Below are 132,920 nucleotides of genomic sequence, written 5' to 3'. Positions count from 1 at the left end.
ACCATACTGAGAAGAGAAGGGAATCATTGAGAAACATTGGGCCACAATGAGAGCATTAGATGACAGTTTCCACCAATCACCGGCCGGTTATTGCAAGTACAATATGTACTGTTATTTGCAATTGACTGCCAGTGATTGGCTGAGAGTGTCAGCTGAAAATATATTGTCTTATGTAAATATTTTACAATGAAGTATCTATCAGCCAACTAGTTATAGTTAGTAGCTTACGTGTCTCCGCTCATTCATTTCTATAGTGGTTTTTGTTTTGTTTTTGCTTATTGTCTATTCTGTTAAATACTGCAATACTTTCTGTGTCTTCTTAATCACTGTCTGTTTACTACAAACTCATGTAGTCAATGTTGGCACTTCACTGAAATTGTAACTTGATTAAAAGATATGACAGAGTAGTTACACCTTATCTTATGGAAATCACAATTAGTTAAATATGGCAAAAGGGGAACTTCAGTCACCTACTGCATGCTAGGTTGGTTTTTTTGTGGTGCGATGCATGATGGGTCCCTATGGCATTTAATTGCTTATGAGCGAGATCATCTGTGGGGAACCTGCAGTCTTGCAGGATCTCTCATGAAGACACGTTTTGCGTCTGTCTACGTTAACGCAGCTCCTGGCGGCTTCAGCTGCCTGAAACTGAACACCAGAAATGAAGCCTAGAGAACACTTCTTAACTTCAGGTTTGTATATCTACCTTCCATTCATGTAATCCATTTCAAAATCTGTATAATGAATTTCATTGTTTCAAAAAAAGAATGGTGATGTTTTTTAGATTTTTATTTTTTATTAACCTATTTTTTTTCGGTACATCAGTGGCCTAATGTGTAGTTCTTCAACCATGTCCTCAGATTCCTCCACTAGACTAAAATTAATTGGTAGTCCATTTATTCTCCTAAGCCTGAAGATATCATGGAATTCCCGTAACCAAACATGTGCTTAATGGGTTCCATTCATAGGTCGATGGATGTAGATTAGTATAAATAACTCATTCTCTCCCAAAAAGGTGTATACCAGTATGTGTTTTATTGTTTTGTTAATGCATCTAACTATTTTTGTTGGTAAGTCAGTTAAACACAAACATGGAATCCTAAATTAGTGTTTGTAATCATTGCACATATTTTTTTTATCAAAGTGGCCATTGGTTTTCACCCAAACCTCAAACTAGAATAATTTTACACAAGTGGTATTTTGTAATCTAATGTCCGATGCATTATGTTTGTAAAGAAAATCTTTCTGCTTTTATGTTAAGTGTTTTCTGTTATGTTTTTTCCGTATCATATAATTGAAAATGATAGATATGCCACTTTGAAGTAACATTTTCCTTTCCGTTTCTAGAAAAAGTAAAATTGATTGTAATTGTGAAATAATGTTCTCTGCTTTGATGTAGAAATACATGTTTTTGTTTTGTTTTTTACAGTAAATAAAAATGTATCAATATATACAATAAATTAGCACCCACATCCACGTTTACAATCCAATTCAGAAGTGATCACAAAAAGCACAGAATCTCACAAAAGTTGAGTATGTGCTTTTTGCGCGAAGAATATGATTTATTTATTTTTGTTTTTAGTTTACGTTTTTTTGTTTTTTTTGAATGCCAAACAAATTAACGGGGCATTGATCTTTGGCATTTAAACAGTTAATTAAAGTAGCATTGCTTTTTAGCCCATGCGATGACCTGGCCTAATGTTGGGAAGCTGAACTTCACCAACAAAAGACTACCACACAGTCTCTATTGTTTTCAGACTGTAAAGTGTCAAAAAATGTAATTGGCAGCTCAGTGCTAACCCATCAAAGAACAGTTAGCAAAGATCAAGGCACAGCCATTAAAGCTTTTATTATCCCCAAACAAAAACTCCAAATCCAGGTGCATAAATTGGCAACTAAGTGACAGTACTTTTCCAAACTTCAGAGTGTCATAGCAGAACCTAGGGCTGGAGTACAATCCATTCACAATACCCTAATAAAAAGGAATATTTTGCAGAGCCCCCCTCCTCTTACAACAGAATGCTCACTCTTGGTTTCTTTTGTAAAAAGTCTTCGGGGAAAAAAAAGTGCAGTCTGTCCTTCTAGCCTTAGGGTGCTTGATTTGTCGTAATAAAATCCCATCTGGGTGAATGATGGGGGCTACATCACACCTACATTACAAACAAACACAAAAAAGGAGTGATTTCACAACGACTTGTCACAAATTACTATCGAAATAAAAAGCTCCAGCGACCTTTACGAGCAGATTAATCTGTTAAATTCTGGAGCAATCAACTACTTAACGTGCCTTTAATAATGTAAGCTTTGCATTATGGTGCCATAGTTTGGAAGAATTTGTATTGTCTATACTGTAAAGAGGAACTGCAGGCTGCTTTTGACATATGCTCTACATAAAACTGCACACACTCAAACACACACACACATATATATATATATATATATATATATATATTTATATAATATGTAATAATCCTGTATTTGCTTCAATTGCCCAGGGTCTGTAGCTTCTTCTACAGCAGTGGACGGGAGCAGACGTCCTCATCGTTTTATTTAAGGTATTATTTTAATATTTTGTGCTCTCTTATTCTCTGCGATCCTCGATTTAATTAAAGAAAACACGTAGGTCGTGTCATATGATACATTTATTTAGGAACTGCCAGTAATGTGTGTGTGATTTAGCTAGCGTTGTTATATATTCACTGTATACAGGACGTGCTCCATTACAGTTTTTTATTTTGTTTTTTAATTATGTATTTTAAGAAAGCTGCAGAATATTCTCCTGCCGTGTTGGCAATCTTTTACCAGTGACCACGGCGTATTTTTTAGTTTCCTACTCATTTTTCATATATCACATCACATATCATAAAACGTTCCAAAACTCTTATGTGCGTTGTTACATTTACACAACTTGTAACTCTCTCTTGGCATAGGCCTTGATTTAATAGGCTTGCACAAGCTTTTTAAGTGATTGATTTATCCACACAAATTCCTATACACTTTAATGGTGACTTCGGTCGATAAATCATTTGGAAAAAAATTCTAACAGATTGTGATCATTAGAAAATCTTATCTTAAAACTTTAGATTGAGGCCATATTTTGTTGAGGGACCATGTGGTTTGAACATGTGCATGTGTTTTGTTTTTACCTGGTTACCAGGTGTTATCCCTTAGCTAATTTGGGAAATACCCCGCTGTTTAACCTTAACAATTTCTGCTGTAGCCCTAGTTTGCTGACACCCGTTACTGTGTACCTTAAGGAGCAATTACTAATGATAATTAATATCAAGTAAATAAAGATTCTCTTTGGTATGATGAATCCAGAAGCTTTCCTTTATTTGAAGGTGAGATCATGCTAACCTCTGGAATGTTATTTTAAGAGACTGATCTAGATGTTCCACAGTCAGGAACGTTGCTAGCAAGACTGAAAGTGGATGTCATGAAATGATTTCTGTGGAGCGAGATTTGTGGGTTACCAATAAATATATGCATGACCACATTTGGTGTTTAGGATGGAACATTCCTACATTAGCAGCAATGATGCATGGACTGTCCCTTCCGATCATGTTGGCAATCTTATTGGAGGTGGATAGGTTATTTCTGTTGATTATGAATTTTGTGCATATACAAAGAATTCTATTTGAAACAAATTCATTCCAACTAAAAACTTTCTAAAGCTTTATAACAGATCTTGGTCAACAAGTGCAATGCTTGCCTGCTCAGGATACTCATTACGTATTGGAGAAGTCTTTGTGACCACAGTGGAGACTGTTGATCTCCTACGAAATGGTAGGTGGAAGAAGGGTGTTAAGAAATGTGAACTATGAAATAAATTGGTTACATATGTGTTATGGCTTCTGCACTGGAACAGCTTAAAGTTGAGCCAAAACATAATAACTGTGGTTGCTGGCTATTTTTTTCCGTGTATACAAGCTGCATTTACCAGCCAGAGTCGCACATCTGGTCACTGGGAACCAGCCATTGCCATCATTACTAGTTATGGTGTTGCTTAACATGAAACTGTACCCCCCCCCCCAAAAAAAAAAAATAAGATGGGTGTTTTTCTTACTTTCTCTATGAGGTTTTCGAGAAATATCACAAAATGTCATAAAATACGTTTTTATAGGATTACATTTAATTGATGTCACTTGTCCTGTTATTAGTAAAAATAAAAAAATAAAAAACACAAAACATCACAAAAGTTTAATACAAGCCAGATATTCATTTTTTAGTAGTAAAAGCATAGATGGTCCAGCATACTTAAGAATTGTTCATTCTGGTGTCAAGTGAAAAATACTAGAATATTTGCAGCATTTGTCGCACATGGACAAAGTGATCAAGGAAACAGGAAATCGCAAACTGGCCATTGAGGGACATCACAAGATTCTAAAGGTACAGAATAAGATTTAGACCGAAAATTATTCGGGACCCATGTCTCCGTGTGAACTGTACACTAAGATTTACATAGCTGAATCCTAAAGGGGATTTCATTTGCAAACCATTTGTATCTATGGCCAGTTCACAAAGATGCAATGCCTGATGTAAGGAGGACTTATTGCGGACACCTAAGCAATAGGAAAACATAATATGGTCCAAAAAGTCCACATGTAAAACAAAGTATTTCAAGTTTTCTTTCTAATATTACTGTAGTATGTTATTATAAGACCCATGGGTTGACTATTCATCACACCTCTGACCTGTATCTACATGTTCTTTTGACCATTTTCTAAATCTATTTATTGTTTTATATTTTTTGCTGTTCCAATGCCTGTCATTTTGCAACCATGATCTTTAAAATAAAGTTTGACAGTAAACATACTTTATACATTCAGGCAGACTTACTATTGGAGAAAGACAAGTGATGTCTTCAACCCTCAAAGATGTATGGTAAAGATTTTGGGGGATACTTCTTAGTATCGGTAGCCATTTTGTGGGCGTCATTGGGTCCAACGATTGCTCTGGATGGATTCAAAGTCATTTAACTGGAAGAGATGCTCCCTATAATACAAACCCTGCTCTGTCAGGATTGTCCAGTATTCAAGACCCAAAGAACAAAAACTCCAATACATAGAAAGTGATTGTTATGTAAATAACAGACATATAAATATTATACGGTGTTAGTGATTGAAAGAGCCAGTAAAGGAATTATATTAGGATGCGTATTGCCTTATAGGAAGAAATTAGATAAAACTTTTTTTTTTTTTACAAAGTTAACAATATCCTCACTTTGAACATGCGCCGCAAGTTAGGACACTGGTAAGAACACTGGTTCTCAAAGGCCTGTATGGAGTTGGAGAATACACAAAAATGGGTTAGAAGATTAATAAGGGTTATGGATGGAACTTACTTGAAAAAAGGGCCTTTCAGGTGAAATATGATATAGTTATAGAAGTAATATGCAGTGACTGCAAAAAAAAACCTAATTTCTATGTAAATTTCTATTGTCTTATAAGGTTCAACTATGAAGGAGAATAGCTGGCCAATCCACTGTGACAATCGTTCGTATGGTCAATACATTTTATTACTGTAAGGTTTTCTTCGATATACCGTATTTAAAATAGAAATGAAGTTTAGCTTGATATAGTAATGGAGCAAGGACATCAGAGTGTACTGCCTGTGTGATGGCTGATCTCAGGTGACACAGTCCCCTTTCAGAATTTGTAGGAAAAAAAAGTCATCCGAATTTCTAAATGAACATCAAAGCCTGGGCTGTTTCTGTTGATTTAAAATACTATAATATTTAAATGTTTGTTGTATGTGACTTCTGTTTTGACTTCCTTATGGGTACGCATTGTTAAAATGACTCGATGTCAAACCTGCTGTATTTACTATAATCTAAAGCACACCTTTTTTGGAATATAAAGTTTCCAAAATTTGAATAGGCATTAGATTCGATGGCGCATTACATTTGGGGCAAAATTCTAAATTTTTTGGCACATTCACACAGGCAAATTTCATTCCTGAAAGAGGGCTTAAGAAAGAATAGACTTAACATGTAGCACTTTAATTGAAATACCATCGATGTTACTATGGTATATGGCAATAAACATTTGCATTGTAGAACAATGTTTTATAGTAGTATCTTCTTGTATAAATGAGCATTACATTTGCCAGCAAAAACATTTTTCAGCCTCCAGGTTTTAAAAATTAAGTTGTGCATTAGATTCGAGTAAATACGGTATGACTAATGTACCCGTTTCTCTTTTTTTTTTTTTTTTTTTATTGATTAATGGATAAATATTGTTGGAAATACTGCAACATTAGCTTTTTCTTGACAATAAGTGTTCTATCTAATTCCATTATCATATTGCTTATTTCTTACACTAAAATGTGCTAAGTAAATAGAGTTAGACTTAAGGAATTCATATTTTTTCCTTGACTTTGTATTTTTTTTACATAACTCACATCTTCTAATATTTTATTCTGTCTTTTTATCCGTGACCTACCGGTATGTGATTATTTCCAGTTGGACTGTGCAAGAAATTATGGAAAAATTTGAAAAAAATCCTAGTTCTAATTCTGCTATTTTGAATATTACCAACATAGAAAGATGCCTTGCAGGCATTCTGAATATTTACCATTGAATTTCTCTATCAATGAAGTGACTTCTGTTTTGTTTGAGCACTGGATAACATTGATTGTTATGTCAAAGATACCCAGGAATACGGGTTAAATGTATTGGCGCACAACCTGTTGACTATTAGGCTATTTTTTTATATTTATTGTTTAGAACGTGCTGCCCATTTGATAATAACATCTTATTTTTGGTATTATGTCTGCACTGCTGCAGTGTTTTACATTGTAGTAGGTGATACCTGGAACGCTAATTTCTATGATTAATTAATATATAGATAGATTTGTCTACTATATGGAATGTCTTACATTAGTGGCAAACAGTTAGAGCTGAATAATTAGAAAACATTGTAATTATATTAATGTAATGTATACGTGTATATCACAGGTATTTTGCAGTAAAAGTAGATTATTTTATTTCATTGGGGAATATTATATAATTTTTTTTTTTTATATATCGTGTCCTGCAATCTAGCATACTAATGCACGTGTTAATGATCATACTGCGGAATATTTAATGGATTCTAATTTAAATGACATCAGATGTTGAAATTCAGTTCTGATCCCTCCAGTGTTGCACAGTTTTCCCACTGTTTCGCAATTTATTCTGCCTTTCCAAATGACTATTCTTCATTTTTTTATTTAAATGTACAATTTGTCACCAAATCTTTTTCCTAGGAGCGATGAATGATCATAGAGCGCCCTCTGCTGGGTGCTTTGCAAAGTTACCAGTCATTCTCACCTTTAGGATTGAGTGTTGCCGTCCCATATGTTTATTTAGTATGTTTAGACATGGTATCGGAATCACAGGGGATACATTAAGAGGTTGTACTGTCTGTTTCCGTATACTTAATAACCAGATCGCTTTTTGTCTGTGTGACGTTAGATACAGGGCTATAAAAGCTAATAAGGGCGTATTAATGCCAATTTAGGCTGAAATCTGATGCATATTTGCCATTCTGAGACACAACTAATGTTGTTTTTCAGAATTTCTTCGAGTGAATATTCGGAAAGTTCCACGAAGTCCATATGTTGAGATATTTTAAGAGAATATAGCTTACTCATTGTATGCCTTTTAATTGTTGAATCCCTCTCCGTGTGATTGCTCTATCTTTCCCCCATGCTCTTTATACACATGTTAGTGACATAAGAATATATCAAATCTGTTTGTTTCTCCTTGGAGTTGGGAGACATTGTTTTAGTATCCCGATTCAACGGAATTCTTTGCTTTTTAAATCTGAATGATTTTGCAAACATTTAAATTTTTCCTCCATTTCCATCAGATATGTAGTTTTATTGCTCAATTCTCTGCCATTTAGAAGTTAAAAGACTTTGTTCATGCAACCTTAGTCACACCTCCCTGCATGTAACTTGCACAGCCTTCAAAACACTTCCTGTAAAGTGAGATCTAATGTTTACATATCCTTTATTGCAAATTCTATTTAATTTAGAATGTCTTATCTCCTGCTCTGTTAATAGCTTGCTAGACCCTGCAGGATCCTTCTGTGTGTGTGATTATCGTTTGTGTTCAAGTTAGGCAAGTGATACACTGGAGTTAGGAACTGAGGTTCTAGAGCAGAGGAGCCAGTGGTGCACATTCAAGGTGTAGCAATGATTAGAGGAACAAATTGCATTATATAAACACATTAAATTATATACATTTTATTTTTTTTCAAGCACACATTTACTTTTATTGCAATAGTATGAGTGTCTAACTGCAAGGGTAGTGACTGTGAGTGATTGAGTTCTGAGTGCTGTGTAACTGGTAAGTTAATTTTTGTAAAATCTTATTATTGGTAACATTCAGTGTATGTATATTGTTAAATGTACTGGCTAAGTCAGCGTTCGGATTGCACTGTGCCTCTCGTGGCCCTTGAAGATGTCTTCCTATGTATTAGAATATAATTTTAAATTTGATAAACTGTATACTGTAAAGTGATTTGACAATAGGAGCAGATGATACAGATTTCATGGTCACTATTAGTACTGTATATTTCAATTAATAATGTCATATACATTTTATTTCCCACGAAAATAAGAAATATGCCATCTATTAATTGTTAAACTGTTTAATAATGGTGTACGTTGCCCTCGCTACAGGACCAGCAACAAAAGTATCCACCATGGGACCAGCAGAGACTAACAACTCATCAGATATGTCAATGGCAGCCAGCAGGACACAGCCACAGGGAGCATCAGCTGAGTCCCTGCCTCTTACATGGCAGCCGTTGCAATCAGGTGAGGAATGGCATGAGGATAGGGCAGCTGTGCAGGAGTGGCTACAATGGCAAACAGCTGGTCAACGATGGCTGCAGCAGTGACTAGATTAGTAGATGCGGACTCAAGAATCTCAAGGATGGCTGCAAAATTGGACTCCGGGTTTGATTATTTCTTTATTTTAACACTCCAATTGCCTGTAGTTCCCCCCCCCCATACTGCCAAAACAGTTCTAGTGTTTCGAGGCATGGACTCCACAAAACCTTTTAACGTGACCCGTGGTATCTGACACCAAGACATTAGCAACATATCCTTTTGCAAGGTGGTGCCTCCTTGGATGGGATTTGTTGTTCCAGCACATCCCACAGGTGCTTAATCAGATTGAGATCTGGAGAATGTGAAGACCAAGGAAAAACCTTGAGCTCCTTGTCAACTCTCACTGCTGAAAGATGCCACTGCTACCAGGGAACGTCATTGCCATGAAGGGGTGCACGTGGTCTCTAGCTAGGTGGCATCCACATGAATGCCAGGTTCCAAGGTTTCCCAGCAGAACATTAAACCATAGAGGCAGTGTTATGCTCTGGGCTGTTCTGATACTTACGTCCCCATTGATGATGATGGACTGTATTTGTGACTGATCAGTGTATGTATGCGGTTATTTTTGTGTAAACACGTGCCTGTGTGGCTATTTGTGCATGTATTAAATACATACCTCTCAAATGTCCCTGTTTAGGAGGGACAGTACCTTTTTTGGCCCCAATATGTCTCTCCCTTAATGTCCCTGTTTACTAGGAGCTCCATATTGTTGGTGTCTGAGTGTATAACAGAACTCCACAGCAATAATACTCCCAGTAATGTGTCTGAGTGTATAACAGAGCTCCACAGCAATAATACTCCCAGTAATGTGTCTGAGTGTATAACAGAGCTCCACAGCAATAATACTCCCAGTAATGTGTCTGAGTGTATAACAGAGCTCCACAGTAATAATACTCCCAGTAATGTGTCTGAATGTATAACAGAGCTTCACCGCAATAATACTCCCAGTAATGTGTCTGAGTGTATAACAGAGCTCCACAGCAATAATACTCCCAGTAATGTGTCTGAGTGTATAACAGAGCTCCACAGCAATAATACTCCCAGTAATGTGTCTGAGTGTATAACAGAGCTCCACAGCAATAATACTCCCAGTAATGTGTCTGAGTGTATAACAGAGCTCCACAGCAATAATACTCCCAGTAATGTGTCTGAATGTATAACAGAGCTCCACAGCAATAATACTCCCAGTAATGTGTCTGAATGTATAACAGAGCTTCACCGCAATAATACTCCCAGTAATGTGTCTGAGTGTATAACAGAGCTCCACAGCAATAATACTCCCAGTAATGTGTCCGAGTGTATAACAGAGCTCCACATCAATAATACTCCCAGTAATGTGTCCGAGTGTATAACAGAGCTCCACAGCAATAATACTCCCAGTAATGTGTCTGAGTGAATAACAGAACTCCACAGCAATAATACTCCCAGTAATGTGTCTGAGTGTATAACAGAGCTCCACAGCAATAATACTCCCAGTAATGTGTCTGAGTGTATAACAGAGCTCCACAGCAATAATACTCCCAGTAATGTGTCTGAATGTATAACAGAGCTCCACAGCAATAATACTCCCAGTAATGCATCTGAGTGTATAACAGAGCTCCACAGCAATAATACTCCCAGTAATGTGTCTGAGTGTATAACAGAGCTCCACAGCAAAAATACTCCCAGTAATGTGTCTGAGTGTATAACAGAGCTCCACAGCAATAATACTCCCAGTAATGTGTCTGAGTGTATAACAGAGCTCCACAGCAATAATACTCCCAGTAATGTGTCTGGGTGTATAACAGAGCTCCACAGCAATTATACTCCCAGTAATGTATCTGAGTGTATAACAGAGCTCCACAGCAATAATACTCCCAGTAATGTTACATAGTTACATAGTTAGATAGCTGAAAAGAGACTTGCGTCCATCAAGTTCAGCCTTCCTCACACCTGTTTTTTGCTGTTGATCCAAAAGGCAAAAAAAAAACAAACAAAAAAAACCCAGTTTGAAGCACAATTTTGCAACAAGCTAGGACAAAAAATTCCTTCTTGACCCCAGAATGGCAGTCAGATTTATCCTTGAATCAAGCAGTTATTACCCTACATTGAAAGATTATATCCTTGAATATTCTGTCTTTGCAAGTATGCATCTAGTAGCTGTTTGAACATCTGTATGGACTCTGATAAAACCACTTCTTCAGGCAGAGAATTCCACATCCTGATTGTTCTTACAGTAAAAAAACCTTTCCTTTGCCTTAGACGAAATCTTCTTTCTTCCAGTCTAAACGCATGGCCTCGTGTCCTATGTAAAGTCCGGTTTGTGAATAGATTTCCACACAATGGTTTGTATTGGCCCCGAATATATTTGTATAATGTTATCATATCCCCTCTCAGGCGACGTTTTTCTAAACTAAATAGGTTTAAATTTGTTAACCTTTCTTCATAGCTGATATGTTCCATTCCTTTTATTAATTTTGTAGCCCGCCTCTGCACTTTTTCTAGTGCCATGATGTCCTTCTTTAGAACAGGTGACCAAAATTGCACAGCATATTCAATATGTGGTCTTACCAGTGATTTATAGAGAGGCAAAATTATATTCTCGTCCCGAGAATGAATGCCCTTTTTCATGCATGACAATACCTTACTGGCCTTGGCCACTGCTGATTGACATTGCACATTGTTGCATAGTTTGTTGTCTATAACAATTCCCAAGTCCTTTTCGTGTGTTGTTATCCCTAATTCACTTCCATTAAGGGTATACGTTGCTTGTGTATTCTTTACGCCGAAGTGCATAACTTTGCATTTTTCAACATTAAATTTAATCTGCCATTTGAGTGCCCAGTCCTCCAGTCTATCTAAATCCTTATGCAGCAAAGTAATATCTTGCTCACATTGTATTATTTTACAAAGTTTTGTGTCATCTGCAAACACTGAAACATGACTTTCAATGCTGTCTTCAAGATCATTTATAAAAATGTTAAATAGAAGGGGTCCCAGAACAGACCCCTGAGGGACACCACTTGCCACCTCTGTCCAGCTTGAAAATTTACCATTAACGACAACTCTTTGTATTCTGTTTTTAAGCCAATGTTCTACCCAAGAACAAGCATTTTCATCGAGACCGATTTCCTTGAGTTTGAACACTAATCTTTTGTGTGGAACTGTATCAAATGCCTTGGCAAAATCCAAATAGATCACATCCACTGCAACACCCTGATCTATACTTCTACTTACTTCTTCGTAGAACGCAATCAAGTTAGTTTGACATGACCTGTGCTTCATAAAACCATGCTGATTTTTGCTGATAACCATATTCTTCTCAAGGAATTCTTGAATATTATCCCTTAATAACCTTTCAAATATTTTACCAGCCACAGAAGTTAAGCTCACAGGTCTATAATTTCCAGGCAAGGATTTTGAACCCTTTTTGAATATAGGAACCACATCTGCCTTCCTCCAATCCTCCGGAACACTTCCTGAAAGAAAAGAATCTTGAAAGATTAAAAACAGAGGTTCACTTATTTCTACACTTAGTTCCTTAAGTACACGTGGATGGATACCGTCAGGCCCTGGAGCTTTGTTTATATTAACTTTCTTTAGTTGCTGCAGCACATTGTCTTGAGTTAACCAATTACAATTATTCTGCAAGTTTTTAGTAGCAATCATTTGCACATCTATTGCCATGGGTTCTTCTTTAATATATACGGAGGAGAAATAGTTATTTAGAATTCCTGCCTTTTCTTGGTCTTCATTAACTAACACCCCCGTTTCAGTTTTAAGTGTACCTATACTTTCATTTTTGGGTTTTTTGGAATTTATGTACTTAAAAAATGCTTTGGGGTTTGTTTTGCTCTCTTTAGCTATCATTTTTTCATTTTGAAGTTTAGCAAGTTTAATTGCCTTTTTGCACGCATTATTTGCTTTCTTATATCTTTTATAAGATGCATCTGATTTGTCTGATTTAAATGCTTTAAATGCCCTTTTCTTATTTTTAATCTCTTGTTTTACTTCTCTACTAAGCCACATTGGTTTTAATTTGTTTCTTTTATACTTATTTCCCAATGGTACATACTGAGAAATGTACCTTTCTAATATTTGTTGGAAGATGATCCATTTATCCTCAGTGTTCTTTTCACTAAAGAGTTTATGCCAGTCAATATATTGTAAAGCTTCCCTTATCTTATTGAAATTGGCCTTTTTAAAATTATATGTTTTAGTATACCCCATGTGCTTTTGTTTTTTTGAGTTGATTTCAAAGGACACTATATTGTGATCACTATTTCCCAAGTGCTCACCTACTTGAATGTTGGTCAAAAGATCAACGTTGTTTGTTAAAACCAGATCCAGACAAGCGTCCATTCTAGTTGGTGCTTGTACAAGTTGTGACATGAAGTTGTCATTTAACAAGTTTAAAAATCTAATTCCCTTTGCTGAGCTACTAGTCCCTATGTCCCAATTTATGTCTGGGTAATTAAAATCTCCAATAATTAAAGTGTTACCAAGATTTGCAGCTTTCTCAATTTGCTCAAACAGCTGTTGTTCCGCGTCAATATTAACATTAGGTGGTTTATAACATATCCCAACCAATAGTTGGTTTCCCTTCTTTTTCCCCAAGCAGATATTTACCCATAAAGCTTCCACATTTTCCTCATCGCATTCAATTTGCTTAAGATTTGGCTTTAAATCATGGTTGACATACAAACATACCCCACCACCCTTCTTGTTTTTCCTATCCTTCCTAAATAATGTGTACCCATTTAAGTTAACTGCCCAGTCATGTGTCTCATCCCACCATGTTTCAGTTATGCCTATTATATCATATTGTTTAGTGTATGCTAATGCCTCTAGTTCCCCCATTTTGTTATTTAGGCTCCTTGCATTAGTAAGCATACATTTAATATCATGCGTCTCTTGTTTATTTTGTGAATTACCAACATTACATAGCTTCTCTGTTCTGAGCTTGCCCCTCCCCCCGTCTCCACCCTCCTTATACTGTTCTAAAGCCCATCTCCTTTCTGTCCTATCTCCATTTTGTAGATTGCTATGACCCTCCCCCACTACTACTAGTTTAAAATCTCCTCCAACCTTCTAGCCATCCTATCCCCCAGCACTGCAGACCCCCTTCCGTTTAGGTGCAATCCATCACTACTATATAGGTTGTACCCAATCGCAAAGTCGGCCCAGTGCTCTAAAAACCCAAAACCCTCCTTCCTGCACCAAGACTTCAGCCACGCATTAACCTCTCTAATCTCCCGCTGCCTTTCCACTGTAGCACGTGGCACAGGTAATATGTGTCTGAGTGAATAACAGAACTCCACAGCAATAATACTCCCAGTAATGTGTCTGAGTGGATAACAGAGCTCCACAGCAATAATACTCCCAGTAGTGTGTCTGAGTGTATAACAGAGCTCCACAGTAATAATACTCCCAGTAATGTGTCTGAGTGTATAACAGAGCTCCACAGCAATAATACTCCCAGTAATGTGTCTGTGTGTATAACAGAGCCCCACAGCAATAATCCTCCCAGTAATGTGTCTGTGTATAACAGAGCTCCACAGCAATAATACTCCCAGTAATGTGTCTGAGTGTATAACAGAGCTCCACAGTAATAATACTCCCAGTAATGTGTTATAACAGAGCTCCACAGCAATAATACTCCCAGTAATGTGTCTGAGTGTATAACAGAGCTCCACAGCAATAATACTCCCAGTAATGTGTCTGAGTGTATAACAGAGCCCCACAGCAATAATACTCCCAGTAATGTGTCTGAGTGTATAACAGAGCTCCACAGCAATAATACTCCCAGTAATGTGTCTGAGTGTATAACAGAGCTCCACAGCAATAATACTCCCAGTAACGTGTCTGAGTGTATAACAGAGCTCCACAGCAATAATACTCCCAGTAATGTGTCTGAGTGTATAACAGAGCTCCACAGCAATAATACTCCCAGTAACGTGTCTGAGTGTATAACAGAGCTCCACAGCAATAATACTCCCAGTAATGTGTCTGAGTGTATAACAGAGCTCCACAGCAATAATACTCCCAGTAACGTGTCTGAGTGTATAACAGAGCTCCACAGCAATAATACTCCCAGTAATGTGTCTGAGTGTATAACAGAGCTCCACAGCAATAATACTCCCAGTAACGTGTCTGAGTGTATAACAGAGCTCCACAGCAATAATACTCCCAGTAATGTGTCTGAGTGTATAACAGAGCTCCACAGCAATAATACTCCCAGTAACGTGTCTGAGTGTATAACAGAGCTCCACAGCAATAATACTCCCAGTAATGTGTCTGAGTGTATAACAGAGCTCCACAGCAATAATACTCCCAGTAATGTGTCTGAGTGTATAACAGAGCTCCACAGCAATAATACTCCCAGTAATGTGTCTGAGTGTATAACAGAGCCCCACAGCAATAATACTCCCAGTAATGTGTCTGAGTGTATAACAGAGCTCCACAGCAATAATACTCCCAGTAATGTGTCTGAGTGTATAACAGAGCTCCACAGCAATAATACTCCCAGTAACGTGTCTGAGTGTATAACAGAGCTCCACAGCAATAATACTCACAGTAATGTGTCTGAGTGTATAACAGAGCTCCACAGCAATAATACTCCCAGTAATGTGTCTGAGTGTATAACAGAGCTCCACAGCAATAATACTCCCAGTAACGTGTCTGAGTGTATAACAGAGCTCCACAGCAATAATACTCCCAGTAATGTGTCTGAGTGTATAACAGAGCTCCACAGCAATAATACTCCCAGTAATGTGTCTGAGTGTATAACAGAGCTCCACAGCAATAATACTCCCAGTAACGTGTCTGAGTGTATAACAGAGCTCCACAGCAATAATACTCCCAGTAATGTGTCTGAGTGTATAACAGAGCTCCACAGCAATAATACTCCCAGTAACGTGTCTGAGTGTATAACAGAGCTCCACAGCAATAATACTCCCAGTAATGTGTCTGAGTGTATAACAGAGCTCCACAGCAATAATACTCCCAGTAATGTGTCTTTAAACTGCAATAAATGTGTTTAGAAATTAGTCTGTGGAAATAAGATACATAGTCATAGGTGCGGGCGCACGGGGTGTGCCTGGGCAACCCCTATTAAAGCCAGAGTGCTGGTTTCATCACAACTGACAGGGGAAAGTAACATCTACCTAATGGGTCCTGTGCCACCACTTTTTAATTTAGCATGGCTGATTGGTTCTGTCCGGGCCAGAATGTAGAGCACAGTCTTCATCTCCTCCCATTTCATCCACTCCGTCATTAATCCATCTCTGCTCTTCCTCTCCCACTCATGCCTCACTTTAAACTCATCCCCATCACTCTCATCCAACCGTTCATTCCTCCTTCACTGCCCATCACTTCCAGCTATAACCCCCACGTATTCCTCCCTGAAGCCCCATCACTCCCTCTCTCCCTACACTCCTATCACTCTGGCCCATTCCTCCTCTCACCCAACTCCTATCACTCCCACCTACACCCCAATATCTCTCCCTTGTTCCACAACATCCAGGGCTCGAGTCCTGCAGGAACGCGTGGCAACGGCATTCCTGTACTTTTTCCACAGCATTTTTTTTTTGCCTTGTTACCCTCAGGGCAGGTGGGCGGTTAAAGTCCAGGTGGGTAGCATCACTGACGTCATATTCCCGCCTAGACTTTAACTGCCCGCCTGCATTCCTGCCTTCCTTCCTGCCAGCACAGCCCGGCCAGCAGCTCCACTGTAACCCAGGAAAAAAATCAACCCAGCTCTCCCAAATGGAGGGAGGCTGGGTGGATTTGAAAAAAATTATCTGTGAGTGTTTGGGGGAAATTTGTGTGTGTCTGGCTGTCAGTGAGTCTGTGTGTATATCTGTCAGTGTGTGTCTGTGAGTGTGTATGTCTGTCAGTGAATGAGTGTGTGTCAGTGTGTCTGTCAGTGAGCCCCCTTACCCACTAACAGTCCCCCTACCCACTTCACTACCCACCTCACAGCCCCCCTACCTACCTCACAGTCCTCCTACCCAACTCACAGTCCCCCTACCCAACTCATAGTCCCCCTACCCACCTTAGAGAACCCCTACCTTCTCACAGCCTCTCACCCTCTCACAGCCCCCCTACCCTTGTCACAGCCATACCCACCCTGTTTCCCCACACACCGTCACAGCCCCCCAACCACAAACCCTGTCAACTCTTCACACATACACACCTTGTTACCTCTCCACACACACACACACACACCCTGGCACTCCCCCCATATACGCACCCTGTCACCCTCCCACACACACACACACACTGTCACCCACACAAACATGCTATCATCCCCATACAGACACTGATACCCCCTCTATACAATATCGCAATCTCCAATTTTTTTCAGCCTCCACACACTGTCACCTCTTCAGCCAGCTATATATATGCATACGAGCTTAGAATTTTTTTTTTTTTAGGGGGGAGGAGGGTAAGGGAGGAGGTGGATCTTGGGTGAGTTCCCACACTTCGTTCCCCAGGACTTGACCCCTGACAACATCCTATCACCCCCATCCATTCCTTCCCTTCCCATGCTGTCACCTCCACCCATCCCTTCCTGTATTACTTCCCCCTACTTCATTATTTACATTGTTTATCAAGAGAGATTTTCGCTCTCGTGTACTGCTCTGCATATCACTCTTTTATACTCACACAGGCTCACATCACTCACAGCGACATACATCACACACAGACAACAACATCACTTACAGCTACCCAGCACCTACACAAAAAACAGCTTGCCCTTTCCCCAGAGTTTTAATAAACATCCATCTTATATACAATTAAAAAATAACCTAGAGAAAGAATTCTAATGTCCCAAATTGCATAGTTCCTATGTTGGGGGCCTGACCTACCATCACAGACTGGGTCCCTGGTTTCCAACCTCTGGGGAGAAAAGCGGACCCCAGGGAACCATCTCCAGGGATCACTACCCAACATAATTAGATGCACTCGCACAGAGTGCTCTAGGACCATGCAGATGGCATTTTAGCATTGTATGATGTGCTCTGTGTGGACCCAGACAGGAGGCAGTCAGTCTGGTGATCATTTGTCAGTTTGACCCCCCATTCTATTGAGGAGTCCACTCCTTTCTGGGTGGACTCACCTTTTCTGGGCGTCACCATTGATGCAACCTGCATCACTTTCTCACTCATGCTTTGGTACATCACTGTTATGCCACCCCAACACTCACCACCCGCCCCTGTGTGTACATCCTAATGAAATGAGCTGCGCATGCCAATGTTCAGTGTGCTTGTTTTAAATTACTTGCCAGTTGCATACGTTGGTATTAGTTAGTCATCTAAAATTTTTGCAGAACAACCCTGCCCAGCCACATGTGGCTCACGCGCCTAAAATTTGAAATGTTAAGCGATAAGTTTAAACAGGTCGCTAAAATGCATATATTGAATTCCAGCATATTTGATGTAAGCATTGCACATTCTTTAATCAGTCTGATGATAACTCCCTGTGGCTATACGGCAATAAAGGTATAAACCATAGAAGATGGTTAACCCCTTAGTGAAACCTATAAATCAAACCAAACAAAAACGGTGAATACAGCTAAAATCTGAAAAAGAAAATCACAATAGAGTAGCTCCATTAAGTAGATCCCTCCACGTAGAAACAGTATTTACTGGTAATGCAGCATGACAGAATTATAGCATTGTGGGTCCTTACGGAAAGGAAGGAATAATTCCGTCATGATGAGTTGTTAAAGGAATAATGACCTGTGCACGGGAGAAATTTCGGTCCCGTCGAATTATTTTTTCCAAAGATAGACATTTTTTTTTTTTTAGAAATTCAGCTGGTTGTCAATTTGGCACGACAAGAACCGAATCGGGAGAATCAACCAAAAAGGTGCGAAAAAGGGCCAATCAGTGTGTTGCAAAATATATATGTAATATAAAATTCTATATATATATATTTTTTTTATAGTACACTGATAGGAGCATTTTCCCACCACTCGGTTCACGGATCAAGTGAGAAAAAGGTAATTACCGTAATAAAGTGGAAAACATATATATATATTTATAAGATATATAAATATAGATTATTTTTTCTCTCTCTATTGGTCACATCTCACTTGATCTTTTACCAAATTTGTCCAAATTGCAGTGTGGCCCGAAACGAATCTCCATGTCGAATTGAGCACTGACTTGTATTTTGGGTTTATTTCTAAAATAACTCTGCTTTTGGGAACAATGATGTTGAGCTTTTGAAACCAGATATACGTTCTGCTACGGATTTCCTGCACGTTCTGCATAATCTTTGTGCAGGAATGGACAATGGGTCCCTGGGAATAAAACGAAGCTACGGGCTCCTCGCAAGCCAATGGTGAATGCACGACCACTACAGTAACCAATTTATTTTGGGGATATTCCTCTCCCACTGCAAATGCAAAGAGACCCAGGCTTAGGAAGTACTGCTTTAATCACATACTAGGTTGGACCTGACTTGCATGTCAAATGTATTTAAAGATAATGCATGAGAAATAAACACAAGTGTTGAAATCAGCATTTTTATAAGCAGTCTTTTCCTTTAAGAAAAGAATCACAAGACCCACACACATCATTTCACGTACTTCCTTATTGTAAATGGACGCACACCCCTCCCATCCCAGGTGTTGATTGGGCCAATTGTTGCTCAGCCCAGCAAACTGTGACATCATTATGCTCACAACATTAAATTTCACTTTCTGTTCTGCAGCCGAATGCTTCCCTGTAAAAACACATTTCTTTGTGTATATTCAAGCAAATAATTTGACCGAAAATGTCTGGAATTTGGAGTCTTGTCGACCATAGTTAGGGACTGGGGCCTGAGAAACTTACTGATACTTTTTAGAACTTGGTAATCAAACTGATAAAAGATAATCGTACGACGACGAGGACACTTCCTGGTTTGTAGTGATTTCGTCACTCAGTATGGATTTGCTAAGCGAGCAGGGAGGTAAGCTGACTATGTCCGATGTATATGATATTCAGCAAAAACAACATACTTTTTTAGTCCCTTAGGAAACAATGGCATTTAATGTCATTGTCATTATTTTAATGTTATTATTTATATAGCGCCAACAAATTCCGCAGCGCTTTACAGTGGGTGCTCTTGTCCCTACGTAGTGAGCTGCGGCAACTCTGCACGGTACTGCCAAGTAGGACATCCCATTGGGTGCAAAGTGTTGACACATTCTGTTGGTTTCCATTGCTCCTTACTTAGCGTTTTGCCCCAAAGATATCACCTGGTTTTGCTTTGATAAATCTCCCTTCATTGGTCCATAAGGGGTAAATGACAAAGGGCTGTTCAAAATATTATCGAATGCATCAGTAGCCTAAAAAGGATTCACGATTTGTTGTTGTTGTTTTAGTTAAAGGCTGGTGATACGTTAACCTTGTGCATGCCAATCACACATTTTGTTGCAAATAGTTTTAGTACTTTTACTGATTTCGTTTTTGTTGTTGAGGTTTTATGCAGAGTTATTTAAAAAGAGATAATTCTGGTTTTGTTAAAGTATTAACTCACTGCAAACAGGAAACGGTTGCATTATGCTGTAAGGCATCAGGCGAGGAGAAAAAAAAAGGTTAATCTTCCTTTTGTTTCGGGTTGTGTCTGTGTTTATTGTTTTTATTTGCCAACAATTTTTTAAAGGGAACTGTCACTTCTCAGGATGTCCTACATTACATTTGTTTATTTCTATATTTCAGAAGTACGTATTTGTGAGGTGTAAAAAAAAATGAAATTGCATGTTAAAAATCAACACATCTTTACCCTGCAACTGGGCTCCTCCATCTTAGCTCTGTGCCAAGCCCAGTTATTTAAACCAGGCATCAGCATGGAGGAAGCATAACGAGAAGAGGAGAAATTAAAGGGACACTCCAAGCACCCAGACCACTTCTGCCAATTGGAGTGGTCTGGGTGCCAACTCCCACTACCCTTAACCCTGCAACTGTAATTATTGCAGTTTTCATGTCTACTAGACAGCCACTAGAGGGCACTTCCGTGTCTATAGCACAGGTTTGTGAGGACCTCCAGCATCGCTCAATTCCCCATAGGAAAGCATTGAAAAGCATTTTCAATGCTTTCCTATGGAGAGCTCTAATGCGCATGCGCGGCATTGCCGTGCATACGGATTAGGTCTCCTCAGCCGACGGGCGGGATCAGTCTTCCCCACCGGCTGACATAATGAAGAGGAGGAGCGGCGGCGACCCAAAACCACCGCCGAGGGACATCGGCGTGGGTCTCAGGTAAGTCACTGAAGGGGTGAGAGACGGATTGTTTTCCTGGCACTGGAGAGTCCCTTTAAACAATGTTTCTATTTTTTGTCTTCATTTGCATTGAGTGCCCAGGCTGTGCCTTACATTCATATTTGCTACATCTTTAACCCTTTCAGGACACAGCTTCGGTTTGCCTGTTTTGTACTTAAGGACACAAGTCATTTTTGCTATGTACATGTTCAACTGCAATTTTAATCTATCTCATTTGTTGCACCAACACATGTCGTATACAGGTTTTTTTTTTTTTTTTTTTTAAAGATAAAAAGGGATTTAATTTTGGTGTGACAAATGTAAAGGGCTTGGCCTGCAGTTGTGGTAGGGGCATGTTACCCTACTTAAACCCCCTACTCACCTTCCTCCGTCCCGTACGTATCTTTAGCAATTTCCATGTCGTTATTTCCGGTCGCCATCTCCTCCTCGTCTGGTCCCTCGTGGTTATCCTTGTCTGGCCTGCTGTTCCCCCGCTGTTTTCGTCCGCGGTCCTTTCTGGGCTCTCCTCCGGTCGGCTGTCCGTCCAGTCTACTCTTCGGGTCTCGTGAGTATACGTTGAATCTTTCCCTCCCCTTGTTTCCTGTGGCTCTCATGGTCCCGGGGTTTCGTGGCTGTCTGGCGTTCGCCGTTCTTTCCAGCGAACGGTCTGCTGTTTCGCCGGATTCGTTTTCCTTTTCTTTTGTTTTTCTGCCCAAGTGCCGTTTTAATTAGGGCAGTTTTGGTTTTATTTTTGGGCAGTTTGTTTTAATTGGGGCAGTTTTGCTTCATTTTGGGCAGTTTTATTTGGGGCAGTTTTTGCTTTATTTTGGGCAGTTTTTGTTTTAATTGGGGCAGTTTTTCTCCTACTATGGCACATGGTCATATTAAGCGCACACTGTGTGATTGCTGTAGGTGTCCCGAATCAACCACTCATTTATAGCAGCTGGTATTATGGAACCATGTTAATTGTACTTAGAGGCATTCTCCAACCACTTAATACAGCCGAAGTTATGCAGAAGTTACAACATACATTAACATGTATGGTTTTCTAGTGAAGGAGGAAACGAAATGCATTTTTTATTTTTTGTTTTGTTTATTTTTTCTACTAGATTTTCTGCTTTACCAGTGTATATAGGGTCAAATTGTGCCCCTTCGCTGCTCTTTTGGTCCGGTCCACCTGGTTTTCATTCACGCTATGATGACTCTCCCCCTTGTTGGGTAACAAGTAGTTGTAAATAAATAATGTAAATTAATGGTACGAGGTATCCCACATACCATGCTATTTTCAGATATATGTAATTCTGTTATTACGTCCAGCCGCCTCCATCGTCTCATGTGAAGCATCCAGGGAGATCTGATCACTAACCATTATAGCGGCTTCGTACGATAATGAACCTTTTTGGTTTTATACAGTACGTACAGAGAATGCTAACTGCGCCCGCTCTACTGAGAAGGAAACTGTCATGTCTGTTTTACAATTTTTGCTAATTGGGCTCGGGGGTTTCTACGTTCAATTATAAGTCTCAGTCTGTGGTTCGGAATGTTCTGGGTATCCGCACAGCACCTAGAAAGATAAGGAGATGGGGGGGAACCGAAACTGCGTTCTATTAACGGCGCAATGCATAATTAAGGGAGTTTTAACGGGTGATATGTATACAGCACAACTCCACGGTAACGCCTTATTATATCACCATGGCTTACCTTTGCGGTAACATATTGTGACATTTTACTTTATCGCTTCCCAGTAAGATGGAGGAAAATAAATAAATTATATGCTGTTATAACCTTTCTGAGCCACGTGGGGGGCTATTCACACGTACACGCATTCTATTTCATATTTTCATAAGTACTCCCTCTCTCACTCACTACCCTCCCCTCTTAGTTAGTTGTGACTGGCTGTCAGGGTCCTGGATGTCCACTAGTGGTTATTCCCCCTGGCTTCTTCACCTTAGGTTAGTGGTCCCGCGAGGCCAACACCCATCCTCATACTCGGTGGTACAATGCCCCTCGGGCCAAATCATAGTTAGTCGCCTCGCATCGTGGCATAGAGAGGGTCTCACCTGTCACTCCCATTCTATCTTATGTTTAACTGTCACCGAGAGGTCAACACCCCGCCACAACGTTTCAGTGGCCACATTATCCCCTCGCGCCAACTCATAGAGCCTCTCACGCCACTTGGCATCTAGCAGGGCCTCACCTGTCACCAAACTTAGTTTTAATTGTTTCGCCTTTTTGGCATTTGCTAATCGGCCGGCACACATTGGGTTTCTATATATGCTGCTTATTCACTTCCTTTTCTTACTCCTCACGGCCTGACCACCTGGACTCTGACGTGCTTACTCTGCACTCCAGTTACGGTCGGCCCCCACGGTACTCACATGTACACCCCCACATTTTCAACACACGTTTCTCAGGAATATCCTTTCTCTCACTCCCTTCCCTCCCCTCTTAGTTAGCTGTGGCTGGTGTCCACTAGTTGTAATTCCCCTTGGCTTCTTTGCCTTAGGTTAGTGGTCCCGCGAGGCCAACACCCATCCTCATACTCTGAGGTACAATGCTCCTCGTGCCAAATCATAGTTAGTCGCCTCGCATTGTGGCATAGAGAGGGCCTCACCTGTCACTCCCATTCTATCTTATGTTTAACTGTCACCGAGAGGCCAACACCCCGCCACAACGTTCAGTTTCCACGTTATTCCCCTCGCGCCAACGCATAGATAGAGCCTCTCATGCCACTTGGCATCTAGCAGGGCCTCACCTGTCACCAAACATAGTTTTTAATTGTTTCGCCTTTTTGGCATTAGTTAGTATGCCAGCACACACACACATTGGGTCGCTTATGCGCTGTTTATTCATCTTTTCAACTGGCAGGTCTCCGTGCCCAGGCACTGGCATGGTATTTTTCCGCCCCGGCTCTCTGGCTGGGTTTGGTACTCATCACGCTGTGGTATTTGAGCTACTCTTATAATTTTTTCGTGTCCTGGTCTCTTCCTCGCTTTGCTGCAGTTCTCGTGAGTCAGTTTATTTCCTCCCCGGCAGCCTTTTGGACAGCTGAACTCTCAGTGTCTGTCCACCTCCACGGGTAGCGCTGTTGCTGGAGGGGCCCCGAGGTTGCTCTTACTTCTCCATTGTTCGCCCCCTGTTTATCTTCGCTACTGTCGTCTATGGGTCGGTTTCGGATGGCAGTTTTGGGTACTGGGCGTCTGCCGCTCTGGCTGGATCCAAGCCAGACTTCCCTGCACCTTTTTCATATGATCTGCCCTGTGCCTCCTCTATGCCTTCCACGGGGCTCTGCCTGCGGCCTCTCCCGTAGCCGCTGCCGTCCCCTGCGTTTCGGAGTCGGCTCGCGGACTACCAGCCTCGTTAGCTCGTGGTCGTCATCTTTCACGTCTGGCTCTTTCTACAATCACTCGCAGTACACGTGTTAGGGCCTTCTTCTCCTTGCGTCTCCTGTCACGTATACTGTTACTGTTTTTGTTTTTTTTGTTTTGCTGCGTTGTCTGCGATTGTTTTTTGCTTCTTTTGCCACCTCTAACTTGCATCAAACTCTACATATCAACTTCACATGCTGTACAGGATTACCATTCATACGTGATTATTTCCATACTCAAGGCGTTTCAGGTTCCCGGGGAAATCGAAAATCTTTACAGATTTCCCATCAGCATCCAATTATTACAATCACTATCAGTCCTATCAGATGCCTGTCCTTACGAACCAGGTACCTACTCGCAATGTAGGGTGATAACTGCTTGATCCAAGGATATATCTCACCGCCTGGGGTCAAGAAGGAATTTTTTTCCCTAGCTTGTTGCAAATTGGAAGCGCTTCAAGCAGGGTTTTTCGTCTTCTTTTGGATCAACCGTTTATACACAAATGTGAGGAAGGCTGAACTTGGTGGACGCTAGTCTCTTTTCAGCTATGTAACTGTGTAATCTAGTTGTTAAACCGCTATACCTGCTTTCACAGTTTCTTGGGGTCCCACATATTTCCCACAGCCACCACGTCCATCTGGCAGCATTGTCGCAGGAAGTCTCACCTGTTTATGCAGTCTATCTTTTACCTTCTCTACCCCACGCTTAGTCTTCCCTAGATGGCCAACACATTTTTATACCTTACTTCCCCTTGCACAATTAGGAGGGCCGGTTGAAGTGCCGGGCACCTATTGACTACCGTGTTTCTCCAAAAATAAGACCGGGTCTTATATTAATTTTAGTCACACAAAACACACTAGGGCTTATTTTCAGGGTAGGGCTTATTTATTTACGGTACCGGTATGTACATTGAACCCCCCCTTTAATTAATCCACCCCCCTTTAATTAATCCACCCCCTCTAATTAATCCACCCCCCCTTTAATAAATCCACCCCCTCTAATTAATCCACCCCCCCTTTAATTAATCCACCTCCACCTCTTTAATAAATCGACCCCCTCTAATTAATCCACCCCCTTTAATTAATCCACACCCTCCCTCTAATCCACACACCCCCTCTAATCCACACACCCCCTCTGATTAATCCACACACCCCATCTAATTAATCCACACCGCCCCTCTAATCCACACCCCCCTCTAATTAATCCACACCCCCCCTTTAATTAATCCACCTTCCCTTTAATTAATTCACCCTCCCTTTAATTAATTCACCCCCCTTTAATTAATTCATCCCTCCCCCCCCCCTTTAATTAATTAAGTCCCAGACATAAAATACCGGTATCTACTCACAGTTCAAAGAGTCCGACCACTGGGTGCCTCACCACCCGGAATGGATCCTTCCGCTGAAGATCCGTGAAGGCAGACTGACGGCGCTGCGCACGTCGTCATCACGCTGCGCACGTCATCATCACGCTGCGCGATGCCGCGGCCCGCAACGCTCCTCCCCCTCCTCATAGAAGAAGGAAGTCCCGCCGGGCCGCAAAGGTAAAATGCCTAGGTCTTATTTTCGGGGTAGGGCTTATATTGCAGCCCACCCCGAAAATTCGGCTAGGGCTTATTTTCGGGGTAGGTCCTATTTTCAGGGAAACACGGTAGCTCGGCATTTACCATACAGCTAGGTAATTAAGGTCTTTTGTTGTTTGTTTTACATTTCTGGCAGGTATCTATTTTTGCCCGGCACACCTCAACCGACTTATTTCCCCCTTTACTTCCTATACGGCTTTTTTTGCCCCTCACACAAATGTAAAGGGCTTGGCCTGCAGTTGTGGGAGGGGCATGTTACCCTACTTAAACTCACCTTCCTCCGTCCCGTACGTATCTTTAGCGATTTCCATGTCCCCACCCTCCACTCCCTCTATCTATACTTTTTATTACACCTCATGGGTGGGCCCTCTTTTATCATAGGCCTACCACGACGTTGGTTCCGGCACACCTCAACTGACTTATTTCCCCCTATACTTCCTATACTGCTTTTTTTGCCCCTTACACAAATGCACATATAAATTCAGAGTTTTGTCAACAATGTGTGCATAATTAGTGCAGCTAAAGAAAAGTAAATCTAAAAATCAATTAATTTGGCAGACCTTGCCTCCTGCGGTCACGCGATCAAGTGATCACTGAGGGCGGGTTGTTGCCAGTGGTGGGATTCAGCCGGTTCTCATCGGTTTGCTCAAACCTGTTACTAAAATGTAATAAATTCGCCAAACCGGTTGCTAGCAGGGCTGACTGATGTGTCGACTCCTCGGTCCATGGTATCTTATATGGTGCCTTATCATGCCACCATTGTTTTCATCGGTTTATGTCAACGTGTGTGCTAAAAATTTGGATGTTTTTTTTTGCATCTTTTACATACTTCTTGCATTTTTTTGAACCTACTGTGTGCCATTATGATCGAATCCCCCAAACAAAGCTTAGAAAACTCTTCTGAATAAAACAATACATCTAATAAATGCCTTTGCCACTATCTTGTGAAATTACAGAGCCATATGAGAGACCTGACCATTACAGTGTTTACAGTTAGAATTTTGATGGGTCTGTTCCTCATTTTAGCAGTTTGAAAATTGAAATTACACCATACATGCATACCGTTTGTGAAAGTGGTACCGTATATATTGAGCCCTATTATACAGCCATATTTTCACCAATTTTTTTTCAATTTTATTTTTACATGCACATTGCAATTTAGCCATTTATTTTGTAAACCTGATGTGTGAAACGGTAATATAAATCACTAAATTGTTCTCCGCAATATCTCCTGAGTACAGAATCCCCTTTGCATTCCTATGTCACATGTGAAAATACAGGGATAAAATAATAACTAGCCCATGCAGTTTTACACAAAACAATGGCAAAATGATCTAGGTCTATGGTGCATTGGGGGATTTTAGTGGCTCACATAGAATCAACATGGAAGTTCAGCCACAGTAATTTAAAGAGTTACACACCTTGAGCACTAAACACAGCTCATTGGTCACCTGACAGAGGGGAGCAACAGGTATCAAGATACATGGGGTTCCCCAGTAACCAACCGAGGTAACAGAATAATTCCATCATGCGCCCTGATGGATTAATATAAATAAAAAAAAAAAAATAATAGAACGTCTTATATAAAAAAAAAAAATGAGAAGTTAACACAGGTTGTTGGTGATTTTCAGTGTTTTATCCAGTGGCGTAAAATGTAGTTATAGTTCGCCTTTTCGTAAAATGAGACGTGCAAATTTCCATTCATGAAAATGGCTAAAATTAAAAGATTTCAGACATTAAGTGAGTCCGTTTAAAGCATGTTCTGCATTTCTTTTAACTTTTAAATGTAACTGCTGTTTCATATGATTTTTAATCCCCTGGAATGCAAGCCTGTGTGAACAAGGTCCTCGGTGGCCTCCGTTCCTGTATGTCCAATGTGGTTTTTTTTTTGTTTTGTTTTTTATTCTTTTTGCAAATTTTACATATGTAACATCACAGACAAAAACAGTTCAGAATTAGACTTTGATGTACAATGGAAGGATATATGAACTGTTGAGTAAACACTTCATAACTTTCCTGAATACAGTATTATAGGGAAGAACTAGAGTGATCTTTATATATAAGGATATTCATAGCAGAGAACGCAACAAGGTATATAGTTATATCAGATTATCTAGCCAAGGTGACCATTTCTCATCAAATTTTAAGTGGCTATCATATTGAAAATAAATTTCCCTTTCCATATCGTGTTGGTATTTAACCCCTTAAGGACACATGACATGTCTGACACGTCATGATTCCCTTTTATTCCAGGAATTTGGTCCTTAAGGGGTTAAGCTGAGATAGCACTTGGGTCCAAGATGGAGTCTTTTTCTGTAGCCAAATCTTGATATTTCTATTTTTATGGCCGTCATAAGTTGGATTATTAGATATCTATTTTGAGTTGAGAATCTTCTTAAATTAAAATTAAAAAGAGCAACCATTGCGTTATCGTAAAAATCTTCTCCCACTAAGTCTGATATAACTCTAAATGCTTTATTCCATATAGGTCTTAAAAGCTTACATCCCCACCAGATCTGTTTAGAGCTACCTTCAGCACAAGTACATCTCCAAACAAAGTTTGGAATTAACAGGGTTGATTCTATTTAGAATTTTTGGTACCCTATGCCGTTTATGAAGAATTTTATAATGAAGCTCTATGATATTTAGACAATGCAACGATTGTTTAACTTCTTGAATTGATCTATACCACTGCTCTAACTCGATTGGAGACCCACTTTCTTGTTCCCAGTTTTTCCAGGCTTTTGGTTTAGACTCTTTTTTTCTTCCTCTCTCAATATTTCATACCAACTAGATATCGATTTACATTTAGTATTATTTTTAAATAGATCATTTATTTTTTTATTTATACTAGTGTTGTCACAAAGCAGATGGTTATCCAAATAATTTTTGATTCTTAGGTATGAGAATAACTCTCTTGAATTAAGGTCAAGACTTAACTGAAGATATGAAAAATACCTTATTTTATTCAATTCTAATAAATCATCTACCGTATATACTCGAGTATAAGCCGACCCGAATATAAGCCGAGGCCCCTAATTTTATCCCAAAAAACTGGGAAAACTTATTGACTCGAGTATAAGACTAGGGTGGGAAATGCAGCAGCTACTGGTAAATTTCTAAATAAAATTAGATCCTAAAAAAAATATATTAATTGAATATTTATTTACAGTGTGTGTATAATGAATGCAGTGTGTGCGTATGTGTGTGTGTATGAGTGCAGCGTGTGTGTATGAGTGCAGTGTGTGTATGAGTGCAGTGTGTGTGTGCATGAATGCAGTGTGTGTGTGCATGAATGCAGTGTGTGTGTGCATGAATGCAGTGTGTGAATGCAGTGTGTGCAGGGCCGGTGCAAGGATATTTGCCGCCGTAGGCAAAAAAAAATTTTCCGCCCCCTCCCCCCCCCCATATGTCCTGACTTCCCCTCCTCCTCCCTCAGTGGTCCTTACCTCCCCACCCCCGTGTTCCTTCACTCCCCCCCCCCCAGTGGTCCTGACTCACCCCTCCCCTAGTGGTCCTTACCCTCCCCTCCCCTAGTGGTCCTTACTTCCCCCTCCCCTCCCATAGTGGTCCTTATCCCCCTTCTCCCTCCCATAGTGTTCCTTATCCCCCCCCATCCCTCCCATAGTGGTCCATATACCCCCCCCCTCCCTCCCATAATGGTCCTTATACCCCCCTCCCTCCCATAGTGGTCCTTATCCCACCTCCTCCCATAGTGGTCCTTATACCCCCCTCCCTCCAATAGTGGTCCTTATCCCCCCCCTCCCTCCCATAGTGGTCCTTATCCCCCCTCCCTCCCATAGTGGTCCTTATACCCCCTCCCTCCCATAGTGGTCCTTATACCCCCCCTCCCTCCCATAGTGGTCCTTATACCCCCCCCCCCCTCCCTCCCATAGCGGTCCTTATACCCCCCCTCCCTCCCATAGTGGTCCTTATACCCCCCCTCCCTCCCATAGCGGTCCTTATACCCCCCTCCCTCCCATAGTGGTCCTTAACCCACCCCCTCCCTCCCATAGTGGTCCTTATACCCCCCCCTCCCATAGTGGTCCTTATACCCCTTTTTTTTGTTATTATTAATTTTTTTTTATTATTATTATTTCTTATTTTATTTATATTTTTTTTTTCGTCCCCCCTCCCTGCTTGATATATGGCAGGGAGGGGGGCTCTCCTTCCCTGGTGGTCCAGTGGCAGTTCAGTGGGGGGGAGAGGGGGGCTGGCAGAGCTGTACTTACCTGTTCTGCAGCTCCTGTCAGCTCTTTCCTCCTCTGCGCCGTCCGTTCTGCTCTTCTGTCAGCTTACACTGTAAGTCTCGCGAGAGCCGCGGCTCTCGCGAGACTTACACTGGGAGCTGACCGAGGTGCTGAACGGACGGCGCAGAGGAGGAGAGAGCTGACAGGAGCTGCAGAACAGGTAAGTACAGCTCTGCCAGCCCCCCTCTCCCCCCAGTCTGTATTATGGCAATGCAAATTGCCATAATACAGACCTTGACTCGAGTATAAGCCGAGTTGGGGTTTTTCAGCCCAAAAAATGGGCTGAAAAACTCGGCTTATACTCGAGTATATACGGTATTTTAGTTGAACCAAATTTGATCCAATTACCTAAATTTCGTTCATTAATATTATATTCCATTGTCTTAATCGGACTATACTTAGAAGTTTTACTTAAAATTTGATTTATTTTCCTGTATTTTACCCAAATTTCATAGATATCTTTTATGTATGAAGTTTCTATATTGGAGATGCATCAATCCATAACATATACGAAAGATCTTTTGACTTACACAGAAAGGATTCCATTTTATACCAAGGCTCTTCTATTGTGGTTGGGCCCTGCCATCTCCACAAATGGTACAGCCTGGAGGCTTCGTAATATTTGATAAGATTCGAGACAGCCAGGCCACCCTTACTGGACTTTTTCATTACATGTTAAATCGAGATCCTTGACCTCTTATAATCCCATATGTAATTCAGAAATAATTTATGAATCTGTCTAAGTTTTGGTATCTGGTATCTTTTATAAGATTATCCACGTTTTTATCGATCATATCGTTTAAGCGATAAGAGAAATGAATCCCAAGATATTTAAAACCTTGTGATGACCAAGTGAAGGGATTTACCAATATTTAATTTATAGTTTGAAACTCTACCATAGTCTTCCAACTCCCGAAACAAGGCCCCCAGTGATATATCCGGATCAGACAATGTTAATATTATTTCATCAGCATATAGGCTGATCTTAAATTCAGAATGATTCAGAATAACTCCTTTAATTTGATAGTTGTTTCTTATGCTCACTGCGAGCGGTTCAAGAGTCAAAATATATAAAAGCGGGGCCAGGGGACATCCAATGTGTTTTGTTTCAAATATTTGTTTGTCCACGTATTGTATAGCTCTGCAGAATGTGTTGGTGCTTTATAAATAACAATATAAAATAGTTTACTTATCTCTATTTAACAAATGTGCATTTGTGAGGTGTCAAAAATGAAATTAAATGTAGAAATACACACCTCTATCCTGTAACTGGGCGCCTCTATCTTAGCTCCCTGTCAATCATTGCTATACGTTCTGTCATTTGCACCTGGCAGGCAGCATAGAGAGAGCAGACAGTGAAGTGGAGACATGATACAATGTTTTTATTTCTCCTCTTCATTTGCATTGTGTGCCCTGGCTGTGCCTTGTCTGTACTGGATTTTGATGTCATTTTCAAATCTTTAATATCAATTTTACAACATTTTATATTATAGATATAATAACACATTTTTAATTGTATTACAATTTATAGGTGATTTTAAATTGTGTAAATTTCAAAGAAATGACAATTCCCCTTTAACCCCTTAAGGACACATGACGTGCGTGAAGTTTGGTCCTTAAGGGGTTAAGGACCAACTCAATGAATGAAAGGATGCATATAGCTTCTAACCTTAAAATAACAGAGAAAACCTTGTAAGCATAAGGTGTTTACTGACCGATTGTGATAATAACAAAATATAGCATTTGATCCTCAAGGGAGTATAATAAACTGGTCGTTTTATCTATTTTATATTAATAACATATAAAGTAAAATATATAGGATATAATGCATCCAGTAAAGTATGAATCTTTAGATTGTAGACTGGTTTGGGCAGGGTCCTCTTCCCATATGTCATACACCTTGTGTTCGAATGAAATGTTTGTCTGCTTTTCCTATTGTACAGCGCTGCAGAATATGTTATGTTGGTGCTATATAAACAATTGTAAGTATGAGTCCCTGTTTTGAGGCCATTGGATCACTGCTGCATAGTTACATAGCTGAAAAGAGACTTGCGTCCATCAAGTTCAGCCTTCCTCATATTAGTTTTTTGCTGTTGATCCAAAAGAAGGCAAAAACAAAAACATTTTGCAGCACTTCCAATTTAGCACAAACTAGAGGGAAAGAAATTCCTTCTTGACCCAAGAATGACAGTCAGATTAATCCTTGGATCAAGAAGCTATTACCCTACATTGAAAGATTATATCCTTGAATATTCTGTTTTTGCATGTATGCATCTAGTTGCTGATTAAACATCTGTATGGACTCTGATAAAACCACTTCTTCAGGCAGAGAATTCCACATCCTTATTGTTCTTATGGTAAAAAAAAACCTTTCCTTTGCCTTAGACAAAATCTTCTTTCTTCCAGTCTAAACGCATGACCTTGTGTACTATGTAAAGTCCGTGAAAGTTTGTGAATAGATTTTCACATAATGGTTTGTATTGGCCACAAATATATTTGTATAATGTTATCACATCACCTCTGAGGTAACGTTTTTCTAAACTAAAGAGGTTTAAATTTGTTAACCTTTCTTCATAGCTGATATGTTCCATTCCTTTTATTAATTTTGTAGCCCGCCTCTGCACTTTTTCTAGTGCCATAATATCCTTCTTTAGAACAAGCGCCCAAAATTGCACAGCATATTCACGATGTGGTCTTACAAGCGATTTTTAAAGAGGCAAAAGTATATTCTCACCGTGAGCTTAAGCAAGGGATATATATACGATCAGACCTCTTTATAAATAAGTGCTCTGTTTTAAAGAAATATCAGACAAAAACAGCGCGTGTTTTAATGAACATTTTATCCACCCAATGTTTCAACCCCCACTGGGGTCTTTGTCAAATCTGGGTTCCAATCACATACCACACAATTTGAACACATTGCTTAGTTACACAAATTAAAAACTCCTCCCACAGGGAGGTAAAAGTAATTATAAAATTGTGTGCCACAATGTCCTCGAAATCAGTGGGGGTCGTGGATAAAACGTGTTTAGCTGCTATGCAAGTTTGCTTCATATGTTCCTGTCCGCATCACTTTCCACATGTAGAAAACCCTATTGGTACCTTAATACATTTTTCCAGTGCATGTTCCTCAGAAATTACACTTAACTGGCTCAGATAAGGATTGGGGCAAAAAGGGGATAAAAACCCGCTAACAGTTTAAATGATATGCATTCCTGAAAAAAAAAGATTTTGTGAAGGAGTGGAGACTGGGTGAAAGTCTAACGGCCAAGGGAAGGGAGTTCCGCAGAAAAGGTGCAGCCCTGCAGAAGTCTTGAAGGCGAGCATCAGATGTGGGAGTACGGACAGAGGATAGACATAGGTCTTTGTAGATTGTAGGGGCCTCGACGGGACATATTTGTGTATTAGGGAGGATAGGTAGGTTGGAGCAGTATTATGTAGGGACTTGTAAGCAAGCACCAGAATCTTAAATTGACCCCTATATCTAACTGGAAGCTAATGTAGGGTCTGACAGAGGGGGAGGCGTGAGAGGTGCGGCCAACAGGAAAATGAGCCTTGCTGCCGCATGCATTATAGATTGCAGCGGTGCAATCTGGGAACATGTAAGACCACTGAGAAGGGGATTGCAGTAGTCAAGGCGAGAAAGGACCAGCACCATAGCCGCATCTGGTGTTAAATAAGGGCGGATGCGAGCTATGTTTTTTTTTTTTTTTTTTGTCAATCTTTCTTTTATTAAAGGCATGTAGTATGGGATACAGAAGAGAAATTGGAGGAAACGTTTAAGTGATTTACAGTATAGGGTTGGTACATCAATACGCAAAGTTAGATTACATTTCCAGATTTTCTATGCCTCATTTTTTTTTTTTTTTTATGTATTGTAGTTAAACTTTAGTTTGAAAATACAAGCTAAGGATCAAAAGATCCGGATTGGTAACTCGCTAAGTCATGTTAGTCAGGCGTCTGGTGACACATGGGTGAGTAAAACACAGGTTTCACAATAGTTGCAAGCATAACACGGGTAACGGCACTGACCTCGTTGGTACTTGTTAGTATGGCATCCTGAGTTATATTATTAAGGCCTATACCTAGCATGTTCGTGTCGGTTAGTTATAGTATTGTCTACCGAAAGGTCATAGAAGTTGTGCTATAATTGTAAATAGTAGAACCACGCTTCAACTGTAGCGTAAAAGTAAAACATTAACAAGTTGCTTAGACTACGCACATTTGAACACAAATAGTGAGAGATAAACATGCTAGCTGGGGATGCAGGCTACCACTGTAGGGTCTACCCAAATGCTGAGCCTGGAGAGACATGCTGATCTGAAGTGTCATGGCTATGTACATACATGGGGAAAGTAGTGCCTTAGATCATTTGTGCGAGCAGACCAGAACAATTAGTGCTCAATATAGCTAGACTAGTGCAGTTATAACCTTATAACAGATTGCATGCTAGCTGGATCAGCGCAGTATGCTCTCATATGGTAACTGGTGCCTGTGCGTTAGGTTCAACTCGGCTGATCCAGCAGTTTGGTGTCTATAAAGGCTGTAACGTAGCTGTAGTGCACCGTCTCAAACTGCCCTTCACTTGATACTTGTGTGTGTGATGCGATACTTAGAAACAGACAAAGATTTACTGTGTATTAAAATGTCAGACTTATCGCCACCACAGGGTACACGTGTCCCATTTTGGGGGGGAGTTGAGTCTAGTTTAGCCAGTTCTTAATCACATGTTCCATGGGGAGCGGGTGTGTGCTCGCCGTCGCCTCCCGAGCTGACCCCAGGGCGCAGAGATAGTTTCATCCTCATCCGATTCCCGTAGTTGGAAGCTGTGTAGCAGTTGCTTGGACTTCCAGAAGGCCATTCAGGCGTGAGGAGAGTGGTAGCTGTGAGCTCCGGTCGGAGTAGGGCCCCAAGGCCCCTGCGGCTCTGTTGATGGTGGCGGTGCTGCTTGTGCCGTGGCGGGTCCCGCTCCAGCCCCAAGCCTGGAAGGTCCGCATCTGTGTGCCACAGACTCGGGTATGCAGTGCAGCCGGGTCTTCCCCTTTATGGGCGCTACGGAGGGCCCTGATGGTGAAACGCCGCCTGCGGCGCGTGGTCCTCCGGCGTCGTGGGCGATGCTGTGGGGGTATACCCCGTTTGGCCTTCGGCCCAGGTGGGCAGGTAGCCTGGATGGCGTGTGCTCCAGGTCGGAGTCTGCCCGAGCGGGGCCCGCTCGGCCCTTTCTTCTTGGCCTCCCTCAACTCCCGCACACGCCCTGGTACCTGCAGTGCCATGCGCTGCTCCAGCCTCTCCCAAAAACGCTGGAAAGCTTCATCTCTGCGTCGGAGGGAGCGCTCGATCGGGTCTTCGCTGGGGTCTGCCTGTGTAGGCGCCATGTGTGGTGTGGCCTGTCTGCCAAGTCCGTCTAGCATCAGGCCCGGATCTTCACACAAAGTGAAAGGGTAGGTAAGAGCTCGTTGCTGAATTGCGTGGTCCCTGGTGCAGGCTAGGGTGGACCGGGATAACCCCCACCGGTCCTGGGGGGGGGGAACAGGGCTCTGTTCAGGCTTAGGAGGGCACTAGGTCGCACAGAGCGGGGGATCGGCCGCCTCACCCATCCGGCGATACTGCTAGGCCTCACTCCCGATTTCCTCGGCGGACGCGCCGTGCACCCATGAGCTGCAGACCCGGGGTACCTCGGTTGGCTCCTGAGGTGAGTGTGATCAGGCTGCAATCGTTATAGCGGTTCCTGGCTGGCTGGAATGCTATTATTTCAGCTAGAAAAGAATATTGTGCTCGGAGCTCTCACGAGGCACGTCCAGCTGCCATGAAGCTCAGGCCCCGCCCCCGCGAGCTATGTTTTTTGAGATGGAAGTGGCAGGATTTGGCGATTTGACTGGACATGAGGGGTGAAAGAGGTCAGAGTCAAAGATATCACCTAGGCATAATCACCTACATCAATGACATTTATAGATAGACAGAAATGGTACTGTTCACAAACACTATTTGTAAAAGAAAACAAACAAAAAAAACATAGAGAAACTATAATTCATCCATGAATCTTACAGACACAGAGATCTTAGGGACAGGGAGAGAAAGGCAGCCGAGGACTCTTAATGTACTCTGAAGTGAGAGAGGGACTTGTGAGAGTGCGTATGGTCTGGAGAGGTACACCAATGACACCGTATTGTCACTCATGTGATAGACAAAGAGACAGACTGCCTTGGTCTCAGTGTAGTCTGGTGAGTTGCTTTAGAGAAAGACACCCAGCGAGACCACCCATGACTGGTTTGGTATTTGAGAAAGAGTAATAATTAGATGACCTGAGACTCAGTACATACTCTGGGAGAGGCACTCTAAAAACACAGAGCAGAGAAGCACATAGAAATGCAGTGCCAAGTTTAACAAGGAAGTTGAGTATGAGTCATTGTATGTTACTGTATTAGCCTTAATGAATAGAGTGAGGAAAGGACAAACTTCTCCGTTGGTTACTGCTACAGTGTAGCCTGGGAGAATGAGCCTTGGGATCAGCCGTAAGTGATCTCCTGGCAGCCAATGTGGTTTAAATTAACCATTCATGAGGTTTATCTCCTTCACCGTGACCCAAACAGAGATTTTATTTGGGCTTCTGCTGGGTACCAGGTTGAGGGAGTAAACTTGTTATACAAACATATACCGGTATATACATTCTCTGAAAAAAACATAACCTAAAAATAAGGAACTAAAAACCGGATAACAGCCTTAAAAGACCGGAGCCATTTTCAGTTTTTTAGTTCCTTGTTTTTAATGTTAATATTTTATCACAGAATTTATACTTTGGAGTGTTGCTACATTAGAAATGCCGAACGGACATTCTATCAACTCATTCAGCGACATTTGGAGAACAAAACGTTCGAGACACGTTTTATGTATGTATACAATGTGTGTGCAGTATGTGTACATACATGTTGTCTATATTCAGGCCTACGTGTAAAATGGTAAAACGGAGTGTCGGTATTTTAAGACTGTTTAAAGATACACTCTGCTTTACAAGCGGTAATCTTAAAACTGACCTTCAATAAAGAGTTTTGCAGTTACGGTGAATGTCGTCATGTGTTTATTTTTTTTAATTGTCCTTTAAAGAATTTGCACTATGTTTGTGTGTGGGTTTTTTTTCTTGCTTGATGGCATTGGAAACAAAAGCTTCAGCACAGAGTGAGACCCAGGAGAGCTGACGGTGAAATTAAATCAGCTTGTTTTCCAAGTCTGGCTGCTCAGCTAAAAAACCCACTTGCTCATGTTGCCTAAAATAATAATATATTCGTTATTACATGCTCTAAGTTATGACTAACCTACTTACTGAGACAGACACTAGCAAGAAGTCTTCCTTTAGCAAATGAGTTTATTGTCCGCTATAGTCCGTGTAATAACACGGTAATGACTAACCTTTTGGCATGCCAAGTGTTAATTATGTGAATTACGTTTCCAATAATGCTCAGCCTGATAACTTTTTGAACATCGTTATTACTTTCACGGTTACGTTCAATACTCTTAAAGGATTAATAACAAAGTATTAAGCTAGATTTATGGCTTTGCATTATGAGAAATAAATGATTGAAATATGTTCTTCTCTTAAATCAGACATGTCTGTTTAACAACATTTTTTGTATTTTTTTGTTTAAGATTCCCCGGAGAGAATGGTCATGCATTCTGCAATGAAGAATGGAACTGGACTATTGGAGTAAGTCGGTTACTGAACATTGGTTTTAAAGTGGCAGAACATAAACAATATGTTAATTCTAGTGATAGTGGTATTGCTTAAACAGTGTGTTTTCTCCATATTCTGTTCTTAAAAGAACACTTTAGTGTTAAGAATAAAAATGTGTATTCCTAATGCTATAGTGCCCTGCTTGCAATTCAGGTACGCCCTCCCTCCCCCTATCTCATCCAAAGGGACCCAGACCACTTCAGCTAATTGAAGTGCTCTGGGTACAGTGTCCCTTTTTGCACTTAGTGCTGCAATTAATTAAAAAGGAACTTTGCTCCTCAATCTGACCCTGAACATCCTCACGCTGTGCATGAGGACATCCAGCGCCGGATTTTCCCCACAGGAAAGCATTGAGTTAATGCTTTCTTATGGGGCGGTCTAATGCGTGCGCAACATTTTCAACACTGTGCTGTGCCAATCGAATGGTCTCTAATACCATCTGATAGAAAAAGCTGAGTTTTACTCGGCCATTTCTGAGGAAGCACGAAGTCAGAGTGACAGTCACTAGAGGCTTTTAAACCCTGCATTGCAATTCCTGCAGAACACAACAATGTTTTATATTTGTCAGGATCGGGACAGGGATCCAACACGCAGAGTACAAATAGTAGAAAGGTACGTATACCGGACCTTAGAATGGCCGGACTAACGTACAGAGAATAATAGAGAATGGTCAGAGACAAGCCGAGGTCGAGGGAACGAGAAGACAGGTAAGCGAGAGACAAGCCGGGTCAAAGGGATAACAGAGATAAGCAGAGTAGTACAACAAGCCGGGTCAGAACCAAAGAGAAAACTAGAATACAAGAGCACTGAGTGACTAGACAAGCTAGAACCACGACAGGGCAATGAGCTGATGAGAGAAGCAAGCTTAAATACCCTGACTCCGGAGAGTAGACACGCCTCCGACGAGTCCTGATTAGATATCGGAGAATTGAGTGACAGGTCGCTCGGGATTGGCGTCATGACGTCACGTACCGAGCGTCATGTTAGAAAAGGAAGTGGATCCCTCGCGGCCAGCGTTTAAGTGACCGGATGGACCGCGAGGAACGGAGGAAACGGCTCGTCTAGACGGATAAACGTCTAAGTCTCTGCCTCTGTCAGAGGTAGAGACTTCAGGTACCCTGACAGTACCCCCCCTCTCAGATACGCCCACCGGGCGGAAGGAACCGGGACGAGATGGGAAGCGAGAGTGAAACGCCCTGCGGAGGCGAGGAGCATGAACATCCTCTTGAGGTACCCAACTCCTCTCCCCAGGACCATATCCCTTCCAGTTGACCAGATATTGTAGCCTCCCCCGGGAGAATCGGGAATCGATAATGGAGTTGACCTCGTATTCCTCCTGACCCTCCACCTGAACCGAACGAGGTGAGGAAACCGTAGAGGAAAATCTGTTGCAAATTAGCGGTTTCAGCAAAGACACATGAAAGGAGTTGGGGATGCGTAAGGCAGATGGCAGAGCTAGGCGATACGCAACCGGGTTGATACGAGTCAGAACCCTGTAAGGACCTATGTAACGAGGAGCAAATTTCATAGAGGGAACCTTTAAACGAATGTTCTTAGTACTCAGCCATACTCTATCCCCAGGGACAAAAACTGGAGCCGCCCTTCTGTGCTTATCAGCGTGTTTTTTGAACAACATAGAATTATGCAGGAGAATTTGACGAGTCTGATCCCACAACTTCTTCAGATTGGCGACATGATCATCAACCGACGGTACTCCTTAGGAAGAAGAGACCGAAGGAAAAATGGAAGGATGAAAGCCATAGTTCATGAAGAAGGGGCTAGAACGAGTAGAATCACAAACGAGATTATTGTGTGCGAACTCCGCCCAAGGAATCAAACCGACCCAATCTTCCTGGTGTTCGGAAACAAAGCAGCGCAGATATTGTTCAATCTTTTGATTGGTACGTTCAGCAGCTCCGTTAGACTGAGGGTGATAGGCAGAGGAAAAGTTCAATTTGATGCCTAATTGAGAACAGAAGGATCTCCAGAATCGTGAGACAAATTGAGAGCCTCTATCAGAAACAATTTCAGAAGGTATCCCATGTAAGCGAAAAACCTCTCTCGCGAAAATCTCCACCAATTCAGGAGAAGTCGGGAGTTTAGGTAACGGCACGAAATGAGCCATCTTAGTGAATCTATCAACCACCGTGAGAATAACAGTCTGTCTCTTGGAAGCAGGTAAATCCACAATAAAGTCCATGGCCAAACAGGACCATGGTTTCTCTGGAATGTCCAAGGGGTGTAATAGGCCACATGGAGATGTATGAGGCTGTTTAGTCTTGGTACAAATCTCACAGGCTCCGATGAACTCCTTAATATCCTTTCGTAAGGAAGGCCACCAGAAATCCTTGGAGATCAGGGAATAAGTCTTGCGAATGCCAGGATGACCAGCCACCTTACTTTCGTGGAAACACTGTAAGAGCTCCAGTTGGAGTTCAGGAGGAACAAAGTTTCTTCCCTCAGGAGTCTGTCCAGGTGCCAGATGTTGTGACTTCATGATCTGGGCAAGCAACGGAGAATGGATTTTGAGACTTGTGTTAGCAATAATATTGCATTTAGGTACTATAGAGGACAGAACCGGTTCAGATGAAGCAGAAGGTTCATATTGGCGAGATAGGGCATCGGCTTTAGAATTCTTCAAACCAGGCCTATAAGTGAGAACGTAATTGAAATGGGTGAGGAATAACGACCAACGAGCTTGCATGGAAGACAATCGCTTGGCCTCTCCAATATAGGACAAGTTCTTGTGGTCCGTTAAAATAGTAACAGGATGTAATGTCCCTTCCAATAAATGTCTCCATTCTTTTAAAGCCTTGATAACAGCTAGTAGTTCTCTGTCACCAATGTCATATCTGCTCTCAGCACCAGATAATTTTTTAGAAAAAAATCCACATGGATGTAACGGTTTATCCACACCTAACCTTTGAGATAGGATAGCACCTATACCAGTCTCTGAGGCATCTACCTCAAGTAGGAAAGGCAGAGTAGTATCAGGGTGAACTAAAATTGGAGCGGAAGCAAAAAGCTCCTTGAGAGTTTTGAAAGCAAGGAGAGCTTCAGTAGACCAATTCTTAGTATCAGCCCCCTGTTTGGTCATATTGGTGATAGGCGCAATAATAGAAGAATATCCCTTAATAAAGCGCCTATAATAATTGGAGAATCCAATAAATCTCTGAACGGCCTTGAGACCCTTTGGTAAAGGCCAATCTAGAATGGACTGGAGTTTATCCGGGTCCATCTTAAATCCCTCCCCAGAAATCACATAACCAAGGAAGTTTACTTGGGATTGATCAAAGCTACATTTCTCCAATTTGCAGTACAAGCCATGTTGAAGAAGTTTGTGCAAAACCTTTCTGACTTGTTTGTGGTGAGTCTCAATCTCTCTAGAATGTATGAGTATATCATCCAGGTATACAATAACACAATCATGCTGAAATTCCCTAAGAACCTCATTTATCAGATCCTGGAATACAGCCGGTGCATAACATAACCCAAAAGGCATTACTGTATATTCATAGTGACCATATCGAGTATTGAACGCCGTCATCCACTCGTGTCCCTGCTGGATTCTCACCAAGTTATATGCCCCTCTGAGATCTAACTTGGTGAAAATTTTAGAACCCTTTAAACGATCAAAGAGTTCGGTAATCAAAGGAATGGGATAAGCATTCCTAATGGTTATCTTTTTAAAACCTCGATAATCAATACAAGGTCTTAGTGTACCATCCTTCTTTTTTTTTTTTTAAATTCTTTATTTTGTTGTGCAGGTGTTTACAAATCATTTCAAGTACGCCACAACAGCGTTAGCTTTGACATTGCAATAAGAACAGTGGCATGCAAGACGATGCACATTTTTATATTATTAGTAAGCTTAAACTAGCAAACATGTTACAGGTTGAGAATAAACAGTATGCAATTAGAGTCGCTGAACGTTCTAGGTATCGTGCATGCAAGTTCACTACATTTCTTAATCGTTATTCACAAAATAGGGTAAAATACAAGCGTGTGTAATTATGTAGATGGGTCAAGCTGGGATGATTAGAGCGCACTCCAGACCCAGTTAGAGCCCTGGTAATCTACGGTGCGCATATGTGTGGAAACGAAGAGTCACCTGGCGACCTATGGAGTCTATGTGCCGAGCTGGCTGGGCTAACTATCACCAACTGTCGCCAGTTGGCATATGCCGTCTGTGTGATGGGCATATAAGTAGGTGTATGGCGTTCGCCGGTTCTAAGGTTAAGTGTGTGGTGAGAGCTTGGCATGCGCTTCACAAGTTTCAATTAACCGGAATGTTATGACATGCTACAACAAACTAAAAGTAACGGCAGTGTTTGGAGTGCATTTCCAGGAGGTACTTCAACTTATTTACAATCTATGGGCAGACTAAAACAGATGAGGATTAACTGTGACATGAAAGTAAAATTGAAAAGTGCGTAAAACCATCCTTCTTTTTAACAAAAAAAAATCCAGCCCAGGCAGGAGAGGAGGATCTCCTAATGAATCCCTTGTCTAAATTCTCGTGAATATACTCCTCTAGAACTGAGTTCTCTTTAGTAGATAACGGGTATACATGACCCCTGGGAGGCATGGTACCAGGGAGTAGGTTAATCTTGCAATCAAAGGACCTGTGTGGAGGTAAGGTATCGGCTCTCTTTTTTATCAAATTGAATTTCTCCTCTGCCTATCATCCTCAGTCCAATGGAGCTGCTGAACGCACTAACCAAAAAGTTGAACAATATCTACGTTGTTTCGTTTCAGAACACCAGGACGATTGGGTCGGTTTGATTCCTTGGGCGGAGTTTGCACACAACAATCTCGTTTGCGATTCTACTCATTCAAGCCCCTTCTTCATGAATTATGGTTTTCATCCGTCTATTCTTCCTTCGGATTTTCCTTCCCAGGGGGTGCCGTCGGTTGATGTTCATGTTGCCAATTTGAGGAAGTTGTGGGATCAAACTCGACAAATCCTTGTGCACAACTCTATGTTGGTTAAGAAACACGCTGATAAACGTAGAAAGGTGGCTCCGGTCTTTGTTCCAGGTGATAGGGTATGGCTGAGCACGAGGAACATCCGTTTAAAAGTGCCATCCATGAAGTTCGCTCCTCGTTATATTGGACCCTACAGGGTGCTGACCCGTATCAATCCAGTTGCGTATCGTTTAGCTCTTCCTAATACCTTACGCATCCCAAACTCGTTTCACGTTTCATTGCTGAAACCACTCATATGTAACAGATTTTCCTCCACAATAGCCCCTCCTCGCTCCGTTCAGGTGGAGGGTCAGGAGGAGTATGAGGTTAACTCTATTATTGATTCTCGAATCTCCCGGGGGAGAGTACAATATCTGGTTGATTGGAAGGGATATGGTCCTGAGGAGAGGAGTTGGGTACCTCAGGAGGATGTTCATGCTCCCCGTCTCCGCAGGGCGTATCACTCTCGCTTCCCATCTCGTCCCGGTTCATTCCGCCCGGTGGGCGTATCTGAGAGGGGGGGTACTGTCAGGGTACCTGTGGTCTCTACCTCCGAAAGAGGTAGAGACTTAGCTGTTCCTCCATCCAGACGGTCTGATGGCTCCCTTCCCCGCGGTCTATCCGGTCATGCTAGGCCGGCCGCGAGGGAGTGACTGCCTTTTACAGCATCTAGGCAGGAAGTAGTCATCAGGACACTCCCCCGGAACGACCTGTCAGTCAATTGCTGCAGGACCAATCAAGATGCCTCGGAGGCGTGGTTACTGCTCTGAACAGGGTATTTAACAGAGCTTCTGTCATTAGCTCATTGCCCTGTCGTGGTTCTAGCTTGTTCTAGTCACTCAGTGCTTGTGTATTCTATTATTCCTTTTTGGTTTTGACCCGGCTTGTTTACCTTACTCTGCTTATCTCTGTTACCCTTGACTCGGCTTGTCTCTCGCTTACCTGTCTTCTGTTACCCTCGACCTCGGCTTGTCTTTGACCATTCTATACTGTACTACTTACGTTAGTCCGGCCATTCTAAGGTCCGGTATACGTATCTGGCTACTGTTTGTACTCTGCGTGTTGGATCCCTGTCCCGATCCTGACATTACGACAGGGCCAATGGATCCTGCGAGTACAAACAGTCAGCTTGCCTCTCCTGATCCTAGGTTTGAAGCCATGGATCACAGAATGGATCAGATGGCGCTTGCGCTACAGGCTCTATTATCTCGTGCCAATAACCCACCAGAGGAGAAACGTAATACCCCTGTTTCTCCTGTCGGTTCAGGTCTAGAGGTAGCCACAGTGGGTGCTTCTTCTCACATTACCCCCCCCAGTACGCTATGCTGGGGCTCCTGAGAAGTGTCGTGGTTTCTTAAACCAAATTAGTATCCATTTTGAATTGCAACCTCGCTCTTATCCTACAGATAGGGCAAAGGTAGGATTTATTATCACCCTACTTATTGAGAAAGCTCTGAGATGGGCCAACCCATTATGGGAGAACGATAACCCATTAGTTTATAACTATAACGCCTTTGTAGTTGCTTTTAGAAGAACATTTGACCCTCCAGGTAGAAAGGTTAATGCAGCCAGATTACTGTTGCGTCTGAGACAGGAGAACCGAACACTGGTGGATTATGCACTAGAGTTCAGGTCTCTGGCGTCAGAGGTCAAGTGGAATGAGCAGGCGTATATGGATGTATTTTTGAATGGCTTATCTGAAGTAATCCTTGATGAGGTTGCTACCAGAGAACTCCCTGAGAATTTAGAGGATTTAATTTCGTTCATCTCTCGTATAGATGAACGTTTAAGAGAGAGACAGAACACTCGAGAGAGGAACCGGAGACCTTCTTTTAGGTTAGCCCCCGCTTTTCCAAGTCCTGACTCCACGGTATCTTTGCTTCCTAAACCTATGCAGATAGGGTATACCCGCCTCTCTGAGGAGGAAAGACAGTACAGGAGAAGAGAGGGTTTGTGTATGTATTGTGGAGTTAAGGGTCATTTTCTCTCGAACTGTTCTAACCGCCCGGGAAACGCTCGCACCTAAGTCTCTCTAGAGGACAGGCCTTGGGTGTTTCTATTTTGTCCTCTACTCCTAATTATAAAGATCACAGGCTTCTGCTACCAGTTTCCTTAACTTGCGGGAGGGAAGTAGTAAGGGCTATGGCTTTGATAGATTCCGGTGCTGCTGAGAATTTTATCGACCAAGCCTTTGCTAGTAAAAACAATTTCCCATCCCAGCTAAGGGAGACACCCTTGGCCGTTGAGGCCATAGATGGTAGACCACTACTAGACCCTGTTATCTTTCGTGAGACCATACCCATTGAGTTAAATGTTGGTATCCTACACGTGGAGAATTTATCTCTTCTGCTCATTTCGTCTCCTTCCGTTCCCATAGTTCTGGGGTACCCATGGTTGAAAGAACATAACCCTATTATTGATTGGGAGTTAGGGGAGATACTCTCGTGGGGCCAGGGCTGCCAGGATCGGTGTTTGTGCAAGGTTTCTCCATTAGCTAATATTAACATACAGGAGAATCCTACTCAGTCCACAGAAAGACAAATACCAGATCTTTACCTAGACTTAAGGGCAGTGTTTGACAAGAAGAATGCCGATTCTTTGCCGCCACACAGGTCATTTGACTGTAAAATTAAGCTTCTACCCGGGACTATGCCTCCGAGGGGCCATGTATATCCTTTGTCTGTTCAGGAAAACTCGGTTCTAGAGGAGTATATTCAGGAGAATTTAGAGAAGGGATTCATCAAGAGGTCTTCTTCTCCGGCCGGGGCGGGGTTCTTTTTCATTAAGAAGAAGGATGGCGGGGGGCGTGGCTTGGAGGCCGAGAGGAATGGCAGCTTAATCTGAGAGCTCCCCGCAGGCTTATCTTAAATCCTCGTCCATCCACTCCCTACAAATTCAAAATGGGCAAAACACATCGCTCATCACACGCTGGTAAGCCCGCAGACACAACCAAGGGCACCCCGGCGTCCACATTGCACAAATACCTGAAAACCCCGGCAGACCTGGCTTCACAGGCCTCGACGGATTCCGGGACCTCGTGGGCCTCGCGCCCTCATTCCCCAACCGCAGAACCCTGCACGGACACCCCTGACACCAACCCCCACCCAGAGCAAACACCGGACTGGGTGACTTTAATCCGGGCACTATCTACCAAGGCAGACCTCAAGGAGGCGAACTCTGAGCTCCGAAACTCCATCACGGCAGAGCTCCACTCCCTCCGAGAAGAACTACAGGGCCTGCACCAAAAGGTATCCCAGCTGGAAGCGGATAGTGACCATCTGACTGCCACACAAAACGCCACTACAAATACCCTGAAGGTACATGAGGCACAACTACGCCAGATGGCCCTACACCTCGAAGACCTAGATAATAGGGGACGCAGACAAAACATCAGGGTGAGGGGGATTCCGGAAGAACTGGATCAGACTACCCCGATCCGCGTAACACTAATGGGACTATTCAACAGACTCCTTGGAAGGCCTGAAACCACGCACATCGAATTTGTGCGGGCACACAGGGCCCTGAGACCTAGGGGCCCCCCGGAGTCCCCACCCAGAGACACAATCTGCTGCCTAGCGAGCTACCAACTAAAGGAGGACATCCTGAGACAGGCCCGAGAATCAGACCGGGTCCTGTTGAACGGCACACCCCTACAACTGTACCCTGACCTGTCGCCAGCAACTCTGGCCTACAGAAGGACACTTAAACCCCTGACTCGTGTCCTACAATCTAACAAAATACGCTACCGATGGACTTATCCCTCAGGACTACAAGCTTCCACTCCCAACGGCTTATTTGTGGTGAGAACCCCGGAGGACCTAGCAGACCTGACTACTGAACTGCAACTACCGCCTATTCAGCTCACATGGCCAGACCCGATGACATTCTACTCCTTCCACCCAGGAACGGTCTCACAACCCCGCAGACAACGGAGAACCAGAGCCCAGACCATACGCCAATCAGGAGCAACCTCTTAAGCCGAGAGACATTTCTACCTCTGATCCCAACTGCAAGTATTTACTACGCTCCATGAACTCAGAGACTAAGACCACCCATGCACCACATATGAGACTTTTTCCTTTTGTTCCACTAGACTCCACTTGATTCATTACAACAAGTAACGGGGGGGGGGGGGGGGAGGGGGGGTGGGGATGGGGGGAGGGAAGCTACATGCCCTGAGGCAGCCTGGGACCCCGCTAGAGATACAATTCTGTGTGAGACAGGTAGCTCACACCCGAGTAAATCCTAACCGGCCCACCATCACCACCCCCTAGTCCAGACGCACGACCTAAGTCGACTTTAGCGAACCCCCCCCTAGTGGAGGGGTGAGGGGGACGTCCCTGGCTGGACCGTGCCGCAGAGGCGACACCGCCCCGCGAGGAACCGGTGGGGGAGCAGAGGCGGGGGCCGATGCTGGTGCGGCTCACCCGGGGCACGACCCCCCTCCTTGATAGCAATAGGGGAGTTAATCCAACACTAACACCAGAGGGTTTGCCCTGTGACAGCCTGGGACCCCGCTAGAGACACAACTCCGTGAGAGACAGGTAGCTCACACCCGAGCAAATCCTAATCGGCCCACCATCACTACCCCCTAGCCCAGACACACGTCCTGAGACGACTTTAGCGAACCCCCCCTGGCGGAGGGGCGAGGGGGGCGTCCCTGGCTGGACCGCGCCGCGGAGGTGATACCGCCCTGCAAGGAACCGGTGGGGGAGCGGAGGCGGGGGCCGATGCTGGTGCGGTTCACCCGGGGCACGACCCCCCTCCTCGATAGCAACAGGGGAGTTAACTCAACACCAAAACCAGAGGGCGGAGGACGAGTACAGGGCCTACCTTGAACTAGGGATGGGTGTGAGACGCTAAAGAATGCAAACTTGGAATCTGAACCCACCCCCGACAACCGCTAAAATCACGAATGGGGTACCCCCTCCCACCCACACCATGAGAGTCGCATACTGTCCTAACCTCCTCACAAACCAAGGGAACAGAATAGGACTTACACCCGTAGAGTAGCATGGGAAAACCGAAACCAATCCTGAGGAATGGGGAAACGGGACTTTTTCTTAGGTAGATAAACTGTTCAATATATGCTTGTTTAATAAGCTCATTTAAACTGTTATACTTGCTTAATATGTTTTTTCAACTATTATTGTTTGTTGATGCTCACTGACATGCCCACCGGGCCACACGCCACACCAATACCAAAAGCCCAAAGAATCAAACCCTACCCACTGAGGGCCTCAGGCCAACACGAGTTTAGGACGAGGATGAAACTAACAATCACTCACCCACCACACACATTTGAAGCCGTAGGGGGGTTGGAGGTTCCAGGTGAGACCCGACACACGAGAGCCAGGGGTGTGAGGGCACGGGAGGCCACACAACCCCGGGATTCCCGGGCGGGACTCACACGGAGACCCTCGACCTCCTCCGTTTTCCCCAATAGGAAGAGAGCGCCCACAGACAGGTGGACGGGACTTGGTGGACCACTGGTGGACCCCACCACTCCTTGTCCCCCGACGCTCGACCTATAAACAGCCACCACCGAGTGGCTGCTTGGTTCACTGTACATAGTTTCCCCGCCTAGATTCCCTTTCCCTTCCCGCCCCATACCTGTCCTCCCCCCCTCCCTCCTTCCCCTCCTCTACCAGACGACCCGACTGACCCACGACACACACTGACCGGACCCGACACAGACAAATACACGCATCCCACGATGACCGACGGACCACTACGGACGTGCGACCTCACTGTCCTCTCCATAAACGCCAAAGGGCTTAACAAACCGGAGAAGAGGTCAGGGGCACTGCGGGACTTTCACTCGCAAAAAGCATCTGTAGTAATGATACAGGAGACCCACTTTAGAGATGGGGACAGGCCCAAGCTGACTAACCATCACTTCCCAACAGGATACTACAGTGACTTCCACGAAGGAAAATCCAGGGGGGTTGCGATACTATTTAATAGGAAAATACCGTTTGTGGAGAAGGCAAGCATGACCGACAGGGAAGGGAGATTCCTCTTTGTAAAAGGCACAATATCCGACCACCTTTACACCTTTGCCACTCTGTACGCACCGAGCTACAAACACCACCGCTACCTTAAAAGCACTCTGCGGAAGCTTCACGCTTTCACAGAGGGGGTCCTCATAATAGGGGGCGACTTAAACGTTGCCATAGACCCAACCTGGGACAGCTCCACGGGCACCTCCCACCTCCCCAGACAACACCTTAGAGCAATAACCTCCCTACTGAATAGACACAGACTAATTGACTGCTGGAGGGCACATCACCCAGACGAACGGGACTATACATTCTACTCCCACCCCCACCAGACATACACTCGCATAGACTACTTTCTCACCACACACTACCACCTCTCCTTAATACGAGACGCAAAGATTGGAGTAGCGACTTGGTCAGACCACGCTCCAGTCCTTATCACCCTCCGATCCCCGCTCCTTAGACCCGCAATGACCAAATGGAGACTGAACGAATACCTGCTATCACGCCAAGACATGACCACACACTTTGACAGAGTTTTGACCGAATACTTTCAGGACAACGCACCAGAGGACACCTCACCGACAATTAGATGGGAAGCACACAAAAGCGTCATACGGGGACACTTCATACAAAAGGGTGCAGAACTCAAGAAACAACGGGAAGCCCGAATCACAGAACTCATAACAGACATACATCAACACGACACGCTTCACAAACAAAACCAATCCCCGGCCCTTCACACACAACTCCTACAACTGCGACGAGACCTGACCTCCCTGATCCAGTCCAAACACCATAGAGAAGCCCTTAGACATAGAGCCTTTTTCTCCCTTCACGGCAATAAGAGCGGCAAGCTCTTAGCCAGGATGCTGGCGAAACGGCGCCAAATGACATACATCAATAAAATAAGAGACAAACAGGGAGTGACGCGCCGCCTACCATCCGAAATCATGCAAACGATAAAGACGTACTACTCGGAACTCTACTCGCTTCCCCGACCGAAGTCGGAGATGGCGACCGCCCACCTAAAAGACTCCATCCGACACTATCTGTCGACCCATAAACTACCCGTACTAGACCAACAGGTGGCTGACCAGCTCGATGAACCCTTCTCGATTGAGGAGCTATCGAGGGCGATTAAGGGAACCAAACCTGGCAAGAGTCCGGGCCCCGATGGCCTGCCTCTTTGCTACTACAAGCACTTCGCAGACAAATTGTACCAACCTATGCTGGCCTCCTTTAACTCGATTAGAGAAGGTCACCATTTCCCCAAACAGGCGTTGACAGCACACATTACTATCATTCCAAAGGAGGGCAAGGACGCGGAGCACTGCGGGAACTACAGGCCCATCTCCCTCATCAACTGTGACATTAAGTTGATGGCGAAGATGCTTGCCGGTCGCCTGCAGCCACACATCCCCTCACTAGTGCACCCCGACCAAGTCGGGTTTGTCACAGACCGTGAAGCGCGAGACAACACCATTCGAACCCTTGCCCTTATGCACAACAAGACCTGCGACGCCGGAGGCCTTCTCCTTCTGTCCACGGACGCGGAGAAGGCCTTCGACAGAGTGGGATGGGAGTACCTATTCCAGATCCTGGGCCAAATAGGTCTGGGACCCCACATGCAGGACTGGATCACAGCCATGTATGATGGGCCCACGGCTCATGTCATAGTAAACGGGGCACTGACGGAAGAATTCCCGATACATAACGGCACCCGTCAGGGTTGCCCACTTTCCCCACTGCTCTTCGTCCTTGCCCTTGAACCCTTTATGATAGCCATCAGAGAACACCACGACATAACGGGCATACGCACAAGAGACACACATCACAAAGTGGCCGCATACGCGGATGATCTCCTCTTTTACGTTACGAAACCGGAGATCTCTCTCCCCAACATTCTGCAATCCTTCAAGTCATTCGGACACATCTCCAACCTCAAAATAAATTACTCCAAATCCCACATACTGAATGTAGACTTACCTGACAACAGAATTACCCCCATCCGCCCCAGCTTCCCATTCCAATGGGCAGAACATAAAATACGATACCTAGGCACATGGCTAACTAGACAGAAAGAAGACATATACAGAGAAAACTTCTCCCCTATACTGAACACTTTCAAAAGGGAACTAGCCGAATGGTCTCACCCACATATATCGTGGCTGGGAAGGGTTCAGGTAATTAAAATGAACCTTCTCCCACGATTACTCTACCTATTCCAGACACTCCCCATAACAATCCCTAAAAGATTCTTCACAGCCTTACGTACGCTGACTAGCGCGTATATATGGAACGGGAAAAGACCACGTCTCAAGTACCAGACCCTCACTCTGCCTAAGGAGAGGGGGGGGCTGGCCATCCCCGACTTCTATCTATACTACACGGCTGGCCACCTATGGAGGGTCCTAGACTGGACCAAGACCAACGTCCACAAACAGTGGAAAACGGTGGAAGAGACTGAGACAGCGGGGCCGGTGTCGACCCTACCATGGTGCTCCGGAGGGGGCCTGGGTCGGGGATGCTCCTCTCTGGCGCAACATACCCTACGGGTATGGCACAGAGCGTCCCGGGTACATGGCCTCACCCGACACCCCTCACCCTTGCTACCACTTATCCATGACCGAGACTTTCCACCCGGGCTGGATCCAAAGGCCTTCAGAGACCTCATACACAACCCAATCCCCAGACTACACCACATACACACACATAAAGGACGGAAAACACTCACACAACTGACGGAACGCACACACCCCACATTCATGCAAACTTTTAGGTACAAACAACTTTCGAATTACATTGACTCACTGCCCGGAGGACAGAACCACGCTAGGGAACCGACCACCTTCGAGGACTACTGTATCCAACCTGACCCCCTTCCCCACAGCATTTCAATCCTGTACTCACTGCTACAGAGGGAGACCCCCACGGAGACTCCAGCCTTTAAGGGAACATGGGAAACGATCCTGGGGAGGACATTTACAGAGACAGAATGGGACAAAATTTGCTACCTAACACACCACTGCTCCACCTTTTCGAAGACGCAAGAGACGGCATTTAAACTATTGAGCCATTGGTACCGCACCCCACACAGATTACATGCCATAGACCCCTCACACTCCGACCTGTGTTGGAGATGTGGAGAGGCTACAGGCACCACACTACATTTATGGTGGGACTGCCGTAAGATAACACCATTTTGGAAGACTATTCATGATATCTTGTCGAGGTTGTCAGATGCACCACCACCGCTGGACCCAGCGGCGATGCTATTACACCACACGACAACACCCAGATCTAGGTATAAAAAATCCCTGACAATTAGGATCCTCAATGTAGCAAAGCAGATCATCCCTCAATACTGGCGACAGGACAGACCCCCACCCCTAACAGCCTGGTTCAACCAAATGGAGGACCTCAGGGCTATAGAAGAACTCCACGCAGGAACCACCAATACCACTGAGAAATATATGGAGACCTGGACACACTGGATAGTAACCACTATACGGACAGACTTCACCACTCATCTGGAAACGGGAGACTCACACGACGGGACGGACTGACCCTACCACCCCACCCACCCAACCTACCACGGAGCCCCATACCCCCCCCACCTTTAGAATCCCCCCCATCCCCTGCTTTCCCCCCCTCTAACATTTCCCACATCCTCCATTAAGGCCGTAGGCAAATGCCCCGACAGCACAGAGACACGTATGATCAATATACGAAGGCTCAGGCGGCCACGCAGACACACAAAGCTCACCTACAGTGACTGAGAGATGTCTTGAACATTGGTTACCTAACCCCCTTACCCTATGAACCGCAGATACATTAGTTTTGCATTTAAGCACCATGACAACTACTAGGGATAACCTAATATGCAGTTAAACCCAGAGGGACACACGAATGTTTTACCAAAAACCTAACCAAGGTTCACTTTTGATAGGACCCGCGTGTCCACCACTGCCGGGGGCCTGCGTGCTCCACTTCCAACCTATATCTTATAGCACACGTTGTGCTTTGTTTGCTTATCTTAAAGAGACCTGCGAGTCTCGATTTATATATTGTTTACAACGATTGAGACCTGTGAGTCTCACATTGAATATATGAAAATGACAATAAAAAATATATTTACAAAAAAAAAAAAAGAAGAAGGATGGCACGCTGAGACCTTGTATCGATTACCGAGGCTTGAATAAAATAACTGTCAGAAATGCCTATCCTATCCCACTGATTACCGAGTTATTTGATCGTCTTAAGGGCTCCAAAGTCTTCACCAAGTTAGATCTCAGAGGGGCTTACAATTTGGTGAGAATCCAGCAAGGTCACGAGTGGATGACGGCATTCAATACTCGGTATGGCCATTACGAATACACTGTTATGCCATTTGGACTATGCAATGCTCCTGCAGTATTTCAAGAGTTGATTAATGAGGTACTTAGGGAGTTTCAGCATGATTGTGTTATTGTTTACCTGGACGACATACTAATACACTCTAAGGAGATTGAGACTCACCATAGACAGGTCAGAAAGGTGTTACACAAACTTCTGCAACATGGTTTATACTGCAAATTGGAAAAGTGCAGTTTTGATCAGTCTCAGGTAGACTTTCTTGGGTACGTGATTTCTGGGGAAGGTTTTAAAATGGATCCTGGTAAACTCCAATCTATTTTAGACTGGCCTTTGCCCAAAGGACTCAAGGCCATCTTAAAAACATAGCCCGCATCCGCCCCTTTCTTGCACCAGATACTACCAAGGAGCTTGTCCATGCTCTGGTAATCTCCCGCATGGATTACTGTAACCCTCTCCTGATTGGTCTTCCCAAAAGCCGTACTGCACCCCTACAGTCCGTAATGAACGCTGCTGCTAGACTGATTTTCCTCTCTAGTCGATTCTCTCACACCTCACCCCTCTGCCAGTCCTTACATTGGCTTCCTGTATGCTATAGGAGTCAATTCAAGGTACTAACTCACACCTATAAAGCACTGAACAACTCTAGCCCTTCTTATATCTCCTCACAGATCCATAGGTATGTCCCTTCTCGGTCTCTCCGTTCTGCCCGTGACCACCTCCTGTCCGTTGTCCGCACTCGTACGGCCAACTCGCGCTTGCAGGACTTCTCTCGGGCGGCTCCCTTCCTATGGAATAGCCTGCCTACCGCCATCAGACTCTCCCCTAGTCTTGCATCTTTTAAGAAGTGCCTTAAAACTCATCTCTTTAGGAAAGCATATGGCCTCCAAGACTAACCCTTACCTCACATACCTGTCTCTTGCCCTCTCCTAAAGGGCAGTCCACCTTATTTGATTGCAAATTCCTGTCCTAATGTGTTTTACACCCACCTCCTATAGAATGTAAGCTCGATCGAGCAGGGTCCTCTTCAACCTGTTGTTCCTGTAAGTCTATTTGTAATTGTCCTATCTATAGTTAAATCCCTTCTCATAATATTGTAAAGCGCTACGGAATCTGTTGGCGCTATATAAATTGCAATAATAATAATAATAATAATAATAATAAGGCTATCCAAAGGTTTATTGGTTTTTCCAACTACTATAGGCGCTTCATTAAGGGTTACTCCTCTATCATTGCGCCTATTACCAATATGACCAAACAAGGGGCTGATACTAAGTTCTGGTCTGAGGAAGCTCTTGGTGCTTTTAAGACTCTCAAGGAACTTTTTGCCTCAGCTCCCATTCTAGTTCATCCTGATACGACTCTGCCTTTCTTGCTCGAGGTCGATGCTTCTGAGACAGGAGTTGGGGCTGTTCTGTCTCAAAGGTTAGGGGTGGATAAACCGTTACACCCTTGTGGTTTCTTCTCTAAAAAATTTTCTGGGCCTGAGAGCAGATATGACATCGGGGAGAGGGAACTGTTAGCGGTCATTAAGGCTTTAAAGGAGTGGAGACATTTACTGGAAGGGACACTACACCCTGTTACTATCCTAACGGATCATAAGAATTTGTCTTATATTGGGGAGGCTAAGCGCTTGTCCGCCAGGCAGGCTCGCTGGGCTTTGTTCCTCACTCACTTTAATTATGTACTTACGTATAGACCTATAGAACTCTAAAGCCGATGCTTTGTCTCGTCAATATGAACCATCCACTATAACTGAACCACTTCTGTCCTCCATAGTTCCTAAGGGGAATATCATCGCGAACACGAATCTCAGGATTCACTCTCCATTGCTTTCTGAGATCATGAAGTTTCAGCATTTGGCACCCAAACAGACTCCTGGGGATCGACACTTCGTTCCTGCCGCTCTCCAACTGGAGGTGCTACGCTGTCTCCATAACAGCAAGGTGGCTGGGCATCCTGGCATCCGCAAGACTTATGCGCTGGTCTCTAAAGATTTTTGGTGGCCTGACTTACGCAAGGATATTAAAGAATTCATCGGGGCATGTGAAGTTTGTACCAAGACCAAGCTACCCCATTCGCTTCCATGCGGATTTCTGCACCCTTTAGAGGTTCCTGAAAAGCCTTGGTCCTGCCTGGCAATGGACTTCATTGTTGATTTGCCTATCTCTAAAAAGCAGACTGTCATCCTCACTGTGGTAGACAGATTTACTAAAATGGCTCACTTCATTCCCTTACCTAAACTCCCATCTTCGCCCGAATTAGCGGAGATATTCGCCAGGGAGATTTTCCGTTTGCATGAGATACCTTCCCAAATTGTCTCTGACAGAGGCTCCCAATTTGTTTCCCGTTTTTGGAGATCATTCTGCTCCCAACTAGGCATCAAATTGAATTTCTCCTCTGCCTATCATCCTCAGTCCAATGGAGCTGCTGAACGCACTAACCAAAAAGTTGAACAATATCTACGTTGTTTCGTTTCAGAACACCAGGACGATTGGGTCGGTTTGATTCCTTGGGCGGAGTTTGCACACAACAATCTCGTTTGCGATTCTACTCATTCAAGCCCCTTCTTCATGAATTATGGTTTTCATCCGTCTATTCTTCCTTCGGATTCTCCTTCCCAGGGGGTGCCGTCGGTTGATGTTCATGTTGCCAATTTGAGGAAGTTGTGGGATCAAACTCGACAAATCCTTGTGCACAACTCTATGTTGGTTAAGAAACACGCTGATAAACGTAGAAAGGCGGCTCCGGTCTTTGTTCCAGGTGATAGGGTATGGCTGAGCACGAGGAACATCCGTTTAAAAGTGCCATCCATGAAGTTCGCTCCTCGTTATATTGGACCCTACAGGGTGCTGACCCGTATCAATCCAGTTGCGTATCGTTTAGCTCTTCCTAATACCTTACGCATCCCGAACTCGTTTCACGTTTCATTGCTGAAACCACTCATATGTAACAGATTTTCCTCCACAATAGCCCCTCCTCGCTCCGTTCAGGTGGAGGGTCAGGAGGAGTATGAGGTTAACTCTATTATTGATTCTCGAATCTCCCGGGGGAGAGTACAATATCTGGTTGATTGGAAGGGATATGGTCCTGAGGAGAGGAGTTGGGTACCTCAGGAGGATGTTCATGCTCCCCGTCTCCGCAGGGCGTATCACTCTCGCTTCCCATCTCGTCCCGGTTCATTCCGCCCGGTGGGCGTATCTGAGAGGGGGGGTACTGTCAGGGTACCTGTGGTCTCTACCTCCGAAAGAGGTAGAGACTTAGCTGTTCCTCCATCCAGACGGTCTGATGGCTCCCTTCCCCGCGGTCTATCCAGTCATGCTAGGCCGGCCGCGAGGGAGTGACTGCCTTTTACAGCATCTAGGCAGGAAGTAGTCATCAGGACACTCCCCCGGAACGACCTGTCAGTCAATTGCTGCAGGACCAATCAAGATGCCTCGGAGGCGTGGTTACTGCTCTGAACAGGGTATTTAACAGAGCTTCTGTCATTAGCTCATTGCCCTGTCGTGGTTCTAGCTTGTTCTAGTCACTCAGTGCTTGTGTATTCTATTATCCCTTTTTGGTTTTGACCCGGCTTGTTTACCTTACTCTGCTTATCTCTGTTACCCTTGACTCGGCTTGTCTCTCGCTTACCTGTCTTCTGTTACCCTCGACCTCGGCTTGTCTTTGACCATTCTATACTGTACTACTTACGTTAGTCCGGCCATTCTAAGGTCCGGTATACGTATCTGGCTACTGTTTGTACTCTGCGTGTTGGATCCCTGTCCCGATCCTGACAGCGAGACCCTCCGCAAACATTTCTCTTGACAATTCTAACCCCATGAGACTATCTCCCCTAACTCCCAATCAATGATAGGGTTATGTCTCTTTAACCAGGAATACCCCAGGACTATGGGAATAGAAGGAGAGGAAATAATCAATAGAGATAGGTCCTCCTCATGTAAGATACCAACAGTTAAGTTAACAGGTATGGTCTCACGGAAAATAACAGGCTCAAGTAAAGGTCTACCATCTATGGCCTCAACGGCCAGGGGTGTCTCCCTTAACTGGGATGGGATAGCATGCTTGGTAACAAAAACTTGGTCGATAAAGCTCTCAGCAGCTCCAGAATCGATCAAAGCCATGGTTTTTAATACTCCCTTCTCCCAAGTCAAAGAAACGGGTAACAGAAGCCTGTGATCTTTATAATTGTGAATAGAGGACAAAATAGAAACACCCAAGGCCTGTCCTCTAGAGAAACTTAGGTGCGAGCGTTTCCCGAACGATTAGGACAATTTAGGCGTAAGTGACCTCTGACTCCACAGTACATACATAAACCCTCCCTTCTCCTGTACTGTCTCTCCTCCTCTGTGAGGTGAGTATTACCTATCTGCATAGGCTCTGGAAAACGTAAGGTTTCGATCTCAGAATTTTGAAATGCAGGAGCTAGTTTAAAGGAGGGTCTACGGGTCCTATCTCGAGTGTTCTGCCTCTCTCTTAAGCGTTCATCAATGCGAGAGATAAAAGAAATTAAATCCTCCAAATTCTCAGGGAGCTCTCTAGTAGCGACCTCGTCAAGGATTACATCTGATAACCCATTCAAAAATACATCTATATAAGCCTGTTCGTTCCACTTGACTTCTGCCGCCAAGGACCTGAACTCTAGTGCATAATCCACAAGTGTTCGATTTTCCTGTCTAAGGCGCAACTGTAATCTAGCTGCATTGACCTTTCTACCAGGGGGGTCAAAAGTTCTTCTAAAAGCAGCTACAAAGGCATTATAATTATAGACTAACGGGTTATCATTCTCCCATAAAGGATTGGCCCATCTCAGAGCTTTCTCAATGAGTAACGTAATAATAAATCCAACCTTCGCTCTATCTGTAGGATAGGAGCGGGGTTGTAATTCGAAATGGATGCTGATCTGGTTCAAAAAGCCACGACACTTCTCAGGGGAACCGCCATAACGTACTGGTGGGGTAATACGGGAAGAAGCACCTACAGTGGCTACCTCTAGACCTGAACTTACAGGAGAAATCGAAGGAGTACGCGTCTCCTCTGGTGGGTTACTAGCACGAGACAATAGCGCCTGTAGTGCTAGGGCCATCTGATCCATCCTGTGTTCCATGGCGTCAAACCTGGGGTCGGAAGAACCAAGCTGACTGTTTGTACCTGCAGGATCCATTGGCCCTGTCGTAATGTCAGGATCGGGACAGGGATCCAACACGCAGAGTACAAATAGTAGAAAGGTACGTATACCGGACCTTAGAATGGCCGGACTAACGTACAGAGAATAATAGAGAATGGTCAGAGACAAGCCGAGGTCGAGGGAACGAGAAGACAGGTAAGCGAGAGACAAGCCGGGTCAAAGGGATAACAGAGATAAGCAGAGTAGTACAACAAGCCGGGTCAGAACCAAAGAGAAAACTAGAATACAAGAGCACTGAGTGACTAGACAAGCTAGAACCACGACAGGGCAATGAGCTGATGAGAGAAGCAAGCTTAAATACCCTGACTCCGGAGAGTAGACACGCCTCCGACGAGTCCTGATTAGATATCGGAGAATTGAGTGACAGGTCGCTCGGGATTGGCGTCATGACGTCACGTACCGAGCGTCATGTTAGAAAAGGAAGTGGATCCCTCGCGGCCAGCGTTTAAGTGACCGGATGGACCGCGAGGAACGGAGGAAACGGCTCGTCTAGACGGATAAACGTCTAAGTCTCTGCCTCTCTCAGAGGTAGAGACTTCAGGTACCCTGACAATATTGCAGGGTTACACAGACCGGCACCCGGACCACGTCATCGAGATGCAGTGACCTGGTTCCCTACAGTATTTTCTTTAAAAGCCTAGTTTACCCTTTACAGAAATAAAAAAAATACATTGTAGGACACGTGCTTGTTATAACTCAGACTTTTTACAACTAATCTAGCTCAAATTGTAACATACATTTCTATTTTTTTTTTTTTTTTTTTGCCTAAACTAAGTGATAGAATTTTTCAGTCAGCTATTTTTGCCTAAAAGTTTAAAATTCCTGATCAATTACTGGCAATCCGATGAGTTGAGTTGAGAGGTAATTAAAACATAGGGACAACCATAATATCTTTCTTGTATCTTCCTATTCTTGCTTTCATCAGATGTCAGAGAGCAGACTTGTAATTATTATTTTATTATTATTTAATTGTATTTTCAATTATTATTTTAAAGAACTAATGTCTCCTTATACAGCCACAGTTCTCTCCCTTAGGATATATATATATATATATATATATATATATATATATATATATATATATATATATATATATAGTATGGTATAGTTTTATAGGTTAATGTGAGGATTCTAATATATTTAGCTATTCTCTTCCAAGAAAGAAAATGGTTAAACTGAATTTGCTGTTGTAGAAATGTGAAACAATATAAATTGACCACAAAATTAATATTTATTTATTTTTGCAAATTTGTAACTCACAGCTATTTACTTATTTTTCAGAAGTCACTTTAAAAGAAATAAACAAAGTGACGAAATAATGAGTGCAGATAGACTAACTATACCTCAGCAAACTGATGATCTACACTTCACGCAGGCTGAGGATTGCATGGGTGCGATGCAAGTGGAAAGCGAGAGGAATGGAGACAAGTCTATGTATCCCATCACTACAGAGACGACTATTGACATTACAGCTGCATTGCTGCCATCTGGTGGAAATTCTAGTCATCACCATGCCAGGAGAACAATAGTCAGTGAAACTCAGCCTCCTCAGCCAAAAATACAGGCTTCTTCACCAAAATTTGAAGATGAGAAGACTGGTTCCTCCCAGTCAAGACGCTCAAACTCTTCTGTTTTTTCTTTTGATGGTGATACAAAATCCAGGAAGGAGTTTGCTAAATTGACAGGTAAACCAGACAGCAAGGGATCTTCTTCGGTATCCGTAATTGACATCAACCAATACTTAATCAAAGCTAATGGTGAAAGAAAGAGTGTCAGGAACCAGACTGTTACATTCGAAGATGTCAAAAATGAGACAGAAGAACAAGATGACCTGTATAATTTCAAATCTAGTCATCGTGAGATAGATGACAATTGTGAGATTGTCCAGCAAAAAGAAAATTCTGAGGATTCAATAATAAATGAGGAGATCAGCTCAACAGTCAAACCAGTGTATACAATGAATGAAATGGAAGGAGGACATTGTGGAACTGAACCAGCAGTGTTCAACACAGAAGAAACGTCTCTGTATATGTTTATGGAAACTTATGGAAGCCACAATTTGCCTTTGCAAGTATATAAGGAGGAAACATGTGATACATCCATGCAAATCGACATGGAGAAGCTGGTGGTGAAAATCCATAGTGAAGAACCATATCAAGCTACAATAAGCTGTGAAGCATCAGATAAGATTATTGATGATCAGATACTTAAAGAAGATGAAACTTTGACAACTTGTGTGCAACAGCACACTTTTGAGCAGATCGTGGAGGATGAAATACCATTTCAGAATAGACAGGAATCTATTCAACCACCTAAACAAAACTTGGATCATGCTTTCAAGGGTACAATGCAAATAGATCACCGTAATCCATCTAAAAAGTACTCCTTAGATCATGGCAATGAGGATTTACCAAATGTTGGAGATTCAAAGTTACCTCTAACATCAGCAGATAACTCTGAAGACAGCCACCCTCACATTCAAGTTATAGAGGAACTAAGTGAAGCAGCTCCACAAAAAGAGAGACAGAATCCAATTAAAAGTTTTGTACAAACTGAAAAAAAAGAAAATGCCATTAATTATGAGACAGTTGAAGTTTCTGATGTGGAGTCACTTGAAACATCTATGCAATGCCAAACGTTGGTTCATGAGACCCAATGTGGCCACCATATGTCTAATAAAATGGAAAAGTGTTGTGAACAAGCTGAACCATATAATAGCATTGACCATTGTGAAGAAAATACATATTTTTCTTTTAAAGATACTGGACAACAGACACCATTGCAGACTTACAATTTAACTTTCACTTTGGAAACTGTAAGGTATGAAGATGCGGAGACTAATAAGTCTGAATTATCACCAGAAAAAGGAAACAAACCAGGCACCGATACTAAGAACTCAGAACCCAGAAATACAGATAACATGGAATTACCTAAAAATGAAGTCACTGCTATGATTGGCGAAGACGTGGAGTCTACCCAATTTGATGACAATGCAGTGCTTCAATGTGAAGAGAGAAATGTTCAGGAACGAAGCAGAACACATGGGCCACCAAGCCAATGTGTGTCTTTCACTCTGTTAGACAAACCATCTGTGCAAGATGAGTATGGCAACAGGATCAAAGAAAATGGTGATTCTGTATTAGATGAACAGAGAAGAATTTTCCTGGATTCATGTGGACGTGGTTTAATCCTCTTAGACTCTGGGATTGCCTTATCTAAGAAGAAAGAGGAGATAGACGGAGACTTTGCTTTGGTTACTATGGTAAGTTTTGTACAATATATATGTCTGTCTAAGTATCTATATTGGAAGATATTCCTGTATAGTGCATTAATGAGATATAAATTAATGCATCTGTTATTTTATCTATTTATACATCATGCACCAGGGCATGTGATAAGCCACTAGTATTGAGTTTGACTGTCATGTCTGTTACTAGTGTACCATCCAGAAGAGTGGCAGTAGACAGGACTGGAAAGCCTGCTGGTCCAGCTGTACTCTATAAAGTCTTCCATGATCTTCCATATTGTCTCCACTGCCAATGCTACCTACTTAACAGTGTCCTTCCATTTCTTTCTCGTTACTCAATGCTCTCTCTTTGCCCACCAACTGTATCCCATTCTGTGCCCAGCAGCTTCTGTTTCCTCTTGTGTGCCCATCAATCATTGCATTTCCTTATAGGCACACCATCTGCTATACCCCGGTTGGTACCCTGCTATACACTCTATCCAGTAAACCTTATCCTGGCTTTGTTCTATGCCCTGTAGCCTCCTACCACTTGCTACATACCCTGGTACCCTGGACCCCTTCTATGACTTCAATGCAAATATCTTGTCATTTTCTTTTTTGCCCAACATCTCCTACCGAGTAAGTTATTCAGTGCCCAAAAGAACAATCCTCAGCTCCACATTATATGCCCTATTCCTTCTATGCTCACTGTCCTTATAACCTCACCCTTCCATCTTTTACAATATTACTACTCCCACAAAACCCTGCACAAGCATGTGATCTCCTGGCCTCTTCTTTGTATAGCCATCTTTCCCTTCTATGTCTTCCATGCTGTCCCGGTACTCACCGCCCCAGAAGTGCCCAACAGAGAGATTTGAACCTGGGTCCTTTTCTGTCCTGGACCTGCTATACTGCCTTCAGCCACAGCAGTTCCTATTCTTTGGAGTTGTTCTCGCCCTGTTCTACCTGGCTATGTCTGCAGCATGGGGGGCTGGTCTTCATCTGTGGCCTGTGCTTCACCTGAGACAGATTAGTCATCAGCTGGGTATATAAGCCCTGTCTCGCCATGGGAACGTTATCATGTCTTTGATCCTGGTTTATGTGTTCAGTTCCTGTTTTCAAGTCTCCTAAACTTGTATTCCATATTGACCCCGGCTTCTGACTTCGTTTATCCTGATCTCTGGCATCCTTTGACTTCGGCTACACTTCGTTTATCCTGATTTCTGGCATCCTTTGACTTTGGCTATCCCTCGACTATCCTACTGTTTGTGACCTTGTCTGTACTGCTTTGGAACACCTTTCCTGCACAGCCCCCGTGCAAGATTCACAGTCAAGGTGGCTTCTTACCTGGTTACCTTGGACAGTGTCTATCGGCAAGAGTGAGCAAACATCTCTGCGCTTCAGACTCCCATCTCAGGTAAGACCCTGACACATGCCCACCATTCCTTATTCATTCCATTGCCCCTTTTATATTCCTTATTTACAATCCTTGCTCACTATTATTCTTACACTTGGCTACAATCTCTACTGTCTCACTTTACAAAAAAAAAGAAACATTTTCTTTTCCTCCATGGCCTTTACGTAGGGTGCAGGCAGATGTTATAGAGCTTTGAAGGAAAAAAGGAAAAAAGAGAAAGAAGGTATGGAGGTGTCATGTGATGTAACCCATCCCTCCCACAATGCATCAGGGCACTGGGACATTCATTAACTTGAAATTAGTTGTTTGGGTTGTAGGTTGCCGACAGTGAACACTCTGTTCCCTTACTATATTTGTGAAGGGAACAATGTTCCCGTATCATTCCAAGTGTTCCCACTTCACCAGAGGTTGTAAAGAACCCTGTGTGTCTCACCTGAAGCACAGACATATGTTGCATTCTGTTTTTAAATCCTGATTTCCATTTTATTACAGAGAAATGGTTTCAAGCTTGGCATGAAAAATTCAGCTTCAAGTCTTTTCCTCTATTATCATCATGGAATCCATTTTTACGTCACAGAGTTATTTGGTGAAGGCTGGTTTTATGCAAAAGACAGGATAACTCAAGCCAATATGATTGTAAAAAAGGTAAGATCTAAATACAATGGTGCTTCTTATATCAAGGATTGTGATAGTCTTGATATAGCTCAGTACAGACTAGTTCCTTTATACATCGGTCGTTGTTAGTTATAACTCAGCTTAGCATGTTTCAGTAATTTTACCGGTCACCCGGTGTCATATGAAGTTTTATTGAATTAGACTGGGCTGTCTATTTTTAAAACCATCAATTAGTAGCTTTTCATTATCAGTTGTTGCATTAAATTATCCACAAATATAACGTTGCATTGTGAGATTTTCCAGAGGTTAATTTGGATATTATGCAATAAACTTGGGAAATTTACAGAATTCACTGATAAAGTTCACGTTTCAAGAAAAATAACTGAAATGGAAAACGTTTTTAAATTCATCTTTTTTTTTTTACAGCTTGGGTGTGTTTGTTAAAATGTAATTTCATTGTCGGTTCTTTTTAATTACTGTTATAGTGAATATATCCTTATAGGTTCCTCTAGGGCCTGGACTGACCAGTGCACTAAATGTCCAATAGTCAGCGATATTTACAGGCCACAGCCTTATAATAATTATAGTTACCTATATATACACAGTAATTTAGGTGTAATTTACGTTTAGAAAAGACTCAAGACCATTGAGTTCAACCTGTAAAACAAATCTTTATGCAGTGGATCCCAAAAAAGTAAAAAATGTAAGCGATGACCAATTGTGCCACAAAAAGGGAAAAATTCCTTCTTGACGCCATAATGGCAATCAGGTTCTCATCAACAACCTGTTCACATACATATTAATATATAGTGCTATCATATTCCCTATAAAGAAAACACATGTAATTTTCTATGCGTTCTTTATAACTAATGTTTTCCATCCCCCTTATTAATTTTGTAACTTGCCTTCAACTTTTTTGGGTCAGTAATATCCTTCTTTAAAACTGATACCTATATTTAAGATGGGGTCTTACCATAGCTTTACAAAGAGATAAAATTATATTTTGAGCATATGAATCAATACCATTATACATGAGAGCACCTTACTCACCTTTGCAACGGCGGGCCAGCATTGCACATTGTTGCCTAGTTTATCTTTAATTGTTCCCAAGTCCTTTTAATTAAATCTTATCCCTAGATATCAACCCCATTAAATGAATATATTGCTTGTGAATTCCTTATCCCAATATGATTGGCTTTACATTTGTTTGTATTGAATCTCATTACCCTCTTGCCTCTCCAGCCTCTCTGTAGAAAAGTGATAGCATGTTTTGTGATGTCTGCAAGCATAGACAATTAACTTTCAATGCCCACTTCAAGATCATTTATAAACAGATTAAAGAGAAGTGGACCCAGGACAGAACCACGAGGCACTCCACTTACCACTTTTGTCCAATTTGAAAAAGTTCCCTTTATAAGTACTCTCAGCGCTCTATCTTTAAGCCATTGTTCTATTGAGAATATTGCTTTGTATTGCAACGGATTTCCATTTTCATAGTAATCTTTCGTATGAAACAGTTTCAAATGTCTTTGCCAATGCCGTGTAGATCACATCTATTGGATCATCCTGACCTATATTTCTGCTAACTACTTTTAGTTAGTTAGTTTGGCATGACCTGTCATCCATAAAACCATGTTGATTTCTGCGAAATATATAATTGTTCAAAATGAATTCTGGTACTGATTTATGGAACAAATACTAATAGGTGTGCTCAAAAGGTAAAGCTACAGTTGTTGCAGAACTTGGTGCTCTGACAGTCTTAACACTACCAGAGCCTGATGGGAGTAGTAGCCCTGCAGCAGAACGGGTCTATGTTTTGGACACCCTCTGGTTTTTACTCATCATGAATTCTATTTGTCTGTCTACTCTCCTGTCCATGTTGACTATGCACAGGTTAATGGATGAGCCCTGGGTCATTCATTAACCCGTGTCCCTCAGTTTGGTGCCTGGGACCAGGGGGCAATAAGGAGAACTGAACACGGCGGATTCTAGTTTCTGCGGCTTTCAAACTTCGACAAAACTTCTAGCATACGGTTTACCTCATAATTGGCATCATAAATTGCAAACATAGGAAAATTTAGAAGAAAAGGACAAACAACTCTATTTGGCTTCCTTTATTTAAAATTATTGCTCAAATTCATCTTTTTTACCCTCCTCCTCCATAACCACATCTCCCTGCTGCATTTCCCTAATCATGATAAATTCATGTCATATTCTCTCCCTTTCTCCAGCTCTGTATCTCAGAGAGGAACTTTCTTCTCTCCCTGCACGTCTCAGCAGCCATTTGGCTGTTTGCTGTGATTATTTCTTTAAAATATATACTCATGAATATTAAGCACTGCTATTAAACAGCAAAGCAGCTGACAGATTCTACGCTAATGTAGACCATCATTTCTCGATATTCTCAAGCCCAACGGGAGTATGGCAGGTTGAGGGGGAGGGAACATTTGTAATTAACATTTCAGATACTCGGGCTAACTCCTGATTATGGCTGTCCTTTGAATTCTTTTTTTAATGCTGATTAAAAATGGACACTATTGTGGTTCTTATAGATTACCAGAAGTAAAAGATAGAGCTTATAGCTTGTCAGCTGAGTGGCTATTGTTACAGTTATACAGAGTTTAAAATCTGTTGCTATGTTTCTATCCCTCTCCCCCCACCCTCAGTACTCCGTTTAGGGATCCTGTGATCATTTTGCAGCATGCACTTACCCCTTACACTTATAGCTATCTCTCATCCTCAGAAATAGAGTCAAGCTATGGCTACAAGCCTGCATGGTCAGGAGCTCTGCACATTTTTATTAACTGCCCGGTTCTCAAAACTGTGTTATTGCTGCGATTGCGTTATAAAGCAGGTCCAAACATTCTTTGTGATGATTGGAACTGCTGGGCAAGAAGCGGTTTGTTTATTCTTGCTGGTAACTGTATCTCAGAGAGCAATGGTTCCTGATTGGTGGAGCCACTTCCTAGTGACGGAGTTTCTTACCTAAGCTCTCCAGTTTCCGCATCATGACAACTATTTGTAAATCGTAAATTTTACCCAATTAGTCCCTTTAAGGTATCTGTAAAGAAATGATTCCACCCAAACGTCCTACTTGGAAAATGCTGCCTTGGGTGCGTTAACATCCGGCATTTTACATCATACAGGTATAAATAGTTTGATTCCTAACCTGTTCCTGACTTTTGACCTGAATATTGATATGATTATATGCAAATAGGTATGTGTGTTCATAGTTCCTCTATCCATATTTATTTATTACACATTTGATTACAGATAAAGACAAGGTCTACTTGGGCTAGTGTTTAGACTTAGCTTGGTATATAGAGAGAGATAATAAGATATCAAGTTTTATCCAATTTAAAATGGCCTTAGACCAGTTACAAATTCAATCTATTTTACAGTTTAGTTTATCTAATAATTCTATATTATATAATGGTATTTACAGGTTAACACATATGTATGTTTTAAAATATATCGCCTCCGCTGAATTGCAGAGCGTGCAGCCATCCTAATAACTAATAACTGTCACGGAAACCCATTATTTACCCTTCGCTCATTACAATTTCTCTCCCCTTTTGTGGACGCTGCATTTAGAGAAGGAATAAAGAGAATAAGGTAAGTTTATTAAATAGTTCTAATTACGTCTACGGATTTTGATTGGACGTACTGAAAACAAAGATCTTCTGCAAACTACTTACACCATAACCACTTCTACAAGCTGCACTGTTTATAATGCTTAGACTTAGGCCTTTAGACACCCTGTGCGAAAAATCTTCACAGCGCCCCCCTCCCCCCTGTCATCCATGTATGATGTAATGTTTGTGTTGTCTGTGTATGTGATAGTAGGTGTGATGACTGTGTGTGATATGTATGCTTTGTGTTGGCTGTGTGTGATATTTGTAATGGGTGTATTAACAGTGTGTGATATGCGTGTATTGGTTGTATGTGATACACACACACACACACACACACACACAGAGTCAGACGGCCATACACACACAGGAAGACATCCACACACACAGGCAGACAGTCACGTACACAGGCTGACAGTCACGCACGCACGCACACACACACACAAGCAGACAGTCATACACACATACACACACAGGCAGTCATGTACACACACACACAGACACACATGCAGTCATGCACACACACAGTCATACACACACAGGCAGACAGTCATACACACACAGGCAGACAGTCATATACACACACACACAGAGGCAGACAGTCATACACACAGACACACACACACACACAGGCAGACAGTCATACACACAGACACACACACAAAGGCAGACAGTCACACACACACACACAGACACACACAGGCAGACAGTCATACACACAGACACACACACAGTCATACACACAGACAGTCTCACACACACACACACAAACAGACACACACAGGCAGACAGTCATACACACAGACACACACACAAAGGCAGACAGTCACACACACACAGACACACACAGGCAGACAGTCATACACACAGACACACACACAGTCATACACACAGACAGTCTTACACACACACACAAACAGACACACACAGGCAGACAGTCACACACACACCACACACACACATACACACACAGGCAGACAGTCACACACAGACACACACACACACAGAGGCAGATAGTCATACACACAAACACACAGAGGCAGACAGTTATAAACACAGACACATACAGAGGCAGACAGTCATACACACATACACAGGCAGACAGTCACACACAGGCAGACAGTCACACACACACAGGCAGACAGTCATACACACAGACACAGACACACAGGTAGACAGTCACACACACACACACACACACACACACACACACAGAGGCAGACAGTCACACACACAGAGACACACACACAGAGGCAGACAGTCACACTCACACTGACAATCACACACTTACCTGTGCAGTTAATTGTGGAGGCATTGCAGCTCCTGGAGACTGTTTGGTGGGGAAGCAGGGACTCCTTCCTGCTTCCCCTGCAGCAGTTTTCCTGTGCTTTTTGCTCCGCCCCCACCGCACGGCAAGCTCCGCCCCCGCCGCAAATATATATTTTTTTATTCTGGCCGGCCATGTGTGAGCTGTGTCGGCTGCAGGGCGCCCCCTGCTCCATGGTGCCCTGTGCGGCCGCACAGCTTGCACACTCCTAAGGCCGGCCCTGCTTAGACTGTTCTTTTAATGTCCTGATTGATTCTGATAGACTTTTTAATCATGGCTACAAAAATCTGATCCAGGATCCCTGTGCTCTAATGCTAACTTGTTGGCAGAGGTATTGCTAAAGCAGTAGCTTTATTTGGGGGGCTCCCGATCTAGTGTTGTAGCAGGACAAGCAGAGAGATCTGAGCATCTGATGCCACAGATCACCCACTTCCTTTGGAGAAAAAAAGTTATATATTTTATTGTTACTTCCTGGTTTCAGGGGAGCTCAACTCAAGAGGCAGCAATTTCCCAGAGCACCTGCCTTGTAAAGACTTCCCGTTTAGCTACATTGGGAAGTCTGTGATTAGAAAGCCATACAAAGCCTGGACAGGGGTTAGAAGGTTCATATTATAACCATCCAGCCGTGTCTACAGGTTGAGCCCTAGGGCTTTGGCAGCTGCTGGGTGATTGCCACCAGCCAACGTGACCAGAGGTTATAGTGGAAACCGGACCAGGTAATATGGGGAAAGAGGAAGCCGATGGGATCTGACTTTGAAAAAATATGACTAACTGAAAGAACACGTGACTTGAAACACCAAGCGGACTTCAAGAAGAAGACAAGGAACAAAGAACTACAAAGTAGGGCTTGGCATTATGGTGGGATCTGGCAACAGTTCTAAGAAGAGGAAGTAGTTCTAGAACTAGACAACAGGGAAATTAGACCTAGGTGTGGTCTGCTACTTGGATTCCTGTAACAGTCTAAACAGACGGGCATGACCAGTGACTCAAACAGGCAACATATGACAATCCACGCTATGTGTTACTCTTACCTTAAATGAACACTCTATCCACTCCCGTAAAGCACCTTAGCTTCCTGAAGTTCTTTATGTGTAAAGAGTGTTCTTTTTTTCATTTTACAAAAAGTGCTGATTCCAATAGAAATGTAAACTTTTATAAATTATCCATATTAGACCGTTGGCTGTCAGACAACCAGTCCTGTTACCTCCTGCAGAGCTAAACTCAAGAGGCAGCAATTGCTCAGGGCACCTGCCTTGCATAGACTTCTCATTGAGCTGCATTGGGAAGTCTGTGATTGGACAGCCACAGAATGTTTGGGCAGGGTTAGAAGGGGAGGGCTTGCAAAGGCTGCAGACAAGAGATTGCAACTTTTTCGATATACCGTACTCCCAATGAAAAAATATACAATTAAATGCATGCATTTTTTCATTGGAGTTATATCTACTAAATAGTGATTTTTTTTGTATTTGGGGCAGAGTAAGAGTATGATGTGAGAACCGGGAATATATACAGCAACAACTGTTTTATGGCAAGATATTTGACATTTTCTACTTTAATGAAATTGACTGAAGAATTTTTTAATATTCGGAATATACTTTATTTTATAGTGTTATATTTCAGTAATTGGTGATTTTGTTGTTTGGTTTTTCTAGGTTCCGGTTACCATTGATTGGATGAAAATACAGCAAAATTTCCTGACCATCCCTAATTACTGTGGGCTCCTTGTCCCATACGCTGTAATCTATGATAGAAATGGATTCATTTACTTCCTTATGGAACACAAAAACGTTCTAGGTAATTTTCTCAATAGAGTAATATATTCTATCTAAAGGCTTTGGTTGTAACAATTTCAAAACCCTGACCAATGTACATTTGATAATTTGGTCCCTCAGCTTAGATATGGATAAAAAGGTGTTAAGATAATTTGTTAATTAATTTGTTTTGGTTTTCAATAATAACAGGGGCAGTAAGTGGTGGAATATAGTGCAGGAATGAAGACACACATACCATTAGTACATCTCTCACTGCTGCTCGGTAAAGGAGGGTTTGGAACAAGTATCATGGGATGCCAATACAGCATTTATGTCCAGCAATGATTAGCTACAAAATTACCATAGTTTATGAATTGCCTAGATTTTTTTCACTGCTGACATAATCTCAATGTGTTCTCTATAAATTGTACGCGTCACATGTTGCTACTGTATTTTTATTTTTACTTTTTCCGTTCCATTTGCAGCGGTTGGCAGACCACCTGTGGATTGTCATTTTAGTAAGGTAGAACTGCTGAGTGATGTCCTAACCTACCTGAAATTCTGCTGGTGTTACAACCTAATTCCAGAAAACATTGAAGAGAGCATGTTACACACAGAGGAGGTGAATATCTCTGCTTAGGAGAATACCCAATTCATTTCACGTTACCAGAATGTGATAACTAATTAGCAGACAGATGTTCAATTCAAAGTATTTTATATATTAAACATTAATTGTAACCATTACCTCTAAAGATTCCGTCCACGGAACTCAGCAGGTCGAAAGAAACAAGTTAGGTTTTAACGATTAAATCACAATATTTTTCCTATTCTAAGCCTTGAATTTGAACTTTAGATTTTAATAACTATTAATTTACTTTTTGATAAACAATTCAGTATTTCGAAGATGAAACATCACATACCCTATGTTCACACACTGCAATTGTGGTATAAAACAGGTTTTCTTTAAACTCTATAGGCGCCCAGACCACTTCATCTCAATCAAGCAGTCCTTTAGTTTTAACCCCGCAATGGAAAACATTAACGTTTTTCAGATACTCCGCAGGATTTTTCACAGAGCATTATGATGGCAATGTCTGCTAAAGCTTCTTTTATGAAGTTAAACCTACATGGACAATTGCTCATTCACATAGAAAGTGAGACTTGTTGCAAGGACGTGTGTTTTAATTTATATTACATTTTTGTCTCCAGGGAGTTTTCTTTGATCCTAGCGGGCTCTCGAATTCTGAAGATCCATGTATCTTTAAGAAGCATATAAAAGAGATGCTCGGGCTGCTCCTGTGCGGTGATGACCAGGTATACAACGTATACAAACGGAATAAACATTTATTCACTAAAGCAGGGCTGGGCAATCGTTGGCACTCCAGATGTTTTGGAGCACATCTACCATAATGTTCTTACAGCTGGCAAAGCATCATGGGAGATGTAGTCCACAACATATGGAGTGCCAAACTAGGAAGCGTAGCTGACTTTTCCTAGTTTGATTATTTTGGCCCTTAAAGAATTGCTCTAAGCACCATGACCACTTTAATAATTCGAAATTCACTTTCAATTCCCAACAATTCTCACCTTTGTGAATAAGCATGTTCAGCTGGCAAACTCCTGAATCAAGACATACCCTCCATTATCTGGTTCCTAAATTCTATATTTCTGATTTTCCTATGTTTACCAAAACATTTTCATTTCATACCAAAACTGTACCAGTCTTCCTTAAAGTCGGTCTTATAGAACCACCCATTGTCCTGGACACAGTTGACTGAATTTTGGACCATTTGTGGTTACTGAAAGTTGGTTTGAGAAGCAAAGTGTTGGAGTTTCGAGCTTCCATAAACCCTACCCTCAGAGGTTTTAATTGCTCTGTAATTGTTGTAAACTTAGCTAATGACACTTGGTGAAACATCAAAGATTTTGCTGACATTATGACCTTAAAAAGTCACCACAGTCACCAGAACAACTACATCTTATTGTATTTGTTCTGGTGAGTATAATCATTCCCTGCAGCCTTTTTTTGCAGTAAACACTGTTTGTTTCAGAGAAAAGGCATTGTTTGCATTACTGCCCAGGGTTACCTCCACTGGCCACTCCTCAGATGGCTACTAGAGGCGATTCCTGTGGCAGTGCTGCACAGTATGACTAACATTCAGTTTCTCCACCCTCTGCATGGAGACACTGAACATTCCTCATAGAGATGCATTGATTCAATGCATCTCTATGAGGAGATGCTGATTGGCCAGGGCGGCGAATTGACAATCTCAGTCAAATCGAATGCTTTCCTATGGGAAAGCATTGTGATTGGCTGAGATCACCACTTCTAATGATGTCAGCCAATGTGTCAGATCAGGGGCAGAACAGCACCAGCAGACTGGAATAAAGGTAACATTTTACTATATTTATGGGAGAATCAGGACCCAAATGGTGTTTTAACACTATAGGATCAGGAATACATGTTTGTCTTCTTGACCTTATGGTGTTCCTTTAATTTAATTACTGTTGACCAGTTTTTTGGGGATTAAAATCTGCTTAACTGTTTTTAGATCTGACATTTAAGAGATACTGTATTTTGCATTAAGTGCAGAGGAATGCTTATTTGCAAGCCCAATTGGTATCTGCATTATAGGGGAGCAGTATGCAGGGTTTCCATCTTATATTGCTAAAATATACCATGTAGCAGGGCTCACCTACTATAATGGAGTCTGATTATATCTTTAATTTGTCTTCTATTATAGGAACAATGTTATCTCGAAGCATTGGCTGAGGAAGCATTTAAGTGCCTAGAGGAAAATGCTGTGGATTCCATTGATCGTTGGCTAGCAAGATTCTTCTGTTTCTAATAATCTGTTGTAGACGGGTATTACGGTTTAACAACAAATATACTTTTTATTTTTTTTCCACAATAGCAAAATCCCAAATCGTTATCGCGCACCCGCGCTCTCATGACTGGTACTGTATCTATTTCCTGAATGGTGAACTGAGATTCATGAGAAATCCTTCTTAGGGATTTTTAACGTGGTGTTCTCCAGTGCACGTACGTTAGCCATCATTGGGATACGTCAAAACGAAATAAAGAATTAATTCGCTAAAATCAGAATTGTCTGGAATTCAAAGTGAATTTCAAATGAAGGTCAAAAAAAGCTGAACAGGGAGCATAGGTATTGGAGATTGACTAGTTTGATCCTTTTGGTTTATTTTAAATTCCCGACATTCTGAATTTAGTAAATAAGTCTGTAAAACTTGCAAACTCGTGCATCAAGACCCTCAATTATCTAGTTCTTAAATTCTACAGAAGGCTACCAACCTACCTGAGCAGGCTCCATCTTCTACAGTAGATCCTCTGTCTCCCCGTTTCAAAAGTCCATCTCCTAATTTTCCTAAAAAAAGAAGTGGGTTGACCAGTGGTCACAGACAGAGTTCCACAACCATGCAATAACCGTCAGGAATTATGAACTCTGTCACCAGCTTCTTGTCCCTTAAAACATCTGCCTCGTTGTATCCTCAATCAAAAAGCTGATACAGTACCTGTATTAGGGTCTTGATAAAGGTATATCACTGTGGAACGTATCTAAAGCAGGACAAATCACAATATATTTTTCTAACCATCTTCTAAGTGTATAGTCTGTTTAAGCAGCAGTGTCCAATGTTGGCAGATCTGGCTTTTATATTCGTCGTGCCTCTTCTTCCTATTATTCCACTTGGTATCATTCAACGTTTTAACAAGAACGCTCCTTTAAAATAAATCCAAAGAAGGAAGAAGATTATAAAAAGATGACTTATCTTGCCATTGGAGTCAGCCATTTTTTCAGAAAGGTGAACATTTTTTGACTATTGAAAAATATATTTTTTTACTCCACAGTTTTGTCTCTCATTTTGGCATAAGGTTGTCCAAGACACATTGTAATAATGAATTCATACAACTGAATGATTTTCTGGCCTCGCTAAAACCATAAACCTTTTTTCAATTTGATCCAGAGGCTATTTATGGATTAAAATTCCCAGAAAAACGTGTTGGCCACGAGCAGGTGACTAGAGTCCGTAGGAGTTGTTGTCCTCTAACATTTCTGATCCATATTGGACTAGAACTGGAACTACAAATGAGTATATTCGCAAAAGTGTGGAATTCACACAGAATTTCAAATTCTAGGCCAATTCTAACCTAAAGTTTGAAATTCTCTTTGTTCCCTGACAACTAACACCCTGTTAGAGACATTTGATGGGTCTTTGTAGAGAATTTCAGCTGTAGTCTAACAACATCTGGGGGGATCACAGTTCAAAGAACCACCTGGATTGGAGTGTAAGCTCTTGTGAGCAGTTTTTTTTTTTTTTTTAACTATCTCAGGAGTGTACATTTGTGTCCATTGCTGCTTGCGTTTGTATTTTTCTACTTCAGAGTTCATGGGTCATTTTTAGATTGTAAAACTCTATGATAAATCATATATATATATATATATACATATATAAATAATTTTTTTATCAAAAAAAAATACATATTTTGAATGTAACAGTTTTTAATGTTTTTATGAAAACCTTAGAACCCTGCAGAAGGCGGCAATGAGTGTGGGATCAAATGAGGAATGGGGGTAGAATAGGTCAGATAAGGGATGTTATGTAGAGGCTGCGGTAGCTCTGTCTAAATAATAAGCGCTGGGCATTGATTACACACGTCATTCACATCTGCATGTATGCTTTGGATAATTACACATCATTTGATACATTTGCATTATATAAAATGTTTTTTGGGGTAAAATTACCAATATTAATGCTTGCTTTTACGGGGTCTTTTTGTACTGCTTATATTTACTTCTGTAATGCTCAAATAAAACCGCTATGCATATCTACTCATTTTTTTCATAATTAATGCTGGTTATATATTAGGAAGATGTTGAAATATTACAAAAAAATTATTTTGGTCCAATCCATAGTCAGGACATAAGACAGCTTTAATTTACTTTTATCAACTTTATAGCCATGCAGTCACATTATAAAATAAAAAGGAAAGTCATACTTACAGAAAAAAAATTACATTCGTTTTACACTTGAAATGCTTTGCAATGAATTACCAGCTGAGGGCGCCCACATACAATTTTGGTCGAAGTTGCTAATGTAGCTCAGCTTGTCAGCTACCAAGAGTGGGTGAAAGATATGAACACCGAGTGCTGAAGGCCTTCATAGTGGTTGCAAATTGAGATATGGCTACTTAGTATACATGTGGCGCCGGAATAGGCTCTCTGGAATCAAAGCCAGGGCTGGAGTGTTTGTAACCCAGTAGCACCCAGGGATTGCACTAGCTGATTATTTGAATTCTGGGGTAAATCCAGATTTGTTCTATGAACATCACAGCAGGTCATGGCCAAATATATAACCCCGACCGTTCAATGTACATTAGTCAGTTCTGTCCTGTTAGTAGCTATTGGCAAATGGTACACGATGAGGAAGCAAAGAAAGGATCAAACGGACGTAGAATATTATTGCCCGATGCTGCCGTTCATAGTCAGTATAGGATAGTATTGTCCAGTCTCGCCCCTTCAGTCAATGACTAACTTCCCATCTTTCTTTGAACACTATATAGAGATTTTACTGATGTCGTTACGCTCCCTCTGTCTTTTATGACGTTCTACATGTTCTGAACATTCTATGACAACTGAGGAGCTTATTCACCAGACACCAAATTGCACCAACTGTGTTACATAGTTACATAGCTGAAAAGAGACTTGCGTCCATCAACTTCAGCCTTCCTCACATATGTTTTTGCTGTTGATCCAAAAGAAGGCAAAAAACCCAGTCTAAAGCGCTTCCAATTTTGCAACAAACTAGGGAAAAATTCCTTCTTGACCCCAAAATAGCAGTCAGATGTCTCCTTGGATCAAGCAGCTATTACCCCACTAATTAGAAATTATAGGTCTAGGTACCATTCATGGTCTTTATTGAAAACTAGAAAAGGTTAGCAAAAGCACCATGTATCTTTAATATGTAAAGGAACACTCCAAGTACCCACACCAGTTTGGTTAGCAGGGTAGATGTGCCCTGGTGCCCCCCTCCACCCACAAACTTGATTGTTTTTAAATATTTAGTAAGTTTGACTTCTTCCTTAGGGTCCCAGGGCACTGGTCCTTGCCTCCTCTCAATAGCCACAATAGTGATCTGGGTGTTATTAGTCGCATTTATATAGCGCCAACTTATGGTGCTTGGTGCGTTCCTTTAATCCGATTTAACTGGTAGTGCAGGAAAACTATGATATAGTTGCAAATAATATGCGATTTAGAATTCAATTTGTTCAATAGTTGATAAGAATAAAAGTGGTAAAATGTAACTTGTATATTCAGTCATTTTCTCGTCCAGTAGAGAGGTCAGTAAAATTAGAATATTAACGTTTGAATGGGACACAATCAGCAGTTTTATTTCGTTTTAATTCAATGTTACAAACAAAGGTAATTTCACAGATCACCACAAGGTTTTGCAGCTTCCCTTGTAGCCATTTTGTGTGTATTTCCCAGGATACCTTTTTTGTGAATTTTTTATTGTATAGTGTTATAGCTGAAATTCTGAATCAATGTGCACACCACTCCCTCAATGCAGCGCAGTCCTACACCTCTAATCAGGGTGATTAACTAAGCTAGGAATTTTTATTAATTCAAATTATAGCTCAAAGTAGGCGAACTGGAAAAATTATCCAATGTGGCTGTGTTTACACTTCAGCTAATTTTTGCCTAAAATTTGGAAATCACTTTGAATTCCCAACAAATCTAACTTTAGTGAATAAACCATGATCTGTGCATGGCCCCGCGTGGAAGTGGGAGATTGTCTACATGCGCTCAGGATGTAAATCTGGCCCTGATTGAAGCCTATAGAAGTAACAGAATAAAACCCTCACTGTGCCAAGATAATCCAGCCATATGTGTGTAAAATATAAAAAAACTAAAATCAAACTTTGTGTAACATTCTAAGTAAAAAAAAAAATAGACAGGTTAGAATTAATTCATATATTTTTATTATTTAAAAAAAAATGTCATAGATTGTATACATTTTTTAAAAAGTTAGATTTTCAAGTTATTGTTTTATATTTGCAGAAGTTGAAACCCTTTGTTCCATATTTTTAATATGATACCAGCTGAGCGTATTTTCCTTCCTTTTCACACGGCGCCATTGGTTTTGCTGCCACAGATCTGTACAGAAATAGCATTGTTTACAGCTTGGCACATGGCGACAATTAGCGATGCACTTTGGCAGTCTTTACAAGTCTAAAATGTAATGTTTGCAAGTGATTAGCTGGCAGTTCATCTAACAATATTTTCTAATTCATTTTGAAGCTTGGATGCGTTTATTGCCTCGGCAGAACATAGTAATTTGATTGGTTTATGTGGTCTGTCCAAGCTAGACTAACATGGCATCTGTAAGACCTAAATAGTTATATTGGTGGCCCTAATGGCCTAAGCAGAGGATAGGGCCACATAGAAGGAACATGATAGAAACATTTAAATACATAAAAGGAATCAACACAGTAAAGGAGGAGACTATATTTAAAAGAAGAAAAACTACCACAACAAGAGGGCATAGTCTTAAATTAGAGGGACAAAGGTTTAAAAATAATATCAGGAAGTATTACTTTACTGAGAGGGTAGTGGATGCATGGAATAGCCTTCCAGCTGAAGTGGTAGAGGTTAACACAGTACAGGAGTTTAATCATGCATGGGATAGGCATAAGGTTATCCTAACCATAAGATAGGGCCAGGGACTAATGAAAGTATTTAGAGAATTGGGCAGACTAGATGGGCCGAATGGTTCTTATGTGCCGTCACATTCTATGTTTCTATGCATATTTTTTTTTTGTTTCTTTATGGTGCAAAATGTCCTGGAAAAAAGTGGGGAAATAAGTTGTGCTTAGTATTTTATACCTATAAATAACATACCCCGAAGTACAATATTTAAGACTCATTTTAAAGGTAATTTTATTAAGGTTTTAATGTTAGCCATCATATTTGATGAATACATTGAAATAAAAAAATATTTAAAACAAATCATTGTTAAATTTAACACAGTGGGAGTTTAGGGACCTCTATGTAACATCTCCCAGTACTTATACCACGTTGTGCTACCAGTACTCACACCAAAAACTATGCAAAGTGGGAGATGTGAGTGGGTTTAAATGACTTATTGTGTTTGAGCTGGATATTCCTTACTAGAATTGTAAGAACTGTGTGCTACTCAGTTCACTTCATTCAAATAGAATGCTTTATTAAATCCAGCTTGGAAAGACCCAAAAGGAGGCAAATGGTCAATCGTCCAGATCATAACCATCAAATGATAATTTAGGACGTGAACTAAGTCTGTTTCAGGGCTGTGATGTTCCATGAATTCTAGCTGAAAAAGGTCAAAGACCTATTAAAGGTTCAATTGACACAGACTTTGTTGAGTGTAGAGACATATCTGTTGCTCGTTCTACAGTCTCGATATAAAGAAGGAATTTCAAGTGGAGGTTCCGCCACTACATTTTATGGGTCTAGGTGTCACATCCTGCTCTGTTCTGCGGAGATGTCTGGCCTTGGCTTCTGGTATCCAGTACTCTTTTTACACTCCTTGTTCAGTTTTTCTATTCCATGTTTGGTTTTCTTTATGCTGGGTTTTCTGGGTTCATTCCTTTATTCCATTCATGGAACTCCCAGTCTCCTGGATTCCTTTATAAGGTTGTTTTATGTTGACACACCCGTTCCCTTTCCAAGAATCCTTTTGTTTCAGTTGGTTCCTGCAGGCAGTTGTTTCAAGTCCTCTGCCCTTTTCTTGCAGGTAAGTGCTGTGTGTGTTTTATTATTGTTTATTTAATCATGCATAGCTAGGTAGATAGGAACCCACCTTAATTGGAGTACTTTGCCGCAGTTGGTGGGCTGCATACATCTTGGCCATTTATGTATGTCTTAATCTCCAATGTTTTACATATATAGTACTTAGTTATGTCTCCTCTTGTTTTGCCTTGTATCTCTTGTCTTGTTTAATTTTTTCTTGTATTCCCAGTTCATGTACAGTCCTGTCCTGCCCTGTTCATATTTCCCCCATGTCTTGTGTACATGTTCTGGGTTCTGCTTTCTGTCCTGGTCCGGTTCTGAGTCCTCCTAGTTTTGTCTTGTTTTCTTGTTTGGTGTCTATTCTAGTCTTGCCTTGTTTCTGTACTTGATACATATCTGCTGCAGAGCCTCCCTATTCAGATCCTGGGAGGTCTGCTTCTTGTCATCTGGCACCCGGGATCCGCAGAAGCTGCACCAGGGTCCTGGTATGTGGTCGCACAAACGCTGGTGCTCAACACCAGGGGGCGTGTGGTTACCCTACACCAGGCCCTGATAATCAATTTCCACACAGTGACTCCTAATATCAAGATCAGGCATACTGGGTCCCGGTGATTGACACCTGGATCATTAAAATTATTAAATAGAATTCTATAGAAATAGTTTGATAACCTCAGTAATTATTGCCAATCAAGAAACTGAACTACCAGCCTTAAACTTGTCAAACCTTATTTACTCTTCTGGTGTAAACTCCTAAATTCCATGTTATCGTTAGGTCATCCTAGTTGTATTGCTTGAGCCATTATCTGAAACGGCAATATTAAAAAAAGGTTCACTTATTCTATTGTTGGCAAACTGTTCACAATGTATTTTTAATCTTACTAGCTGCTGTATTTAAATTTGGACCTTTTAGTAGCTTCCTCTCTATTTCTATATTATATCACCTAGGGGGAAATAAAGAGACCATGTTTATTAATAAATAAAAACATGAAAGGAAAGTACCAAAAAATAAAACAAATGATTTCAAACTTAAAATATTTCATTAATAAAATTCCTGCAAGGGATTCTGTCAATTTTCTGTTCAACTACAAAGTGTGTTTTATTCCATTTGTATAAAATTTTTGATGTAATATATAATTAAAAGTGTCATTTTTTCCCCCCACATACAGTTTTAATCAGTATTACTCACCTTCTATTGAAAATCAGGTTTATTGTCAACATATACAGACTTTCAGCTGCTTGCCATGAACAGAGCAAACAAAAGCACTTAAAATAACTTAACACAACAAATGCTTCAAGAGGTTTCCTCAAAGTCAACAGAAAATGCAGCTTGTAATGACTTCTCCAGTCTCAAAATGATTCAACCCTGTAACGAATGCCTGGTCTTTGTATACCCGTTCGTTCGTATGCTCCCGAAATGCTAGGAACTTGGAATTATAGCCCGTTAGCATGGAGCGCTGTTTCGTCCGTTCCAGAAGTCCAAGTTGTGCAAAAGGTAAATCCAGTGGTTCATCAGTGACATACCCAAACATCAGTCGATGAAGGGTACAACAGGGCCCACTTTTATAACAACAGGGATACCGTCAAACACGCCCAGAACACTCCCAAACATTTCTGAGTCAGCATGACTTAGCATAAAAAGTATCCCAAATATTAAAAATACATAAAAGACAGAGTAACCCCCACAAATATTATATCCCCGGATAGCCTGGATCTGAGCACCCAAGTTGCCCAAATTCCAACTAATACAACCAAATTGCCACAGGGGTAAAGTTTTGAGCGACCGCACCTGAGGCGTCTTCCAAAATCAGTTCCAGAGATTCAGTGGTAGCGGTTGGTCATTTTCAGGAGTTCAAAAACAAAAAGACGAACCGTTCCTCTGGTTCATGGATAGCGTTTCTTTGCATTGTTCGTGCGAACAAACCTACCGAACAGACCTCTCCTGACTTGTTGTGGAAAGAAGCAGGCATTCGTGAAGTTTGGCCGGTGTTCACGAGGTCGAGTATCCGACTTAGAGTTCCAGACACTCAACGACCAAGTCCCGCTGCCTGCTTTTGTGCAACAAGATGGCCACCATTTTCTCCAGTACCTGTTTGGTTATACGAATGGCCGCCACACAGGGAGAGCACTTAAGTCTGTGGTTTCTTTGAACTTAATGAGCCAGGGGGTGGTCGGTAGATTTATCTACCGAATGCATGGAAAGTAACTTGGGGAATACATTATATAGTTTTGTCACAAATCCTTCATGGCAAGAAACTTTATTACTTAGTAGAGCACCTTTTTGCTGTTAGTATCACAGATATTAAAAATACATAAAAGACAGAGTAACCCCCACAAATTTTATATCCCCGGATAGCCTGGATCTGAGCACCCAAGTTGTCCAAATTCCGACGAATACAGCCAAATTGCCACAGGGGTAGAGTTTTGAGCTACCGTACCTGAGGCGTCTTCCAAAATCAGTTCCAGAGATTCAGTGGTAGCGGTTGGTCATTTTCGGGAGTTCCAAAACAAAAAGTGCTGCTGCATAGCAAGACACCATCTTCTGGCAGTGACCTGGAGGAATCTTAGCCCGTTGCTCATGAACAATGGCCTCCAGTTCAGCAATATTTTTGGGTTTGTGTGCTGCAACCGCCTTCTTCAAATCTCACCAGAGATTTTTTTATAGGGTTCAAGTCAGGTGACTGAAGGCCACTGTAGAATTTTCCAGGACTCTGCAACCGAGCCTTGGTGGAATTTGAGGAATGCTTTGGCTCATTGTCTTATAGTGAGGTTCAATGACGCCTAAAGCTTCAGCTTCCTCACAGACGACATGACATTTTCTCCTAGGATTTCCTGATACTTAAATGAATCCATCTTGCCGACGCTGCAAGTTTCCAGTGCCCGAGGATGCAAAGCAACCCCAGACCATCTCTGAGCCACCACCATGCTTAACTGTAGGTACAGTGTTCTTTTCAACATATGCTTTATTCTTCCTTCTCCAGACATACCGCTGATCCATGGGGTAAAACAAAAATCAGTTTTGTTTCATCTCTCCACAGAACAGAATTTTAAAACTTCTGTGGCTTATTTATATGTTTTGAGCAAATTGGAGCTGATGTTTCTTGTAGTGCTGGTGTATTTTGGAGTTGTGACATGGAAACCTTCTGCGTTTAGTACTTTCCTTACTGTGCTCACTGAAACCTGCAGGTCTTTTGCAATCACTCTAGGGTTTTTTACAACTTGCCATTCTAGAAATATGGTTGCAGCCATTGAAAGCTTCCTTTTTGGAACGTGCTTCCAATGGTGTTTCTAGGAACATGTCTCTTTTGACATATTTCTAACATGCTGTCAAATGTGACACTCAACAAACTCCTTCAGGTTCTTCAAGTGTTCCAGCTCAAGCACACCTAGTGCAATTAATGAAACCCTTGATTAGCTGCATTAGGTGTGCTTAAGACAACACCTGTTTTGCATAGTTGTGCTGTTTCTATGCAGGGGGTTGAATAATTTTGAGACTGGAGAAGTAATAAGTCGCATTTTCAGTTGAATTTAAAAATCTAAATTGTCTGTCCGCTTCTCGTGGCTTCATCTTAGAGTAGATATGTCACAAGTGTATGCTCATTCATTCGTGCACAGGAGTACAAAATTGAGTTTATGGAAGATCCTACAAGATCAATATTTAATAGACAAAAATAAGTCCTGCGCGCAAACTCACACTACTCATGGGCAGCAGCAATGACTATAATTCACATCAGCCCCAATACATACAATATAGAACAAAGAAAATAGTTACTTGTTCACTATCCCAAATCCCTATGCACGTTTAAATAACTGTTTTTAGTATTACTCCAGTGGCCACTTGAGTGTAAGCTCACCTGCTACGTCAAGAGTTTTGCCTTCTTAAAGGGTTATTGCTAGCAATATCGAGATTTAATGTCCCTCCCACTATTTGTCTATAATTTCTACTAAAAAGTGCAAGCCATGATCATCTGTATGTACAGTCAGGATATTTGTGGTCAATATCCTGAGGTTCAAATTGAAAAATGGCTGAATTTCAGACCCAAACTTCACCCACATACTGAATAAACCAAATAGTGAAATAAGTCAGGCACCATAAACAGAAATCTGAATTGGCTAATGCTAGTAACCGCTGCCACTTAACACCAACTCTGATTCACTAACTTACAGTTTCAAAGTTGTTCATTTTTAAACTGAAGAATATAAATTTCAACCAAAATTCTTCTGATCTGAGAAATTTCTGAAATTTGAACCAATATGGAAGAACCAAATATTTTCAGCATGTACAAGTTATTTACAGCATGTACAAGTAGTGGTCAACCCAGGTGTATGTATGTATGTATGTGTGTGTCTGTGTGAGGGATGTAGTGTGTGTGTGTGTGTGTGTGTGTGTGTGTGTGTGGGATGTAGTGTGTGTCTCTGCGTGTGTGTGTGTGTGTGGGATGTAGTGTGTGGGATGTAGTGTGTGTGTGTATGTGTGTGTGTGGGGGGGATGTAGTGTGTGTGTGTGTGTGAGAGGGATGTAGTGTGTGTGTGTGTGTGTGAGGTGGGCAGTGTGTATGGGTGAAGTGTGTCAGAGGGCAGTGTCAGTATGGGTGCAGTATGTGTGTGTGAGGGGGGCAGTGTGTAAGAGAGTATGGGGGCATTGTGTGTGTGAGGTGGGCATTGTGTGTGTTGGCAGATCAAAGCAAATATAATGCTATGTGAGGAGGGACATTTCCTATAACCCCCTGTTTTTTCAGTAGGTAGTGAACTCTAGCCCCCCCCCCCCCCCCAGTATGTTAGGAGGGGGCATGGACAAGGTTACAGTGTTATCAGGGGTCACTTACTGGAGAAAAAAAAAGTGTGGGAATTAACCCAAAATTCCCCCCCTTTCCCCCCCAAAAAATAAAAAAAATCCCTCCCCTTGTCTTTCACCATGGCATCCCAGCCTGAGCCTCCTGAGATGCCATGACATATACAGTTCCTGCCCCCAGGACTGTTCGCACTTCCCACCGGCCTCAGCCAGTACTGTACTGAGTGCTGTGTCGGCTGGCGGCTGCCTAGCTCCATGTGCAGTCTTCGCATAGCTCTTCATGCGTCTAGGTGGTCTGCAAAGGGCAGATCCGGCCTTAGATGTTCAGATGCACCTTTTACAAGCCGCTGAACCCCTCCCAATTTTACAAATGTCCTGCCCCCCTATAAAAGACCCCTCTGCCCCCCTGTTAAACTCTCCCTCTTTTACAGACCCTCTCCCTTTACAAACCACCCTGCCAACCCTTTTCCAATCCCCCTCCCTTTTTACAAACCCCCCTGCCCCCTTCTAAAAAACTCAATCTATTTAAAAATAAAAAAAATATAAGAAGCAGACTCTACTCACATTTAAACAAGGATCCACCACCCAAGCGCCTGCTGCTTTCTGGACCTAGCTGACAGACCGTGTCCTCCTGTCAGACTCTGCCGCCACCAGCATGTTTAGAGCAGAGTCCCTCAGTCACAGTGGATCCTTCCGCAACTGTGAGAAACACAATGAAGGCGGAGCACGTCGACGTTGCCTCAGTATGCAGCGTTGCGAGCCCTGTCGCTCCTCCTCCACGCTATGTAATAGTGGAGCCGGCCTGTCAGTAACTGACTGCGAGCTGTGTCGGCTGCCCGGCGCCCTGTGCGGCCGCACAGCTCACACACCCTAAAGGCCAGCCCTGCAGGACTTACGGAAACAGCGTTCCTGCTGTGGAAAAAGTGCAGGAACGCCATTCCCACGCGTTCCTGCAGGACTCGAGCTTAGTGTTATGATGCAGAATTTAGCAAAATATAGATTTGTTGCAGGAAAAAAAAACAACATATCAAATGTAAATGGTTTTCATGCCCAGCGTTGCCTTGTACTTATTTTGTCTACATCATTTATTGACATGGTTATTTAAAGTGAGAATTGTCAGGAAATTAAAGTCAGTTTCAATTTAAGGCCTAAATATCAACTACGCATACAGTTTGGCCTAAAATGTCAAATTCATTTGAATTCCTGACTATTCTCGCACATCTCCAAATATTACATAATTGTATAAAAAAAATTAAAAAAATAAAAACGTATTGACCAATCATAATTTCTTATGATCGGAATGTCCTCTCAGAAACTGAAAGGAGAAAACGTCATGAGAAAATACAATTTGGTTGTAGGTAGTCAATCAAGGGAAAATGGCTGTAGTAGAGTTCTGGATCTCTCTCGTAGGAAAAATAGGGAAAAGAAGGGTAAAGAAAAAAAATCAATGGAATTGTAGAGGTGTAGGGATGAGCAATAAATGGGGCAGACAATGAGGGAAGGAGGATGGATGAAGGAAAGAAAAAGAATGGGGGAGGGGCACAGATACATTGAAGAGAAAATAGGGCAGCAGTCTATATCCCATCCTCCCCAGTAGGGTCTTCCCCGACAGTCTCTCCCAGGCGCACCTCTCCCAGCCCAACTTCTCTATCAGGTCATCACTAAATAGAATGTTCGTATGCCCCATGTAGTTGTAAGTATACTAATCCCCTCGTACCAGCCTCTCAACGTTCTGCGCCATCTCTGTGGCTCCACTCCTCTGTGCCTGCATATGGCAGCTCCCACGTCTCTGCCTAAGCTTTGGTGTTTATGCCTGAGAAGAGCCATCATGGCCTATAGTACAAGGTTGCGTGATATTCCTGTGCTCTTCTCGCTGCCAAAAGGATTAGTCCTTCAATCTGTCTGATGTCTTCAACTTTATTTATCCATTCCCAAAGCATTGGGACAATCATTTGTTTCTATTAGCATGGAATGAGGCTGCGGGTAGCGCTGAGTAAGTGAGGTATCACGGTTTATTTTTCAGCTTAGCAAGTGGCATGCTGGTTAAATGAAGCAAGTATGTTTCTGGAGTGAATGTTAAGTGCACATCAGTAATTTTAGAAAGAATCCAGTGTATTTCCTTCCAGAAGAGTCAGATCAACGAGCACGTCCACCATATGTAAAATAACAATCTCAGTTCCTTCCCGTATCCCCAACAGACCAGATCACAATTGCTCTCCATGATAGTTAGTTTATCTTGGGTCTTATACTAATTGGAGATCATCGTATAGCCATATTCTTGGAATTTGGTACAGATGGACAATGTGTGTATAAGAATGAAAGCATTTGACCATTGTTCAGAGGGTGTCCCAGATCTCTCTACCATTACCTGGTGAAATAGGGAAACTGGTGGCTGGTCTGCGGGGAGTTCCGCATACTATACAACAATGAAATTGCATGAGCTGGTGGGAGAGGTTTGATCATATATTCCTTCGTAATTAGAAAGTCTTCGTTTAGCAGAGGCTGGTTCGGTATGCTTTTAAGAAAACTCACCCTTTGGTGATCTGCAGTGTTTCTATCAACATAAATATAATTTAGTTGGCATGGAGTTGGTATCCCTAAAGATGTGATAAAATGAGCGTATGCTGCGGGAACAAAAGACAGATTGCCCGAAATAGAACAGAGGGGGGACAGTGATGAAGACAAATCTTATTGTGGCATCAGCTTCCTCCATATTCCCATGGTGGTGAGGTGACCAAGGTTGGATGTCGTTCTGATAGTGGGTACACTGAATAATGAATGGCTTGTTGGTATTTGGCCAATACCGACAGCCCCAGGCCACTCTGCTGTTTGGATTTAGTTAGAATTGCAAAATTCAGTCTCACTTTCCAACAATGCCAGACAAAGCCAGTGCATGCTTTACGTAATTGCAAGAGGAATGTAGGGTTTTCCATTTCTGTGTGATGTAATGTTTACCAGAAGTCTGATAGCTAAAATTCATGAAGGGCCAGGTAAGGTTGATGTACCACAGATGTATCTAACCTAGGGTCAAGTGGAACATAGAAGTATCCTCCCAGTATAAGGAAACCCTCAATGAAAGTGCCCAACGTGCTTAGGACAGATGCCAGGAATGATTTTTGACCTTTGATAGGTAGAGATTTGTGAGCATGAATTTCGAGTTATTAAAAGAACACTATAGTCACCTAAACAACTTTAGCTTAATGAAGCAGTTTTAGTGTATAGATCATGCCTAGGGGTTTACTGCTCGATTCACTGCCATTTAGGAGTTTAATCACTTTGTTTCTGTTTATGCAGCCCTTGCCACACCTCCCCTGGCTCTGATTGACACAGTCTGCATGATAGAAAACTGGTTTCACTTTCAATCAGATGTAATATACCTTAAACAATTTTATCTTTTGCTCTGTAAATTGAACTTTAATCACATACAGGAGACTCTTGCAGGGCCTAGCAAGCTATTAAACAGAACTTGCAATAAAGAAAGGATAAACTTTAGATGACTCTTTACAGGAATTGTTTAGGAAGGTTGTGCAAGTCACATGCAGGGAGGTGTGACTAGGGTTCATAAACAAAGGGATTCAACTCCTAAATGGCAGAGGATTGAGCAGTGAGACTGCAGGGGCATGTTCTATACACCAAAACTGCTTCATTATCCCCTTCAGGACCGGCCTGTTTTTGCGATGTTGTACTTTAAGGACCAGGGTTCTTTTAACACTTTTGTGGTTTCTGTGTTTAGCTGTAATTTTCCTCTCTCTCATTTACGGTTCCCATACAAGTTATATATTGGGGTTTTTTCAGGACAAAAAGGGCTTTCTTTACATACCATTATTTGTATCATGTCATATAATTTCCTTACATTTTTTATTTTTTAAACATTTTTTTTTACTATTGCTTGAAAAATATTTTACTTACCTATGAAAGCTAATGAAAAAAACTGCTAAATAGATTCAAAATGTTGTCCTGAGTTTAAAAACACCCAGTGTTTACGTGCTTTTTCCCCTTTTTTTGCAAGTTATATGGCTATAAGTACAAATAGGAAATTGCTGTTTCAATATATATATATATATATTTTTAAAATGTATCAATAGTGACTTTGTAAAACTATTATCTGTCATAAATCTCTGAATCACACCCCACATGTACATATTTTTTTTTAGAGTAGTCAACCCAGGGTATTCAATATGGGGTATGTCCAGTCTTTTTTAGTAGCCACTTAGTGACATACACTGGCCAAAGTTAGCGTTGGTTTATGTAGGCAACTACAGTGGCGTTGTCTGTTCTGAATTTTACCCATTTGAGGCGTAGAAGAGTAAGCAAAGATTTCAGAGCCTTCAGTACTGCCATCACCTCTAATAGGTTGTCTGTTGCTGGGAGAAGCCATTTCCCTTGTATGAAGTGGTCTTGCAGGGGAGCTCCCCATCCCAATTGACTCACATCCGTGGTTACGACAGTCCACTTGATGTTCCCCAAGGGGAATCCTCTGAACAGGAATTTTCTGTGTAACCACCACATCAGGGATTGATGGACCTGAGGAGGAATATTGATAGGCTGTCGTGGGTTTCCTGTTCTGAATTGGAGGATGAAATTCTTCTGGAATTTCCTCATCCTCCACTGGGCCCATCTTGTTAGCCCTATTGTAGAGGACATTAAACCTAGAAGACTCATGCATTTCTCTGCTGAGGTTTCTTTGACTTTCTTTATTAATTTTGTACCTCTTTCCGGAGACAGTTGCACTGTGCCTTCTAGTGTGTTGAACATGGCTCCCAAATATTTCATCTGAGCTGGTTGTAAATAGGCATGTGCATGGGGAAAAAAATTTGGTTCGGTTCGGCATTCCGAAATTCGGGATTTTCACAATTCGGCACTTCGGCACTTCAGCAACTTCGACACTTCGGCATTTCAGGACTTCTCTTGCAGCCGCTTGGTAGATAACTCCCTAATTCCCACGGTATCAGGGAGTTATCTACCAAAAGGCTGAAAGACCTAAATTGGTCTTTCAGCCAAATTTACTAATACTAAGTAAAAATTATGTCTAGTAAACAGTGAGCAGCCTGTGACCGCTCACTGTTTAAAAAAAAAAAAAATAGTGCCCCCTCGGCCCCCACCCCTGAGCGGCGGGTGGGGGCCCTAAATACTAATAAGGGGGGGACCTAATGTCCTCCCCCCTGGCCCCCACCCCTGAGCGATGGGTGGGGGCCCTAAACTAGAATAAGCGGGGGAACTAGTGTCCTCCCCCGTGGCCCCCACCCCTGAGAGGTGGGTGGGGGCCCTAAACAAGAATAAGGGGGGGGACCTAGTGTCCTCCCCTTGGCCCCAACCCCTCAGCGACATTAGGTCCCCCCCCTTATTCTGATTTAGGGCCCCCACCCACCGCTCAGGGGTGGGGGCCAGGGGAGAGGACATTAGGTCCCCCTCCTTATTCTGATTTAGGGCCCCCACCCACCGCTCAAGGGTGGGGGCCCAGGGGGAGGACAATAGGTCTCCCCCATTATTTTACATTATGGCCCCCACCCACCGCTCAGGGGTGAGGGCCAGGGGGGAGGACATTAGGTCCCCCCCCTTATTCTGATTTAGGGCCCCCACCCACCACTCAAGGGTGGGGGCCCGGGGGAGGACAATAGGTCCCCCCCCCATTATTTTACATTAGGGCCCCCACCCGCCACTCAGGTGGGCTCAGGTGGGGTCCAGGGTGGGCTTATTTTTTTTTTTGGGTGGGGCCACAGGCTGCTCACTGTTTAATAGACATTCCCCTACTCGCGGTATAGCGAGTAGGGGAATAATTTACTAATACTAAGTAATCTTTACTTAGTATTAGTAAATTTGTCTGAAAGACCAATTTAGGTCTTTCAGCCTTTTAGTAGATGGGAATTAGGGAGTTATCTACTTATTCATTCCTGTCATTAAACTGACTGGCCAAGTAACTTACATTTTATATGAATGTATGTTACTTGATTGTTGTAAGTGTTGCAAATGCTTACAGCAGGTGAATCCTGGCTATGTTTGTATACTTTTTATTTAAAATTGTATACAATGTAACATTCTTCTTCTTTCACTGGGTAAGTATATTAGTACTTAGGCAATACTGTGCTTCGGCAACTTTGGCAATTTCGGAACATCGGCAATTCAGCACTTCGGTAATTTCGGAACTTCGGGACATCGGCACTTCGGACATTCGGAAGTACCCGAATGTCCGAATTGTCCGAAATTCGTCTGAATTCCTATTTGGACCGAAACGAATTGCACATGTCTAGTTGTAAATGACTCTTCTTCTCGTTTATTTTCCATCCATAAAGACGTAGGAAACGCATACAGATTTGTCCATTGGCCTGAAGGATGCTTCTGTCTTCTGCTAATATTAGGATGTCGTCCAGGTAATGGTAAATGGCTATGCCCCTCTTCCTGAGGTCTGCAATTAAGACAACTAGGACTAGGAATGTTCTTGGAGCTGTACTGAGATTGATTGGAAGGGCCCGGAATTGAAAATGCCCTTTCTCCACCGCAAAGCGAAGGAACTTCTGATGTTCTACCGCAATAGGGATGTGAAAATAGGCATCTGCCAAGTCTATAGAAATCATCCATTGGCCTGGGAAAACTGTCTTTATGATGGATTGGATTGATTCCATCTTGAACTTTCGGATGTTTAGGTACTGATTTAATCTGCTTAAATATAGGATAGGTCTCAAACCGCCTGAAGCCTTTCTGGTGAGGAAAAGATGGGAATAAACCTTGTAGACCCTGAGGAACTTGTATGATGACACTTTCTTCCTGGAGTGTAGAAACGAAATCCTTTAAGGCTTTTCTTCCTCTCCTGGCCATTTTGTTGTCTGAAAAGAGTGAATTGGAGGAGGTCTGGAGAATTCTAAAATATATCCTCTTCTTATGATATCCAACATATCTGTCTGTGGTGGATTGTTCCCATGCTTTTGGGAATAGTAACAGACGTGCCCCCACTCCTCCTGACTGGAGGGGGGGGGGGATCCCGTCATAAGGATATGGGATTCTTATGGAATGAAGCACCCTTTGACTTTCCACCTCTTGTGAATGACTGACCTCCTCTCCATGGTTTGGATCTTCCATACTCTCTTCCTGGCTTGTAAGATCTTGAATCTCGAAAGGAAGAATAATCTGGGTATCTTTTGGAACGAAAGGATCCTCTAGGTTTACGATCTTGTGGGAGAAATGCTCTTCTGCTTTCGGACACTCTCTTAACCCCTTAAGGACACATGACGGATATAGTCCGTCAGGATTCCCTTTTATTTCAGAAGTTGTGTCCTTAAGGCGTTTTTACATTCATCCAAATGTTTCCCAAACAACATGTCTCCGTGGAAGGGTAATGCACATAAACTAGCTTTAGAAGAAGCATCCGCCGACCAGCATCTTAGCCATAGAGCCCTTCTGGCTGAAATGGAGAGAGACATATTTCTGGCTAGGGCCTTAATCAGGTCTACTGAGGCATCAGAAGTAAAGTCTACTGCTATCTTTATGTCTCTGAGGCTTTCTAGAAGACTGGATCTGCTTCTGCCTTTTTGAATGTCTCCTTCCAGATTTTCCATCCACATTCTTAAAGCTCTGGAGACTGAGGTAAGAGCCACGGCTGGATGGAGGCCTGTGCCTGCTGCAACATAAGCCTTAGCGAGGTGTAGATCAGTCTTTTTATCCATGGGATCTCTGAAAGATCCTGCGTTGTCAACTGGTAGGGTAATGCGTTTGGCCAGACTTGCCACAGCAGCATCTACCTTAGGAGCAGAAGTAGCTGGAGTCATTCCTCTCGAAATGATAAAGGCGAGTGACTCTGCCCTGAGCTGATAACTTCCTGTATGTATTAGACCATTCGTCTTCAATTGTCTAGTGTACTGGAAAAGTAGCTCTTTTCTTTTTTAGATCTGCAAAGTATTTCTAAATATATGTTGTGGATGCCAGATAAAAATTTAAAAGAAATCCTTTGAAGATGAGGTTCTTCTGCCACTTCCTGCTACCTCTTGGTCACTGCAGGGAATCCTTCTTTATTGGCAATTTTTCCTTGCTACCCCTAGGGTCACTGCAAGTGGCTACCGTTTACTAAAGGAGCATCTCCAGGGGGACACCTTTGCGCAGGTCCACGTACTGGAGACTTCCCAAGGAAGAGAGGCTGAACTACCTTGGGGCCGAAGGTAAAACCCCTCCTGTAGCATAAAAAAAAAAAAAAGTTGTCTACAGGAACAAAAAGACTGAGGGAGGAGATGGTGGGAGGGGGTATTTATACCCTTATTTTAATTAGGTTCCTGTCTGGTTAGGGATAGGGAGGAGCTACCAATTGTTGTGCTGCCATGGATATGGCCAGGAAATGCAATTTTGTTCCAAGTGTATTTTGATATAAATATATATATATATTAATATCAAAATACAGTTAGAATAAAATTTCATATAGATATAATTTAAAAAAAAGTATTTTACATTTTTGTATTTAATTTACTTATTTGTATTTTATAATAATATATATACAATATATATATTATATATAAAACGTGTGTAGTTTAATTATAAGTGTATTTTTATATTAATATATGTATATATTAATATAAAAATATGCTTAGTATGACATTATATATATAGATTTATATATTATATAGATAGAATATATGTCTATATATCATATTTATATACACATATATAGTTTAGTTTTTTTAATTAACATTGACATTTTTTATTTTACACTAGCAGTCAGCACAGGCAGTCCCCCTGCAGGCAGACTCATGGACACTTATTGGGACCATGTGATCGCTCTGTTGAGCGATCACATGGCCTCCGGGGTCCAGTCTCCCCACACCGGGAGTACTGCTGATCGCCGCCGGGGGAACGACCTGAACCGTCAAGGGGTTAAGCTAAAGTTGTTTTGGTGACTATATATCCCTTTAATCCGACCATTCAAGAAAAGGTATCACCCTTCAGAGCCTGCTATTTTTGCTTTTTTATTTAAAATGGGACATCTGTGGAGAATAAAATCCCCACTCCCTTAGTCCCGGAGGTTGGGCTGTTTGCAAAAAAACAAAGCCCAATGATTAATATTTGTTGGAGAATCGAGTGACCTGCCCGGCTAAGATGTTTCCCCCCTTACATATTGTAAAGCGCTGTGGAATAAATTGTCACTATAGAAATTCCAAAAATCATAATAAAGATTTTAAAAGATGTTTGACTCCATCTGCCAATGGCAGCCCTAGAAAATGGGACAATATGCCAAATTGCTTTAAATATTCATAGTTTATATGCCCATTTTCTTTTATCTGTACTTACAATTATTAATATGAAAGTAAAACAAATATATGAGAAAAATAGTGTTTAGCATTCCTTAATGCCCTTCAGGTTGTTGTCATCATGCCAATTTATTTTCTTCTTTACAAGATTTGACAATGATTTACTTTATATAGTTTTGTCATCATCTTAGCTACACGGATCCCTTAATAAAGCAACGTCGGCTAACAGTTTGCAAACCACATTTGCCAAGATGCGCTGCCAAACTTAAAGCAGGGCGATTATCACGGGTAGAGCAGTTTGTAAAAACATACAGGTTGGAGATTAATCTTCACTATACAAAAAAAGGTATGAACACATGACTATCCACCCATTAAAGGGACCTGGTCGAACAAGCGGTATACGCACAGCCCTTCAAAGAAGCATGTGGCAGAATATCCCCCTGGGTATCCAAAGCATTGTGAACAAAACACAGGTTTCTACAATAAACCTTCTACTTTAAATATTTTTATTAGACTAGCCCGATAACCTTCAAATTTGATAAATTCCGTCCCATTACTTGGGTTTTGTCAGATATTATTTATGGACCATCGTAGGGGACTAAAGGATAAGTCGTGAATGATACGTATCTCGGTAATTCATGGATTCAGAAAGACTGGAGTGGGCCGAAAGTAACCCACAGCTGTTACTGAACTACAACTCACATGGCGCTTTCCCAGCACAGGTTCAGCATTTTGGTCGTCCCTCGTTTACATTCGGAATTAAAATGTTGTCCAACAACACGTTATTAGCCCCACATGTCCCTTTTTAAAAAGCACAATAAAAATATATTAAAACGCTGATGGAAATGTTACATATCTGGACTTGATTGTGAATTGGTTTGTTATTATCAGCTTGTTATGATTGGGGATTTTTGAAAGAAGAGCCTGGAAGCTACTCCGAGCTGTCACCCGTTTGAGCAGTATCAGGCTGGCAGCTCCATAGTACATTGTGATCTTTACAAATGGAAATTTTTTTTGGTCCAGAAATAACCTGCCAGGCTCTGTCAGGCTCAATTTCTGACTGTTTGAAGGGATTATCAGTGCTTTGCTGTTTATCTTTTGTTTAAAAGAGTATAAATGTACCAGCAGCTAACATCTTAGCAATGCTAGTTTGGCCTTGTCTCTGTCACCTTTGCTTTCCCCCCTCCCTGTTGTTTTCCAGTATTGAGTTGATTTATAGCTGGGCCAACCTGCTCTGACCTTGCAGCCTGGCTCAGGCAATATAACTAATGACAGGTCAATAAAGCTACAGTAAGAGTCAACTGAATGGGGGCTGGGAGGGGAGAATGAAGGACATGGAAGAGGGGTAAAGGAACAGGAAATTAAAACAGTCTTCATTGGAATTGGTAAGGATGAGCACAGGGCGCTACTTAGCACGGGTTAATGTAGACACAGGTGGAGTGCTTCTTGCTACATGTTAACTGTTTTATACAGGCAGATTGATAATATATCAACACTTTTAATAATATCAAAGTGTTTACGCAGGAAAGGTGCACTACACACAACTTATATATGTATTTTATGACAAACCATTTAGGAACAGTTTGACCCAAACCAAGGCTAACCCGAAGACTGCCTCTGCTTCAGCTATCTTGTTAATATTGAAGCGGAATTTTCATTTATCAGTTTAATCCAACCAGGACAGCAGTGATAGGCTGAGAGAGACCTGACGGGGTTAGCTCAGTGCTCTCAGCCCAACTGACATTAAGAGGACACGTTAGGCAGCCAGAATCATTGAAGCGGTCTAGGTGCAGTGTTCCAGGTCTCTTACCCCTGCTAAGTTAATTATAGCAATTTTTTGATAAACTGCAATAATTACCTTTGAGGGTTAGCTTCACCTCTAATGGCTGCCTACCAGACTTCCGAGTTTGGGTCGGCTGACAGCCTTACGCTAGGCGTGAGGACTCCCAGCATCTTTCCTATGGGGGAAGTCGTAATGGTGTGGCCATCGCTGTCCATGCATGTCAGTTCTTCCCCGCTAGCTGAGAACGGTAGTGGAGGAGCCAAGGCAGAGCCAGAACCAGTGCCAAAGGGGTGTGGATGACGGGAAACTTTGTTTTCCTGGCACTAAAGTTTCTCTTTAATAATTCTGAAGTGAAAATTCCACATCAATCAATTTGGATGGTGATGGCACATTTTTTGGGGTGCTATGGAGAGACCAGTTTTTTGAGCAAGCTGCGGCCACACTTCTTTTGACATAACCAGGGGAGTGCATTGAGAGACTCATGGCAACACAGATCGTATGCCAAGCTATAGTGGTGTTTTTTCTTTGTAGTGACCATGGATGGTTACCCTTTTAGTTGGTCTCAGAAGGATGAAAAGGGGGAGATGTTTGGGGACTGTAACATACGGTCACTGGGGCTTTCTCCATTACCTACAGAATGAAAATTCTCCAGAATTGAAACAGTATAACATGTGTAATGTGCAATTAATATTCTAAATGTTACTGTTGCCAAACAGATCCGAGATGAGATATTAAACAGTTGAGAAGAAACATTGGCCAACAAAGCATGTTTAATAGGCAATGTAAACGCATCCTTCACATCAGGATTTCTCTAAAGAAATATGAAAGAGAAATAAATGTGTTCTGTGAAATAAAAGGGAAGGGAGTGAAGAGTAACGACCGTTCGTGTAAATGTGTTTTAAGGAATTGTGTATGGAAACATGCTGCAGAAATTGCATGAGCTGGGTATCTAAATATTCATTTTTAAAAACAGGACTGGCCAGTGTCGGCTCTCCAACTGTCAGATGTTTCCCATAAATCTAGAAGAGTCTGCTTTGTTTTTTTAGACTAAAGCTGTAAATTCTCATATTATAATTATTAACGAGCCACTAGGAGTCATTTACCAGCAGCTAAAGAGATTGCATAACTCATTCTGTTGATTTTAATTATTAGGATGATAGGACCGGACACGTATCTGTGAACTAGATTTCAATTTAAACTCATTCTACGAAACCCCAACACTTGGAATAATTTCTGCCCATCATGAAAAAGGTAGTTTCTGTGCTTCAATCCACCTGTTCTATGGCTCAACCCAAAATTCAATTACCTCTTATTTTAAAGGCACGTTTAGCATTTCTATAGTTTCCAAGTACATCTGGGGTCTAGACGTTCCTTCCCAACATTATGATGCAAGGCTGAATCTAATCCGTCACCATGTTGGAATTGTTAATAATTTACACTTTAGTGATGTACCAGGTCAGTCTTTCCAAAACACAGATTTTTCTGCAAATTTTGACTTCCTTTCAGTCAATGCTGGTACCTCACCCCTACAGCACAGGCCAGTCACTGTTCTATTCACTAACCCAGTGAACTCCAATGATGGAAATGAATGTTAAATAGACAAACTGATCATAGCTAAATGGCTATTTTTTTTAATTTATTTTTTTAAATCCACTATTTTGGTCTCAGGTTTTCCTATTCAGATTTAATTCATTAAGTTCATAAATTGATTCCGCCACTTTAAAAACTTGAAAGTATCCCGTGTTTGCCCCCTTTCTAACACAAAATGCAAGCTAACCGCTTGTCCGCGCACTCATTATCTCCTGTATCATTTACTGCAGAACATTCCCCATCAATCTCTGTCATAAACCAATTGCTCCAATAATCCATAATGACTGGCTCTGCTAGACTTTCTTCCTGGCCAGATTTTATTGCACTCCTCAGCTTTAACAGGTGTTCTGTATCGTATAGCATTGTGTTTCAAATCCTGCTTCTGACTTCGAAAACTCTGTACATCTCACGTGCATTAAAAGAAACAAAGAAAAAAAAAAGGTTTATTTTTATAATTAATATTCATAACAACTCACTTCCCTTTTAGCCCTTGCTGCCTCTGTCTCCATGCTGCTGCTCTGCCTCTTTAAATTGGGAGGTTAGTGCGCATGTGTGGAGAAATTGCCACTCTCACCAAAACAGCATCTCTTCATAGAGACTCATTGACTTAGCGCATCGATATGACGAGTGTTTAGTGTCCATGCGCAGCGTGGAGATGCTGAACATCAGTCCTGCAAAGATTGTAGGACTTATACCCAATGGAGACATTGCCCTTTCTCCAAAAAGGTCTGCATCTGCCATGCTCAGCCAGCAGGGACATTAAGCTGTAGTGGTTCTGGTGACTATAGTGTCCTTTAAATTTCCCATGCATTTCCCAGCAGCCTCGAGGAGGGATGTGAGTCCGTGGAAACATTCCTAGAGAATTCAAATTTCAGGCCAAAATAGCCAAATTGGAAAAATTCTCCCAGTCAACTATGTATCCAGTTCGGCTACTTTGGGTTTTCAAATTCACCTTGAATTCTCATGTTAGTAAATAGCCAAATCAGTCTTAGCTGATGATAAACTCGGATTTGCATTTCTGTTTCCGTCTGCAGATTTTATCTCACAGTATTGTTGAATTTATATTTGTAGTGCCACTGCAGCATTACAATGTAAAGGTTGCAATTTATCTCTAAATTTACTTTGCTCCAGTTTCACTTTATAAAAAATGTGTCGTCCCCTCAAACGAAAAAATAAATAAAATAAATGCAATTAAAATTTTAAAGTTGCGGAGTTGCAGTCATCAAAAATACCAACATCATACAATTACTGCGCAACGCTGGGGATTAGTTCCTTTAGGAGTCAAGACAATATTAGCTTTTTAAGTACACAGAAAGCTTTTGAAAGAGAACACAGCGTGCCCAGCAGGCATCAGTGAAGTATAATTACCTGACAGTTATTAATTAATCACTGTAAACTATTACTCCGAGGTTACAGTGGCTGCAGAATTGGTGCCGCTTAGTAAATAATTCTCTCTGTCTCACCTTGTACTAATTATTTGATCATTGATTACCACATCAAAAGGGGACAGAAAATCCTTTTTTTCTCTGCAATTAAATAGAAAATGCACGCGGAATAGCAAAAAGACAAAAGACAAACAGACTCAAGTTCTTCAGGTTTCCCAGAAAAATAATTATTATGCGTCTTTAAAACGTGCAGCACCTCTTCTCATGCCTTTAGCCGGTGTTAGTCTGATGTCACGACAGGATTATTTGACAAAACAGGAGTTTTGGGGAAAAAAATAGGAGTTGGATTTTTTCCACACTATTTTGTTGTACTGGCCTAACATTTGCAATCCCCTTTTAAATTTGTACGATTTCTGGCTTTCTAATTAAATTTGACAGGCTCGAGAAGTGTCAAACAGGAAGACCCCAGCCTAAAGACTGTCAAAGCATCATGGAAATCAGAGAATTGTTGGGGTTCTAAATCCCCCGAATAAAAACTCACCGGAGAATAGTACTTAGCGGCTCCCTGTGTTTTCTGGAATGATATTGTACAGAGTGTATTATCCTGGCCCTTAATGCACCCAGATAATAGCGGTGTATTTACTTTTGTGGATTCCTGGACAGGGAAACTCAGCAAAAGTTCTGGATATCTGATTAAAGTGGCAGATCAAACCTAAATCATTGAAACTAATTAACTCACCTGTGTTCAAGCAGAGCTTGTGAAAGGGACACTCCAGGCACCCAGACCACTTCTGCTCATTGGAGTGGTCTGGGTGCCAACTCCCACTACTCTTAACCCTGCAAGTGTAATTATTGCAGTTTTTTTTATAAACTGCAATAATTACCTTGCAGGGTTAACTCCACCTCTAGTGGCTGTCTACTAGACAGCCACTGTAGGGAACTTCCTTCTCTATAGCACAGATTATCTGTGCTAGAGCGTTGCTGGACGTCCTCACGCTGTGTGAGAACCTCCAGCGTCGCTCATTTCCCCATAGGAAAGCATTGAAAATATTTTTCAATGCTTTCTTATGGGGAGCGCTAATGCGCATTAGGTCTCCCCGGCCGGTGGGCAGGATCAGTCTCACTCACCGGCCGACGGAGTCAGTAGGAGGAGCAGCGCGGAGGAGGAGACAGCGACATCGTCGCTGCCTCAGGTAAGTGACTGAAGGGGTTTTCACCCCTTTAGTAACCAGGGATTGGGGGGTGGGAGGGAAAGGGAACCTGCACTGCCAGGAAAACTGGAGATTCCCTTTAAAGATACAGGCCTCTATGGATTTAGATCAGATATTTTACTCATTTGAATTGCAGGGTTTCTAAGAGCAAGAGAAAACGTAGGTAACATGAAAACATATTGATCTTGTAATATAAAACACATCAGGAACTAGCACAAGGTAAGAAATCAGGGAATCTGCTTTTATGCTCTGCAAAAATGTTGCAAAGGAACATTATAGCATTAGGAATACAAACCCATAGTGTCGCTGTACCTAGTTCTATTCAGGTAACTACCATGTGCCATACATTTTAATAAATTAAAGTATTATTCACCTTTTCCAGTGCTGAGGTTCCATCGAAACTGCTCACCTCTCTGCCTCCCACAATGTCGGGGGGACAGGGCCTGCTCCGTGAGTGTACAATCTTATGCTTCTCATAGAGGAACACTGGAGACCTGAAGTGCATGCGCGATGAACACTGAGCATTGCCAAGCTTCCCCATAGAAAAACATTATATTCAATGCTTTCCTATGGGCTTCACACGTAACTCGCTCTGTGCCATGGAAGCACCTCCAGTGGCTGTCAGGTAAAAAGTCATTAGAGGTGGATTTAACCCTTCAATGTAAACATTGCAATGTCAAAAATACTCCAGTGTTTTACATTTCAGGGTTTCAAGGACAGGGCCACTTAATTGAGATGAAGTAAGATGTGTGACTTTAGTGTCCCTTTAAGGATGAAAACCAAAAACATAATGACTTCAGAAACTGAATTGTGTGTTAAAATTGTATTTACTTAGAGCACCAATAGCTGCATTTGGCATCGTCATGCTGCGACCGAAGACCATTAACATGAAGATCTTTGAAAATGAAAAGATAAAAGGATGTAAGAGCGTCTAGTGTCGGTCTGCTTGTCTGAAAGGGTTTCTGGCCAAATGTAAACATTGCACTTCACCTTAGCCAATCAAACTCATACCAGCTACGGATAGCCGCCATAGGCAGAAAGTAATCAGCTGACACGCTCAGCCAATCGCTGGCAACGATCGATGCTCACACCGATGCAGAAGCTTCAGCCCAAGCAGCAGAGGGACAGGAAATAACTTCTAAAGTAAACACAGTGTGCTGTCAACCCTGATTGAAAATAAAACCATATTTTATGTTAACTGTGTCAGTCACCGCCAGGGGAGGTGTGATAAACAGAAACAAAAATGATTTAAGTCCTCAATAGCAAAGAATTGAGCAGTGAGACTGCAGGAGCGTGATCTATACACTACAACTGCTTCATTAAGCTAAGGTTGTTTTGGTGCTTAGAGTGTCTCTTTAATATAGTGTTAATTTTTATATTCTCATAATGTAAATGCATTTTAAAGCACCACAATATTCAGCATTGCTGTAAAGTGTGGGGTGGGGGAGTGCACGCATTTGCAACATATTGAAACAGACTGAGATTGATGGCATGTACAGCCTTGCTCACTAGAGTTTACAATCTAAAGGGAATATAGACTGGAAAATACAGGCATTACAGAGGCGATTGCAGACTGCGCTGCTGATCTAAATCGATCAAAACGGAAAGCTTACATGATGAGGGGAACGCAAGGAGTGCAACAGGAAATGTGCAAATGCCAATGGTTGTTACACATTATTTGTGTCTAATGTCATTCAGAAGGAGTTTAATCCCAGGAAACTCCAACACCTGGACTTGTTAAATGATTTCACACAGGGAGCTCTACATTAATAATTTCCCATGGAGAAATGGTTCCGTTTGCTCTCTGATTCGAACAATTCACCTCTTAAATTAAAGTGCTTCATCTACAATGTAATTGTGGTGGAATCTCGGTAAAAATAAATTTAGTAGGCCGAGATTACCACGTGGCATGTGTACGTGCATATGCTGACGTATCGATCAGTTGGTTGCACGAGGCAAGATACGATCAGTAGTGTACGGAGCATGTGCAAGAATACAGGATATAGTATTCCCCCTCCTCCATTGTGCTGGACAAGCCATGCGGTCAAACAGGAAGTTAATTCTTATTTGTATTGATTGGTTAAGAGAATGTGCGGGTGGAGCTTAATATGGGAGGAGTTATATGCCTATATAAGGAGCCTGCACTATTGTCCGGGGCTCAGAATTTGCTGTATTTTGGTGACATTAGTCCCTCTGAGTCCCGATCGGTGATCCAATAAAGAATCTCTTCCTTCCTGAAGAAACCTGTGTCCATCTCTCTGTGCTTGGCTTCCGTCAGTTTCTCCGGTATCATTTGGTGCATTGGCCGGGAAGCTCATCGTTCAACGGTAGCTGAGAGGCAGAGGCGTGAGACGGTCTATCTTTGCCCACGCTCTCTACGGCTGCACCCCTGAACTTCTGCGTGGACCTCCCTTCGTCTCGGCGCCACTGGTCTGTTGTCCAGGAGATCATCGGCCTCTACGTGAGAAGTGCTGGGGTGTCCCCGTCGATGAGTGTGAACTCAGGTTCAGGAACGAGGAGGTAAGACAACTGCTGTTTTAGACGGCAGGACCCGCTAGGGGTATACCGATTGTGCGGTAGGCCCAAAGGGGTTTTTGAATCTGTATCTGCCCCCTCTGTCGGAGGGAAGGAGCGAAGGCGCACCGCTCGATCGAACGCTCTTTAGTCAGACCGTTTGATTCTGTTAGTCAGGCAGGGCGCTCTGGTGTAAAATAAGCCCTAGCCGGACACCGGTGTCTTGTCTAGACTAGCGTTCTAGGGTGTATATTTTGTTCGCTAGGTCGGAGGGACCGGGAGACTAAGCGGCGTCTGTGTAAATCCGGTTCGCTAGTTCTCATCCTATCTGGGCTAAGTGGGAAGGCGTGTAAATTTGGAACCCACTAGACTTTTGATAGTACGACTAAGAGGCGTCTGTGTAAATTCGGTCCTCTAGCTCGTTGTATAGTGCGACTAAGAGGCGTCTGTGTAAATTCGGTCCTCTAGCTCGCTATATATGTGGTGATTGGGCAGTGTGGCTAACCAAAACGTATGTAGATTGTTTTTAGGTAGTCCATTCAAGGTACTGGCCAATAGTTTAGTTGGGAATTGTAAATGTGTTAACGATTGTTTTAGTAAAGTGTATATCTTGTTAGATAGCGCGAGCTCAGCCGTCTAGCGAGAGTGTTAATAGTGTGTTGCTGTATCATAGTGCACGGTACCATAACCCTGTATATTTACTGACATTGCATAATAAGTACTAATCATTGTCGTCCATTGCATGTTTAACACCATAACCACTAATAATTGTATTGTGACCTTAACTTGTGCTTTGACCTATGCTAACCGTACTGTAACCGCTATTTGTAAAAGACGATGTTACTGGGGTGTGTTATAGACGGGTAATTCATATATAGAGAATTATAGCGTGGGTGACTGTATAGTTACCCAAAGGGCATAATATTGATTATATAGTGACTGGTGTAGCAGCTGTGTGTGTACGGGAATTCCCTGAGTGTTTATTGTGTTATTGTGTACGTTTCACTTGGTAACCGTACCACGTGGTGCTGTTGCCAGAGGAAACGGGTGTGACTGTTGAATAAGTACGCGTGTATAGTATTCGTTGTCGACGACGTTCCATTGTTAAATATGGGTGCGTCGCAGTCAACGATTCCGGATCCCTTAGGATGTATGGTTAAGAATTTTAAAAAGGGATTCAAAGTTTGTGATTTGGGGGTAAAGATGTCTCCTGTACGTTTGGTCACTTTGTGTACTAGGGAGTGGCCTACTTTGGTTGCGGCATGGCCGCCACGTGGCAGTTTGAATCCAACTCTGGTACAGCGCTTACACGTGGCTGTATCAGGTAGGCCTGAACTTTACGGCCAGTTTCCTTATATTGACTGTTGGAGACAGGCCGTAAATGACTCGCCAAAATGGCTCCGGACATGCCACGAGGAGCAGTGTCGCCTCATGGTAGCTAGGACTTGTTCGTCCACTAGGACTGGTGTTAGGCCCATTTTGGACACGCCCCCTGAGTCCGAGATCCCTTTGCCGCCCCCTTACTTTCCGTTAAGAAGAAGTGACGCAAACGCAGGAAGCCCTGCACCCCTCCCCTCATTACCCTCATCCACTTCCGCTTCCTCCTCCAGTACAGGATCCACCCCCCCTCGTACTAAATCTCCCCTTCCGGAACCAGAACCCACCCCCATTAAAAACGAATATCCTGATTTGGCGCCACTTCAGACTTCCGGTCAAGCTTCATCTAGCTCGGCCCGAAGTGTTCTATTTACCACCTTTTCCCAAAACCAACCTCCCACATCCCCATACCCTATCTCTCCCCGACCGGAACCCATGACTGACGCCTCTCTACGTAGCCCCATCCAAACCCGACAGTTGACTGGTGCCCAACAATTAAAGCACTATCAGATGCCTCTTCGCCTAAATCCCGGGTCAGCTTATCTCGATGCCGCAGGTCAAATGGCACACGCTGACCCAGTCTTCGTATATGTCCCATTTACCACTACCGACCTTTTAAACTGGAAGACCCATAATTCCTCGTATACTGAGAAACCACAAGCCATGACTGATCTGTTCACCTCAATAGTACAGACGCATAATCCGACATGGGCTGATTGCCAGCAGTTACTAATGACTTTATTTAATAATGAGGAAAGGACAAGAATAAATCAAGCAGCCATTAAAGCATTAGAAGATAGAGCCCGTGCTTTGAACCAAGCTAATCCAGCAGCATGGGCCGCAACACACTATCCCAATACCGATCCCGATTGGAACGTAAATGGTGCTGATATGGTTCAACTCAGAGCCTATAGAGACGCTATAATTGCTGGCATGAAAGCAGGAGGAAAGAAAGCCATTAACATGTCGAAGACAGTTGAGGTGATTCAGAAAAGCGATGAAGCGCCCAGTGTCTTTTATGACCGATTATTGGAGGCATACCGCTTGTATACCCCCTTTAATCCGGAAGACGCAGACAATTCCCGAATGGTTAACTCCGCCTTTGTCAGCCAAGCATACGGAGATATTAAGCGCAAGCTACAAAAGTTAGAAGGGTTTGCAGGTATGTCCATCACCCAACTAATGGAGGTAGCAAATAAGGTCTATATGAACAGGGATACGGAAAGTAAGAAAGAGGAGGAGCGCAAGATGCGTAAAAAGGCTGATATGCTAGCGGTAGCGATCGCAGGCGTAGATAGACGGGGCCCAGATAGAGGCGATAGTAGATGGAATGAGGAACCTCTAAGTAGAAATCAGTGCGCTTACTGTAGGGAAGAAGGGCATTGGAGAAATGAGTGTCCGCGAAGGGAACAGTCTGAGAAAGACAGACCTAGGACAGGTTATGGAAACTTTAGAGGCAGAGCGAGAGGTAGAGGAGGCCCCGGAGGGAGTAATGGTTATAGAGGGAGTAATGGGAATAGAGGAAGTGTTAGGGAAGACAGGTATATTCCAGCAGCGCAAAGGTCCCGCGATAGAGAAGGTAGGGACTTCGTAGGATTGGCTGACACGGTCATGGAGGACTATTGATACCGACCGGGCTCCATCCCCCTTGGTCGAGCGGAGCCTATGGTCGATGTATCAATAGGGGGAAAAAGGAGTGCGTTCATGATCGACACTGGTGCTGAACATTCAGTGGTGACTAATCTAGTTGCTCCTCCATCTGGAAGGACTATTACTGTGATAGGAGCAACTGGAAGAAGTGCTGAAAGACCGGTTCTTAAAAGTCGACTCTGTACATTGGGAGGCCACGTAGTAAAACACCAATTCCTTTATATGCCTGAATGTCCAGTCCAATTGCTGGGACGTGATATGCTATCAAAATTACAAGCGCAGATTACGTTCCTACCAAATGGAACAACATCTTTAAAGTTTAATGGACCTTCAGGTATTATGACTTTATCCGTACCAAAGGAAGAAGAGTGGCGACTTTATACAGTGTTGACTAGCCAAAACCCTAGGAGTGATGAGACATTGTTTAACATACCAGGAGTTTGGGCAGAGAACAACCCACCAGGACTGGCCCGCAATATTCCACCTATAAAAATTGAACTGAAACTTGGGGTTTATCCAGTGAGCCTAAGACAATACCACATCCCACAGAAGGCTAAGAAGAACATCCAATCCTATCTGGATAAGTTCATACGGTATGGTATCCTAAAATTCTGTACTTCCCCCTGGAACACCCCATTGCTGCCTGTTCAAAAGCCCGGTACAGATGAGTATCGACCTGTACAGGACTTAAGAGCAGTCAATGATGCGGTTGTTAGCATACATCCAGTTGTACCCAATCCATATAACCTGCTTGCTTTAATTCCGGGCGGGGCTACTTACTTCACAGTCTTAGATCTCAAAGATGCCTTCTTTTGCCTCCGAATTGCCGCAGAAAGTCAATGTATTTTCGCTTTCCAATGGGAGAACGCTGTAACAGGCTCAAAACGCCAAATGACTTGGACAAGACTGCCCCAAGGGTTTAAAAATTCACCTACCCTATTTGGTTCAGCCCTAAGTCAAGATCTACTGGATTTCGAGTCTATCCCAGGAGAGTGTGTCTTGTTACAATATGTAGATGACTTGTTGATAGCAGCAGTTACAAAAGAAAAATGTCAGCAAGCAACGCACGATCTACTACACATTCTCTGGAAGGCAGGATACAAGGTGTCTAGAAAGAAGGCTCAGTTGTGTTTGCCAACTGTCAAGTATCTGGGATTCCATATCTCTGAAGGTCAAAGGATTATGGGGCCAGAGAGAAAAGAAGCTGTCTGCCAAATACCAATACCCAAGAATAGAAGACAAGTGCGAGAATTCTTGGGGGCAGCAGGCTTCTGTAGGATATGGATTCCCAGCTATGCGATACTAGCAAAACCTCTGTACGCAGCCATCAAAGGTACAGAGCACGACCCCTTCTTATGGACCCAAGAACAGCAAACGGCATTTGAAGATGTGAAGAAGGCTTTGATGAGTGCCCCAGCATTAGGTCTACCTGATCACACACGACCATTCTACTTATATGTACACGAGCAAAGAAGAATGGCTGTGGGAGTATTGACACAGTACTTGGGATCATGGCAAAGACCTGTTGCATACATGTCTAAGCAATTGGATGCAGTGGCCAGCGGACTTCCACCTTGTCTAAGAGCCGTAGCTGCAGCCGCCCTGCTAGTAGCTGAAGCCGATAAACTCACTCTGGGTCAAGAACTTTATGTACGAGTCCCACATGCAGTACAGACGTTGTTGGATTACAAAGGAAATCATTGGTTTAGTAACAGCCGTATGACCAAGTATCAAGCAATGTTGTGTGAAAACCCAAGAGTGCATTTAGAGACTGTAAACACCTTAAATCCGGCTACCCTTTTGCCACAACCTACTGAAAGTCAACATGATTGTTTGGAAGTAATGGATGAAGTATTTTCAAGTAGACCAGATCTTCGTGATTTTCCCATCCAGAACCCCGATGTTCAATATTACACCGACGGCAGTAGTTATGTGAAAGAAGGGATCCGCTATGCAGGATATGCAGTAACAACAATAGACAAGGTGATAGAAGCTCGGCCACTGGCGAAAGGAACATCAGCACAAAAGGCAGAATTAATAGCACTAACACGAGCGTTACAATTGGCTGAAGGTTTAAGAGTGAATATCTATACGGACTCTAAGTATGCGTTTTTAACCACTCATGCCCACGGAGCTTTGTATAAAGAAAGAGGACTACTGAATTCAGAAGGCAAAGAAATCAAGTACGCAGCTGAAATCCTACAACTATTGGAAGCAGTGTGGGAGCCGAAAGAAGTCGGTATCATACATTGTCGAGCGCATCTGAGAGGAGATGGTGATGTAACCAAGGGAAATCGGATGGCAGATAGTGCAGCTAAGCGTGCTGCTGAATCAGGAAGACAGGAGTATGTGGGGCATATAGCTGCTCTAATACCAACCCCACTGTCTCAATGGACTCCAGTTTATACAACTCAAGAAGAGGAGTGGTTAAAGACTGAACCGGGAAAGTATTTGGAGAACAAGTGGTATCAGCTAGAAGATGGAAGAATAGTTATACCAGCATCGCTAGCTGTAGAAATTGTCCAAAATTATCATAACGGGACACATTCTGGGAGAGACAGTACTGAAGAATCTCTCCGGAAACATTTCTACATACCAAGATTGTCCAATTTGACTCAGGCCATTGTACGCAGATGTGTAACGTGTGCTAAGAATAATGCAAGACAAGGACCAGTAAAGCCACCAGGAGTCCAGTTTATGGGGGGACTCCCCATGTCCGATCTACAAATAGACTTTACAGTGATGCCTAAATCGGGTGGACATCGTTACCTGCTGGTAATTGTGTGCACCTATTCAGGCTGGGTAGAAGCATGTCCTACTCGTACAGAGAAAGCAGGAGAAGTTGTGAGATTCCTGCTACGAGAAATAATACCCCGATATGGACTACCCTGTTCTATAGGATCGGACAATGGTCCAGCTTTTGTTCACCAGTGCCTACAACAACTGACTCATATGCTTGGTATAAAGTGGAGGCTTCATACTGCATATAGACCCCAGAGTTCTGGTAAGGTAGAGAGAATGAATAGAACTATTAAGAACCAGTTGGCTAAAATGTGTCAGGAAACCCAACTTAAGTGGAACGTTCTCTTACCTATAGCTCTATTGCGAATCCGCAGTACCCCTACCAGAAGGATGGGCCTCTCTCCTTTTGAAATTATGTATGGGCGACCACCTCCCGTACTTGGTAACTTAAGGGGGGATTTGAGTCAGTTGGGAGAAGGAATTACTCGGCAGCAGGTTGTAGAGTTGGGTAAGACTATGGAGGAGGTACAGAAATGGGTACAAGATAGATTACCTGTGAATATTTATCCCCCTGTTCATAGTTATCATCCAGGAGACCAAGTGTGGATTAAAGAGTGGAATAATGTACCGTTAGGGCCCAAGTGGAGAGGTCCTTATGTTGTTCTTTTGTCTACCCCTACAGCGATAAAAGTAGCAGAAGTGACTCCGTGGATACATCACTCCAGGGTTAAACCAGCAGCAGTCGATTCTTGGCAAGTTACAGCAGATCCAGAGAATCCCTGCAAGATCCGGTTGAAACGCACTACTCAGTCGGAGTAACGAGGAATTATTGTGGATTACAAATTTTATTGTTACAGGTGTGAGTGAGAAGGCCATAATAAAGCCTGTCCTCTTACCAACACATAGTGTATAAGCCAGGAAAGTCCCGAAGGGACACCTGTGAAGACGAGCAGGACTCCATTCCCTGCAGCCCTCACATCCTGGAAGCTGAGGTTCCATCGCACGGACGAAGACTGAGGATGACGGCGAAAGATGTGCTTTTGATTGTGTTTATTTACATGTGTTTTTATATTCAGGAAGGTAGAGGTACCGACACTCCTAGCTGTGAGGTATGCATTAAGACTACGAGAACAGGTAACCATATTTCCCAAACCCTAATTTGGCATTCACAATACGAATGTAAAGGAGATGTATCAAGATGTAGATACTTAAATATAGACTATAGTGTATGCCATTTAGGAGTAGGAGAACCTAAGTGCTTCAGTCCGGAGTATCAGCCTCGTACAATTTGGTTGACTCTCAGGAATGGAGATCCTCAGGGGACCCTAATTAATAAGACGGTGTTAGAATCCGTATATTCTTCGGGTGTTCTGCTATTTGATGCATGTAAGGCGATATCAAGTGGTAGAAAGCCGTGGAATGTATGTGGGGATCTTAGATGGGAGAGGACGTATGGATCTAACGATAAATATATTTGTCCCAGTAGTAAAAATAAATATGTGAGTCCTAGATGCCCAAATAAAGACTATAACTTTTGCCCATATTGGTCTTGTGTGGGGTGGGCGACTTGGGGACAGACAGTAGATAAAGACATGATAGTGACTAAGTTGCCGACTAGCCCATATTGTAAGTCTATGGAATGCAACCCAGTCCATATACTTATTAATAATCCCGACAAGTTCCTAGATAAGTATGGCAATTTATTTGGGTTTCAGATATACGGGACGGGTTTAGATCCTGGGACATTATTGTTTATAGGGATAGAGACTGATACGGTATCCTCCCAGACTCATCAAGTATACCACTCCTTTTATGAAGAGATGAGTATAGATAATAAGATCCCCCATAGCGCTAAGAACCTGTTCATTGACCTAGCTGAAAGTATTGCCGGTAGTCTTAATGTTACCAACTGCTATGTGTGTGGAGGTACTAACATGGGAGACCAATGGCCTTGGGAAGCAAAGGAGGTAATGTCCGGTTCTGAGGCAGTTGACCAACTAATATCTGCACCAGCCGATTATCATATGAGTGTTAGAGGTAAATCTGAGTGGAGATTAAAGACCTCCATCATAGGTTATGTTTGCATAGCAAGGAAAGGAATAATGTATAATACTTCTGTAGGAGAATTAACTTGTCTAGGGCAAAAAGCTTATGATGATGATACAAAGAATACAACTTGGTGGTCGGCTTCAAATGTCTCAGAACCATCTAACCCGTTTGCTAGATACGCCAATTTAAAGGATGTGTGGTTTGATTTATCCATCACATCTATCTGGAGAGCCCCAGCAAATTTGTACTGGATCTGTGGTAAGAAAGCCTATTCGGAGCTGCCACAGGACTGGGAAGGGGCATGTGTGTTGGGTATGCTCAAACCATCCTTCTTCTTGTTACCGATTGAAACAGGTGAGACTTTAGGTGTTAAAGTGTATGATGTGAATCATAGGAAGAAAAGGGGACCCTTAGAGATAGGTACCTGGGAAGATAATGAATGGCCTCCCCAGCGTATCATAGATTATTATGGGCCAGCCACGTGGGCTGAGGATGGTACCTTTGGTTATAGAACCCCTATTTATATGCTCAACCGTATTATAAGATTACAGGCGGTGGTTGAGATTATCACTAATGAAACATCACAAGCGCTCAATCTCCTAGTGAAACATAATACCAGGATGAGGACAGCAGTATACCAGAATAGATTAGCCTTGGATTACCTTTTTGCAGTAGAGGGAGGTGTATGTGGGAAGTTTAACCTAAGCAATTGCTGTCTTCAAATAGATGACGAAGGGCAAGCAATAGCTGAGCTTACTAGCCATATGGTTAAACTAGCGCATGTGCCTACTCAGGTATGGAAAGGGTACAATCCAAGTAGTTGGTTTGGTAGCTGGTATGAGTGGTTTGGAGGGCTTAAGGCAGTGGTAGGTGGAGTCCTACTGATTTTACTGTTGTGTCTACTCCTACCGTGTCTTATACCCCTAGTAGTTAGGTCTGTGCAAAGCCTGATAGGAAGTATAGCAGAGAGGAAGGCTGCTGCACAGATAATGGCGATATATAAGTATAGGGCTCTAGATCAGGGAGAACCACTGCAGGAAGATGAATGTTGAAGATTCACATCATAAGATAAGTCTGGTCTGGTTCAAGGTAACTTGCGGTGTAAGCAAACCAAGGTTAAGTGATGCCTCAAGTAATTGTAAAATATCAAGAGGCATCAAAGGGGGGAATGTGGTGGAATCTCGGTAAAAATAAATTTAGTAGGCCGAGATTACCACGTGGCATGTGTACGTGCATATGCTGACGTATCGATCAGTTGGTTGCACGAGGCAAGATACGATCAGTAGTGTACGGAGCATGTGCAAGAATACAGGATATAGTATTCCCCCTCCTCCATTGTGCTGGACAAGCCATGCGGTCAAACAGGAAGTTAATTCTTATTTGTATTGATTGGTTAAGAGAATGTGCGGGTGGAACTTAATATGGGAGGAGTTATATGCCTATATAAGGAGCCTGCACTATTGTCCGGGGCTCAGAATTTGCTGTATTTTGGTGACATTAGTCCCTCTGAGTCCCGATCGGTGATCCAATAAAGAATCTCTTCCTTCCTGAAGAAACCTGTGTCCATCTCTCTGTGCTTGGCTTCCGTCAGTTTCTCCGGTATCATAATAGCTATGGATTTCCTCCCTCTAATGTGTCGGCATTATATAGGGACTTGTAGAGGCTGGAGAGCTGAACATGGACACATTTCTCTCTTTTAACACACATTCCACTGTCAATTCTTGCTATATTGCAGTGTTGACGACATCATTATTTTTATTTTCCTGTACTTTGAAAATTGTGGCATTTAACCCGCATTGAATGACACAAAGCCCTGAAGTGTTTGATTTATTTAAAATCTAAATCGGAAATAGAATCTCTCTGCTTATTTTGTTATCCCATCTCGTTTAATAGAACCTTGCTAATCGCACCAAATCATCTTACATTCCATTACAGAAATTCCTTGCTTTGATCCCCCAACTGATCATGGCTAGATTTCTCATAATTCGCTGCCAGGCATTGATTAAAAGAAAATATTGGGGGAAATGTACCATCAACAGGAGGAGGAACAGAGGTAAAGACTTCTCATCCTTCTACAAATATGAACAATTCTAAAACACACCCAGCTCCAAGGAACAAGCACTATTGACATAACCAGGGGAGTGCAGCCTGCTTTAATGGTATGCCTTATTCTGGAACCGTGTGACAATTTACCCAGGTCCTGCCAGGTCCCTGCTTCCAATCATTTCATGCAGATCCACTTACCTCTGTAGAGCTAAGCAGGGCTGTGTAGGACTGCGCTCACTGGCTGCGGGTGCCAGCTCTCTCAGTGCCATTGGCTGCAATGTCCTGGATCGCTCAGGTTTAGGTGTATAGAGATATCTGGCTTCACCTGTAGGAGTAGTCTAAATTCAGCGCTGGCATCCGGGGGAAGAGTTACTGATCTAAAATGGATTGACTACATACCACTTCTGAAGAAATAAGCCAACGTGCAAATCCATATGGTTAGTAAATGAAACAAAGTTACAACAGAAATCACAGAAATGATCTAAAATAACCCTCTTCTTCCCCGGTAAAACTTAAAAAGAAAAGTGAGAATTGTCAGGAATTTGAAGTGCATTTCAATGCCAAAATAACCAAACTTGAAGCATGGCTTCATTGAGAGAAGTTTCCATTTCAGATACTTTGGCCTTACATTTTTCATTGGCTGTGTGACTTCCTTACAATAACCCTGCATCCTTTAGCATGTAAACTCACTGAGCAGGGCCCTCAATCCCTCTGTTACTGTCACTATACCCCACTCCCTCTAACATGTAAACTCACTGAGCAGGGCCCTCAATCCCTCTGTTACTGTGTCACTATACCCCACTCCCTCTAGCATGTAAACTCACTGAGCAGGGCCCTCAATCCCTCTGTTACTGTCACTATACCCCACTCCCTCTAACATGTAAACTCACTGAGCAGGGCCCTCAATCCCTCTGTTACTGTGTCACTATACCCCACTCCCTCTAGCATGTAAACTCACTGAGCAGGGCCCTCAATCCCTCTGTTACTGTCACTATACCCCACTCCCTCTAACATGTAAACTCACTGAGCAGGGCCCTCAATCCCTCTGTTACTGTGTCACTATACCCCACTCCCTCTAACATGCAAACTCACTGAGCAGGGCCCTCAACCCCTCTGTTACTGTGTCACTATACCCCACTCCCTCTAACATGTAAGCTCATTGAGCAGGGCCCTCAACCCCTCTGTTACTGTGCATCCAACTTGTCTGGTTACAACTACGTGTCTGTTAGTCCACCCATTGTACGGCGCTACAGAATTTGCTGATGCTATATAAGTAATAATAATAATAATAATAAATTCTTGAATACAATGTACCGGTAGTGTAGAATGTTGGCCCACACGTTGGTTTTAGATTACATTACAGAATTTTAATTGGATCCTTTGATTGACAGCCCAATCAGTGCCACCATCAGGGCATGACAACTGTGATGTTTGTCACATGCCCGACGGTCCTGGGGGCACAGACTGCTCAGGGAGATATGGCTGTACGTGTCAGGATCTTACCTTGTGTGGAGTCCAACGTGCAGAGTTATACGCTCACCCTTGCAAATAAACACAGACCAAGGTGACCAGGTAAGAAGCCAGCTGGGCTGTTAGTCTGTGCACGGAGGCTGTGCAGGAATAGTGCTCCAAGTCACAGTACAGGCAAGGGCAAGCAGAAGAGTGGTCGAGGAAAGCCAAAGTCAGGGGAAGCCAGAGGTCAGAGTAAACGAAGAAATAAGCCAAAGTCAGAAGCCGGAATCAGTCTGGAGAACACTCGATCAGGATACACAATAACAGGAACCAGAGTCAATGAACTGACACCGCCCTGAGAGAGAGGCAGTGTTTTATACTTGGCTAATTAGCGGTATGATTCAGGTGGACTGAGATTGACAGAAGCAGCCACAGGAAAAGTTCAGCCCCTGGTGCTGGAGACAAGACAAAATTAAACATCAGGCTGAAACAAGAACTGAAGTTTGGCTCAGAGGCAAAAGACAGCAGGACCAGGATACAGAAGGACCACAGTTCAAATCCCTTTAAAGCCCATGCTGGACCATCTGAATGGCACGGTTGCAGTATGGGGCCCAGGCCGCCCCACAGTCCCCATATTTGTAGTGATTAGCACTTTGTACAGTGTGCCCCGGCAGCCTGTACAGTGAAGAGGTGCCCAGAAAATTTCATCTTTCAAAGTGACTCCTCTCTCAAACTCTTACGACCACCTAGGCTGGAGATAGGAGCTGCTGGGAACTAAAAATGGAGATTGCTAGGCCTCCTCTTTAATGCACAGCAGCTCTCTCTGGTATTCAGCCTGTATCCTACCTCCCGTATTAACACAAACAACATCCACTACACATTGCATTAACTGCACAAACATACAATCTGCATTCACTATACACACTGCATCCACTATAGTCACCTTGTGCACTTTACACACACACTCTGCATCCACAACACTTTACAAACACACTGCGCATCCCTGTTACACACCACATCTACTAACACACTGCATCATTGTTGGCAGTCTCAGGATGGGCCATGTGGGCAGACTTGGGGGAGCCAAGACTTTGAGCTGTTATGTAAGGAGCCCCAAAATTTCTGCACCCAATCAGGGCCGGTGCAAGGATTTATGTCTATACAGGCAAAGATGAATTTTGTTGCCCACAAAATTCATCTACACCTGTGTATCTATTAAACTCCCCTTTTGGCCATCTTACCTAATATTAATATATAATGTACAGACACTGGCTCTTATGTACACACAGGCTCACACATACACACACACGCTGGCTCTTACACACACACACACACACACACACACACACACACACACACACATACATGCACACCTGCTGTTTCTTATCATTGATAAGATCATGGAAGCGACGGCCCTGAGCCCAATAATGTGCTAATCACCATCATCTTCTTCTACCTTTGCTCACTTACCTATTCCTCTGAATAATAAAATACTTTTTAACAATGAAGGCAACATATTTTTTGTTAATATGTTCTCCATTCAGCTGTAATTATTACATTATTACCTTGTAAAGGGAATCTATAGAGAGCAATAGCAGATCATAAGCAGACGTATTGAAGAGGTGCTTACTGCAAGTCAATAATGAAACGGCAAAAAAATGATTATTCATACTCAAATTCAAAAGGTACTCTAACAGGGTTATTTACTAAGCTGGGAGTTCAAGAGAATTTCAAATTTAAGATCGCAGTGGTTTAACTGACTGGCTTAAAGAATTCAGTTCAGCTTTTAAACCTTAAATTAAAATTTACTTTGAATTCTCACATTAGTAAAAAATCCCTTAAAGGGACGTTGTAGGCACTCAGACCACTTCAGCTCATTAAACCCTCATTAAACCCAAGTGTAATTATTGCAGTTTTTATAAACTGCAATATTTACCGTGCAGGGTTAAGTCCTCCTCTAGTGACTATCTACCAAACAGCCACTAGAGGGACTTCCGGCTTTTTAGACAAATTTTGGTCGCCTAAACGACGATGGACTTCCTCAAGCTATGCATGAGGACCTCCATCGTCGCCGGAATCCTATAGGAAAGCATTGAATAATTATTTCCTATAGGGAGGTCTAATACGCGTGCGCTGCCATTGCCGTGTGTGCGCATTAGGTCTCCCCCGCCGGCGGCCGGAAGGAGCATGGACGGAGACTGACCCAGCACCAAGGGACATTGGCGCTGGATTCAGGTAAGTGTCTGAAGGGGTTTTAACCCCTCCACGGCGTGGGATAGGGGGCGGGAGAGAGGGGGGCACTTCAGGATTCTGCAGTGCAAGGAAAATGGTTTTGTTTTTCTGGCAATAGAGAATCCCTTTAAATATACTAATCTGGTGCGTATAGAAGGGGTGTTTTACCGAGTTTACTTAAAATACAAAGTGTGCCTATGAGTCCATTGATTTTCAAGAAAGCAGAAGTGATGGGGGATTTAAAGAAATCTGTCCATCCCTGTAGACAATTATTTAACTAACTGCAACTGAAAAAATAATCAAAGCGTTAAACCGTAAGAAAAAAATTGCAGTAATAAAAGTTCCTCCTAATTTTACTTATTTGCATTTTGACCATATTTTAGTGAATATTTCAGTTGTTTTACACTAAATATGACCGCAATGCCTTCAACCATTCTAGAATACAACGTCCAGTCTGGCATAAGGTCATGGGACATTTCTTGTTTACGTCCATCACTAATAAAATATGAGAGCTTTGTTTCATCATTGGCTCAGCGTATATTTTTGTATACGGTATTTATCTTTTTTTGTGAATATTCTTTGTTGTTTTGCGAAATTCATAAGATTATTACCCTTGCACTGGCTTTATTTTGTTAATGCTATATGTGTGAATTCTCGTTTTTCTATCTGATAAAACATTAAAACGCTACTCTAAATGTAAGCCTGCCAGAGAGTTAACGTAGTTCTTATGTTGATGTTTCCATTAGAGAAAATAAATGGTGACAAATTTAAAATATTAGGATGTGTATTAGGGTTAGTTTGTACCCTGTGTTACACTAATTTAAATGTAGCTGATATTAAATATAAAAATAAGTTATGCCTAACTTCAAATACCAAAACCCAATCACTTTCGTAAACCTAGCAGCCTATAATTTTATGCCTATACCATTAATAGAATTGAATTTTAAATACTTAAATATGTTTCATCATTGAGGAATGGACGTATAGAATATAGAAAATTTTCTCCATACTTACCGTAATTTTCTTTTCCTGGCTATAATTCATGGCAGCATCACTAATGGGTTAGCTCCGTCCCTAACAGGAACAGGACAGGAAACAATTAATCAATTAATCACCCAGACTATAGGTATAAAAGGTCCCTCCTCCTTCCAACCTAGTATAAAGCTAAAAAAAAATCTTTGAGAGGGTTGCTGATGCTGCCATGAATTATAGCCAGGAAAAGAAAATTACGGTAAGTATGGAGACATTTTTCTATATTCCTGGCCATTCATGGCAGCATCACTAATGGGTAATACCCAAGCTCCGTAATCAAGGGAGGGTGAATAAAAACGAGACTCCAATATTATGCTGCAAAGGAGATTTATTCATGAGAGATTCACTGAGGACAAAACCCCTCTACCGAAGGATGATGAGGAAGAGACCACATCCAGTTTGTAATGTTTGATGAAGGTTATAGGCGACAACCAGGTGGCTGCCCTGCATATGTTGTCAGAAGGAACCTCTGCCCAATTAGCCCAGGAGGTGGCCAATGCTCTCGTAGAATGGGTCTTTATCTTTTCCGGAGGAGATAGATTTTTGAGTTTATATGCCATTTTTATGATATTTGAAACCCAACGCCTTAAAGTAGCTGTAGAGGCCGCCTCCCCTTGTCTGTATCCTGCCGGGATAATAAACAATTGCTGCGATTTTCTAAATCTGTTTGAGACCTCGATATATTTCATTACACATTCTCTCACATCCAACTGATGGAGTTTAACTTCTTCCGCAGAAGAGGGGTTTTGGTATAAAGATGGTAGAACCACTTCTTGAGCCAAGTGAAAACTAGAAACCACCTTTGGTAGGAATTCCATTCTAGGTCTTAGGATAATTCTATCATGGAAAACCTGAACATGATTAGGATCACTGGAGAAGGCTTGAATTTCAGATATTCTTTTTGCTGTAGTGATTGCCACCAAGAACAAGGTCTTGTATGTCAGATTAATAATACACAACTCATCCAACGGAGCAAAGGGGGTTTCTGACAAAACATCCAGTACCAAAGGAAGATCCCAAGGTGGAGCATAGTTTCTAGATGGAGGTCTTATGCGTATAGCTGCCTTAAAGAACCTCGCAATGATAGGGTCTAATGCCCAGGAGGTGTTACACAGGGCCGATAGAGCTGATGACTGCACTTTCAGAGTGCTCAAGCTTAGGCCTTTCTCTAGACCTTCGTTTAGAAATTCCAGAATATCTATATTCGAAGGCTGTAGGAAATTCTTGGATTTCTTTTCTGCCCACAATCGAAACAAATCCCATATCCTGTGGTAACATGCAGAGGTGGACTTTTTTCTGGATTTCAGCAGTGTATTTACCACTGGCTCTGGTACTCCTTGCTCTAAAAGTCTCTGCTTTTCAAGAGCCAAGCCGCCAATTTCCATTGGTTTGGATTGGGATGCATCGCTGGACCTTGTATTAACAGATACATTCTTGTAGGAAGAGGCCATGGAGGACCCAAGCACATTTTGTTCAGGAGTGGGAACCACGGTCTTCTCGGCCAACTCAGAAGTATAGCAATCACCGTCTTCCTTTCCTTCCGAATTTTCCTCAACAATCTGTGAATCATAGGCAGGGGAGGGAATGCATACCCCAGATCGAAGTCCCAAGGACAGGAAAAGGCATCTTGTCCTGCGATTGATATTCGGCCTTTAAAGAAAAAAACTTTGGGACTTGAGCATTCCGATACGAAGCCATCAAGTCGACCTGGGGTGTGCCCCACCTTGACGCTATCTGCTGAAATACCTCTGGGTTTAATTGCCATTCTCCTGATAGAACTTTTGTTCTGCTCAAATAGTCTGCCAGAACATTTTCTTTCCCTGGAAGATATACTGCTTTCAGGCCCTGTAGCTTGTCTTGAGCAAATTCCATCAATGGAAATATTTCTCGTAATAGAGCCTTGCTTTTGGTACCGCCTTGTCTGTTTACATATGAGGCCACTGCCCTGTTGTCTGTTTGGATTCTCACCCAATAATTCGTTATTGCTTGTCGAAAGCCTTGCAGGGCATATAGTATTGCTCTCAGTTCCCTTACGTTTGAGTGCAACTTGCTCTCTCTCTGTGTCCATGAACCTTGAATCCAATCCTTTTCCAAATGCGCACCCCAACCTTGTAGACTTGCGTCTGTATTAACTGTTATCCATGTTGGATCCTCCAGGGAAAACCCCATGGATAGATTCTTGGTTTTCTCCCACCAAGTCAGGTCGTCTATTGTTTTTTGAGAAATAGGAATATTTCGATCCCAGTCGTCCTCTTGTTTCTTGAATTCTTTTAGAAACTGCAACTGGATGGGACGCATCTTCCACTGGGCCCATTTCACCAAGCCTATAGTCGATGTAAGAGAACCTATAAGGCTTATGAATTCCCGTGCTGTAATGCATCTCTTGTAGTGAAGATTCCTGATCTTCATCTGAATCCTCTCCATTCTTTCCACAGACAAATTCACTTGACCAATTACCATATCTATGGCAGCCCCCAGGAATATAATATTCTGAGAGGGAACCATCATACTTTTCTCCATGTTCAGTTTCCAACCATGGTTCACGAGGATATTCACGACCCACTGGGTGTGGAGTGCTACCGTCTGGCTGGATGGACCTATAATCAGAAAATTGTCCAAGTAATGGTATATCTCTATCCCTTTCTTTCTGAATACTGCTACTAATGCGATGAGCACCTTTGAGAATGTTCTCGGAACCAGGCTTAATCCAAATGGGAGTCCCCGGAACTGGTAGTGACTTCCAAATACACAAAATCTGAGGAACTTTCGGTGCCCTATGTTGATTGGGATCTGGTGGTATGCATCTTTTAAATCGATTGACGTCATCCAATCCCCCACACTGATGTTTGGAATAATAGTCGAAATAGATTCCATCTTGAATGATTTTCTTTTTAGTTTTAAATTCAACTTCTTCAAGTCCAGGATAAGTCTCCACTTCTTTTGTGGTTTTGGGGCTAGAAAAACTGTAGAATAGTGACCCCTCTTGTGTTCTCTATTACATGATCTTTTAGGAGTTTTGAGATGCAATCCTTCATAGCTTTCTCTTTTTCTCCTTTTGCTATCCGAGACTGGGTAAACACATCTTTCGTTGGAATGGTCTTGAATTCTAACCTGTATCCTTCTGCCATTATTTATAGGACCCAGACGTCTGTCACACTTCTGACCCAGACAGGATAACATAGATGCAGTCTTCCTCCTGTAATTCCTGGCTGGGCTGGCACACGTTCAGAAGTTTTTACCCTGTCTTGCTCCTCTTCCTCTGGAAGATTTTTGCTGAGTGTTTCTCCAATTTGGTCTGGAATATTCTTTCCCAGGTTTATATGCCCTGCTTTCTCGAAAGGCACGGTCTTTATATCGCCTATCTTTCCATGTTGTAGAGCCGTATTTTCTGACTTGAGGAAGAAAAGCTTTTTTTCCATCTACAGCCTTATGTATAGCTTCATCCAACACCTTCCCAAATAGGAGATCACCTTGAAATGGAAGGGCACACAGGGACACTTTTGAAGCGTAGTCTGCAACCCAGGAGTGTAGCCATAATGCTCTTCTTGCTGCTATAGAGAGACCCATGCGTTAAGCCACCATTCTGGTAACATCTAGAGATGCTTCAGAGCAAAAATCAGTTGCCAACTTCAGATCTCTCAGTCCTTCCAGCAGAACTCCTTTAGTGATATCCTCTTCTAAGTTGTCTAGCCATACTTTGAAGGCTCTTGTTAAAGTTGTTAACGCTACTGCTGGATGTAGTGCTGATCCTAAGGCCAGGTTTGACTTTATCAGGCTGGCATCTAGCCTTTTCTCCATCGGTTCTCTCAAATAAGCCATGGAGTCAATAGGAAGGGCTGTCTTTCTTGCCATATGAATGACTGCGGCATCAATCTTGGGGACAGAATTCCAGGTTTTGCAATCTTCCTTAGCATACAGATATAATCTGAATGCTTTGTTTTTCAAAGTCGCTTTTCTTTCTGGTTTCTGCCATTCTTGTGAAATTATCTCATTTATAGTAGAGTGTACTGGGAAGGTAGGTCTATTGGCTCTCAAATCCTCAAAATATCTATCGGATTCCTTCATTTCAGTTTCTTCCTCTGGGAATCTCAGGGTCTCTCTGATTATGTTGATCAATTTATCAACTGATTTAGAATCCAGATTTTTAGAGGCATAGTTAACTTCACCCTCTTCTTCGTCCGACATCTCCTCTATCTCCAAATTATCACTAGACTCCGAGGAGATTTCTCTTCTCAAGCGTTTAGATGAGGACATCTTGCTTGTGGATTTGAACCCTTCTGCAATCACCTCTGAAATCCATTTTTTCAGTTCTTGAGGCAGAGTGAGAAGCCATCTATTTAAACAAAAAAATATTTTTGTTATCCTAACATTTTGAAAAACTAAACAGAAGAAAACCAATATAACAAAGAAAGAAGAAATCTTTACCTTATCTCTCCAGAAATCAGTCTAGGGCAGCCTTAAACACACCAAAACTGTTCCAAACTTCAGCCAGAACATTGGAAACACCAAAAAAACATTTTTTTATAGGATTCCCGTTTTTTTTTTATTTTGGCGCGATATCGCTTTAAGAGCCCGGCGGTTCGCGCATGCCCCGCCCTCCGAACCCGGAAGTAGCACCCAGCCGGTAAACAAGGAGGATTTCTATCTCCAGCATGAGAAAACTGAGGGAAAACAAAAGAAGAACACTATACTGCCAACAAGCACATTCAGGGTAAGACCAAGATTCAGTCACTTACCCAGCTTCTCTTCTGCCACAATTCTGAGGGGGTTAATGATGCTTAAAGGGGAATTTTTAAGGATACACCGACCCCACATCATTTTAATTTAACATCCCTGTTATTCCATTAAAGAGGTACATATACTATAATGTACCTTAACTCAGTTAGTCCCGCTCTTGCAGGCTGATTACCGAGTTCTTCAGATAAAGAGAGGCTGAACTTTATCTGGAAGGAACCCATGGTACACATGGGAAGGTGGCCTCAAAAGAAAATGATTATAGGCATAATTCCTGTTTGTCCTGCTAAGGACAGTGGGTTAGAGGGAGGAGGGGCCTTTTATACCTATAGTCTGGTTGATTAATTGATTGTTTCCTGTCCTGTTCCTGTTAGGGGCGGAGCTAACCCATTGGTGATGCTGCCATGAATGGCCAGGAAAGCTACTAAACCATTAGTGTGCCTCAAGTTGTATATAAATCCTTGCAGCATAAATTAGTCAGTACTTCTCTTTAAGTATTATGTTTGATAAGAGTTCTAAAAGCCAGCTGCTTTCTATATATTTAGGTGGTATGACAGTTTAAAAAAAGTTGAACAAGCCGAGGATATATATTGAGTGTGTATTTTTTTTTTCTTTACATATTTATTAATAATAAGGTGCGGCTTAAAATCGGATAACACTTTTGATAAAAAAAATTTAAAAAACAACAAAAAAAGTTTGGAAGATGGACTTTGAAATATCGAGATTTCATGTTTAAAAATGATACTGAATGAGTAGTAGATTTCCGGAACAGCCTTCCAGTGGCCGTTGTAAATTATAACACTGTAAACAGACAAAAAATAATAAAAAATATATACTTGGGCTTTACATCATTTGATCTAGTAGAGAAAAAAAATAAGCCGAACACTGTCTAAAATGTCTTCATACTGGGCCAAAATGGAATATTTCCCCCGTATGCTTGTTATATTAAATTTACATCATTAAATAACAGGTTTATTTACATTAAGCATTGCATTATAAACTTTCAGCTTAGAAATATGCAAAAGAAAATCTGAAGAATGCTCTAAACAAACGCTTTATCTGGTGTAAAATCTTATTGTTATTCAGATAAGCAAAAAGCACAATATGCGGAATTCTACAATCTATAATAACCGTGTTGTTTTGACATCTCAAAAGCTTGTTCAGATAACAGATGTAGCTAAAGGGGCATCTTAGCATTGCCGGCAATAATCTTGCAAGGGGCATGCTACAAAGACCATTCATGAATTTCACTAGACAACAAAGAATGTCACTTTGGGGCTGAAATTCCCAAAGCAATTTATTCTTCGCAAAATCTGTTTGTAGCCACGTACACTGACATTCTCACAGACCTCCGAGTGCCTAAGCAGATAAACAAGCAAATAGATGCCCCCACTTCATATTTTCTTTATTATAATATGCATCCTGAATATTAACGTTGCTCATCGTCATTCCCAAATCTATTTGTTTTTCATAAGGTGACCTTAACCTGCGTCAAGATTACCGAGCATTTTCTATCCATTACAAAAGCCATTAGATGCTGAGTGACTCCTATTGCTGCATGGATACATCTGTCTAATCCTCCTGTCAATCGGAAGACATAATTCTCTTTGCAACAGCAGACTCTGTAACCGTATATTGTATTGTCAGGCAATGTGTGGGCTTTGTTCACTAAATGTGGAATTAACAATTGCACAATTCTGGCAAAAAAAAAAAAAGTCTTGCTTAAAAAAAAAAATTGCTGAGTTTGAAAATGTAACCAGTTTGGCTACAACTGGCATCACATCTTCAATTTCCTTGTTAGATCTCCTTAATGTAGCTATGCAATTAGACTTGTTTTCACTTCCAGCACAGTGAATTAGACAGATAGACAGACAAATAGACAGACAGACAGAGACATGAGGTTAGGATGGAACTGGAGATGAGAATATGGGGACTCGCACTTTTACTTGCTACTTGACTGCAGCTTATAGGTGAGAGATTGCCGTTGGCTGTTCAGACTCAATTAGTGCAGCTTGCGTGGCTGGGTTTTTTCCTTTTTCTGAGGCCCCTGTTCTCTCTCTGTTTTCTTCCTTAATTGGAACCCAGAGAGACCAGCCAAAATCGCATTAACGCAGGGCCCCGCTAGAGAGAGCCATCCATCTTTTTTTATTACAGCGTAATGGGGCTGCTCTGGAGCCTCCATTCGATTTGTCACCGGCCTCGTTCGCTGATAACGGGCATTTGTCATCACTTTCTCTACGTGTTAATGTCATCATCTCGAGCTGACAGCTGGCCCCGTCGAGGGAACACTGGCGACAGAGCACATCCGTCAACATAATATTTCCATGACTGTGGGGACTAGAGCTGCAATGAACACACATTAAAGCACTTATGAAAAAAAAAACATTGTCTCGCCATTAATTAAAATGTTACAATGTGCCATACCCATGCTTGTGAACGCTTGTGAACGTTTCTGTGTGTCAGGAACTTGTATGAAATGATTGCGTGTGTGACAAAGTACGGATTTTGCACAGGATTAGATTGGAACCAGTAGTTTCACACGGAAATGTAAAATAAAGGGAATGATACAATGTGTGTCCATTTTATCACAAAGCAGAGAAATACACATACAGAGGGCACACAGTGCACACATTGCACCAACTAACCAAGTAACATATAGGCAAGTGTGCAAAACGTTTTTACATTAAGGGTGATGTAAAAATATATTGCACACTGGCCGATGTGCTATTCGATGAGTTAGTGCAATGCATGCACCATGACCGTTTTAGTTATTTGAAGAGGTCATGGTTCCTGGAGTCTATGTTTACAGCATTTCACTATAAAACGGTGCACATACAGAGATTAACCCCTTCGCTGCAAGAAGATTAACTCCACCTATGGCAGGGTCAAAAGAGTATCATCAGCCAGCCCAGAACAAGAGTTCCGGGCTGGCTGATGTCAATTCTGTGCATCTTTAATTGCACAGAATGTCAGTCATTGGCTGAGCTTGATCAGCTGACCATGGCTTTCACCTTCTGTATATAATTTGTGGGGAAAACACTGCATTCTGATTGGTTGTCATTGTAGCCAATCAAGACTGAGGTTTGGGAAGGACTTGTGAAACTCAGCTATTTTCTTATTAAATCTTCATGATCTCATGCAGATCTCTACAAGACACTAAGTGATAGACCTCTGGGACATATCTCGCAGTACTCCGTGTGAGGTGGGGATACATTTGGGGTCAGGCTGGCTGAACTCTCCGAGCTTCAATGTTCAAAGTCATCCTGCCCTGACACAGTGCATATGGCAGATTTGTTACTGGAAGGGGTTACACAGTACATGGATAGGGAACTCTTATTGTACTTGCTCCCCCACAAGAATCTCATACCTGGTAAGTACATTTAAATAAATAATTAATGATACAGAGGCAATAATATGAGTCCTGATCAGCTGCAGTTACAGTGTACAGGAAGTGGGGTCACAAGTAATGCATCCAGAGTATTGAGTCAATAAACTCTTGGAGAGGTAGTTACTTAGTGCCAGCAAAATAGTTTGAAAAAAGGAAAACATATTCCTTTAACTTGTTGAAACACCAGGATGCTGAGAAGCCAGATAGAAACCTAGAAACAAATGTATGTGTTTTTTAAAGGAAGTCAGAATAAAGAACAGATAGATTTATGATACCGAATGATTTATTAGGTAAGTATTCAAATAAAATATAGCATCTGAGTTCTAGGGCTGGGTGTACACAATTTGGAATATTTTTTGTAAATTTTGCATTTTTCACCAAAAAATCCCACAAGAATTTTTAGAGGCAGAAAAAAATTCTTTTAAGTTCCAGAATCTTCAGTTTTTGCTTAATTTCCCAAACATTATGTAAAGGTGTAGTTGTCTTTGCATTGGGTTTCAGCAGGAGCAGAAAAAATGTTTCCTTTTCTTGGTGTTTGAATATGAAATTTTTTCTCATCCCCAATGTATCTATTAAATAAAATCAAGAGGTCTGAGCATGACTACACGAGTGCTTCGGAAACCCCATCTCATTATAGCTGCTAGATAAGTCTGCCGAAGAGAAGTATCAAAAGAGAATTTAGATTAAACTGTTACTTCTTAAATTGCGTGAAGGGGGAATTCATATTACCATTTTCACAGCCAAAGGGATCTAGAATACAAAGTAAAAGCTTGGAAAGATGAGAGCCCATCTGGCTTCCCAGCAATTAATTCCTCTGACTATACTCAGATATTTAATGCTTAAATATCATTGAAAACTGTAGCCACATAGCTTGCCCCTTCCACTAGACGTCACCATTCTTCTAGCACTGAGTTGATGACTACAGTCAGAGTCTTGTCACCATTGTAACAGGTGTAACAGTTCAATCACTGGAATATTGTACGCCCAATAAATAGGCAAAGTTGGCAGTCAGTAACTTGTAGTTTCTCCTGAATATTCTCCAATGAGGGATAATGTGTTTAAATTAAGTGAACGTCTTGTGCAAATTAGTGTTTCTGTTCAGTGAATGGGAAATGTATTTTAGTAATAACTGTGATAGTTAAAACTACAAAACAAACTATTTTTTTATTTCAGTAATCTTGGCTACTTGAATGAGAACGAACTGTCACTTTCCAGGATTTTTAAGATCATGTTTACTCACCCCATTTATTTAACAAACATGTGTTTGTAGGTGTGAAAAATGAAATAAAATTTACGAATCCACAATGCTGTATTTAACGCGGTCTGCATATATTTAAAAACATTTTGCAAAAGCTTAAGATCTCTTGTCTGCTGCCTTTTCAAGCCCTCCCCTACTTACCCCGCCCACACTTTCTGTGGCTGTCCAATCAAAGACTTCTCAATGCAGCACAATGAGAAGTCTTTGAAAGCCAGGTGCTCTGGGCAATTGCTTCATCTTGAGTTAAGTTCTATTAAGCTAGACAAGCCAGGAAGTAACAGGACCGGTTGCCTGATCGAAAGCCAAAGGGGTGTAACCAGGTTAATTTACAAAAGTGCTGATTATTATTGAGTTCTGAACTTTTTGTAAAATGGAAAAAGAGAACAAACACTTCACACATAAAGCACTTCAGCAAGCTAAAGTGCTTTAGTCATTTGCAGTGTCCCTGTAAGTGTATTAACATCTTGACATAGATATTGAAATAAATAGCGCATGGAAACTAAAGCAAGTGTGTTTCTGTCTAAAGGTTGTGGGTTTTGTCTCTTCTGCATTTTGTTACTGCATGAAACGCTGCATTTTGGAGAAAGCAGGGAAAGGGAACACGAGGGACAGAGAGGATTTAAAAAGAAGCCGAGATGTCATTTGGAAATACGGTGCATTCTAAATGGCATCTTGGGGGTTCCACCCAATCAGAATACAGCTAGACTTCTTACCACGGTCAGTGACCTGGAACCTAGCAGCGAAGAATAAACTCATGGCAGCCCCCTGCCTGCAGTAAAATGCAGACTTCCTGGAGCAGTAAAAGTAAAAATAGTTCCATAACTTTAAGTCACTTCTTTTAACTTTTGTAAATGGGTTTATAAAACAGAATTTAAATTGAACCATTACTGCCTGTTTAATCATAATACCTTCTTTGTCCATATTCTGTTGGTGTCCATCTAATCCGTGCTGTGCCCACAGCTATCCAAGCTTTTTATTTCATTCACCTTTACATTAGCTTTGGCATTACCAGTGTGCTGAAATCGTCTATATTAAACACGTCTTGCTATTTTGTATCAATGCTTATGATGTTGCGGTGATGGCATTAACTTGTATTAAAGGGATATGTATCACTTAACATTTTTTTAAGCTAGAAAGAAAACACTTAAACAAATAAACAAACCAAAAGAAAAAAACTTTGAAAAGTATGTAATGAATATTTATAAACTTACTCTAAACTTGGGCAGATTGCATTGTTGGACACACCTTTCAGCTAGGAGAGTTTCTTCAACCTCCCCACCCTTCTCACTTACCCGACCTTCTCAGTTTCAGACCAGTCCACTAAGTACAGAAATGGGGCATCATTGTGCAGCAGCAGGAGAGAACAACCCAACCAGAGTCTGCTCTGCATGGTTACACGGATCAGAATCCATCTTTCCTCCCCGTCAGGATGTTGCAAGGTGAAGAGATCTTCAAACTGCACATCTGTCAGGCATGTCCAATTCACTTTTCCAGCATTCCTAGGGATAGGACACTGATTGGTTAAATTATTGTCTTCCATGGAGTGGGTGTGGAAAGCAAGAAATAAGAAGCAGGTAAATATGGGGGAAAAAAACATATTTATCTGCTTTTTGTTTCCAGCCTGCAGAGTAAGGAACCTGTCTCATTCAAAGCTAAAGCATCTCTTTTTAAGCTCTACTTTTATGTTATATATCTTGATAATTTAGCTTACTTTTTGCATATTGTGATCCATTGTTTTTCCTAAAATAAACCCTTAGAGAAGAGCAGCTGCACAGTCACACATATTAACCTGTTTCTGGGCTCCAGAGTGAAATTCAGCTAATTTTTTTATTCAACAATTTTGTCTTAAATTCACATTTTCTTTGTTAACTTTTTTAGTTCCCGCTTATTGAAAAACTCATATCTTGGATGGTAAAATATATATAAACTAGTTACTAGATGTGTGGAAAATTAGTTGTAAGGCATTCATCGGAATAAAATTCCTTAACATCGAACACATCAATTCTCAAATTCGCTTCGTTATAAATAATTCTTTCGGATTATGGGTTATTGGACGATTCTTTCAACATTAAAGGGACACTATAGTCACCTGAACAACTTTAGCTTAATGAAGCAGTTTTGCAGTTTTGGTGTATAGAACATGCCCCTGTAGCCTCACTGCTCAATCCTCTGCCATTTAGGAGTTAAATCCCTTTGTTTATGAACCCTAGTCACACCTCCCTGCATGTGACTTGCACAGCCTTCCATAAACACTTCCTGTAAAGAGAGCCCTATTTAGGCTTTCTTTATTGCAAGTTCTGTTTAATTAAGATTGTCTTATCCCCTGCTATGTTAATAGCTTGCTAGACCCTGCAAGAGTCTCCTGTATGTGATTTAAAGTTCAATTTAGAGATTGAGATACAATTATTTAAGGTAAATTACATCTGTTTGAAAGTGAAACCAGTTTTTTTTTTCATGCAGGCTCTGTCAATCATAGCCAGGGGAGGTGTGGCTAGGGCTGCATAAACAGAAACAAAGTGATTTAACTCCTAAATGACAGTGAATTGAGCAGTGGAATTGCAGGGGAATGATCTATACACTAAAACTGCTTAATTTAGCTAAAGTAATTTAGGTGACTATAGTGTTCCTTTAAGCCATTTTATTCAAAAGAAGGCCTTCAAACTAATTTTTGCACGTCTACCAGTTACCAAAATTTCCCCCAGGTTAAGGCACTGTTCACTTATTATTCCACAACTGTTGGTGAATATAGTTACATTGCATATGCAGATCTTATGAAGATGAAATGGAAGTCACAAGGAGCCTCAGGACACATTTTAGTCGGTACGGATGTTGCCCATGCAATCCTTTTTACATGAAGTCTTAATTTTCGAAACCAGTCACTTTGATCATGTAAGTTGCGGGAAATGGTAGGGCTCATGTGTGCGATCATTCTTTGTGCCATAATATTGCTGCCAAGATTATAGGATCTGAGGGAATGGTTCTTAAAGGCTTTGCATGTGTGATCTGTGTGAATACATCAAAAGTCAGTACTTGATTAAACTAGAAGAAATTGTATCACTTGCAAATACAGAAATCATTCCGTTTCACTGAACACGTAATGAAATACGGAAAAAGGTAACTTGGGCAGATGCCAGCACTTCAAGCTACGAGTGTGTTCTGAAAAACATTAATTTATTATACTCCAAATACATATATATATATATATATAAATACACACTTTATAGACTTGGAGATTGATTTAGTTAAGAACTGCAAATCATCCGAATTTGGGCTGATCAGGTGTTCATTCAAGTTCCCGAACTCCTAGCTTATTCACAAAACAAATGTAGCACGCAATGGCTGACCATATTCTTGTTGATTTGTAATTCTGAATCATATTAAGATATGATTGATGGGAACATATATCAAGTATATAATATATAAATAAATATAGATTTACTGCTCCTCCTCTTTTTACCTCTATTGGTTATGTTTTCTCAGTTGATCTGATCATTAAATGGCAGGAAAATCAGTGTACTACAAAATATAAACACATATTTTACATTATACATATATGTTGCAGGACACTGGCCCATTTTATACCTTTTGATTTGTCTTATTCGTTTCACTGGATCTTTTTTCCAAGAATGAAATCGGCCAAAAAGATCTGCCATGTGGCTGAAATTCAGCCTTTCAAAATATGCTTATTTTTTGCAGAAGAGATTTGGCCAAAACAAATTTTCACCATGCACAAGTCTCAAACTTTGTATTATTTTCTGGAATTTATTTTTGGGGCTTAGTAATTTTTATATATCTCCCATCATTGAAAGGTAAGAAAACCAAGATGGGAGGTTGGGAAGTATCCAAAAAAGCATCACTAGTGGCACACGTTGCGTCTTTTGTGACACCAGTGAAGAAGTCTTCATGGTGAGCACATGTTCCAAACCACCAGTAACTAGCCAGGCAGACAGTTAGGGATATCAGTGACTGCTGCAGAACAGTGCAACAGTGATCTTATACAGCTGGGAACATGTTCAATTATGTACTTTCCTAAATAGTCACTCTAGAACCAAAAGTAGACGTCTAGAGGTCACATCTTTCTCCTAATCCACAATTAGCCGAACACAATACTTTTCTGATCTTTACTCATACTTTCTCTAGAGAAATGATCCTGGTTTGGAAGAAAGGCAATTTGTTATTAAGCATGATACAATTGTCTGTATCTGAAGGATATAGGCTGAATTCACATTTACAAGCACCAACATAAAGCATATAAGTGGCTGCCATTAAGACACATCTTTTGAAAGTAGTGGACAACATAATCAATTAAATGAATAAAAATGACGAGGTCACTGTTTTTGTCACCTCTGTCCCTGTGCAGAGGGCAGAGGTTACAAAAATAAACCAGTAGAGGTCCACAGACTTCGGAATAACGGAGGACAATCTGTTTGGCATATTAATCCATTCATCTTCCCTACAGCTGGGGAGAGGAAATAGAAATGAAAAACTGTTTGGAAATCCCTGGGACTGGTTTTGACGAAATGTATTTTGTATTGACATTTACTCTGGGTATTAATCCAGTAATTGCTCCATAATACAAGATGATATCCTCGATCCAAGAAGGAAGTCTTGGTGTTTTCGGATCAATCTAGAAGAGAACAAGTAAACATGGAAACTGATGAACCCTAACTGTCTTAGAGAGGTTTACCGTTCCTCCCTTATTTGGCATAGGAACTCGTGCAACTGGCATAAGGCTATCCTAAGATAAGGCCAGGGACTAATGAAAGTATTTAGAAAATTGGGCAGACTAGATGGGCAGAATGGTTCTTATCTGCTGTCACATTCTAGGTGTCTATGGTGGTATCCTGGCCTACTGACAATGGTTGGTCGATTTCCTTTCTTTCCTGAAAATGGGTAAGAGAGTATTTCCTGATTTGTAGTGAGAGTCTATAGCTAATTGTGACAACATTCAACATACCACACACAGCAACCTTTGTCTGTTCTGATACAGAGGTTTAGCAGATACTATCCGCATGTCGACTTGAGATAGTATTTCTCAAATCAATGACAGATTATCTCTGGGAAAACAACTGGGAATAGGGAAGAAAGAAATATATGGGCTGGAGATTACACAGCCTATTGCTTGCAGAAATCTACAGAGTAAAATGTATCCCACAAGGGTTAAGATCGACCTTAAGACTTACACCTCTTCCATCAAAATGAAGACTAAAAGGCTTTGGAACAATACTTTATTTGAGTTCATGCTACATTCATTTGAGTTAATGCTACAGGCAGCAGACTATCTACAAAATTAAACTGAGAAAGTGTAAGAAGGAGCGACTCCGTTTACGAAGGATATCAGTGATGTTCGTTTGTTGGAAAATATCTCTCCAAAAATGGATACATGCTAGGGTAGGTGAAGTAAAAGTCTTTGTTCTGTTACTTTTTTATTTGCGGTGTATTTGGTCGTTCAATTAGCTGTTAGACATATTACAAAGAAAGTATTCAGTAATGTTTAAAACCTCAGAAGTGCAGATGTTTTACAAAATTGTAAACCTACGATAAAAAAAAATATATATCATGAGAAATAGTGTACACTCTGGAAAAGGGCGGTCATGTTGGGGACCAGTCAACTGAAAGAAATGGGAGAATTAAAAAATATAAACTTGAATAGGACAATCATTAAGCACTGTAGCACAATATGTATGTGTCAGGATTATATTGATCCAGCATGCAGAATAGTATCACACCCTAGAACTAAGGGTAACGTCTTACCGGACCTTAGAATGGCCGGACCTAACGTACCTGAGAATAGTCAGAAAACTAGCCAAGGTCAGAGACACAGAACAAGACACAGCGATAAGGATGAGCCAAAAGTCAAGAGTACCAGAAATCAGGGAAGTCAAAACGAAGCCAAAGTCAAAGACCAGAAAAACATGATCAGGAACACATTCTCGGATAACCATCTAAAGGAAATCACGACAGGGCAATGAGCTAATAAGTGAGTTTAAAGAACCCTCTTGCAGATCCGATTGGTTGTACATAGCCCTTGACCCAAAAACGTGCATGTGCGTCTTTTGCGTGTCATCACCCACACGTCAACGTCGTCTTTACCATGGACGGACGTGGGGCTTTATAATTGCATGGGTCCGCAGCGGCAGGCATTCACCAATATGCCGCACAAGCCAGGCCTCATGGCAGAAGACCGCCGAGCTGCACTCCCCTCGATCTTCGGAAGGTACCGTATATACTCGAGTTAAGCCGACCCGAATATAAGCCGAGGCCCCTAATTTTACCCCAAAAAACTGGGAAAACTTATTGACTCGAGCATAAGACTAGTGGGAAATGCAGAAGCTACTGGTAAATTTCTAAATAAAATTAGATCCTAAAAAAATTATATTAAAGGACCACTCTAGGCACCCAGACCACTTCAGCTTAATGAGGTGGTCTGGGTGCCAGGTCCCTCTAGGATTGACCCTTTTTTTTATAAACATAGCAGTTTCAGAGAAACTGCTATGTTTATACTGAGGGTTAATCCAGCCTCCTAAACCTCTAGTGGCTGTCTCACTGACAGCCGCTAGAGGTGCTTGCGTGCTTCTCACTGTGAAAATCACAGTGAGAGCACGCAAGCGTCCATAGGAAAGCATTCATAGAATGCGCATTCAGCCGATGACGTCGCAAGGAAGAAGGAGAGGAGGAGGAAAGCTCCCCGCCCGGCGCTGGAGAAAGAGGTAAGTTTAACCCCTTCCTCCCCCCAGAACCCGGCGGGAGTGGGTCCCTGAGGGTGGGGGCACCCTCAGGGCACTCTAGTGCCAGGACAACGAGTATGTTTTCCTGGCACTAGAGTGGTCCTTTAATTGAATATTTATTTACAGTGTGTGTGTGTGTGTGAATGCAGTGTGTGTGTGTGTGTGTGTGAATGCAGTGTCTGTGTATGAATGCAGTGTGTGTATATGAGTGCAGTGTGTGTATGAATGCAGTGTGTGTGTATGAGTGCAGTGTGTGTATATGAATGCAGTGTGTGTATATGAATGCAGTGTGTGTATATGAATGCAGTGTGTGTATGAGTGCAGTGTGTGTATATGAGTGCAGTGTGTGTATATGAGTGCAGTGTGTGTGTATATGAGTGCAGTGTGTGTGTATATGAGTGCAGTGTGTGTATGAGT

The 132,920-nt window shown here is 42.1% G+C and overlaps 1 protein-coding gene across 1 annotated transcript; it reads left to right on the top strand.

The window, feature by feature from the left end:
* The first annotated feature begins 19,545 nt into the window (after positions 1-19,545).
* On the top strand, positions 19,546-74,353 carry LOC134574635 (uncharacterized). Its single transcript, XM_063433768.1, has 8 exons — positions 19,546-19,827; positions 37,961-38,018; positions 59,841-61,821; positions 63,695-63,847; positions 70,429-70,570; positions 71,013-71,149; positions 71,737-71,841; positions 73,272-74,353. Exons 1-8 carry the CDS (start codon positions 19,803-19,805, stop codon positions 73,374-73,376), a joined length of 2,706 nt encoding a protein of 901 aa, XP_063289838.1. The 5' UTR covers positions 19,546-19,802; the 3' UTR covers positions 73,377-74,353.
* The last annotated feature ends 58,567 nt before the right edge of the window (positions 74,354-132,920 follow it).

This window comes from Pelobates fuscus, chromosome 10, assembly GCF_036172605.1.
Source record: "Pelobates fuscus isolate aPelFus1 chromosome 10, aPelFus1.pri, whole genome shotgun sequence".
Classification (NCBI taxonomy): domain Eukaryota; kingdom Metazoa; phylum Chordata; class Amphibia; order Anura; family Pelobatidae; genus Pelobates; species Pelobates fuscus.
This window is presented reverse-complemented; position numbering and strand designations above follow the sequence as displayed.

Excerpts from the sequence above, each read along its gene's own strand:
- LOC134574635 (XM_063433768.1), top strand. The coding sequence starts at position 19,803 with ATGGATTTGCTAAGCGAGCAGGGAG. Across the intron at positions 70,571-71,012 it reads GGAACACAAAAACGTTCTAG|CGGTTGGCAGACCACCTGTG; the intron begins GTAATTTTCTCA and ends TTCCATTTGCAG. Across the intron at positions 71,150-71,736 it reads GCATGTTACACACAGAGGAG|GGAGTTTTCTTTGATCCTAG; the intron begins GTGAATATCTCT and ends TTTTGTCTCCAG.